This window comes from Carassius carassius, chromosome 46 (genome assembly GCF_963082965.1).
Source record: "Carassius carassius chromosome 46, fCarCar2.1, whole genome shotgun sequence".
NCBI classification, from domain to species: domain Eukaryota; kingdom Metazoa; phylum Chordata; class Actinopteri; order Cypriniformes; family Cyprinidae; genus Carassius; species Carassius carassius.
Genome location: NC_081800.1, coordinates 9,413,724 through 9,539,015, shown reverse-complemented (window position 1 = coordinate 9,539,015; position 125,292 = coordinate 9,413,724). Strand labels below are relative to the sequence as shown.

The following is a 125,292-nucleotide window of genomic DNA, read 5'->3' as shown; positions in this document are numbered from 1 at the left end:
TAGTGTATTCCCAAATGACCAAAGATGTAAAGTACTAGAGACCCAGACATGAGTAAAAGTACAAGTGCTCTATCAAAAAAAATGACTTGAGTAGAAGTTGAAGTGCTCTTTAAGCACCACACTTAAGTAGAAGTACTAAAGTATTCAACATTTTTTGTACTTAAGTATTGCAAGTAGTCTATTTGAAAATTTACTACTCAAGTACTGAAAGTAAAAGTACAAGTATTGTGTTATGTAGTTATTAAAGAAAGTAGTCAAAGGTTTGAACATATTGTTTTTACTATTTCAAATGATTAACCTAAAGGACAATCACAATTCCTTTGACTATAACTATTTGTAAACAAAAAACAGATTAAAGGGTTAGTTCGCCCAATTTGCAAAATTATGTCATTAATAACTTTCATGTTGTTTCAAACCCGTAAGACCTCCGTTTATTTTTGGAACACAGTTTAAGGTATTTTAGATTTCTCCATTGAAGCTGTGTGTACGGTATACTGTCCATGTCCAGAAAGGTAAGAAAAACATTATCAAAGTAGTCCATGTGACATCAGAGGGTCAGTTAGAATTTTTTGAAGCATCGAAAATACATTTTGGTCCAAAAATAGCAAAAACTACGACTTTATTCAGCATTGTCTTCTCTTCCGTGTCTGTTGTAAGACAGTTCAAAACAAAGCAGTTTGTGATATCCGGTTCGCGAACGAATCATTCGATGTAACCGGATCTTTTTGAACCAGTTCACCAAATCGAACTGATTCGTTTTAAACGGTTCGCATCTCCAATACGCATTAATCCACAAATGACTTAAGCTGTTAACTTTTTTAATGTGGCTAACACTCCCTCTGAGTTAAAACAAACCAATATCCCGGAGTAATTCATTTACTCAAACAGTACACTGACTGAACTGATGTGAAGAGAGAACTGAAGATGAACACCGAGCTGAGCCAGATAACGAACAACAGACTGACTCGTTCACGAGTCAAGAACACTGATATATATATATATATATATATATATATATATATATATATATATATATATATATATATATATATATATATATATATATATATATATATATATATATATAACTTACTGTATATTATAGATCAGTGGTCAAGAACCGTTTCTGTCAGACGTGTCCGATTCGAGAACCGAGGAGCTGATGATACTGCGCATGTGTGATTCAGCGTGAAAGCAAACCGACACACAGAGCATCTGAACCGAACTGATTCTTTTGGTGATTGATTCTGAACTGATTCTGTGCTAATTTTATGAGCCCAGGTAGTAGTGATGGGTCAGTTTTAAGCCAGCTTGGGGGCATCTCAGTTTATCCTGGAAATAATCACTGGGAGGAATGATGAGGTGAGATTTGTAGTCAAATAATTAAAACTCAGATATCACACACCAATATCTGAGTTTGAATTATTCTGAAATATTGATTATTACCTCGTTTGTCATGTGTGGACTATATTCCATAGGGTTGCACAAATCCCTCTGCTTAGACAGTGAAATCACTATTTTGGATTTACCTTTAGTACAAAGTGTGTGTGTGTGTGTGTGTGTGTGTGTGTGTGTGTGTGTGTGTGTGTGTGTGTGTGTGTGTGTGTGTGTGTGTGTGTGTGTGTAAAGCTACGTTGACTTCTGTTATTCATACAATACCTACTCAAATAAACATCAAAAACAAAGCCGGCTGCAATGAATTTCTGTGCAAAACAGCTTTTACTACAAACACTTCCACACAAGAACATTGTTATCATCACACAAGAACATTTTGATAGAAAACAAAAAATATTTAAAGTAGATAAAATTAGAATAAATAAAATGGAAAATCTACATACTACTATTACTACTGTAAACTTTGCAAATAGGACATCAGACCCTTCAAGTCAATGAACAATAACAAAGTGGGCTGCCATGAACATGCACAACTAATAACTAATATCATCACGCTATAAAGGGTTGGCCTGCGCTGGGTGCGCCCCTCCCCCTATAACTGTTCTGTCTCGCGGAGGAGCTTATTTGTGTGCATCTGTGTGAAATACGCATAGGAAAAAAGAACGACAGAAAGAACGGCTCCCCTCCAGCCGCGACTCGGCTCCCATCGTTCATGTTTATGAGCCGTTCAAAAGAATCGGTTCGTTCGCGAACGTCACAACTCTAGCAGGTAAACCGAAGGCTTGCAGTCAACGCCAATGACGCCATTACGTCGAGCGCAAAAGAACCGGTGAACTGAATCGAACTGTCAGAAAGAACTACTGGTGATTCGAAAACCGATGCAACCGGTTCTTGACTCGTGAACGAGTCATTATCTGGCTCGGCTCGGTGTTCATCTCTCTCTTCACAGCAGTTCAGTCAGCACGCGCAGTCTTCTTAATCGCTTGATTCTCTCAATGATGTGCCAGCTTCATCAAACCTGCCACCTACAGTTCTGTTTGTAATGGAATGATTCGTAACATTTTTATAATTGTAACGAGTAACGATGTAGCACATTAAAAAAAATATCGGAGTAAAAGTATTAAACTCATCGAAAATATGTACTGAAGTAAAAGTGGAAGTAGGAGAAAAAAATAATACTCTAGTAAAGTACAGATACCGCCTTTTAGTACTTAAGTACAGTAGTGAAGTAGTTCTACTTCGTTACTATACATCTCTGCAAATGACTGACTTATGAGTGGACTCTGAAAACATTCAGAGCAAACCATACAGTTCGATTCCCTAACTAGTGGCTTTTAATGAATCATTAAAGGGTTAGTTCACCGAAAAATGAAAATTATGTCATTAATAACTCACCCTCATGTCGTTCCAAACCCGTGAGACCTCCGTTCATCTTCAGAACACAGTTTAAGATAGTTTAGATTTAGTCCAACAGCTTTCTGTCCCTCCATTAAAGCTGTGTGTACGGTATACTGTCCATGTCCAGAAAGGTAATAAAAACATCTTTAAAGTAGTCCATGTGACATCAGAGGGTCAACGATTCAGTTCGACTCGGTGAACTGGTTCAAGAAGATATGGTTACATCGAATGATTCGTTCGCGAACTGGATATCATTAAACTGCAGTGTTTTGAACTCGCTCACAACAGACACGGAAGAGAAGACAATGCTGAATAAAGTTGTAGTTTTTGTTATTTTTGGACCAAAATGTATTTTCGATGCTTCAAAAAATTCTATTCTACTCGATCCTTTAAGTGAATCACATAAAAATACAGGGATCATGCCAAAAAGTATCTTTAGCTAAAATTCATCGCCTCAAGTTTTGTCCAATTCCCGAGCGAATGACTCTTCTGAGCCGAATCTTTTGTGAACTATAAACTTGCAGGACAAACAGTGTAGTCCGACTTTTATGAATCTCTTTTTAATTAAACTTTTTAATGATTTAATGAATCTAGAAATAAAATAGGCTTGTATTCATTTGCGTTTTATAAAACTTGAGAAAGTAATGATTCTTTTAATCTTTAATTGTTTAAATATCCATAGTCTGCTTTGTCTTTTGTTTTAGATTCATATATTTGTCTATATTGGCTGATCCAGAACCAGCGTTAACTGTCACATTTTTGACATCAGTGAATATTTCTCATATAGGTTAACTTTTAAAAATTAGTCAATGTATCCAGTCTTATTGGCTACAAAAAGAAAACGAAAAAAGGATCATAATTTACTGTAATATGAATTACTCTTAAAAAAAATCTTACTCTATATAATTTAATTCAGTAATGTTAAATGTTGTATTATTATGTATCCCAGTGTTGTTTTATTATATTAATGTGTTTACACAGCTCAAAATATGTAGCTAATGCCTTTATAGTGTTATAATATGATACATAGTCATTTTTGGATGAAAAATGACTATGTATTGGATGAAAAGGATGAAAAGGATTCAAAGATAGTCCTAATTTAAGACGACTTTGAACTAAGTGTTTGAAGACAAGCATTTGTGTCACTGGATTTGTGGCAGAAACTTTTATAGTTAGTTATTTGATGATAAATACATTGTTCTGGAAATACTCCCCGCCACAGTGGAATGTGAGCACAGGTCAGTTGTGCCATAATTAGTCTGTAATGATGGATTTATTCTGGCTGAACACGAGTGCCTCATTAAGGTCCCCTTCTGGGATCCTGACAAAGGTGGTGCTCCCTGGACTTCACATGAGCACATAGTTAATGGGTTTAGCCACGAGAACACCCTGCTGGAGACAGCACAGAGAAACTGGTTGCTATCTGTGCTAACTGAGCCATTTTCAATGCCTCATGAAAGATGGGGATTTGTCCCAGTCTTTGAGTCTTTGAGACCGAGACAATCAATGAGAGGCTTCACTTAATCGGTTATTGATTTACAAAGAAGATCAAGCCTTTTATTCATCCACATGTGATGCATTCCTGTGCATGTAGTGTTTTCCTTTTTATGCAAGGTTTTGTACTTTCATCAAATCCAGCACACACTATACTGCAAGAAAGGCATTGTACAAACCCGATTCCAAAAAAGTTGGGACACTGTACAAATTGTGAATAAAAACAGAATAAAAATGGCATTAACACATCTCAAAAAAGTTGGGACAAGGCCATGTTTACCACTGTGTGGCATCCGCTCTTCTTTTTATAACAGTCTGCAAACGTCTGGGAACTGAGGAGACAAGTTGCTCAAGTTTAGGAATAGGAATGTTGTCCCAATCTTGTCTAATACAGGTTTCTAGTTGCTCAACGTCTTAGGTTTTCTTTGTCGCATCTCCTCTTTATGATGTGCCAAACGTTTTCTATGGGTGAAAGATCTGGACTGCAGGCTGGCCATTTCAGTACCCGGATCCTTCTTCTACGCAGCCATGATGTTGTAATTGATGCAGTATGTGGTCTGGCATTGTCATGTTGGAAAATGCAAGGTCTTCCCTGAAAGAGACGACGTCTGGATGGGAGCATATGTTGTTCTAGAACTTGGATATACCTTTCAGCATTGATGGTGCCTTTCCAGATGTGTAAGCTGCCCATGCCACATGCACTCATGCAACCCCATACCATCAGAGATGCAGGCTTCTGAACTGAGCGCTGATAACAACATGGGTTGTCCTTGTCCTCTTCAGTCCGGATGACATGGCATCCCAGTTTTTCCAAAAAGAACTTCAAATTTTTATTCGTCTGACCACAGAACAGTTTTCCACTTTGCCACAGTCCATTTTAAATGAGCCTTGGCCCAGAGAAAACGCCTGTGCTTCTGGATCATGTTTAGATATGGCTTCTTTTTTGACCTACAGAGTTTTAGCCAGCAACAGCCAATGGCATGGTGAATTGTGATCACGACAATGTTTTCTGGAAGTATTCCTGAGCCCACGTTGTGATTTCCATTACAGTAGCATTCCAGTGTGTGATGCAGGGCTGTCTAAGGGGCCGAAGATCACGGCATCCAGCCTTGACCCTTAAACACAGAGATTGATTCCAGATTCTCTGAATCTTTGGATAATATTATGCACTGTAGATGATGATAACTTCAAACTCTTTGCAATTTGTCTCTGTGAAACTCCTTTCTGATATTGCTCCACTAATTGTAGCCGCAGCATTGGGGGAATTGGTGATCCTCTGCCCATCTTGACTTCTGAGAAACACTGCCACTCTGAGATGCTCTTTTTATACCCAGTCATGTTGGCAAATTGGTCCTCCAGCTGTTCCTTATGTACATTTTAACTTTTCCGGCCTCTTATTGCTACCTGTCCCAACTTTTTTGGAATGTGTAGCTCTCATGAAATCCAAAATGAGCCAATATTTGGCATGACATTTCAAAATGTCTCACTTTCAACATTTGATATGTTTGATATTTGATATGATCTATTGTGAATAAAATATAAGTTGAGATTTGTAAATTATTCCATTCCTTTTTGACTCACAATTTGTACAGTGTCCCAACATTTTTGGAATCGGGTTTGTATATCAGAATTCAAAATAACACAAGCTACATCACTACTTAAAAACATATTTAAAGTACTGATAAATGAGACTTTTTGAATGGGAAAATTTGCTGTATTTGTTTCCTGTAAGACAGCAATGATCTGTGCCATGTTGAAGCGTTTAGGGATTTTGTTACTGTTATGACTGTAATGACTGTCAGCAGCCTTGCCACACTAGACTGAGGAATGCAAAACCCACAAGACACAAAACATATCCCTTGAGTTGCTGTATATTACATTTCCTATTTCATGGTGGGCTTAATTAATGTAAAACAGTATTTTAGTCCCCTGTCCTATATACTTGGCCTAAATAACTGTGATAATGAAACTAACAGGATTTCTGCTGTTGTTGCTCTGTCTCTGAGGACTGGGTCTCCATGTAATGCTTGTGGTGATGACAATAACAAAAGTGGCTTCATAAATCCTCTTTGGTCTAGTCTGATAAAAAATACATCTTGTGGACCCGACATGTACATTGCTTGACTTAAGGAATAATTTGTAAAAATGATTTATTATGTTTATTATTTTTAAATAAATAAATAAAGCAAGCAAGCATGCATTGAAGTAGCAGAAAACACTGAGAAATTCAAGGAAAAGCCCATATCATACAATGTCTCCTATTTTTCTATATCTCGCTCACCACAGAGGAAAAGGTCACCAATAAGCACTTTGGATTAATTAAATAAAACTAATAAAATACACAATTAAATAAGATAAAACATGGAATATATCTCCTATTTTTTTATTTATAGGTATATTTCTCATAAAATATTTTTATTGATTAATTGTATTAAAGCAAGTTGTAAAATACACCTGTGTTTTTGTGATAACTGTTATGTATGTTGGATAAACTATTTAGATATAACTATCTAATGTAAAATTAATTTAGCATGAATATTATTAGCATAATAATAAAGTGATCAGAGAAATATGTTTATATTATACGTTTTAAAGAAATGTGGTTGCAACACTGGTGCCTATTTTTATGCTAACAATTTTACAATAACAAATTTTAAGAAACCTTTGGTGAGTTTACTGTAATTGTATCTTGACAAGGGTGGATATTACCACATCTATCAGAGACAGGAGCTCAAAACAAATCATTTGACAGATGTTTTAGTGTTAATTTAACCACTACTGTCACCTAATGGTCAAATCAAGCAAGAACAACACGGTTATCACTTCCAAGGTTAAAGCGAGAGGATAAAAAATACAACTTGGGCAAAGAAACGACCCTTGCCTGATACCATAAAATGTATGGTATATATTATGCCAATATTGTTTCACGTTTGTTTCCAGTTTTCCTGACCGAGATATAAAGATTGTCAAACTCATGCATCAGTGATGAGAGAGCAGTTTTTTCTGTGCCAGCAGAAACAATGCCATGTTGTACAGGGTCAGTGGGTGAACATGGTTTGTGTAATGCTGGATGAAAGAGTCCTTTTCACTGGAGTTGTGCTCAAGTCCCACTCTTAGTCCTGTGAGATCCATTGGAATAACAGTGCAGGAGTAATTGGACCCTGATGCTGTACAAAACGGCAGGATAATAAATAATTTGCCTAAACCACGGTGTTTTATTGCTGAGAGCTGACTGGCTGTTCTGTTCTGGATGGATGAATATGTGGCTCTAGGATCTGGACAGCACAAATTTAACTCATAGCTGGATAACAGTTACACCGTACTATATTTAACCATCGAGGCAAATATGTCAAAGTGACATCTGTTTTGTTTTTGTCAGCCTCAGAGATGGTTTCCAATGCACAGATTTCAATAGGTACAGTACATTTAAGCAGTGAGGTCAGTGCTGTACTGAGCTGCTCTGGGAACAGTGGAGTATATCAGTGGCACCTGCCTTCATTATCAAAGAGATACAAACAAACAGACCCAATTTATATTATTAATGAAAACAGAAACTGACTTTGGTCCATTTTTGGAACAATAATTTCAAATTAATTAAAATAAATCAAATAATAAAACTGTGTATGCATTTATTTGCTATTATATATGAAACATATTTATTTATTGTGTCCCATATTTAGTAATTTAAAAGTAAATGTTACTGAGTTGAAGTGAGCAAATGCTGCATCATAAACACATCGTGCAACTACAATACAAATGGTCTTGCTTGATCAGTCAGTTAACGAACTCTCAGTGGTTATTATTTTATATAAAAATTTCCTGTCTCTCCAAAAAAGATGTCCATAGTTATGGGGTCTATCCCATCAGGTTTTGTTGTTTTACTGAGAGGTACCCTTCCTTTGTCTTAATTTGGTTGATACTTTTTTGCTGCATCATGCAAAAATAATAATATAGTTTGCTCATTATTTCAGCAGAATATTATTACTCTGCCAGCTGTGACTATTGGAATAATATAGTGGGTAACATCTGCTGGAAAAAAAAGTGTGGATGGTTGCTCATACTTATTTACTAACTATCAAAGTAAAGGAGATTTCCTACAAAATAAATCATAAGTTCTATCCTGCAAAGCATTACATGAAAAAAATTCAAAAGTGATATTTCCTCTAGTTGCTCTTTTTGTGATTGCTCTGTTGAAACTGTGCTTCATCTCTTTTGAAACTGTCCACTTACAAAGACATTTTAGCAAGATGTTGTAAGTTTCATTAGGAGTAACATTTATAATCAATGTATTCTGTTTTGGAAGGACATAGTAGGCTATTGGGTTTTATTGAGTATAACAATCTAAAAAGAAACAGTTTTATGTAGTGAATCCGATTTTGCTTCTTGCTAAATGTCACATCCACAGATGCAAATACACAAACTCTAGACCTCTTTTCTGTGTTTTTATAATGTTGTAATATTGTCTTATTGTTTTTATAATTTTGTAATATTTTATAATATTGTCTAAGAACAAAAAGGCCTGAAAACTTTATCTTTCTGTAACTCTTTTCCTGACTTCAATGACATGTAAGTCTTAAGTTTTATTATTTTAGGTTGTAATGTATTAACACCCCCTTTTTTCTGTTCTTTTGTTGTTTTGTTTTGTTTCTGCTTAATTTTTTGTTGTTATTATTTACCAATTTTTATGCTTATGGTTGTATTATTATATGTGCACTATTCTTGATGTTTGAACATTGATAAAAAATAAAAATAAAAATAATAATAATAATAACTGGTCTTACGATGACGTAACCCGTCAGGCGACGAAATCCCCGCACTATAATTGGCCAAGACACAAGTCAATCATAAAGCCCATCTCGGTCTCTTCCGGCTGTGTGTCAGCCCTTCTGCAGCAGCAGCATCCCTGCCCAAGAGAAGCGAAATCCAGCCAGCATCACAGGTAACGATTTTCTTATTTAAAACTAGCTTTTTGGACTCATTCCTGCCAGTATCTAAAGGATTAAAGCAACGCTTTCCAGTGGACGAAAAGCTCTGGCGCCGTTGCTAAGTGAGTGTGTTGGTTCAGCTGCTGAGCTTTAGCCTGTTAGCATCTGTTTACAGGCTCTGTGCCTCTTAACCTGGGAGCTGTCTACATGCACAACACTAATGAGGAATCACTGGCGAAAACAAGTGAGTAAATCAGAAATTCACAAAAATGTTGTCCGGTTAGACAGTTCACCAGGTTTTTAGACACAGCTCAGATTTATGAGCGCGAGAGTGCTGAATAATTTGGTTTTGTTTTTATATTTTTCTGCGCAGCTATTCACGTTTGATAATAAAATCAAACAAATAGACAAAAAGTATCCAGAAAACCTTGTCTTTTGATGAACAGTATGAGTTTTAGAGGTCGTGTTGAGTTTGAGGGCTGCTCAGCTGTCAGCTTCCTATTAAAAGTAAACAGACGTCTTTTTAAAAGGCTGTGCTTTCAGCTGTTTTCATCTGTTTTTCAAGTGTGTTAAGATTCTGCACCGACATGAACAAGCTCCTCTTATTCCCTGGGGCGTTATACACCGGCATGATGCGCATTTGAAACATCTTGCTCAGTACATGACTGAGACAGAAGTAACTTGGACTTTCTTTACTGCAAGAACTTTTCATTTTCTGTAAGTCAATCCAAACGTAATATTGTAGCAAAACTGTCAGAATCAACTTAACCGGGTCTTGGCCAGGTGATATATTTTTATTTTCAATGGGGCTTGTGTATTAGTGTTTGCCTTGTTTGCATTGTGTCATGTTGACTCATGTAATCTCCAAGGCTTTTAATTGCAGCAACTGTGTTTATATCTGATAAAAACTAATGTCATGTCTGTGTAGCCTATAAAAGTCATGTCAGTCCATTTCTGGTGGTTAAATGGGATAGTATTGTAAAGTGGGTCTGCCACGTGGACTGCTGAACAGTTATTGGTTGAGGTGTTGCATTGTGTGTAGCTTGGGGCAAGTCTATAGACCGATATACTGTAGATGAGTACCAGGAGTAAATCAAGGTGTCACTGTCTTGTGTTATGTGCATACACATGGAGATTCCCAACACCGCATTGACTTGAAAAACTATCTCAAAATTGTCACAGATTTGGAAATGCCCAACATTCTTAATTAAAAACCAACTCTTAATTGTCTTTATGGCTTTATGAAAATTTGTTGAAAATGTACTCCCTCTCATGCCATCCGAAATGTAGATGAGTTAGTTTCTTTATCAGAACAAATGTGGAAAATGAACCATTACGTCACTTGTTCACCAATGGATCCTCTGCAGTGAATGGAGTCCAAACACCATTCACAATAATCCTCAGGTTATCCACACCACAGTCCATCAGTTAATGCCTTGTGAAGAGAAAAGCTCTGTGTTTGTAACGAACAAGTGCATCATTGAGGTGTTTTAACTGTAACTTCTGGACAACATACTACTCCATAATCTATAATGCATTCTCCAGTGAGAAAGTCCATCCTCTGTTATCTTCCTACATCAAAATCCACCAACATATTTGTTTAAAACTGTTTTAGCTTGTAAATGATACTTGATCTGTGCATATTTCACTCCTGATTCAAACAGGAAGACTTTTTCCCTTGAGAAAGCAATATTATGGACAGAGGACTCACATTTTAGTTGTATTTTTAGTAGAGTTGCAACAATTGCAACTTTCTTGGCCGATTCAGTTTTTTTTTAAAAATTGTAAGTGTGACTACCGAAACAATTTTTGCAGATTCTGATTTTATTAGAAATATAATTGACATCATATACAAACAAAAATCTACCTTTTTTCAAAGCAAATAAAATATTTACATAAAGAAATTATGAAACATTACAATTCCCCCCATCAAGTTACAGATGTTCTGTCTCTTAAACAACTCCCAAAATAAAGTGCTGTGTGACTAGAAAGAGGTAGAAATAACAATTAACTGAAAACAAGTTGCAGTATAAAAAAATAGATGTCATTTCTCACTGTCTATAAATTATCAATTTTTTTTCTTAACCTTATTAAATGTCATCATTCACATCAGGTTCTTACATTGTCAATTAAATCAGTCAGAATATTATGAAACTGTAGAGTAGTTACTGTACCATTAAAAAGAAATCCGTATCAACAAACTCCATCTTTCCACTGCAGGAAGCACAGAAGCTGCGTCTGAAGTGGCATATATTTGCACAGACTGTTTGATGAACCCGAGGTGACATAAATATGTAAATATTTTCATAAGATAAATTTTTTTGAACATACAAATAAGAAATGTTGGGGAAAATTCTGTGATACTTTTAAATACGAAACCGTATTTACTGTAAGTAGATTGTTTTAATGAGCGAGTCATTTGGTCATTCATTCAACCGATTCGTTCAAACAGCTGATTGATTCAGAAACAAGGCTAGTGTCTTTATGAATGGGTTTGTTTATTGAACTACTGTTGTATAAACCACAGTATGCACCTATAACTTTTCAACATGTGGAAAATTGGCTAATTCCGTTGTGGTACCTTGCGGTCGATTGGTGCATGTCTAGTTTTTAGACTCATATTTTTATTACAAACACGCAGCTTTTGACTTCAGAAGTACTTCATTGATGGACTGGAGTAGTGTGGATTACTTGTGGATTATATTGATGTTTTTATCAGCTGTTTATACCATTCACTACAGTAGTTCCACTGGTGAACAAGTGTAATATTACATTTCTTCAGATCCATTTCTATATCTTCTATCTACATCTAAGATGCCCTGAGGAAAAGAAAATTGAGCAAATTAAGATTTTTGAGTTAACTATATTTTTAAGTATTTAAGCCACTTTTTTTTTCTTCTTTTTTTTTTTACCATAACAATCTATTCAAATACATTAAATCTAATGAATTCAAAATAAATTCGGCAGATTTACCCCCAGAAAAGTGCCAGCTGATTCTGTCCGCGCCTCATTTTGGGCAAAAAAATCACATCAAATCGATTCTGTCAACCCTTCGTTTCCCAAATTTCATTTTTTATCCCCTGGTTCAGCCAAACCGGATTCTGATCAAATGCGACAGGACCTGGATGCTGGATCACGTAAGACCCAGGTTTCTCATTACCGCACCTGCACCCGAGTCTTTATTTTTCACGCAGACAGTGCGCAGTGCGTTATTATCGGTTGCCACAGCACCCATATTCGGTCGTCTCTGATTGCGTTCCTCGTGCTCCCGGGAACAGATCAGAGATCATTACTCTAGCACAACACTGTGTCTCAGAGGACGGCTGAGACGTTCCTGTTATTTTAACATTTCAACTGATTGCAGAACACTTGTTTTCCCATGTAGGTGAAAGTGCATCAGAGATAATGTATCAGATTCTGTTGAAAACCTTGGGCAATACCATCTCTCGCTTTGTCTGTCGTCTGATTTCAGAGCACTGGTGTCTCCTGTTGACCCTTTGGTCATTTTGATGTTGACTCTTTGATGTTGAATGTTTAGTATTCATTTATGCTCTGTCACCAAATAAAGTTGTATATGGAAAAAGGTTCCTATTGTGTTAAATGGAAGTAAGAAAGTCATACATGTTTGGAACAACATGAGGGTGAGTAAATGTCAATGTGTTGACAGAATTTTTTTTTTTAGTTGCACTATCCCTTTAAGATAACATCCCACACCAGTACATCTCTTTTCTTCTTTGAAACCTGACTTTCTGCATTTTTTTTTGAAAAGCAGTTAACGTTAAGAGTTGGTCTGACTGTGACAGACAGCTGGAAGTTGTCTTCCGCGCTGGAGTTACTCATTTCCTACTTTCTGATTTACTCACAAGTCGTCTGTCACAAGACTCCTAAATAACCTTGACCTGCACTGAAAAAAACAATTCCCAATTGAAAACAAGCATCTTGTGATTTGGGTCGTTAGAAACCAATCAGGCCTTGCAAAGTGGTTGAGATGCTTTTAAATAGCTGTTTAAAACGTATGCTGAACAATGACCATGATATTTCCGTTTTATTTGCGACCGTTTATTCAGAATTCACTGAAACTTTTAATATTGACCGATCAGTTGCTAGTAGATTTTGGAACAATTACTTCAGTGACATACAACTTATGTTAATTAGTCTGATTCACCAGTATATTGTACAATTTCGGTTGTTAGTTAGTTCATTGTCAGTTGGCTGATTTTCTTTTTTGTCCGTCAGATTGCTTGCAAGATTAAGAAAGCACACGTCTTCCCAAAAGATGCATAATTTGAGATGTCATTCACAATCAATGCAAGGGTAACGGAGCCCTAACATTAATTATGAGCTGCAGTAATAGTGGCCCTTTCTTGGCAAACACTACTATTGATTTGTCATGGTACTTTGTGTAGTGCTTTCAAAAGTATTTCCTAATATTGCAGATTGGCTGGTTGACGAAAGAAGTGTAGCAGTGAAGTACTGCTTGATTTCTCTTTGCTTCTCAGTTTTCACGTTACTTAAAGACTTCAGAGTTGTCCTGGGGCTGTAATAAAACTGCTAATTGCTCTCCAGTAATTTGTGCTCTGGGAATTCTTTGAGCATAAATAGCAGAACAGCCCGGGAAAGACATTCAGCAAGCTTTCTTTAATTAACTTGCAATATCTACATAGTTGTGCAGCTGGCTAATAGACTTTAACCATGCTTGAAGCCTTCCCTCAGGTCTGGTCTAGACTGAGATAAGGCTGTCCCGTATGTGTCACAGTATAGGTCTGTTTGTCAGGTTACACTCTTTGGAAGTACTAGCCAGTCTAAAGTTCAGTTCTAAATCAAATGTGTTCCTGCGTACAAGCCCATGGGAGGAGACCCACACTGGCTCCACCCCTCGTTCCAAGAGTGGCCGGCTAGTTTCAGTCAAACATGACGGATGAATGGGTGCTGAAATTTAGACTCTAAGATCATTGGGGGAACAGGTGAATGATGGGATTTTTGTCGACTTCATTCCATTTTTATTTCATTAAATGGACTCTAATGTGCACAATTGGGTTGTTTTCTTGTTTGTGAATCTGGTTTTTGACTACTTGTCTCTCCACAGGTGTCTCTGTTTTGGACGTGGTTGTTTTAACAGGTCTCTAGAGACAAGAAAAGGCAAAGAGAGACCATGTTTTAGAGACCCCGTGTTGGCAGCCCATTCTCTACAATGAACAATGAAGAGGAGTTCTATGATGCCGTCACAGGTGAGACATTTTCATGGCACGTGATGGTAGAGCTGCTACAAAAGAAATAATCAATAGTTTAAGTATTTAATTAAGTGTCCATCTATGTCTATGCTCACTGCTTTTTTGCAACGGTTTAGCATCGTAATCACAGACATGGTGCACATTATTGTAGTGGTGATGAGTGGATATTTGAGTCAAAAAGGTACCAAATATTAAATCCTAAAAGAAGTTAACTGCTTGATTCGTGATCAGAAGTTGTTTGTAACGTCACCTCTGTGACCCAACATCGTCTGGAGCTGTCGCATGACATGAAACCATTGCCATTCTCTCAGCACTATCCAAGTTCACACACAGCAGCATTAAACAGCTGTGTTTTCTGAGGACGATCTCATTTGTCCCCTATTGTGAGTGTTTTGGCCACTGTTGATTTTGGCCTTCAGTCTTGTGTGTTCATGACAGAGTGGCCGCAACGCAGCGTGCTGTTCTGGTGTCAGCTTACCAGAGTCTGTTGATGGCTTCAATTATGTGGTGCTGTGTTCAGATGGTCTGATGGCTTCTGTCATTGCTGAGGTGAAATTAGATGAAAATCATATAATGAATAAGTAAACAAGGCAATACAGACTTTGGCAGGCCATTGTGCTGGGCTCCTGAAGCCTGCTATCTCTTATATCAGATGGTACAAAATGTGAAGGAGCTGAACTTTACACCATGTTATTAAAAAGTGGCATAGTTAATAGAAGATATTTGGTGAGGTCTTCTGCATTTGTTAAAAAAAAAAAAAAAAAGGAAATATCATTGACTATATCAGCTGTTAGCCAATTTATATTTATAAGGGGCTGCTCAATTTAGGGAAAAACAAACTTGAATTTTTTTTTTAAGGTTCTCTGTGTCTGTTTGTATAATTATGCAAAATGTTAATTAAAAATCAGTTAACTATTTGTTATTTTGATTAATTGTGCAGCCCTAATTTGCTGTATTTTATGTAATTTATTTTGTCGAAAATATACAATGTTTGATTTATTTATTTTGAACATTCATTTAAGCTGTGTACTTTTTCTGTATCATAGTCCTATTTCAAAAATACTTTGCTTGCAGACATGCGTCTAACGGTCTTTGTAAATGAGACGTGCTTGTGTGTCCAGGCTTGGATTCAGACGAGTCGTATGAAGGCACATCAGAAGCCAGTTTTAAAGATGCTGTAGTGTATGTCGGCGCTCAGAAGAACAATGGAGCGGTTCCTCAGGAGAACGGAATTAAGAAGCACAGGTAGAGCCAGATTCCACACTCATGCTCTTTGTCTCTGCCTTTAATCTTTCCCCCTCTCTCCCTCTCTTTTGTTTCTCTAGAGTCTTTTTGTTCTTCTTATCTTTATAGTTCATTCTCGTTCATGTATAATCTGCACATCTGCATAGTTCTACATGTTGGTACACTTGAGAGATGTTTATGAGCGGGAAGCCATTCTTCTGCCCTCTTAGGTCGTCTCTTCCCGCCCCCATGTTCTCCAGGAATGATTTTAGCGTATGGAGCATTCTCAAGAAATGTATTGGACTGGTAAGGATAAATAGATAATAATTTAAGCAGTAGGTTTTAGTTATTTTTTGTGGAATATTGCAGTGATTTACTTTCAAAATATTAACTTCTCAGAGAGGGTGAAATCTTCTAAATGAAGTTGTTGTGATGTTTGGTCCTGCTCCGTCTGTTTGCTGGTGCTGTTCTCTAGGAGCTGTCCAAGATCACCATGCCCATTGTGTTCAATGAGCCCTTGAGCTTTCTACAGAGAATCTCGGAGTATATGGAGCACACGTACCTCATCCAGAAAGCCTGCTCACAGTCCGACTCTATAGAGAGGATGCAGGTGAGACCACACACTGCTCTTAAAGGAAGATTTTTGATGCTAGTATGTGCTTTGCGGTTTATTAGTATTACAAACCAATTTTTAATGCTGCATGGTTTTCTGTGGGGGTTTTTTTAAGACGGTAGCTGCCTTCGCTGTGTCTGCAGTAGCATCTCAGTGGGATAGAACTGGAAAACCTTTCAACCCGCTTTTAGGAGAAACCTATGAACTCACACGGTAAAGACACATCAGCAGAGTGTTTAATAACAAGCTATGCCGATCAGATTTGAGGATGTTGTTAAATGTGGGTTAGATCCACATTGCTCTGGAGGGAAACTGGTGTCTGTCATTTATGTAACTCTACTTCTCCTTCCCCTAAATGCTTCCTTCCTCCTCTCTCGTTGGCTTCTGTTCTCAGAGAGGATCAGGGTTTCAGACTGATCTCGGAGCAGGTGAGTCACCATCCTCCAATCAGTGCGTTTCACACTGAGAGTCTGACAGGAGACTTTGTGTTCCACGGCTCCATCTACCCCAAACTCAAGTTCTGGGGCAAAAGTGTGGAGGCGGAGCCTAAAGGGACCATCACGCTAGAGCTTCACAAGTGAGTGTGCCATCTTCATGTGCACACACATGTACAGACCCTGATAGAGACATTCACTGATATGTGTTTTGTGTTCATGAAAAGGTTTATTGATTTATATGAGATTTTCCTTTGAGTCAGTGGTATCCTGGCTGGATTTTAGAGCAAAGGGCTCTGGGGTTGCTGAGTAACTGCCTGCTCACGTGTGTGTGTGTGTGTTTATCCTCACAGGCATAAAGAGGCATACACATGGACAAACCCTTTCTGCTGTGTACACAATATAATTCTTGGTAAACTGTGGATTGAACAGTATGGCACTGTAGAAATTGTCAACCACAGGTAAAGCTGTTCAGTTTTTATGAGCCATCTACTCTATTGTGAATTCACGTGGACATGTTTGAATGATTAATGTGATGTGTGATTGGTTAGTACTGGAGAGAAGTGTGTGCTGAACTTTAAACCCTGTGGGATGTTTGGAAAGGAGCTGCACAGAGTTGAAGGTTACATCCAGGACAAGAGGTGAGATCCTGACTCCCTTGATTTAAAAGAGAAAATTATTATATCAGTCGTCTTGGATTTATACTAACTCCTAGCAGCATGGATAAAGCATTATATAAAACAGCAAACATTTTTAATATAGAAATGCAATGCAAAAGCGTTATTCATTTAGTCAAATGAAGTGACCTGTTCAATGTACCGTTTTTTTTTTTTTTTAAATTATGACCTTTTAAGATTTTAAAGTTTAGAAAACAGACACCTTTGATACCAGTGACATTAGGCAATGAGTTAATAATTAAGGTGCGATGAATGACTGGAGTCATGTACAGTTGGTTAAAGATGTTTGTAATCTATTGCAGTATCCAGCTGTATATCAAGAATCGGATCAAATGTGTGCCAATGTCCCGTTGGTAGTCATCACTTCTCATTTGCATAATATAAACTCTTTAAAGATTGTTGTTGCCTTAAATGGTTTAAATGGTAAAACTATTCTGAGATGCATAGAGATATACATAGAAGATACAAAGAAAATACAACAACATTGACCAATGTGATACATGTGAGAGTAATTTCTTTACAATATTAACCAAAATTTGCTTCAGCTCAAACTATCCTCTGTTAGCCAAAGACTAGTCAATATTTAGTCTAACTACATTACAGTGAATGAATAATAAATATACATCATGATGGCATCGAGAGCATGGGGGCGATCAGAATTATTTTCAACACATCAATAATACAGTCAGCTAGAAGTAGGCAGAATGGAGAAAATGTGACTCGAAATAGCTACAGAGAGTTTGTCCCTAGATCCTGAAAACCTTATGAACTGATGATCCGTCCACTGGTGAACGCATATCTCTTTTTATGTAAATGTTAGCTTGTGAAATAAGCTTGCTAGCTAACAACTAGCATGCCAGCGTTTCAATGGATTTCCTCTCTTTATTGACTGAACACATGTTTTCTGTTCTTTCCTCTGTGTGTCACGTGCAGTAAGAAGAAGTGCTGTGTGATCTATGGGAAATGGACCGAGTGTATGTGGAGCGTCGACCCGCAGGTGTACGAGGCCCATCGGAAGCTCGAGAAGAGAGGAACGACGGACACCAGAAAACAGAAACAGGTGTGGAAGATGATAGCAAAGCAAATAGTTGAACACCCATGCTGCTTCTTTCCCTGACTGCTACTGTTTCCATTAACTGAGATCTTTATCTTTTTAAAACGAAACCAAAGCTTTGTTCACGTTCAGGTAACACAGACAGAGATGGAGACTAGTATCATTAAGAGCTGTACTCATCTTAGACTGTCTGTCGTGATTCATGGACTGTTGTTTTAGGGTAACTGAACTGTTTGTATTGGTGTGTGGTTTAAATAGATGCATGAACAGAAAAGATGTGTGTAGGTGTGGAGAGAGCAGGTGTGTTAAAATACTCCTCATGCCTTAGACCTTTGCCTATGTTTAGGCTTTTGTCTGTTCATTTGATTTATTTAAAAACGTGTCCCATTACATGACAACACTCCCAGTGTACTGCTATATTTAACAGACTTCACGTCTCTCAGTGTGGGAGCTTAATTGACAATTAATCTTCTGTGGAACATAAAAGAAGATATTTTGAGAAATGTCTCGGTGGATTTGTTAACGGGATAGAAGTGAATGGCCACCCAAACTTTTAGGTTCTAAACATTTTTCAAAATATCTTCTTTTGTGTTTTGCAGAAGAGACTAAGTAACCAAGTGACATTTGTTTTAAACAAAGAAAATGCAAGCTCGCTTTTCAAGCCAAACATTTCTCAGAAAGAACATTTAAAATGATATAACAATAGATATAATGGAGATGCACCCTGATTTGTTATCTTGTCGTGAGTTTATGCTTTTTCTGAATTATTGTGTAAATAATAAGAAAGAGTGAAGGTTATTGTTCTGATTGTTTAAGCTTATGCACTTGCACCAACAGGAGGAGCCAGAAGCCGTCAACGAGGATGCGGATGAAATGCCTGAAGTACAGGAGACTGTGGCAGTGATTCCTGGTAGCACATTATTATGGAGAATATCATCGAGACCGCCTCATTCAGCAGAGGTACACACTCTGATCACTGTTGTGTTCATGTGCAGTAACCTGAATGCACAAAACAAACTCTTCAACTGATCATTTCTTAAAAGTGGAGATACATTACCTTTCAAAAGTGAAAGGAACGTAAAAAAAAATGAAAATCTTCTGAAACGTTATGAATATCTTTTCTGTTGCTTTCGATCAATTTAACACATCCCTACTGAATAAAAGTATTAATTTCTTAACACCAAACTGGTGCTGACACCAAACTGTTAAACGGTAGTGTGGTAACAGTGGTCTACCTGATTTTCAACCCCTTCTCTTCACTTCAAGATGTATAACTTCACTAATTTTGCCTTGACTCTGAATGAGCTGGAGCCTGGCATGGAAGGAGTGCTGGCACCAACAGACTGCCGCCTGCGGCCTGACATCAGAGCCATGGAGAACGGCAACATTGGTAATGAAGTTATTAAAGCCCTAAACCAGCCCTGCAGCGCCCTCTGCTGTTCAGACGTGCTAAAGACTAACATTTGATTTCATTGACTATCTCTGTGCAGATGAAGCCAGCAGTGAAAAGGAGAGACTGGAAGAGAAGCAGAGAGCAGCTCGTAAAGAGCGGGCCAAAGATGCTGATGAGTGGTCGACTAGGTTAGTGCTGCTAGGTTCTTACTGCTCTCTGTGTGTGTGTGTGTGTGTGTGTGTGTGTGTGTGTGTGTGTGTGTGTGTGTGTGCTTTTGTTTATGCAATATTTTTAACCTCTCCTACTGTGTTTAGGTGGTTTCAGTTAGGCACAAATCCTTGTACAGGATCACAGGACTGGCTGTACACTGGTGGCTACTTTGAGAGGAAATACACAGACTGTCCTAATATCTACTGATGAGGAGGCGCAAGTTCAAAGGGCAGAAGTTTTGTCACTTCCTCTCTCTCTCTGTCTCTCTCTCTCCATCTACACAAACCCTCTACACGATGCACCACATCGCGTCCAACCGAAAACGATAGCACTTATGCTTTCATTAATATTGAGCTGCCTCCATTTTCAGCACTTGTTTATGATTGTGCTTTTGTCCTTTGGAAGCATCTTCTCTCACTTCCCATCCGCCCTTTGGGTTTTCTCAATGGAGGAAAGGATCAAAACAGCAGCAGAAGACCCAATCTGATTTTTTCTGCCTTTGAACGTATAAACCCCTCAGCAGAGCTCCAGTTTGTTCAGTGTCAGTGATGCTGGAGCTTGATAAAGATGTAGATATATAACCAATAAAATGTGACACTGAAGTGCTCTGGCCGTATTCCATGTACAGTAGGCGTTTAACATATAAAAATCTATTTCCAGATGTTTGAGCGTGAAGTTGATCAAGCGTTAATTAAATGACAACAGAATGTCATAATGCTTAGTGAATGGTGATGAATGTTAATAATGAACTGCGGTTGCGTGTAGATGTGTGTGCGCTTGTGGCAGTTAATGTAAAAAGCCATAGATTGTTTTAATTGGTACAATATTTTGTCTTTTGGATTTGCAGATTAAGCTTTATGTAAAATAGCCTCATCGTGCATTTTAAAAATGGCCTCAGAGCTGTTTTTCTTTTTTCCTTTCACTTTGTGGCTTCCGCAGAGACTCATGGGATGTAAAATAGGCTGATTGTACCGACATTAATCTGTTGTTTAATAAGGCTTTGTTGACATACTGTAAATGCACATTTTCATATTTCACAGGTCTTCAGATGTATTGGTGTCATACTAAATTGTTCCTCATGCACTGTCCATTGAATTTGCTTTATGAAAAGTAGGTTGTCTTGGGTTGTTTTATCCATCAGCATTTGCATCTGTTATCACCGTTCTCAAACATAGACATGTACACTGTGTATTTGAGAAACTGACACAATCTATGCAACCCATCAAACTGCTCAAACCCCACATAATAATGAACGTACAGAATGGCAGCTTATGTAAGTGTAAATATTTGAGAGAATATTACCTGCCTGTAGATGCCATGAAAAGTATTGTACACCTAATCCTATACTCATTCATCATAAGTGATTCTTTTCATATAGAGATGATCTGAAGTGTGCAGGTCAAATGAGTTTGAACACACACCCATGCAACACAAATGTCTTTTGTTTCCCACAGTGCCTGACTTTAAACACATCTGTGAGTCACTGGTACTTCATCTTGAGCTGTTTGTTTTGCACTTAAAGGTGTTTTAAGATTTATTTGATATGTTAGACATTTTATTTAATTTTCTAACCATTGTTCCCTTCGTCTGAGTACTAAACGTCAACAATGTCAAAATATATTCGATACAAGCATCACATTCAGTACACTACTTGTTTTGCATCCTGTATTTTATCTGTTCCTTCATTAAATGTACATTGATTATTTGAAAGATAGCGTTATAAAACTAATATTCCACAATTAAACTAGATTTTATTTAATGTGGCTTTGTGTCAGCTTATTGTGAGTGAAATGAAATGACTAAGAGTTCCTCTTCAATGGATGTCATATTTTCAGTGTATGAATATCTGTATGCTCCAATGATGCTGCACATAGATTTCTAGCAATCATAAGCACATAGCTCCTTATTTTGTGCAATGATTTATTTTTATAATAGTTAATTTTCTATCTTTTTTTGATCATGGTGTCATAAGGTATTTTCTCTGTGAGATGAGTTCTACTTCATTTTTGAACGGAGTTAAAGGGGATGCCATTCTGGTGAGAATTAATTCTACTAATTGAAATTTTAGTTTGAACATGTTGATTCTTTTGAAATAAAATAAGTTACGTTGATTTAAATCTGTCTGTTTCTTTCCTTTAAAAGCAGGAATTCTGCACTACTAGCTGGATATCAGTAGTGTGAAAACGTCTTTGTGGTTCATTATATTGTATTAGGCTGAATATTGATACTGATGTGCAATTAAATAAAAAGGTGTTTTATTTCGATAGTATACTGAATGTAAAGCATGCTATAAATGTACTTCACTCAAACAGAAATGTGGTTTTGTACACATTAACTGGAACTGTCCATGTACCAGTTAGGATTTTATTTTTTTTTTTACTTGTAACTCGTTAGTCTTTTTGAACAATTAATTTTTCATTCCACTGCACCGCTTTTCTGTTGTTGTTGTTTTTTTTCTGTGTAAACATTAAAAGTTCAAGTAAAAAAAAATCTCTCTAACCTACTTTTGATAGCCTGCTCATATTTTTATTTAAGTGGCAGGAAACAGTGGCACTCTTAATGAATTTGTCGCTGAACCCAAACAAATACTGTGATTTTACAGTAATCAGTTTATAAGAAGTATTAGTGTAGGTTTATGACGTCATTGAATATTAATGTGCTTTTATGAAGTACAAACTAGTTAAAATAAAACAAATTTGTTTGAAAATATAATGGATTTTTAAATTACTACAATTATGAATTAATTAAAATATTGTGTGTCTTTGGGACCCTAAAGACAGTGTATCATGTTTGGCCCTCTGGAGGACAGAACCATCAAAAATCAGCTCATTTAGTATTTAGTATTTATATGCAATTCTTACTTTCGTTTTCTAATGCTTTTCATCCTCTGTAAGATCCAATCTACAGTAATGTAGTCAAATGAAAATAAAGTTTCCTGCAATTTTGTATTACTGTATCTGCACCCTTAAAAACTGTAATCTCACTCACTTTTGTAATAGTTTTTACTTGATCTCGATTATCTCTAGGCAATAGAGTAAATCTGTGTATTAGTTAGGTTTGTGTGCCATGATGTGAATGAGGCTTAAGTTTGATTTAAAAAAAAAAAAAAGAATAAAATATATTTTTGTTTAGTGGAGGTTTGAGATTCGTGTTTAAATTTGTTCTCAGTCTTAAAACTCATTCATACTACGTTTTTGTGCAAATAAACTTGACCTGCATTATAACCCTTTAAAAGAAAGTGCTACAAACGGTTATTAGATGTAAATATCATGCAGTAATCAATCATTCGCTGAGTGCAAAACAGACAGCGCTCTGTCTGCACTCAATGACACTGCAGTTGTTGCAATGCTTAGAATGACATTTCATTCAGCCAATCAGATACTTCCTTACGAACGAACGCGACCAATAGGAACACGGCTGACAGGATACAGGAAGTCTCGTGCCACTTGTTTGCCAGTCGGTCTGCAGCTCTTCAGACTCATATCTGCTGCTGGAAAACCCACAAAAGACTACACGTATCCACCGGTATGATGCGCTTTTGTTACAGCATGCTGTTATCGGATTTATAGCGGCGAGATACGTTTAAATGCTTCTAGGAAACAAAATGCGCAGTCACTGTTGAGCTTGAGCTGTTTAAAGGCTAGATAATGCTAATTGAGTGAACCAAACAATTTAGATAAGGTTACATTTTCAACCTGGCGGTGAATCTGTGGTAATTGTTGTACTATACTATATCTGAAGATAATATGTAAACGCATATTTGTACAAATACAAGCCAGTTGGTTTCTTCTGAAGACAGCTGGAGTGCTGTTAAATCTTGCTGAGTAACGTTAACTGTAACTCACATCTTTAAGCTTCATGTTGTTTTTCAGCTGTGTGGTAAAGATGAGCATTGAGCTCTTTGATAGACCTGTTTTATATGAATTCAGAGATCTCTTGAGATGATGTTGTGTGTTTTCTCTGTTTGTGTGGTCTGTCCAGCAGTGAGGATGTCGTCTGGAGCTCTGTTCCCCAGTCTGGTATCTGGCTCCCGCAGCTCGTCCAGTAAATATCTGGTGGAGTTCAGGGCCGGTAAGATGACCCTGAAGGGCAGCACAGTGACCCCGGACAAGCGCAAAGGCATGGTCTACGTCCAGCAGACAGACGACTCGCTCATCCACTTCTGCTGGAAGGACAGGACCTCTGGAAATGTGGAGGATGTGAGGGCTGTTTATTGTTAGCATGCAACTGAGGATGTTTTATGTGGACATATTGAAGTCTTGATTGTTGATCGTGTGTTTCAGGATCTGATAATATTCCCGGATGACTGTGAGTTCAAGCGGGTGAACCAGTGCACTACAGGACGCGTGTATGTGCTGAAGTTCAAGGCCGGCTCTAAAAGGCTGTTCTTTTGGATGCAGGTGAGTAAAAGATTGCAGCGATTTTGCTTTGTCAGATTATAATGAAATGATGAACTCGGAGAGGTTTGTGAGACCTGATCAGCTGGAGTCTTATTTGTGCTTGCTGCTCCATCTCTCTAAAGGAGCCGAAAACAGATAAAGATGAGGAGTACTGTCGCAAAGTCAATGAGTACCTGAACAACCCACCCATGCCAGGCGCTCTGGGCAGCGGAGGAGGAGGACACGAACTCTCTGCTCTTGGTGGTGAGTGAAACATGTGTCTCCCTTTGGGCCTGACCCAAGACCCACATGTGCAGTTTTGACCACTTGAGAGCTTTTATACATGTTTTCTGTCCATAATTTTTTTGTGATTCTTACATATCCATTTAGTTTGTGAAGTGTTGCGCATCATAGCCAATCAAATGTGTTCAGGCTAATCAGAATCTGCTCAGAATGCTGAATGCATTTACTAGCTATGTTTCCATCATCCTGTTTTTATGCACATTTCTATAAGGAGAAGGTGGTCTGCAAAGCCTCCTGGGTAATATGAGTCACAACCAACTCATGCAGCTGATTGGACCAACAGGACTGGGAGGACTTGGTGAGTTTTATTATTATTTATTTTAAAGTAATATTCTGTGTCCATGATTACTGATTGTGTGTGTATGTATGTGTGTGTGTATATATATATATATATATATACACGCACACACACACACGTATGTACGGTTTAATTTTTATTTATTTGTTTAGGCGCTCTGGCTGGTCCAGGTCTGGCCGGTCTGTTGGGCAGTGGAGGTCCTGCTACCAGCAGCTCAACCTCGAGGCAAGTCTTTTAATTTCTCTATGCTTAGTCTTTTTATGTTGCTTTCACACATCTTCTTGATTTATCTTATTATACCTCTCCTGCACACACAGCTCTCGTAGCACATCAGCAGCAGCCACTCCCTCCTCTGGATCGGCCGCCCGGCTCAGCTCCACCCAGGCACCCACCACACCTGTGACTCCCGCTGCCACCTCCACCGGCTCGCCCACAGTGACCCCCACCACCCCTGCTGCCCAGACTCCCTCTGTGCCTGCGGGACCCCCCTCCAGCACGCAGCCCATCCAGCTGAGTGACCTCCAGAGCATCCTGGCCACCATGAACGTGCCTGCCATGGCTGCAGAGGGGCCAGGAGGTGAGACTCTGACAACTGATGTCCCTTTGATGTGATTTTCACCCACTTTTCCCATCCTCTAATACGTTGTCCATTGCTCTTCTGCAGTGGACTTGGCGAGTGTGTTGACCCCTGATGTCATGGCTCCTATTCTGGCTAACCCTGAGGTGCAGCAGAGACTGCTGCCGTATCTGCCGTCAGGAGAGTCGCTCCCACAGAGCTCTGAGGAGATCCAGAACACACTGACCTCTCCACAGTTTCAGCAGGTCACACTCATGCTTGTAATGCACTGAGTGCACCACCTTGTCTACTGATAAAATACTCACCTAAAGGATTATTAGGAACACCAAACTAATACTGTGTTTGACCCCCTTTCGCCTTCAGAACAGCCTTAATTCTACGTGGCATTGATTCAACAAGGTGCTGAAAGCATTCTTTAGAAATGTTGGCCCATATTGATAGGATAGCATCTTGCAGTTGATGGAGATTTGTGGGATGGACATCCAGGTTACGTCCCACCACATCCCAAAGATGCTCTATTGGATTGAGATCTGGTGACTGTGGGGGCCATTGTAATACAGTGAACTCATTATCATGTTCAAGAAACCAATTTGAAATGATTCGAGCTTTGTGACATGGTGCATTATTCTGCTGGAAGTAGCCATCAGAGGATGGGTACATGGTGGTCATAAAGGGATGGACATGGTCAGAAACAATGCTCAGGTAGGCCGTGGCATTTAGACGATGCCCAATTGGCACTAAGGGGCCTAAAGTGTGCCAAGAAAACATCCCCCATACCATTACACCACCACCAGCAGCCTGCACAGTGGTAACAAGGCATGATGGATCCATGTTCTCATTCGGTTTACGCCAAATTCTGACTCTACCATCTGAAAGTCTCAACAGAAATCGAGACTCATCGGACCAGGCAACATTTTTTCAGTCTTCAACTGTCCAATTTTGGTGAGCTCGGCAAATTGTAGCCTCTTTTTCCTATTTGTAGTGGAGATGAGTGGTACCTGGTGGGGTCTCCTGCTGTTGTAGCCCATCCGCCTCAAGGTTGTGCGTGTTGTGGCTTCACAAATGCTTTGCTGCATAGTTTGGTTGTAACGAATGGTTATTTCAGTCAAAGTTGCTCTTCTATCAGCTTGAATCAGTCGGCCCATTCTCCTCTGACCTCTAGCATCAACAAGGCATTTCGCCCACAGGACTGCCACATACTGGATGTTTTTTCCTTTTCACACTATTCTTTGTAAACCCTAGAAATGGTTGTGTGTGAAAATGCCAGAAACTGAGCAGATTGTGTAATACTCAGACCGGCCCGTCTGGCACCAACAACCATGCCACGCTCAAAATTGCTTAAATCACCTTTCTTTCCCATTCTGACATTCAGTTTGGAGTTCAGGAGATTGTCTTGACCAGGACCACACACCTAAATGCATTGAAGCAACTGCCATGTGATTGCTTGATTAGATAATTGCATTAATGAGAAATTGAACTGGTGTTCCTAATAATCCTTTAGGTGAGTGTATATATATATATTTGAAAGAAAAAAAAATTATATGTGTGTGGGTGGGTGGGTGTATATATGTGTAATTTGTAAAAAAAAAAAAAAAAATACATTTTTTAATGAAGAAAAAACAAACCTCCATGCAAGTATCACGGATGTATTTGCACTTAATGCTGGTTGCCACCCATCAGAATATGAAAAAAAGTTAAACTTCATTATTATCGCCTTAAATATTTGCCTTGGGCTTGTTGATATCCTGCTTTGATGTAAACAGGCCGTGCGTCTGTGTCTGTGCAGGCGATGAGTATGTTCAGCAGTGCTCTGGCCTCGGGTCAGCTCGGTCCTCTCATGAATCAGTTTGGTCTGCCCTCTGAAGCAGTGGACGCAGCTAATAAAGGAGGTGAGATGTGCAGCATGGCCATCAATCAACATACCATTTGAATTCAAATTTATATGCATTTCTTAAGTTTTCTGGAGTTTTCATCATTTGTAATAACTATTTCAAGTATAACTAGTTCTGTACCCACAAGCACTCATTTGCTCTGTCGTGGTGTTTAGATGTGGAGGCGTTTGCTAAGGCCATGGAGGGCAGTGATGGCAAGACAGATGACGGCGATCCCAAAGACAAGAAAGATGACGACGAGGACATGAGCTTGGATTAGAACAACCTTCTGAACACAATTATCTCTCTGAAGTGTGTCTCATGTTAGTCTGGGTCGTCTGCTTGTACTCATTCATTGATTCACGTATGTGTTTTGTATGTCCAAAGCTACACTATTAAACATTCAACTCTGTAATTCCATCTTGTGCCATGAAACATAAAATAAATGTTTATTGCCAAATAAAAATACAACTGAGGATATCTGACACAATATAAAAAGTGACAAAAATATTTTTTTCTCTAGTTTTCAACTCAAGTGATTTTATATAATACACAATGAATCTCTATGGCACAAGGAAATTCACATTTAATTGCCCTCCAGTGTTTTAATACAACTAAATACACCCATAAAACCCGTTAAATGGCATTTGATCATGATTGTATAGTCCCTGCGGTTCTCAACATTAGTTTATCAGTAGTGTCTCGTCACTTACAGTGCTTTTTAATAAAGTTACATTAACAGGTGTCATGAAAGTAAAGCTAAATACTGATTTAGTTTAAATGCTAAGCAAACCCACCCCCTGCTGATTTGATGCGAGTGTATGCAGCTGTGGTCTATAGTGCAGGGCAGCCCTGAGTCCCCACACATCCAGACACTGACACAGGTTTGGACAGCATGACAGGCCTGTGGTTCAGTACGGTTTCCCTCACACATCCGTGGAAAGAGAGGACAGTGGGTGGGAGACCTGGCACCGCTACAGAATCTGCACACCAGAGGACAGCAGGCTTATGTCAACACTGATTATCATTCCTCAGTCGTTCACATTTCAGTGTATGATTTTGGTTCATTTAGCTTAGGTACAGAATAAATCCTGCACACTATGCGTACTTGTAATGCAAATGTATTTACTCACTCAGTAATTAAATGTATATTTTGATACATTTGCAATTGTGGACAGTGTGCGGGATTTATTCTTTGTTTTAAAAATGATCATTCTTGATTTGCCAGCTGCATGTTCTCTGTCAGGAAATGTTAATGTTGCTTTGGTAGTGTTCAGATGTCATACCTGGCACGCCGCCCAGATAAACAGTCTCTTTGTCCTGGTTCGATCGGCTCTGTTTGGGACCCACTCCTTGTTCACTCGCCGCATCCACATGTAGCTGGATTATGTTGCTCTTCTTCACAACTAAAATCATTATATATATATATATATATAATCAGTGTTGGGAAGGTTACTTTGGAAATGTAATAGGTTACAGATTACAAGTTACCCTGTTTAAAATGTAATAGTAGTGTAACTTTTTCAATTACTTTATTAAAGTAATGTAACTAATTACTTTTGAGTACTTTTTGATTACTTTTCTAAATTTGTGAAAATTAAAGAATAATAAATGAAAGCATATACATCAACTTAAATACATTTATCTAATAAGCATGTGACGTATTCTGTGTACTAAACTCCTGAAACATTGGTGTTTTTTTAAACTGCTGTCTCTTTGTATATGATGATAGTTTTCTCAAAATAAGTAAAATGCACATGAAGTGACACAGAGCAGTTCTAGAAATTATGTTTATGTGCTCGTGTACTCCTACAGTATATTGAGATGGCAGAGGTTGAAAACACTGCGAGCTTCAGTAGGCCTATGTGTAGTAAATGAAACCATGTCTTTGCCATTAATTTACAGGAGGGGCAGACTGGGAAAAAAATTCAGACTGGAAAATTCAAACTCATACAAACAAATTCATGGACAAAACTATTTTTTGTATGGACCTGACATAAAAAAAGGTTTAAATCTTTAATTTGGGGACATGCAAAGTAATTAAAAGTTCTCTCCTGAACTGCACCTTCACTTCCATTTTTCTCTTCAGTCTCTTTATTTTGCTCTGTTATCCATCTCTCTCATGACTTTAATACTCAAGATTGAACAAAACTATACTTTACAATACAATACTCTACAATACTACAATATCTTTATAGAAAAATCCTAATACTGTACACAAGTCATGTTTTTCCCTTACAAAAATTAACCTTGCTTTTATTAGCCTATATAAAAGTAAAATAACCTTGTTTTGTTTTTTTGCAAATGGATTTGTATTTATTTTTAAATAAATACATTTGTAAAATAATTTTACATTTTTGGTTACCACAGTTAAACAATAGTAACCATTTTCTCTGGATTTATAGTTAAATATTAAAATGTTAATTTTCGTAAGGGTTGTGTTGTTGTCTCTCGTAGCTCCCCCTAAACCTATAAAAAAAAATCTGAATTTTTTTCAGCTAAATTCCTACTGTAACATTACAACAGATAATAATGATGTCCTTTATATAGTATTTTGAGTGATGGCTGATGAGCAACGTGCTGCTGCTTGATTAATTAAATATAAAAACAAAGACAAAAAAGCATATTTACAGATTAAACTGACCTAAAACCCTGAACAGTAGTTCTGCTTCTCTGCTCCAGCTGTGCGCTTCCACAGTCCACTCTTTTCTCTCTTGTTCTCTCGCATTGATTACTCTGATTGATTACATTGATTGAGTCTGATCCAACCCGTTTGGCGGAGGCGCGGAGAGCGCGCGAGTCATGACTAACAATTCATGACTTATTAGAGATTTAATTATCAAATGGCGGATTCGCAAATGATCGCTTTAGTATACAATAATGATATTAAATAGTGGGGCAAAATCGGCTGCCAGGCCACCGGGAATTGTCCCGGTTCTCCCGGTGTCCAGTCCGCGCCTGATTTCCACAGACACGCAGAATGTGCAAGTCATATATTGCATTTTTGGGGCTTGATATTCACAGACACTAGTCCATGTCATGTTTTGATTCAAGTGTACTGACCTACTTTTGATTTAGTTATCCAAAATGTGGCATATTCCGTCCGCGTTAGGCATTTCGTTTTTATGACTGGATTCTACGAACCAGACTGTATTTCCGCATCCCGGAAATTATTTGGGCGGTATGTCTCAGAATTGCCAGTGCAATTTGGGAAAGAAATCAGTTAAATCTGTACGTGGATGTGTGTAAATATTCAAATGTAATCCCCTTTGTAATCGTTAAAAATTTCATAAGTAACTGTAATTTAATTACTCATTTTTTCGTAGTAACTGTAACTAATTACAGTTACAATAATTTTGTAATTAAATTACGTAACGCCGTTACATGTAACTAGTTACTCCCCAACACTGTATATAATATCAATATTCAAATGTGAAAGTATATAGCAAATACATTGTATATGACTTTGGATGTTTTCACACTTCACAGTCCTCTTTAAAAGAAATGAACCCACACCCTTTAAATGGATCAAGGGGTGAACCAAGTGAAAAAGTACCCACTTTTCTTTGTTCAAACTGTCTCTGATCCTGAAAGAGGACTCTGAACCTTTTTTGGGCCACTTAAGCAGTAAAGGTGTCTCAGACCTCTTTGTGTTCAGACTGTTGTTTTTTGGATCTAGTCCAATTCAGAGTTTGATGGCTGACCCTATGGCCTCCAAAATTATATCCTACTCACTTACAATGTATGTGCCTCACTAAACAAGAGATTTGTTTGTAAAGATCTTTACAACATCTTTTGCACCAAAAAAAGTGTTTTGTACACCTTTGTAAAAAAAGAAAATAGGCAATATATATATTTGTCTGTTTTCCTTGTTTATATAATCATGTTTAAGCACATTGAAGACATTATGGGGAAAAATATATTATATATATATATAATAAAATATATTAAACTGCTATAAATTTTTAAAGTACAGGTATCCTTAAAAGCAGCATTCAAGTATGGAACAATCAAATGTAAAAAAAAAAAAAAAAACTGAATATTATTCACAGTATGAATAATATAGATTCTACTGATTGTCTTTTCAGGCTTTTGTACTAGAACTCAGTGTTGGGAAGGTTACTTTGGAAATGTAATAGGTTACAGATTACAAGTTACCCTGTTTAAAATGTAATAGTAGTGTAACTTTTTCAATTACTTTATTAAAGTAATGTAACTAATTACTTTTGAGTACTTTTTGATTACTTTTCTAAATTTGTGAAAATTAAAGAATAATAAATAAAAGCATATACATCAACTTAAATACAGTTATCTAATAAGCATGTGACGTATTCTGTGTAATAAACTCCTAAACATTGGTGTTTTTGCTGTCTCTTTGTATATGATGATAGTTTTCTCAAAATAAGTAAAATGCACATGAAGTGACACAGAGCAGTTCTAGAAATTGTGTTTATGTGCTCGTTTACTCCTATATTGAGGCGGCAGGGGTTGAAAACACTGCGAGCTTCAGTAGGCCTATGTGTAGTAAATGAAACCATGTCTTTGGAAATAAAAACCATGGAAAAAAACCATGGAAAAAAATTCAGACTGGAAAATTCAAACTCATACAAACAAATTCATGGACCAAACTATTTTTTATTTTATCTATTTCTATAATCGTTTATCTAACGATTTTTATCTATTTTAAATCTTTAATTTGGGGACATGCAAAATAATTAAAAGTTCTCTCCTGAACTGCACCTTAACTTCCATTTTTCTCTTCAGTCTCTTTATTTTGCCCTGTTATCCATCTCTCTCATGACTTTAATACTCAAGATTGAACAAAACTATACTTTACAATACAATACTCTACAATACTACAATATCTTTATAGAAAAATCCTAATACTGTACACGAGTCATATTTTTCCCTTACAAAAATTAACCATGATTTTATTAGCCTATATAAAAGTAAAATAACCTTGTTTAATTTTTTTTTTTTTTTTTTTTTGCAAATTGATTTGTATTTATTTTTAAATAAATGCATTTGTAAAATAATTTTAAATTTTTGGTTATCACAGTTAAACAATAGTAACCATTTTCTCTTGATTTATAGATAAACATTAAAATGTTAATTTTCGTAAGGGTTGTTTTGTTGTCTGTCGTAGCTCCCCCTAAACCTATAAAAAAATCTGATTTTTTTTTTCCGCTAAATTACTACTGTAACATTACAACAGATAATAATGATGTCCTTTATATAGTATTTTGAGTGATGACTGATGAGCAACGTGCTGCTGCTTGATTAAATAAATAAAAAAAACAAAGACGAAAAAGCATCTTTACAGATGAAACTGACCTGAAACCCTGAACAGGAGTTCTGCTCAGGAGAGAGAGAGAGTCCTCTCTCTCTCTCTCGCTCTCTCTCTCTCGCATTGATTACTCTGAGTCTGATCCAAACCGTTTGGCGGAGGCGCGGAGAGCGCGCGAGTCATGACTAACAATTCATGACTTATTAGAGATTTAATTATCAAATGGCGGATTCGCAAATGATCGCTTTAGAACATTCGGCAGGCAATTATACAATAATGATATTAAATAGTGGGGCAAAATCGGCTGCCAGGCCACCGGGAATTGTCCCGGTTCTCCCGGTGTCCAGTCCGCGCCTGATTTCCACAGACACGCAGAATGTGCAAGTCATATATTGCATTTTTGTGGCTTAATATTCACAGACACTAGTCCATGTCATGTTTTGATTCAAGTGTACTGACCTACTTTTGATTTAGTTATCCAAAATGTGGCATATTCCGTCCGCGTTAGGCATTTCATTTTTATGACTGGATTCTACGAACCAGACTGTATTTCCGCATCCCAGAAATTATTAGGGCGGTATGTCTCAGAATAGTCAGTGCAATTTGGGAAATAAATCAGTTAAATCTGTATGTGGATGCGTGTAAACATTCAAATGTAATCCCCTTTGTAATCGTTAAAAATTTCATAAGTAACTGTAATTTAATTACTCATTTTTTCGTAGTAACTGTAACTAATTACAGTTACAATAATTTTGTAATTAAATTACGTAACGCCGTTACATGTAACTAGTTACTCCCCAACACTGCTAGAACTACAGTGAAGCACAGATCAGTATATTGATACACATGCGATTCCTTTCCCAGAAGAGTACATTAGATTGAGACAAAACCAGCTGTGTTTATGTGAACTATGTTTTTATTTTGACAGTTTAAACATAATAGACGATAAAGAGGATGTAGTACTCCCGCGTTAGGATGTGTGTGCTCGTAAAACCGTGTATCATAAATGTCTCTATCGGAAGCGGTTGAAATTAAATTAAACGAGTGTACGTTGTGAACTAATAACTTGTAGAGATCTGACAGAAGAAGCAGCCATTAGGAACAGCTGATTTATACGAAGACATCCAATGACCAAACTATGACGGAATTCGCGAAAGGAAAAATCGAGTGTTCATAATACAAGTTTTTAGCGAACCGTACCTTTGGCCGAATGCGAACCTTACTCAGACCACCTCCCGAGAGTGTGAAAACACCCTTGAGTGTATTTTTTCCATAATATGGAATTCGGTAGATACCAACAACTTTTTGGTCACCAACATTCAGAATAACGTTGTTTAACAATAGAAAGATATTTGCGCAGGGTTGAAACAACATGAGTTTGAGTAACTGGGTGAACTAACCCCATCTGACCTGTGTCCATGTATTTCTATACTGTTTGTTGCCACAATTTGTTTCCCCCTTATTTCTAAAATACTATCTGGAATATTATTTCACTTGTTTGAACACTTGAATTATCAGTAACTTGAACTGAGACATATCTAGTATTTTAGAAGACTAGTAATAATAGTAAACAGTTTATCGATCAGTACTTTTTACTTTTAATACTGAAGCACACTAAAAAATAACGTACTTTTACGCAAGTAAAATTTAATATGAGCACTTTTACTGAAGTACTAGATTTATGTACTTCGTCCAACATTGGAGAAATATAACTAACATTAAGTTCTAAATATGGAACCAAAAGAGTCTCAATAAAGATAAATGCACACACTACATTCACATATGCACACACAGGATTCATACATGCACACACATGATTCATAAATACAAACACAGGATACACACAAAATTTACAAATGCGCACACAAAATTTAAAAAGCACAGAAGATTCACAAATACATACAAAATTCAGAAATGCACACAAAATTCAGAAATACACACACAATTCAGAAATGCAAACAACATTTACAAATGCGCTCAAGATTCACAAATGCACAGGACGAGATTCAGAAATGTATTTCTGATGCACACACACATATATCTTGATTTACAAACTGCTTGCGGTCTGTGAACTTCACTGCATTTCACTTCCTTTTTTTTTAACAGGGAATGATCTGCAACCAATCAGATATCTCCCTTCTTTTAGCCAATCACAAGAACGCACTCCACGTGGGGGATTGTTTACTTATAAGCCATTCACATGAACGCGCTCACACAGCGCGATATGCCTGTGGTGCAGCATATTATAGCCTACTTATTTATGAAATTGTATGAAAATACAGATGTTTAGATTACAATTCAGGTTTATTTTTTATTATTTTTTACAAAATATAAATGTAAAAATGTCTCAATACATATAGCCCAGTGACTGCAGAAAAAAAGTTAACCATGGATTCATAAATTTGCAATAGGCAATTATTTCATTTTATTTAAATGACACAGAAATAAAATGAAAGTAATTTTAATGAAAGTAAAAAAAAAATTACACCTTTTTGAATATTTAAATATATCTAAATATTCTTTTGGATGCAATATAGAAGTCACTTTAATTATAATATTCGGTCCCTACATGAAGAGAGAGTCAGTGGTCCGCTGCCAGAGGAAAGTGACTCTCCGACTGCGAAAAGTGGGTCTCCGGCTGCGTGAGGAAAGTGAGTCGTTCGCTTAGGAAAGTGAGTTGATCGCTGAGTGAGAAAAGTGAATCGTTCGCTGAGGAAAGTGAGTTGATCGCTGCGTGAGGAAAGTGACTCGTTCGCTGAGGAAAGTGAGTTGCTCACTGCGTGAGGAAAGTGAATCGTTCGCTGCGTGACTCGTGAGGAAAGTGAATCGTTCGCTGCGTGAGGAAAGTGAGTCGTTCGCTGCGAGAGGAAAGTGAGTCTTTCGCTGAGGAAAGTGAGTTGATCGCTGCATGAGGAAAGTGAATCGTTCGCTGAGGAAAGTGAGTTGCTCACTGCGTGAGGAAAGTGAATCGTTCGCTGCGTGACTCATGAGGAAAGTGAATCGTTCGCTGCGTGAGGAAAGTGAGTCGTTCGCTGCGTGAGGAAAGTGAGTCGTTCGCTGAGGAAAGTGAGTTGATCGCTGCGTGAGGAAAGTGAATCGTTCGCTGAGGAAAGTGAGTTGCTCACTGCGTGAGGAAAGTGAGTCGTTCGCTGCGAGAGGAAAGTGAGTCGTTCGCTGCGTGACTCGTGAGGAAAGTGAATCGTTCGCTGCGTGAGGAAAGTGAGTCGTTCGCTGCGAGAGGAAAGTGACACACAAATGCAGTGAAGTTCACAGACCGCAAGCAGTTTGTAAATCAAGATATATGTGTGTGTGCATCAGATATATATTATATATAATACATATGTATTATATATAATACATTTCTGAATCTTGTCCTGTGCATTTGTGAATCTTGAGCGCATTTGTAAATGTTGTTTGCATTTCTGAATTGTATGTGTATTTCTGAATTTTGTGTGCATTTCTGAATTTTGTATGCATTTTGTGGATCTTCTGTGCTTTTTAAATTTTGTGTGTGCATTTGTGAATTTTGTGCGCATTTGTGTATCCTGTGTGTGTATTTATGAATTATGTGTGTACATGTATGAATCCTATGTGTGCATATGTGAATGTAGTGTGTGCATTTATCTTTATTGAGACTCTTTTGGCTCCATACTAAATGCCTTTGGTTTCCAAATAAAATAAATACAAACAACCCTATTTTATAAATTCTGACCCCAAATAACATGCATTTTTTCAAACAGACCACAAGTGTTTGTGTTTTTCAACACTCACTTGCAATAGTGTGCCAGCCTCCATCACAGAGAGACTCTTCTGGTGTGAGACTGACTGAAAACTCTCCACTGATGCGGTTCACCAACACAGTCACCTGCACAAAACAAACAGACACTTCAAACTGCTGTACGGACTCGTCCCACTGACCTTCAGGGAGCAGCACCAAACCTAAAGGAAATATGTTGATATTCTCTGAACTATCCTTCGAAAATGCTTGAACCTCGTAAGAGTTACGGGGAACTTATTTCATGTATATGTGTGAGTGCATGCGTGTCACCTGGCCCTGGTTTAGGTAGAGACTCAGCTGTTGAGTTTTATTGGCTCCAGTGTGCAGCAGGAGCCCAGAGTCTGAAACCAGACGCACCTCCAAATGGATCTCGAGGTCCTGGTCTAACACCAGCGATTCGTCTAACATGAGAGAGAGGTGTATTTTCCACCATCTTTCTGAATGAAATCTGAAGTGTGTCTGATGGTTTGACTGATTGCTCAGGTGATGAGTTGTTGGCTCACCAATGGTCAGATATCCTCCCTGGCTGGAGAAGTAAACCCCGGGCTGGAGGGGCTTCTGGTAACAGGGTGTCACTCCCACACTGAGAGAGGGGCTCTTTGACGGCACCTCGTTCAGTTTCAGATCCCGCACACAGCCAACAAAACCAGCCTGAAAGAGATAAATGGATAGAAAGAAAAGTCACATCACATCACAAAGGTGTATCTCTGTTCAGATCTGTACAGAAATATGATTTCATACTAGCAAAACAATATTATATTAAAACAATATTCAAAATGTTTTTATTACATTCTTATGATTAAATATTAACAATATAATACAATATTAAACAATATAATATTCACAATAAAATAAACATATTTATGTTCGTACTAAAACAATGTGGTAACTTTTGTTTTTTTACAATAAAATAAAACAACCTTTGTGTATTTCATTTAATATAAAAAATACAGCAGTAAAAATAGTTCAAGCTAATTAAAAAAAGAGACCGTTATCTAAAATCTGTGTGTGTGCTTATTAGAGCATCGCATTATTAGATTAGCAACATACTGACATCAGAATGAATTGTGAATCTAATCTCTTGTAAGCTTTGCATTATTTAATACAATTTTATAAAGGTTTGTCAAATAAAACGTGATGGATCAAGACCCGTATTTCAAATAAAATAAAAATAGCAATGAAATAGTTAATGAAATTATTCAATGTAATTTTTTTTTTCACCAACCATTTTTGATGCCAACATCAAAATCCTATTCAAATATATAATTATATATAATATAATATCATATAAAAATCAAATATCTAATATTAAAATAAATGTGTGTGTTGTTTTTAAAATAAAATATGATTATTTTGATTAAAATAAAATAAAATAAAACACGGTGGTCTGAGAACAGCATTTTAATGACAAAAAACAAGCAAAAAAACAAAAAAAACAAGCAGTGACGCCAGGGCAGTTGACTGGTTTTGAGCATGGTGTGTAAGACAGTGTTTACCATAGCTGCGCTGTGGTCTGAGGGAAGTCCACCAATATAGAGCGGAGCACCAAACACACTCTTCCCTCCGCCCTTCACCTTCTTCCTCTGAGTGTCAATGCCGTCCGCTGTTAGAGAAGCCCTGTCAGCCTCCACTCTCGCAAACACCTGCACCATTTCATTGTGAAAATGAGAGATATGGGGGAAAATAAAATCACAATTTGTCTAAAACATGTCTGACCCACATACGAACCGTGTGCCACAGGCCATCGTTGTATTTCTTTTTGCTGCGTATGCTGGTCTTCCTCTTTCCGCTGTTGACTATTAGCATAAGATTTCCATCAAGCATAGAAAGTGTCATGATACTCTGGTCCTTCCCTCCCGCCACAAGGAAAATCAGTCCACTCGATGAATTCACACGCACACCCACAGAGATGTGTGGCCTGCAGATAGTAAAACAGGCATGTCATTTTGCCATTTTTGGTTGATATAAGTAAGGCTGTAGTAAGGTGTAGTAGATAAAAAATCGAATCGAAATCACGATTTGATAAATTGTGATTTGCTAATCGCAAAAGCCTGAGATGTGGAAGCGATATTACTCCATTCCAGAGCATATGCATGACTGTCATCCTTCAGTGACAGTCTTACTAGCCAATAGAGTGAAGGCACCTCCGTTCTCCCCAATCAGCTCTGCTCTAGCCAACTGTGTAAACGGCCACCATTAAAAAAAAGGAGAGAGACAGAGTGGGATTATGGCATCTACAGGGTCAGATCAATAGTTAGGGAAATTAAAACTTAAGAAAAACTTTATGTAATTTAATCTTTGAAAAGACAGACAATGAACAAAAAAGATAATTTACAAGAGCTGCGTCACAATGCATATCAAGAGGATCTCTTATTGCATGTTCACTATTCCCAATTCAGAAGACCGCACACACAGCCTGTGTCTCTGAATGCTTCTCATACTCGCTCCTCTCTTCCCTACCCAGCGCGAATCCCGCGTCACGGACAAGCCGTTCACACTTGCCGCACCAGAGACAGTTTCACGCAGCCCGTTTCGTAAGGCTCGATTTGCGAGCGGCCCTGCACCTCTCCACGAGCGCATCTGGCAGTATGGATGAGGCTTGACGCACGTGCGCAACCTGCGTCGACTCGCACCTGGCTCTGCGTTTAAAACAAATGTAAATTCAGTCTAACTGCTTGCTAATTTCACTTGAATGAAATGAAACATTCAGCACATTTTCCACTTGTTCTTAAAATCTCAAATACAGTGTAACATGTAATACTTTAATAATTGACTAAAGAAATACAGTTCTTTATTTATATAAAAAATAAATCTTTCCAGTGAAATTCAGTAACCAAGATAATTCTATAAAAGTAGTTATACCATTATAATTTTTTTATACACACACACACACACACACACATATATTATATATATATATATATATATATATATATATATATATATATATATATATATATATATATATATATATATAGAACCCCTCCCAAAACACAATTGAAAATTATTGGATAAAACAACAGAAATTCCTATTGGAATAATGCCAAAAACAAAAAGGAATTTTGTAATGGTTTCATGGAAACTGTAAGAATTTTTTTTTTTCCTAGTTTCCCAGGTTAATGAAACTCATACTGTGCTGCACAATATTGACAATATTGAGCTGAAGCTTGACTTTGCAAATGTAAAATCGCAATAGCTGTCAAAAAAAAAAATCGCAACTAGATATTTTCCCCATATCGCACAGCCCTAGATATAAGTGACATTTTTTGGTCAGTACTGCATATATTATAATGATTTTAAATGTTAAATTAAATTATTAAATTTAATTTATTAATGATTTTATTAATGATTTTCATACAAATTTCCCATTTTTTATATTTAGATTCCCTTTGCGGTCATCTAGCACTCACTTAAAAGTTGAACAGTTAAAATCATTAATTTAAGAACACAAATGTAATCTCAAAATAAAATAAAAAAAATCATACTGTACAATATAATGATGTGATGCCTAATTTCAGTTGAAGCATTTAAAACTACTGAATACATTTTTTGTGATTTATTTTTTTCATACAACATAGTATTAAATTCAAGTCGTCGATGAGGTGCCAAGCCATGTGACCTGGCCTTTCAGCGGAACAGTGATTCTGGCAAAGGGACGTAACGTCTCTGTTCCCTCTTTAAGGGAATGAGGGTTACATAAGTAACTACACGTTCCCTTTCAGTCAGTCACGTTCGACTAACGTCAGAACAGACTGACAAAATTGGGTCCCTTACAAAACACCAAAAATGGCTGTCTTCCAGTGGCCCATGCAAGTGATAGCACCCTGTCGTAAGGTCAGCACGAGTGAGGGACTATACTTAACACAGAATTCACTGGGTAGCATATTCTCGTTGGAAGTATGCCTGCTCGTTGGAGGACTTACAAGGTACATACCAACCGCGTATCGGTGATACACATGAATATCTGAAGTACCCAGCCTGCAGGGTGGAATGTTTCAATGACAGAGTCGGCAAAGGTGGCATGCCAAGGGAAGACACATGCTACCGAGAGACTTAGTGTGGAAATACACACAAGGGATTGCTTGAGAGGGGAATCACAACACATGGAGGCACTAGTTGAACACAGTGGCTGACCGACAGGACATGCAGGTAAGTGCCCAACACCAACAGTTCTGGAGGAACCCAAGGTCTGAACTGTAGAACTCACCTGAGGAGAATAGCGCACACATCCAGTCCGTGGAGTGGAATGGTGGAGCAAGCAAACTGAAACCAAGCAGGTCCTGATCACTGGCCCGAAGGGGCAAGTATGCAGGATGGCATGGGCTCTACACAGAGATTATATAATCTTGCAAATGTGTTAGGTGTCGCCCAGAACGCAGCTCTACAGATGTCTGTTAGCTGATCTCTTAAAGGAGTGGTGGGAACTTAGAGCACGTTTCTCAAGATAACGTGAGAGTTAGCCGGCCTGAATTCCAGGCACGCTTCATCAACTGAAAATGCCTGCAAGTCCCCGACCCTCTTAACCAATGCCAAAGCAGTCAGGAGTGCAGTTTTTAATTATCAGTTGCACTGACAGCAAGGGTTCGAACGGAGCTTTCTGCAGAGCGGACAACACAACTGTGAGATACTAAGAGGCAACTTGTTGAGGGCGAGGTGGATTTAGCCTCATGGCCCCTTTCAGGAACCTGATGACCAGGTCATGCTTCCCAAGAGACTTACCATCAACAGGATCATAGTGAGCTGCAATAGCAGCCACATAGACCTTCAGGGTGGAATAAGACAGCCTTCATTCCAACCCTTCCTGAAGAAAGGAAAGCACTGACACAATTGGGCATTTCCAGGGGTCTTCACGACATAAAGAATACCAGGTGATGAAGAGGTTTCACTTCGGAGCATAGGCGTGTCTGGTAGACAAGGCCTTAGTCAAAGTGATGGTAGCTACCACCTGAGGTGGCAAGGTACCTAAACTTTACGTGACCCGTCCAGAACCCACTGATGTAGGTTCCAAAAGTCGGGACGCGTGTGCCAGAGGGGCCCTGTCTCTGAGGTCCTTCCTTAGAAAGATTTGCCAGGGAGGGGCTGTCGCAAGGAGTACAAGTTTGCAGAACCAATTCCAGTCGGGCCAATAAGTTGTAACCATAAGGGCATGCTCTCGTCCTCCCTGATCTTGCACAACATCTGTGCAAGAAGTCTCTCTGGAGGAAACATATATTTGCACAGGTCCAGCTGCCAGCTGTGTGCCAGAGCATCTGTGCCAAGGATGCCCTCAGTCATGGAATAAAACAACTGGCAGTGGGAATTCTCTCGAGAGGCAAACAGATCTATCTGAGCATCTCCGAAGCATTGCCAAATCAGCCGAACCGACTGGTTATGGAGTCTCCATTCCCCGGGACGAGACCGCCGCATTGAGAGCTTGTCAGCTGCATGATTGAGTCTGCCTGCGATGTGAATGGCAGGAAGCGACCTCAGATGGTGAGCGAGTTGCAACATGCAACGCCCTGATGGTTGATGTATGCTACGGTCGCATTGTTTTTTTTTTGAGTATTTTATTTTTCCAGTTTTCAATTTCAGAATATACATGAAAACACAAAACACACAACTCCAAACCCCTTCCCCAACCCACCCACGAACTGGAAAGAGAGGAGAAAAATAAATAAATAAATTAAATTAATACATAACGAAAATAATACTAGTACTAATAATGATAAAATGAATATCAATTAAAAAAAAAAAAAATTTTTCGAGAGGCAGAGAAGACAACAGTAAGCACTGACAACAAAGAGCTTGTAAAAGCTACAACCCGTCCATCATAGGAGCTGACAACGTGTCCATATATGCTAAATATGGCTACCATATCTCTGTAAAAGTATTATAGTCATTCCTGAGTATATATGTAATTTTTTCAAGTGGAAGGCAGCTATTCATTTCTGAAACCCATCTTCCTATGGAAAGTTGAGAGTCCGACTTCCATGTGATAGCGATGCACTTCCTTGCAACGCACAGGGCCAGTGAGAGGAACCTCTTTTGAGCTTTTCTTAATCATGCATCGATATTTGTAGTATCTCCTAATAAGCAAATTTGAGGATCTAATGGGAGATGTAGTACTAGGAGTTTGGTCATGATGTCAGAGAAGTTGTGCCAGAATGTGTTAAGTTTTGTGCATGACCAAGTGCAATGTAGGAATGAACCCTCTTCTATACTACATCTAAAACACAGGTTAGGTATCTCAGGTTTATATTTATGTAATTTATGTGGCGTAAGATAGGTTTGATGAAGAAAGTTATAATAAGTCAGCCTGTACCTGGAATTAAGAGTGGCAGTTAAACTTTTTTGACACAATTCAGCCCAGAGCTCTGTACCCATTGTCACACCTAAATCAGACTCCCATTTCTTTAAAACCTGGTTTTAAAGCATCATCCATCAAGAGAGAGTACACTTTTGAGATAAAACGAGGTGTGTTACCCTCATGAAGCAGTTTTTCCAGTTCGCTGAGCATGGGTAAAGTCATTTCAGGTCCCAAAACAGATTTAAGAAGTGATCTTAACTGTAAATAACAAAATAAGTTTCTGCTGGACAGATCATATTTCCTCCTTAGGTCCTCAAAAGACATTAGGCATCCATCCTTATAACAGTCCTCCAAACGATGAATCCTTTTTTGATGCCACGTTTCCAGGATCTTATTATCCACTGACATAGGTATGAGTTCATTCTGTTTCAATGGTGTTCTAGGTGAAAATATATTTTTTAGTCCAATATTTTTCCGGACTTTATGCCATGTTTTGATGAAATGAGACAAGACAGGGTTGTCCGTTCTTCTGGAGATGGTTGAAGGTGTCCATTTATAGATAAAGTCTGCAGGAACAGTTTCTTTAAGAGCATACATTCCAATTGAAACCCAAGGTGGGACATTTTCCTTTTCAAATAAAAAAGAGAGAAGTCGCATTTGGGCAGCCAGATAATGCTTTTCAAGGTTAGGCAGTCGAAGACCCCCGAGTTTGTAGTCCCATGTAAGTTTTTCCTTTGAAACCCTTGGAGTCTTACCATTCCATATGAATTGTCTTATATGTTTGTTCAGGTTTTTAAAGAAACTGGATGGCACTGGAATCGGTAAGGACTGAAAGACGTACTGCAACCTTGGTAATATATTAATTTTAATACAATTTATTCGGCCAATCAAAGTAATTGGTAAATTTATCAATTTCTGTAAATCCTCTATTGTTCTACTAACTAGTAGTAAGTAATTGAGTTTGTACACATTTTTAAGGTTGTTATCCACCATAATTCCAAGGTATCTTATCCCGCTTGGAGACCATTTAAATGGACCTCTTTGCTGATGTTCAGTGTAGTTAAAATTCGAGAGTGGGAGAATTTCACATTTGTCGTAATTTACCTTATATCCAGAGACAAATCCAAATGCATGCAAAACGGTTTTTAATTTAGCAAGGGAGTCAGATGGCTTTGTTAAATACAGAATTATATCATCTGCCATAAGATTGATTTTATTTATCGTCTGGTCCACTTTCACACCTTTTATCTCGGAGTCTTCTCTGATTGTCTCGGCCAGAGGTTCAATAGCTATAACGAAAAGCCCGGGGGATAATGGACACCCTTGTCTGCTTGATCTGCTAAGGGGGAAGGCAGTGGACACTTGTCCATTGGTGATTATTTTGGCCTGTGGTTTTTTATATAGCGTTCTGACCCAATTAATAAAATAGGAGCCAAATCCAAATTTAGATAGAACCTTAAATAGATATGGCCACTCAAGCCTATCAAAGACCTTTTCCGCGTCTAGGGTAACGGCTATACTAGGTTCAGTACTGGAGGTTGCCATATGAATAACGTTAAATAACCTACACATATTATTGGCAGAGGATCTCTTCTGGATAAAGCCGACCTGGTCTCGGTTTATCAATTTTGGTAAGAATTCACTCAACCTGTATGCTATAGCTTTAGAAATCAATTTATAATCCGCATTTAGGAGTGAGATTGGTCGGAAAGAGGAGCATTTTAAGGGGTCTTTGTTTTTTTTATGGATCACTGTAATTATAGCCATTGAAAATGAATCAGGGAGGCTTTGAGTTTTAGATGCTAGATTAATTACATCCATAAGGAGAGGTATAAGCAAATCCTTAAACTCTTTATAAAATTCGGGGGGGAACCCATCCTCTCCTGGTGATTTATTAGACTGCAGTGTAGCCAGAGCGTTTTCAATCTCTTTGGAGGTAAATGGTGAATCTAAATACCTCTGTTCGTCCTGACTCAGTTTAGGCAGATCAATATTATTTAAGAATGTATCTATCGTGGACGGATCTTCTGGTGATTCTGACTCATATAAATTAACATAAAACTTTTTAAAGGTTTCATTTATTTCTTTTGGGTTCTGTGTAATACAGCCACATTCATCTTCAATTTGGTTAATGGTTTTTGAACTCTCCTCTTTCTTTAATTGCCAGGATAAGACTTTATGAGCCTTCTCCCCCAGCACATAGTACCTTTGTTTCGTTCTCAAAATATCTTTCTCAGCCCTATAAGTGCATAATGTGTTATACTTGAGTTTTCTTTCTACCAATAGACTATATATATTCTTATCTCTATGTTGCTGAAAGTCTTTTTCCAGTCCAAGAATTTCTTTTTCTAATTCTTCCACTTCTGCTACATATGATTTTTTAAGCCCTTTTGTATACGAGATTATTTGTCCTCTTAAATAAGCTTTTAACGTATCCCATAGTATGAAACTATTAGGGGAGGAAGGACAGTTTGTTTCACAGAATAGTTTGATTTGATCCCTGACAAATTTACAGAAGTCACTTTTTTTCAGGAGGGTTGGATTCAAACGCCACCTGTACATGCTGGCCATTTTCTCAGGCATTACTATAGATAGAGTGAGTGGGGAATGATCAGAAAGTATCCTTGGCAAATAATCAGACTCTAATGCTCTGTAAGCCACATGTGCTGACAGTAAGAAAATATAAATTCTGGTATGTGAATTATGACGATTTGAATAAAAAGAATAGTCTATGGTCTGGGGATGTATCTGCCGCCAAATATCTGTTAAATTTAAATCTTTCATAAATGATAGAGTAGTTGAGGCTGTTTTAGACTTTGCAGTGGAGGTTGCTGATTTGTCCAAAATCGGGTCTAAACAGAAATTAAAATCTCCCCCCATAAGAATATGTTCACAACCCCCGATACTTTAAGAAAAATGTCTTGAATAAAGGAAGTATCATCATAATTAGGGGCGTAAAGGTTTAGTAAGGTCCATTGTTCAGAATAAATTAGACAGTTTATTAAGCCTAATGGGTCACTTATTATTTCCTGAACAGTGATGGGAATGTTTTTGTTTATAAGAATAGCAACTCCTCTGGCTTTAGAGCTGAAAGATGAAGAGAAGACTTGACCAATCCATCCTCTTTTTAATTTATTATGTTCCTGCGCAGTCAGATGAGTCTCCTGGACAAAGGCTATATCTGTTTGAATCTTTTTTAAATATGTTAACACCCTCTTCCTTTTAACGGGTCCGTTAAGACCATTGACATTAAAACTGACAAATTTCACCACCTTATTCATGTAAAAAGTTTAAAGAATTGGCAGTAACCTGCCTAGTAGCCTCTCAACAATAAGCATAAAGAAAATGCCTCTACGGAAACCAACAGAAAAAAACAAAACAAAAACAAAACCTCCCCGTTCCCCCAGGCACCAACCCCCTGAACACTCGGCGCCATCCAAAAACACCAATCGGGACGTCCGTTGAATGCTCCCTAAAACTATCATACCCGACTAATACCTTATTGTCCCCGGAGCTCTCTTGTATTTAAATTTGTAATCACTCGGTATATAAACAAACTCAAGTGTAAACATTGTAACACCCGCTCTAACCAGAGATAAATGAAAGTTCAAAGTTCAAGTGCAACCCCATACCAATAGCATAAGTTTGCTTAAGGTCCAAAAAAAAAAAAAAGATGTGGCGGGGATATCGTTGCACTTACATAATAGTCACTGGATAGTTAGTGGATCTACAGGAATCGCTCCTCCTCAGAATCAGAGGAGTTTATGGTGCTGCACCTGTAATCACCTGTGAGACGCGGGATTAATCACCTCCCGGGAAGTCTCGGAGAAAGGATGCCGCTGCCTCTGGTGATTTGAAGAACTTTTTTTCTCCATTAGGTAGGATGACTCTCAAGGTCGCTGGGTGGAGGAGGCTAAATTGAAGCTTCTTTGCGTGCAGTTCCTTCTTAACATGATTGTATTCTTTTCTTCGCCTCACCAGGTTTGCACTCAGATCTGGGAAAAACATTACTGCCTCTCCCTTGAAAGTGATCGGTCCACCTTTTTCTCTGGATGTCTTAACAGCCATTCGGAGGATTTTATCCCGGTCCTGGTACTTGAGTAGGCGGATGAGAATGGGTCTGGGTCGCTTATCCCCTGGCGCGCGGGTTGTCGGGGACCGATGCGCTCTTTCAATTATCAACGGCTCGGGAAAGTGCTGTTGTCCAAGCACAGAGGGGATCCAAACTGTAAAGAACCGCACCGGGTCTGTTCCTTCTCCGCCCTTCTGTAGGTTAACGATGCGGATATTATTGCGTCGGCTTTGATTTTCTAGTTGGTCTATTTTGTCCACGAGAAAGTCCTTCTCCTTCATCAGGCGGAGGACATGGGAGTCTAATTCAGTTAGCTTATCTTCGACATGTTCTAATTCGCTCCTCTGCCTCCGTGATGCGTGAGCACATCCTGTCCACCACAGTTTTCAACCCCGAAATAGAGTGGTTAATTTCGGCAGTCTTGGCGTCGAGCTTCTGTGAGAGTGCTTCATTACCGCGTTTTATTTCTTGCAGTATAGCTTGGCTTCCTTCCACTTCACGTTGCTCTTCCGCAGCCATGTTGTGCTCGGTGCTCGTTGCACGTGTTGCTTGAGAAGAAAAATGGTCGATAATTGAGCTTTGCATCTTATTTCCAGATCTCAAGTCCATATTTCACCAGTTGAATAAAGTTTGAGGTACAGCAGGAGTTAATTATAACTTAAAACCGAGTTTTCCTGAAGAGCTCCGGAGCACACGTCTTCGTAGTTCAGCTGCATCACCGGAAGCCTACGGTCGCATTGTTGACCGTATGGACCAGAACGTGCTTGTCCCTCAGCAGGGCCCTGAATCGGTGCAGAGCAAGCCATACTGCTAGCAACTTGAGGCAATTGACATGCCACTGAAGTTGGGGTCCTGTCCAGAAGCCTGACGCAGCATGTCCTTTGCACATGGCACCCCAGCCTGAGGCAGAGGCATCTGTTGACACAACAACATTCCTGGACACCCGTTCTAGGGGAACACCAGCCTATAAAAATTAGAGGTCCAACCATGGGGTGAAGGATCGGCAGCAGGCCAGATAGGACTGAAATGATTAGTCAACATTATTGACAATGTCGACAATTTTTTATTGTCAATCAATATTTTTGATGTCTAATAGTCATTTAATCTCATATGACCTTATGTAAGTGCTTGCAATAATGCGGTTTGACCAGTGTTACACTGTAGCGCAAGACCATAATCTGATTACAGCGATGTTTGCACGAGCTCTGCAGTTCAGCACTTCAGTCATGTCACATTTCTTTATATAGTATTTTATGCAATAGTCTTAAATCAAGCAACTTTACAGTATTAAACATGAAAAACTTTCAGTGTCAGTGTCGTGTTTAGATAGAATTACAACTTGATTTTCTGTTATAAAGCAGCTCTCCAGTGTTGAGCTAGCTAATGATAGAATCTTTTTATTAGTGCATTTATTAATGTCTACTGATTAATCAGTGAAATAATCAATGATTAGTTGATTAAATGTTCTAATAATTGTTAAATTTTTCGATTAACAAAATAATAATTTGTTGTAGCCCTAGGCCAATGTGATGGTCACCTGGAGCGTGCCCTGTTGCAATGCCCACCTCGGGATTTGGCCTTGAAGCCAGTGCTGAAGCAGTCTCATATGAAGCAACCCGAGCTGTATGACCGCCGCTGTGGATGCCATATGCCCCAGGAGCCTCTGAAAGAAATCCAGTGGGGCCAGGGGCAGAACAAAAAGAGAACGAGAAATAAAAGATTCTCCCCCAGCCCTCCTCTGGCGGAAGGAGTGGTCCTGCAACCTTCTCCAGAAGAGCTGACTTCCCCATTTCCGGGTCGCTGGTCTCAGGAACGCTGCACAGCCTGATGCTTGGCAGGTTTGGGGGCAGAGATGGGCTACACCACCCTTCTGTGGCCAACTCCTTGCTGCGGCCGATAGCACCAGAACGGTTCCGGGCAGTTAAAGGTGCCTTCCACAAACTGGACACTTCCTGATGCACCTCCGGGAAGAAAGGAACCGGAGGGGGGCGCTGGTGATCAACACGTGCAACACCAAGGAACTGATCGTCCAGCCTCGAGTGTTCAGGACAGGGTGGAGGATTCCACTCAAGCCCGATGCTCTCAGCTGCCCGGGAAAGCATGGCTGTCAGCTTGGGTTCAGACTCGGGCAAAACTGGCGCTCCAGGGGAGGCAACGCAGCTGAATCCTTCTCCTGAGGACTCAAGCCCGCCTTGTGATGTGATGATCGACATACAGACATCCTCAGGAGCCCCCGAATGAGATGCTGGGAACCTGGTGAGAGGGCCCAGCAATCTCATCTGGAGGCTCCAGGGGCTATGAGAACATTAACCATCCACGAACGCAGTCTCAGCGTGCTGAAAGCCCAGACACTTGACACTTGTGTGTGTGTGTGTGTGTGTTTAAATACTCACGCCTTGCTGAATGCTTGAGGCAGCAAATCAAATCTCAGATAGCTGTGGGAGGAGCCACTGAAATGATGAGCGTCAACATCCTGGACGGACATCTCACCCTGACAAGAGTCATGTGCCATTCGACCTCTTGAGCTTCCATGAGGCTTATTCTGTACATTCACAAACCGACACAAATTACATTCAAATAATGATATTATTCATTATTAAGAAAATTATATAATATTAAAAAGAAACTCTTTATGCGTTATTGGAAAATTATTTCATACTACAAAAGAATATAATATTATGACAAAATAATATTCAAAATAAATGAAATATTTATGTGCTGTTGTTAAATTAATTTTTATTTTTAGTTTGTAAATGTATTTTATTTAATACAAAAAATAAATAAATAAATAAAATACATCTAAATTTTTTTAAATAGTACCTTTGGATTCTTTCTCTGTGGTGAGTCCAGTATTTCCAATGGGACTGAAGAGGAGGGGCAAACAAATGTGTATTTGCGTCCCTCTTGAGGTTTTATCAAATCTTCAACAGTCTGGGTTCCATTAATTCTAAAAACACAATGTAGAAATTATAAGAGCTGATCTAACTGTAACTTTTCATAAAGCTTACACATTCAGGTATAAGACTGAATTGACCCTTTATTAGCATTTTCCTCCATTAATCTATTTCTAACACCCTCTTCATTGATCACTCTCTGCATCACACACCTCTTTATGAAGAAGTTACTGAGGCAGCCGGTGAGCTTGGTGGGGTCGTCTGACACAGGTATGCCGCCCAAATAAGTAATGTTAGACTGTAGCACCGCGCTGATGTTGCCCACGCTGACAGTTCGATTCTCAAAAACATCATCTATATAAACCTGTAACCTAAACAAAGGCAGAAATGGTAACAACCATGTACACTATTGTACATTTATCACAAATATATAGTGGCATACCCATCTGTGGTGCGGTAAAATGCAACATAGTGACTCTTGTCATCGTTGTACGTCTTCTGAGAACTGACTTCATTATTGCCAGCACGGACTACTACATGTCCATTCTTCAAGACCACCTGACACACATCACTCTGAGGGGATGGACACAAACACAGACTTTGACAATGGCTGCAAGTGTCTTCAGTAGAAATCACTAAAATATAATTTAAAATAGAGACTGTATGTTGTTTAATTTGTACCTGGCCTTGCCGGTAAAACATGAGCCCATTTTGCTGATCTGTCCTGAAGCCGATTCCAGCATAGAATTTGTCTGTTTTTTCCTCAACATTGTCCATTTTCAAGCCCAGGTAACCTTCACCATTGAAACGAGCCTTGCGGGTAGTCTGACACACAATGCAAACACACATAAAAACACATGAGAAATCATATATGGTGGAAATCACTATGGTTGGGAATCATAAGGAATTTACAGATTTTTAATCCAATGAGTGATTCTGGTTTTATTATTATTTTCATAACTCTGTACTCATAGCGCCTTATGACTTTAGCATGCTCATATATAAAACAAATCATCATCTTGGGACTAACGTCAGTTAAAAAAAGTGTGCTTTCCTAAGTTAAAGCTTGGCCGTTTTCAAAGCAACTTTCATATTGGCCAGATTTAATTAAAAAAGACATTATGCAACTTTGTTCTAAAAGTTATTTTCTTGTATGTTGTGATGCACATCTCCATTACAATGGTTTATCGAATAAAGAAAAGGGTTTAAGTGGACTAAATGACTGGAGAAAATATGTAATTAAAAAAATAATAAAACACAAATGGATGAATTATTCACAATAAGATCAATAACATGCATTTAGAAAATAGATTCACTTTGAAGAATTTTCTTGAAGTACATCAGGGCCTTTACCATAGCAGGATTCATGACTTCACACCCCAGACTCTGGAGGACTCTTTTTTTCACAATTAACTAAGCGAATGCAAGTATATTCCCTCATCGTACACATATGTTCCAGAATCATTAGCAGATTTGAATATAGATACCCAACCTAAAGAAACAAGTATGATGACGCTCACCAGCAGCTCATCTGGACATCCAGAACTGATCCCTTCACTCTTCATGTTCTTTATTTCAACGAAGCTTCCCATGGCCTTTACAGCCCTGAAGCAGCCCTTTATGGAGCCGCGTTTATGAAACATGCTCTTTAAACTGCAATGACATGCACACATAGTTAATTCCACCTCAGATCACCAGCCCTGTGTCCAGGTGCATCTAAATATCTGCATGGTCACCTCTCGGGCATCTGATCCTCTGGCACTCCACCCAGGAAATATCTTCCTGTGAAGTTGAGCTCTCTGCTGGAAAGCGTGTACATCGTTTTGCGATCTAGCCTCACTAGCATTTCATTTTTCCGAAGCAGAAAGACAATATCCAACTGAAAACAACAAACAGAAAACATAAAAAAAAAAAAATCTAACTTAAAGAGATGAGGAGATAAGCAAAAAAAATTACTGGAATAAAAAGAGGGTTTTACTCACAGATTTCACATCTCCATTACTGATTTTCTCATCTTGTTCTGGGGAAGTTAAGTTTCCATCAAGGTTATATAGGACTTTAAGAAGACCGTCTTGCACAGCTAAGCACACAAACTTATCCTGAGAAGGGAAACGAATGACAATAAAATCTATAACCTGCATCAAACGATCACAGATCCTAAGTTGCAGTCCATGTCTCACCTGTCTTTGTAACAACAGGAGAATGCCGTTTTGTGAGATGAGTTTAATAGACTGCTCAAGCTTATTGTTGTCCTTCAGAGTATCGAACAAAACCTCAACATAGCCTGAACCATCAAAATACTCTCCGTCAATTCCCCACGTGGGCGTATTGGCTAGCTTCTTTCTGTTTAAACACGTGAAACAATTTTACAAGGAATGCACTCTCGCAAAGAGGTTAACAGATTATATGATTGAATAAATAATTAATGAAACCCCTCTGACCGTGCACAAGGGCGGTCAGCTGTGGTGTTCATTTGGAAGGTTTGCTCGAAGTTATAGAGGCTGACCATCTCTTGATTTAGACTTAATAACTCCAGGCAGCCCTTGAAGAAGTCAGGAGACATAATGTTCAGATCCACTGGAAGCTGTGCGTTTGAGAGAAAGAGAGAGAACTTGTGAAATGTTTTGGAAAATCCACCAATGTTAAAATTTAGGATGACAAAAAATAGCTGATAATAATTTTTTATCAATAAATGGCCAATTTTAAAACCCTATACCAGTTCAGTTCTGGTCACCTTTGGCTTGCTAATTTGGGTTTAAAAGACTATTAAAACTGAGTAATATTATTGATATGACTGCAATGACCCCATCGGATGATAATGACACTATTTACTACTGCAAACCTGCTTTAATTGAATCAAATGTGTTTCATAATTGATGAACTTTGCAACACTGACAATGCTATTGAACTGAATTAAATCAACACTGATCTGACTTGAGCTGAATAATCACACTATTGTCCATAAGTGAAGAATTGTGCTAAAAATCTCTTATTTTAAGTTTCTTATGGTCACCAAGGCTGTATTTAATTCTTCATAAATACAGCAAAAACTGTAATTTTCTGAAATATTATTTTAATTTAAAATGACTATTTTCTATTTGAACATATTTTAAAATGTAATTTAAATTCTTGTGATTCAAAGCTGAATTGTCAGCATCAATACTCCAGTCTTCAGTGTCCTATGATCCTTAAGAAATCATTCTAATATGCTGATTTGCTGCTCAAGAAACATTTATTATTATCAATGCTAAAAACAGTTGCGCTGCTACATATTTTTGTGGAAACTTTGATAAATTTTTTCAGGATTCGTCAATGAAAAAAAGGGATTTATTTAAAATAGAAATACAACCCGAATTCCGGAAAAGTTGGGACGTTTTTTAAATTTTAATAAAATGAAAACTAAAAGACTTTCAAATCACATGAGCCAATATTTTATTCACAATAGAACATAGATAACGTAGCAAATGTTTAAACTGAGAAAGTTTACAATTTTATGCACAAAATGAGCTCATTTCAATTTTGATTTCTGCTACAGGTCTCAAAATAGTTGGGACGGGGCATGTTTACCATGTTGTAGCATCTCCTTTTCGTTTCTAAACAGTTTGAAGACGTCTGGGCATTGAGGCTATGAGTTGCTGGAGTTTTGCTGTTGGAATTTGGTCCCATTCTTGCCTTATATAGATTTCCAACTGCTGAAGAGTTTGTGGTCGTCTTTGACATATTTTTCGTTTAATGATGCGCCAAATGTTCTCTATAGGTGAAAGATCTGGACTGCAGGCAGGCCAGGTTAGCACCCGGACTCTTCTACGACGAAGCCATGCTGTTGTTATAGCTGCAGTATGTGGTTTTGCATTGTCCTGCTGAAATAAACAAGGCCTTCCCTGAAATAGACGTTGTTTGGAGGGAAGCATATGTTGCTCTAAAACCTTTATATACCTTTCAGCATTCACAGAGCCTTCCAAAACATGCAAGCTGCCCATACCGTATGCACTTATGCACCCCCATACCATCAGAGATGCTGGCTTTTGAACTGAACGCTGATAACATGCTGGAAGGTCTCCCTCCTCTTTAGCCCGGAGGACACGGCGTCCGTGATTTCCAACAAGAATGTCAAATTTGGACTCGTCTGACCATAAAACACTATTCCACTTTGAAATAGTCCATTTTAAATGAGCCTTGGCCCACAGGACACGACGGCGCTTCTGGACCATGTTCACATATTGCTTCCTTTTTGCATGATAGATCTTTAGTTGGCATCTGCTGATGGCACGGCGGATTGTGTTTACCGACAGTGGTATCTGAAAGTATTCCTGGGCCCATTTAGTAATGTCATTGACACAATCATGCCGATGAGTGATGCAGTGTCGTCTGAGAGCCCGAAGACCACGGGCATCCAATAAAGGTCTCCGGCCTTGTCCCTTACGCACAGAGATTTCTCCAGTTTCTCTGAATCTTTTGATGATGTTATGCACTGTAGATGATGAGATTTGCAAAGCCTTTGCAATTTGACGTTGAGGAACATTGTTTTTAAAGTTTTCCACAATTTTTTTACGCAGTCTTTCACAGATTGGAGAGCCTCTGCCCATCTTTACTTCTGAGAGACTCTGCTTCTCTAAGACAAAGCTTTTATAGCTAATCATGTTACAGACCTGATATCAATTAACTTAATTAATCACTAGATGTTCTCCCAGCTGAATCTTTTCAAAACTGCTTGCTTTTTTAGCCATTTGTTGCCCCCGTGCCAACTTTTTTGAGACCTGTAGCAGGCATTAAATTTTAAATGAGCTAATTAAGTGGATAAAAGTGTAAAATTTCTCAGTTTAAACATTTGCTATGTTATCTATGTTCTATTGTGAATAAAATATTGGCTCATGTGATTTGAAATTCCTTTAGTTTTCATTTTATTAAAATTTAAAAAACGTCCCAACTTTTCCGGAATTCGGGTTGTAGTTTCTAACTTACAAAAACGTCTTTACTGTCACTTTTGATCTATTTAATGCATCCTAGCAGATTAATACAGAACTTGCTCAGGTGGTTTGCTCATTGGATCAAAAGTGCCCACTCCTAAGTGTTTAAGATATTCTGCTCCATAGACAGGGGTTTTGTGTTACTCACAGTGAAATTGGTGGGATAAGCTCCAACATAAAACACAGTCTCTTTGGCTTGTAAGTTGAGCAGGCCTTTTTCTCCTTTTGCCTCCATTATTTTTTTAATACAATTTAATTCATCCGAATCGTTGGACATTTGTATCTGACCATACTGCAGAGTCCTGCACTCAAATACAGTAGAAGTAGAGTAAATACAGCTGGAAAATAATATCAGTGAAGTCAAAGGTCAACAGATATGTGACAGTAATAATGATGTGCACGTCTTCCCACCTCTCCAGGACAACTTTGTTGAAGTAAACCTTATTCACGTCCTCAGTCAGCACATCCGCTGGTTTTCCTCCCAAATTAAAGTACCAGCGCAGCTTTGATCCTTCCAGCATCATTGCCATATAGTCTTTACTGGTCTACAGTATACATTAAGCACAGACACATGTGTTTATATTCTCACATATATAATTAGTCATGCACATAGTAACACATGCAACATATCATAAAGCACAAATGGTATAAGCTGAGGAAGTTGGCTTACGTTACTATTTCCAAGGTAGAAAACAAACTGGGGATTGGTAGTAGCTTGGCGTTTTGTACGCGTGGCATCTGGTAGCTTGATGTACATGTGCAGTGATGTATAGGCTGCCAGGTCGGCTACATTACTGGGCGTCCTCACTTGTACTCCTGATTCACCATTAAACATCATTGACACTCTCACCTGAACAACAGACAGTCGAGTCATTGCCTGTAGCACCACTTCAATCTGGGAATTCTAGTATCTGGAAAACTTTCTGACGTCTGAAGAGCTGTACCTTGTTGGCAGCATTGCGAGTCAGTTCAATGAGCTGGCGGATTCTCTGGATGCTGTCGGAGATGTTGGACGGCTGAAATGAGGTGTTATGTAGTTGATCTAACTTCTCTATCAGCTGAGGAAGAGTGTCTCTCAGCGCCGTCACTGAAGGAACACAGAAACACTTTGGACTTGATGTGAAATCAAGATCACTCGTGCTCTCTCAGGAGAGCTCCATCACACGCACCTGACGAATTGGCATCATTGAGAGCTCTGTTGAGATCATCGCTGGTGGCGTTTGAGTCTCCGTACTGCTTCTGCCATTCCTCCAGCTGCTTCTGAATCGGAGCCAGCGTGTTGCTAGCATTAGCCAACGTGTTGTTAGCCTGCTCCACCGCGCTCTTAGCTGCTGCGATGTCTTCTGCTATGTCATCTGCATCATTTCAATGACAATGTTTCGGTCATGGTTTTGATTCAGTTAAGCTTGACAGACTCGAATATATACAAAAGCGTTTAAAAGTTTTCAGGCAGTGATTTTTTAAGTTGATTACTTTCATTCAGCCATTAAATTGATCAAAAGTATATTTATAAAGACTTCTATTTCAAATAAATGTTATATTGTACTTTCTATTCATCAAAAAGGATCTTATTTCTACAAAAGAGTTCAGCAGTGCAATTGTTTTAAACACTGATATTAATAAGAAATGTTTCTTAAGCAGCAAATCGGCATATTAGAATGATTTCTGAAGGATCACGTGACTCTGAAGACTGAAGGAATGATGCTGACAATTCAGCTTTGACTCAAAGGAATAAATTACAATTTAAAAATTAAAATAGAAAACAGAAAAATGTATACAGTTTAACTGATCAAATGATGAGCATAAGATTCTTCTTTCAAAAACATAAAAAATTCTTACCAACCTCAAATTTTTAAACGCCACTGTATTTATTTACAAGTAAGCTTGCTATTAGTTAGGCCACAATGAACACAATGAAGACAAAGGACTTTGAGCTCTGACCTCGGCTGATGTTGAGGCTATTCTGAATGTTCTTTAGGTCTTGGAGCGTTTTCTCTTTCTTCATTTCAGCATCCTGCAAACTTTTCTGTATGGAGTCCAAGCGTGGCTTTAGACCTGACAGAGATACAGTAAGGGCCTGCGTTAGACCGGCCGAGGCTCATATCAACAAAGATGTACCTTGAAAGAGGCATTCGTTTGCTTTCCTTACTTTGACTACTGTTATTCAGTTCCTCTGCTTCCTTCACAAGCTCGATACTCCGATTCTTCAGTTCAGCAGATTTCAGGGGCAGGTCTGTGTCCTTTATGTTCTAGATCATATAAAGAAAGTTTTTGCCACTTACTCATGTTTGAAGAGCAATAAAGATGCATGCACAGATGACGGAGTGTGTGGGTGACTGTACCTCCAAAGCCTCAGTAGCTGATTCATTAGCTTTCTTAGCAGCAGTCTCAGCTTCCAGTATGCTGTTTATAATGTTAGTGTGTGCGCGAGATGCGTTCAGAGCACGCTGTATGAAACCGTCTTGATTGGTGCCAGATATTAACCTGCACAACAACAAACACAAGGCCACGATTTTACGTAAAAAGATACATTTATCATATTATATTATCATTGTATATGAAATGTTATATAAATACAATTGCTTTGCTAATTGGATTTTGTTGTGTACAATAATTACATAAATGTTGTCTAAAATATTTGTTTAATTCAGCAATTTTGTGGATCCCTCATTTGCTGCCCTTTAATTATGTACGCTGGAATACATTGGCCATCAACCGCCCTGCGATCTTGCATCAGAATTGCTCATTAAAAAGCCATTTTATGTTTAGCACTACAAAACAGTCAGGCACCTGGAAAGATTATTTGCGAGCTGGTCCAGCATTTCAGCGTGTTTCTCTGCAGCCTCCACCAGGAGAGCGAATTCATGCACCTTCTCAGCTAGAGGCTGCCTCGCTCCATCCAACTGAGCAGCCAGGCGCTCATAGTCCTGATAGAGAGCACACATCATCCAGAAACAGCACGCATGAGTACACGTATGTGCTCAGTGAGGTTCATTTATAGTACACAGAAATGTTTTATTTGATTGTGCATACACAAGCATACTGCTCCTGTGTACATGTACCTCTTTGGAGTCCTGGAGCATGGAGAAGAGGTCGTTGACCTGTGCCACATCATCCTCTGCCATCTGAAGCTGGTTCTCCACCTCCTTCTGCTTCTTAAGCAGGTTATTCACTAGGTTCTAGAAAAACAAATGTACTTATTCACATTGCAATTAAACTGATTCCTCTCCAACTCAAATCCCAATTTAACTTTCTTTGATGTGCTGTCGATTGAACTCTAATTCAAACTCTTAAATTTGGTATTTTGTTCCAATTCTGTGAATGTGCACGTGTTTGTATAAATACCTGCAACTCCTCCAGGCGTCTCTGGTTGATATTGTTGGCCTCTGTGGCGTTTGCTGTGTTTTTGACGGCCTCATTCATGGCATCTCTCAGGTCCATCAGCTGCTGATTGAACTGGTTCAGTTTGTTTCTGATGTTCTCTGCCACTGCCTCGTTATTCAGTGTCTGGTTTGCAATCTCATTTTTCACACGATCTATCACTACAGAGAGACAACAGCTGTGAAGGACAAGGTCTACCATCTTAAACACAGAAAAACACATAGCACTTATAAATGTCCATACAAAAGTGCTGGGGTTTTTTTTTCCTATTTTTATTTATTCTAGATTTCTGTCCCTTTTTGTATAAGGTATTACAACTGTAGATACATTTATTTGGGAGATCATATAATGCATTATAATATGCATTACAAAACAGAGATAATGCATTAAAATACTTCTATATTTATGTACAGTAGAGTATAAAGGCTTCTAACCTTTTCCAATCCAAAAGTAAGTATTTATAAAGGGTTATAAGCTTAGATAGTTTATAAAATGAGGGTCCCATGCATGCTTTTATACATTAAAATGAAAAAGGCTGAGGTTGGTGAACATTTCTCATAGACTCGGCCTGTCCTGTCACTCACACTTGTTGGCCTGGTTCAGCTCATTTTCTGATAGATCCCTCTGGAGGCCGAGGCCCCTGAAGCGCATGTCTCTGAGCATGGACTCCACCTCTGCTATTTTTCGAGCAAGCTCCTTTTCATCGATCACACTGGTCTTGTTCTGCGCTGTCTGGTTCACCAGCAGTATAATGTCTGAGCAGATGCAGAAATGTTGTCAACTGAACATGGCTGTAAAGTATAAAGTATAGAGGGTGAATGCAATGAGAAACAGCTTTCTTTTCTTTGTTGTACTCTTACCTTGCACATCTCTCATGATGCCTTTGATGGATCCAAGCAGGTCTTGTGCTCTAGTGTGTGTGGCGTTGGTGTTGTCCTCTAAAGCATCGCCTTCCTTTTGTGTGACTGAGGCCTAAAACACAGACATACACACATACACACAAAAATGTTAGGCAATATGGTTAAATGGTCCCTTTCAGACACTGACCATTTGAAAACATCAACAAATGGATATTTAATCAGAATCTAATGATATGTTCTCATACCTTCTCCTCTAACTCTTTAATATCCATGTCGCTGGTTTGCAGTTCGTCCTCCAGCATATTGACCTGGTTCCTGCTCTTGTCCAGAGTGCTATTGTAGTTTTTTATGGCATTCTGGGGCATACAGTTATTATAATACTAAATGTGAGGAAAATAGTACAATCTAAAAGTCCTGATACAGAGTCAGAGTGTGTGTGTGTGTGTGTGTGTGTGTGTGTGTGTGTGTGTGTGTGTGTGTGTGTGTGTGTGAGATAGAGAGACTCACTGCAGTGTCCTGAATAGACATGTTGAGACGGTTTAGTTGAACCCAGGCGGTTGAGCTGACATTGAGGCTGCTCAGCTGATCAGCAATATACTGATAATGTTCGTTTATTTTGTCCAGATCCTCCAGCAGGACTATCACACAGCTGTCACAGGCTAAAAACATAATGCACAACATCGTCATCTGATGTATAAACTGCAAATCACAAAAAATATTGTTCACTTTACCTTTGTATTGACAGAGTGAATAAATGAATTAATGAGCGAGTAAATTGATTACCGACTCAATGGATCATTCAGTTATTAAGTGAGTGTATATATACTACCAGTCAAAAATTTGGGGTTGGTAAAATGTTTTTCAAAATTGTTTTCATTTCTGAGCATGTTCTTATGTTCACCAAGTCAATATATTTGATTAAAAAATATTGCAATATTGTGAAATATTACTACAATTTAAAATAACTGTTTTCTATTTTAATATATTATAAAATGCATCATTACGTCAGTCTCCAGAGTCACACGATCCTTCAGAAATCATTCTTATATGCTGATTTGCTACTCAACAAAAATTTTATATTATTATCAGTGTTGAAAACAATTGAGCTGCTGAACTTTTTTTGTGGAAACTTTTTTAAGGATTAAAAGTCCAAAACAACAGCATTGATTGTAAATAGAAATATTTTTAACATAACAAATGTCACCTTTGATCAATTTAATGCATCTATATGAATAAAAGTATTCATTTCTTTTACACACACACGCAAATCTGACCCCAAATGTTTGAACGGTAGTGTAACTGGTAACAAATGAGTGAGCAAATGGATGAATAAAAGAATCAATTAGCGAGTGAATGAATCAGTAAATAAAGATGAAGTGTGTCCCGTGAAGCAGTACTCACGCTGACAGTGCACACTCGCTTCATGATGCACAGGGATGCTGTATTTATTAAGACACGTGTCACACTGCTTCCCCGTCATACCTGCTGCACAATGACACTCTCCCGTGCGAGGGTCACAGCAGCCTCCTCTACACTCACACTCTACAGACCACACACAAATACATCAATAAATTCACCTCATAATGTATCACATTCCCTCCTGCATGCTGTGTGTGTACGTGTGTGTGCTTGACTCACTCTTGCAGCCATCAGGGCTGTAGCCCCAGTAACCTGGAGCACACTGGCGGCAGTTCGGTCCATTAACCCCAGGCTGACAGGCACACGTCCCGTTAACAGGGTCACAAGGCTGAACCAACGCCGCTGCTGCATCACAATCACACTTACGGCAACCAGCGCAGGATTCAAAGCCAAATGCCCAATCCTAAACAAACAAACAAAAAAAACACTATTACCATCAACCTCTGAGACTAAAGAGCAGATGAAGACTAAACAGATGAGGACACATACCTCACAGCGGTCACAGAGGGCTCCCACCACACCAGGCTTACAGTGGCACTGTCCTGAGTGAGGGTCACAATGTGCAGTGCCACAAGGAGAACAGTTGCATCCTGGGTAATGCAGGTGGGAAATAACACAATCACGAGAACTCTTTGAATACAGGAAGTGCCGTCCAGACTGCATTAACTGAATTTCTTCCAGTTGTGTATAAATGTCTCTTACGAGTGCAGTTCTTGGCAGTGATGGCATCCCCGTAGAAACCCAGGGCGCAGATCTCACAGTGCGGCCCGGCGGAGTTGTGCATGCAGCTCTGACACTCGCCCGTCAAAGGGTGGCAGTCGCTGAACAGCATGTTGGGGTCTGAGTTTCCGTTGCAGTTGCACGGTTGGCATGTGCTGCCAATCACCATTGGGTTTCCGTAGTAACCCGGTGCACACCTGTATTAGTAAAAAAAAACAAAAAGGAATTTTCATTGATATATATCCTTTTTTGCATCGACAGTAATTAATTATTTAATAATAATATATTTTTATCATGTACAATGTATCATTTGTTTTAATGTAATATTAAATGACAAATAAAAATACATTAAAAAAGTACACCAATTATTACTGATTAATAATAAACTGATTGAATAACAATAAGTGGATGCTTCATAACTTCACCTTTCACACCTAGATCCAGCATAGCCAGGCCTACATAGACACTGCATGTGATTGGGCTTCTCCACACAGCGAATGGCAAAACTGATAAGAGCAAACAGACAACTTCCTTTAATTTGACAATGAGGCATGCTGGGATATCCAGCACTGGAATCAGCTCTTACTGGGAGTAAAAGCAGAAACCAGAGGAAAAAAAAACATAAGAAAAAGAAAAATACACTGGGATTTTTCAAGCAAATCAACAAAAGAAAAACTAAGAAAAAAGGGTTTGGAACGAACAGGAAACAGTAGTACAGATTAGGAATAAGCCAAACTGACTTGTTTGAAGCTACTAGCAGCGGGCAGGGGCAGCTGGAGCAGGACACCGCGTGGCCATCAACAACGAAGTTCCCATGAACGCCACACTGGCACTGCTCACAATGATTTCCAGCGGTATTGTGGCGGCAGTTCTGCATATGAGGAGTTCAACTTTTAGAGGTCTTTCCCAGGATCTTAAACCTCAATTAGATTCATGATTTTGTTTTCTATATCCAGTGGAATCTGCAATAGCAATATATTGGCCATATTTAAGTCTGTGATTTATATATGACTTAGTGAGACAGACTCACCACACATATGCCAGAGCCATCCAGACACTCATCCGAGTGACCGTTACAGTTACAGGGGACACACTTCCCGAGAAACAGCCCTTTAGTGTCTCTGTAGTAGCCTGGAGCACATTTCTGAGAGAAGGAGATGAGGGAATGAACATGTTAACAATACCAGAACCCAGTCTGAACAACTGCACAGTACTCCTTTATAATGACTTGTTTTGCATCAATATGCAGTTCTGATTGGATGGGTATTAAAATGTTATAAATAACGAATACCACATAAATTCACGGTGTGTGAACTACTGGTACTCTTATACTTGAAAAAATGTAATTAATGACAATTTGCCACAGGGCACAGCTTGACATCCAATCAATTTTTTGAAAAAAAATTTTGGAGAGAGATGTTAGATGAAACACTATTTAACATTAAATGTAACAAGCATGTAAATAGTAGCTACCTTTGTCTATTTCTAGTTATGATTTCATTAATGTTTATTTACTTTTATGTTTTTTTTGCTAATATTTATTGCTGGGATCTGACCAATCATAACGCCGAATCTGCTATTTTGTCAGCCAAACAAATCAGAGAGTAGAATGATGTCGATGGACTGAACTTAAAAAAATGATTTGTATTTAGGTCTTTCCACAGTTGAAAGAAGAAACCTTGAATGAACCTGATGTTCATTCATGTTTATTTCATGCTATAAACTAGTAAAGAGGAAGAGTTTCACACGCTACAGTGATCTGTCACAACACATTAAAGAGCCACAAGATGGTATTTGTTTGAATTTTAGAAAAAATGACTAAATTTGAAAGCTGAGAAAGGGGGGCGGGTCTTTGTGAAGGGTCAACTCTATAAAAAATACAATTCAAATATACAAAATACATGAAATAAAATATATATATATATTTAAATTATACTAAAACCTTGTATTTAAATATTGTCAAATAAATAATGTAAAAAAATAAATACTATAAAATACTACTTCAAAACAACACCCCCCCCCCCCCCCTCCAAAAAAAGGTTTTTGAAGGTGTGACTGATTTGACTGATTTTTTGTTTAACCTGTTAACTGTCACTCACATTTTGGAACATAGACTCATGACTGAAAACATTTTATAACATGATTTTGATGTACTATTTTCATGGTAATGCAATGTTTGAATTTAAAATGGGTTTCAAATGATACATTTTGAGATTTTGTGTTTTCAAGTGATATGTCATTTCTGATGATTTCTAAAGTGTGATAGAGAAAAAGGCAACAAAGAAGACTTTTTTTGACAAAGGTCAGAACTCATGTTATGATGTAAGTTTTTAAACCAGTAATGTTCAAACTCCTAAAAAGCATTCACTGCAATATTACTTTATTCCAGCATTATTATTAACCAGGCAAACTGATTTAATACTGGGCCTCTTAATAAAAAGATGCATTAAATGAGAGTATAGAAGTAATTATAAAAACTCAGTTGTTTTTGTTAAATCACAGTACCTGACAGGAGTCTCCTAGATAGTTTCCTGGGCAGAGACATATTTCGACGTTGTTTGCATGGCGCCCGGAGGGCAGGTTGTCGGCCCCCTCCAGCACCGCAGCACGCAGCGACACAGACTGAGCAGACTGAGAGTGCAGTGCTCTGATCTGCAGTGACTCCAGCGCCACCAACACCATCATCAGCTCCTCACGGGACACTGAGCTCCCCGTCTGAGCATGCCTGAAACTGTCCTGCAGTGGCAAACAGCACACTTGAATTATAACAACAGTGCATTTGCAGAATTATTTTGTACGGTTCTGTTTTTATGTTCTGAAGACCAAATTCTTTTCTTTTTTAGAGTTTGGTACTAAGTTCCTCACCTCCACCAGGTGGACGATCCCCTCATGAGGGTCTTCAGGAGAGGAATACTCTCTTTCAATATACACCAGAGTCATCTGATTCCCCTGCACACAGAGACTTTAGGTTAGGCCTCGAGTAAAAACCCTTGGTAAACTTGACAGAAGGAGACTGTAGTACCTTGAGTATAACATCAGGCCGTGTGGTCTCAGTGATCAGAAAAGCATCACCTCTCATTGTCTGGGTATGCAAGCGGTAGCGCAGATAGCCTCCGTAGGATGACACCTGCAGAGATACATGGAAAAAAAACACAAAATCAGCTTAAGACAAGATCTCTCGAGCAACTAAGCCTGCGTTTCATCTGACGCTCATCAAAAACATATAGAAGCAGCCAAAACAAGGTTTGTTTGTTGTTCGCCTGGCCCTCATGTTACCCGTAGCATTAATGTGAGCTATCTGATGGAGATTCGGTTCAGCTGTCTGCCTGGCCCTGACTGCCAGCTAACCCCCCATAAGCTTGGTTGAAGTCTAGGTGTAGAAGATCAGAGCACAGAACTGCTCTTCATGACTTGTGAATATTATCACAGATTGTTATGGACTCACTTTATCGCCGAGGTAAGGGTGAGGAGCGTGCCAGTGGAGGTCCTGCGAGACATCAGGTACATCACGCAGATCAGCCTCCACCACATCTTGATCGAGATACGTGGAAACAGGAACTTCCTGTCTGTCACTTCTCAATAGTACCCAGCCAGCCATGTCCATGATCTGTAGGTAGGCAGTTTAAAGCAGATGTATAAGCTAAATGTTCTAGCAGTCAGTATTTACATTGAATTAATTTTCACAGCCATCCAGTACAAAAGTTCACTGTTTGAATTTAACAATTTAAGTTTAGAAGGAATAAAAAAAAAATTCAATTAATGCTTTTATTCTATTATTGTGGGAAGTCGTGGCCTAATGGTTAGAGAGTCGGACTCGCAATCAGAGAGTTGTGAGTTCGAGTGTCGGGCCGGCAGGAATTGTAGGTGGGGGGAGGGCATGTTCAGTGCTCTCTCCACCTACAATACCATGACTTAGGTGCCCTTGAGCAAGGCATCGAACCCCCAACTGCTCCCTGGGTGTGTGTTCACTGCTGTGTGTGTGCACTTTGTGTTGCAGAGCACAAACTCTGAGTATGGGTCACCATACTTGGCTGAATGTCACTTCACTTTTCAAGCAATCTAACTTTTTGATCAAAAGTTGTAGTAAAGACTTTTATAATACTATAAAAGATTTCTACTTCAAATAAATGCTGTTCTTTTGAACTTGCTATTCATCAAAATTACTTGGGAAAGAATATTTCACAATTTCCACAGAAATATGCAGCTGTTTTCAACATTGATAATAATAATAACAACAACATTAATGAATAATGTTTCTCAAGCTGTAAAATAAGCATATTAGATTGATTTTTGAAGGATCACTTGACACTGAAGACTGGAGTAATGATGCTGAAAATTCATCTTTGAATCACAGGAATAAAATCTGTCTAAATCTGTGTTAGTGAGCACTTCTCCTTTGCTGAGATAATCCATCCACCTCACTGGTGTGGCATATCAAGATAAACATGAATAGACAGCATGATTATTGCACAGCAGTGCCTTAAGCTAACCAGTCAGTATCTGGTGTGACCACCATTTGCCTCACGCAGTGCAACACATCTCCTTTACATAGAGTTGATCAGGTTGTTGATTGTGGCCTGTGGGATGTTGGCCCACTCCTCTTCAATGCTGGTTATTGGCAGGAACTGGAACACGGTGTCGTATACACCGATCCAGAGCATCCCAAACATGCTCAATAGGTGGCATGTCCGGTGAGTATGCTGGCCATACAAGAACTGGGATGTTTTCAGCTTCTAGGAATTGTGTACAGATCCTTGCAACATGGGGCCGTGCATTATCATGCTGGAACATGAGGTGATGGTCGAGGATGAATGGCACAAAAATGGGCCTCAGGATCTTGTCACGGTATCTCTGTGCATTAAAAATGCCATCAATAAAATACACCTGTGTTTGTTGTCCATAACATACGCCTGCCCATACCATAACCTCACCGCCACCATGGGCCACTCGATCCACAACGTGGACATCAGCAAACCGCTCACCCACTCCTATCTGCCCTGTAGAGTGAAAACCGGTATTCATTCTTGAAGAGAACACCTCTCCAAAGTGCCAGACACCATCCAATGTGAGCATTTGCCCACTCAAGTGGTTACGACGATGAGGATGATGAGCATACAGATGAGCTTCCCTGAGATGGTTTCTCAGTTTGTGCAGAAATTCTTTGGTTATGCAAACTGATTGTTGCAGCATCTGTCCAAATGACTGATCTCAGACAATCTTGGAGGTGAAGATGCTGGATGTGGAGTTCCTGGGCTGGTGTGGTTACATGTGGTCTGTGGTTGTGAAGCCGGTTGGATGTACTGCCAAATTCTCTGAAATGCCTTTGGCTTATGATAGAAAAATGAACATTCAATTCACGGGCAACAGCTCTGGTGGACATTCCTGCAGTCAGCATGCCAACTGCACGCTCCCTCAAAACTTGCGACATTTGTGTCATTGTGCTGTGTGATAAAACTGCACATTTTAGAATGGCCTTTTATTGTGGCCAACCTAAGGCACACCTGTGAGGTGCATCTTGATATGCCACACCTGTGAGGTGGATGGATTATCTTGGCAAAGGAGAAATGCTCACTAACACAGATTTAGACAGATTTGTGAACAATATTTGAGAGAAATAGGCCCTATGTGTACATAGAAAAAGTCTTAGATATTTGACTTCAGCTCATGAAAAATGGGGGCAAATACAAAAGTGTTGCGTTTATAATTTAGTTCAGTGTATAAAGGTGCATTTCTTTATTTATTAAACAACAGGTGTTTAGCTGCAGTTGAGTACCTCACTCCTCTGTTTGTCCGAGCTGTGGCAGCGGTCAGTGGCTCCAAAGCAGAAGCACTTGGTGCAGCCTTTAGTATTAGTGGGGTCCAAATAAAATGTTCCCAGTTTGCACTGGTCACAGCGAGAGCCTTCCACATTTTCCTGAGTGAAACAACACATCATTGATATAACAGAGATGATGAGGGAGAGTCATTAATGTTTTGAGTGAAAATTATATATATATATATAGGCCTACATATTCACATACAATAAGAGAGGTGTGGAAGGAGAGAAAGAGTCACCTTGCATAAACAGCGTCCGGTGATGGAGTCACAGACATCTTTCTCTGTTCCTGCCTCGCTGCAGTCACATGGTCTGCAGTTGGGGTATCCATAGAAACCTGGGGCACACCTGTCACACTGACGACCAACAATGTTGTTCCTGCACCTGTGGAGGGAGTTATGTGCTTCAGGATGATGCATATAACATGAAGTATATATTATGTGTTTTCAGTGTCAGCTGATGCTCTTGAATTATGGGATGTTTGAAGCAGTGCTTCTGTCATATCTGGACAAAACCAACAAGCTCTCATGCTAATGAGAGAATGTGGTCAAGAAATGTAACAATGTCCTGAGACCCAAAATATGGTCATTACACTCTACCGGATCCAGTCCAAAAAACAAGCTCATGGCTTTGCCCTAAATCATTCTTTCCAACTACAAGCAAACTGCCATAGTTATTTTCCATTTATTCAGTTAAAGTTAATGAACATGGATGATCCATGAACAGTTATAATCTATGACATTCTCTCTAAGTGCTCAGATGGTGGAGAGATTGTGCAGCTCACAGTCACAGCAGCTCAAATCCCGTCTGCCTGTGGATTTTAAACACTGCCTAATGTGGGGACGGGGCGGCCAATGGACTGAAAGAAAATCTCCTAAAAATAAATACCTCTGGAATTCCTGCACTTAATCCTTATATAGACAGTATGTTATAACCAGAGACAGCGGTTAATAAAATCAGTCCTTCAGGCAGCGCTTCACAGGAAAACGTTTGGCTCAGGTGTAAAATGTTTAGTTGTAAACACTCCATTCTAATCCAAACACCAGACATGTTTAGCTTCACAAATCTCAAGAACTTGTCCATGGTATATTTCACCCCAAAGTCAAAAGAACAGAATAACAAATTATAATGGTTCTATTTTCCATTGAACCACTTTTTTTATATATAAAATGAAGCACATTTCCCCTTGATTTTAATTTTACTTCACTAACTTAACTTCACTAGTTCATATAGTTTAAACAGTTTGCCATGCTGACTATAAATGAAAAGATCAAGTACAGAATTGTTTTGTAGCTCTAAGATCTCCCCTGGGCAATCTGACAAAAGGAAGCTAAAGATATTAATGGACAGGGTTATTAACTAAATAGAGTTATTAACTAAAAAATAAGACTTGTAAAAACAATTAAATTTGGCATAAAAAAAGGCTAAGTTGATGTATTAAATTATTAGAGCTAAAACATAAATAAAGCTTATAAATCTTATTCAAATATATTGTTTATATTGATTTATTTGGAAAGGGACCATGTACAATTTTTATTGTATTTATACTAATAAACACTATAAAAGTACATTACAAAATAAGTAGAATGACATTGATAGAGAATTAATGATGAAGAAATACTATGATGTCAGAATACGATGAAAAAATATGTCAGAAAAACTGTGGCAGGAATGAGGTATAAGGGCACATATGTGACCACAAAACCAGTCATAAGGGTTAGTTTTTCTAAATTGAGATTTATAAATCATGTGAAAGACGAATATATAAGCTTTCCATTGATGTATAGTTTATTAGGATAGGACAATATTTGTTCGAGATACAACTATTTGAAAAAGAAAATCGAAATATTGAGAAAAGCGCCCTTTAAAGTTGTCCAAATGAATTCTTAGCAATGCATATAACTAATCAAACATAATGTTTTAACATATTTACAGTAGAAAATTTACAAAATATCTTCATGGAACATGATCTTTACTTGATATCCTAATGATTTTTGACATAAAAGAAAAAATAAATTATTTTGACCCATACAGTGTATTTTTGGCTATTGCTAATGGTTTTGTGGTCCAAGATCACATATACTGTAATATATCCTTGAGACATAATTGTGGGAAAAAAAATGCTGAACTGCCACACACACACACACAAAAAAAAATCTTGATAGTCTTAAAATGGTACTTGATAGACCAAAAAGGCTTCAATTTGTTCATACAAAATATTTCTTTTTTTTTTCCTATTTATTTATTTAAATTGGCATTCCTGAGGTAAACTGAGGCAAATTTTAAACCACGTTCATAATGTTCAGATTCTCAGAAAATCGACCACATGAGCCACTGCATGTTTGTGTGTGTGTGTGTGTGTGTGTCTTGCTTTACTGTACCTGCACTGGCCGTTGTGTGTGTCACAGCCGATTTCCAGTGAAGCCACTCCAGGCGCGGAGCAGTTACACATCTCACAGCCCACCAGAGGATGGCAGCCGAACGTCTGGGGTTCACAGGTGACACAGTCTGGCTGCAGGGTCCGTGCTGGACAGATGCACTCGCCAGTCACCGGCTCACACAGACGAGTGCCACAGTTACATGCTAGACAGAAAAGAAAAGAAAATCATCCATCCATCCATCATCCATCCATCGTTCCACCATGAGGTTGGTGACACTCACGTCTACAGCTGGGGAAGCCGTAGTATCCCGTGGCACACTGGGAACAGTCTCGGCCAATCACGTTGGGTCTGCACTTGCACTGTCCTCCGAACGTCTTGCAGGTATCGCTCTCAGCGCCCACCTCATCACAGCCGCAGGGCACAGCGCCGTTATTGAAGAACGCAGACAGGGACACGGCGGAGTTACGACAGAACAGAGACGCTGTGGACGGGCTGAGAGGACAGAGCCAATGTTAATAATGATATATCAGGATAAGTTTATGAACAATATATACTCACTATATTATCAGCTGTATTAGAGACTTCTTTCATTTAACGGAATCAGCAATTGCTGCATATTTAATTGTGTGTAATTTACATTTTTACATTTAAGGTTTTCATTAATGAATTTATTTAATTATTTAAAAACACTCACTTAAAGTTGAATACTTTAAAAGCACTAATATTTCAATAAGACTTAAACGTGATCTTTAGCAAATTTCAAATTAAATATCATACTATACAGTACAAAATAAAATGTTCATACTGTAAGTTATGTTTTGAGAGTAAACATACATTTACTTGTAGCAGTGCTTTTTAGTATTACTAGTATAATTTTAGTATTATTTATATACTATTATAATATTTATTCATATTTTAAATTAGCTTTTATTTTTATATTTTCAGTTTTCTTTTTCAATTTCAAGTTTTAATCAGGTAACACTTTAGAATAACAGTCCATTAGTTAATGTTAGTTAACTACTTTAGTTAACATGAGCTAAACAAGAACAATCCTTCTACAGCATTTATTAATCTTAGATGATGTTAATTTCAACATTTACTAATGCATTATTCAAATCAAAAGTTGTGCTTGTTAACATTAGTTAATGCACTGTGAATTAGCATGAACTAACAATGAATAACTCTATTTTCATTAACTAACATTAACAAAGATGAATAAATACAGTAATAAATGTATTGTTCATTGTTTGTTCATGTTAATTAATGAATTAACTAACATCAACTAATGGACCATTATTCTAAAGTGTTACCTTTAATAATTTTGTTAGTTCTATTGTTATCTTTTATTTTTATTTTCTAAATATTTATATCAATCTTCAATTTAGTTTTAAGTTTTAGTTTTATTACTTAAACTAGTAGCCTAGGAAATATTTCAAATTTTCATTATAAGCTTTTCATCTAATACAATCTAATTCATTCAATCTAATTCATCTAAGTGTGACTCTACAATTTTCATAGTCATGAAAATAAAGAAAACTCTTTGAATGAGAAGGTGTGTCCAAACGTTTGCTCTGTACTGTATATCTGCTCTTATTTCAGCTTTATTTCAATCACCAAAAATGATTTTTAATAGTTTTACTTAAGTTAACAAAAATGTAAATAATGTTGTGTATGTGTTTTTAGTGTTTTGTTTTTATATTTATTTAGTCACAATTGTACTGAATTTTAATATCTGTGATGTATTTACTTATTTATGGCCTACTTAAGGCCATAACATGAATATAATTATCACCCAGAATGTTTATATTGTGCATTCCTATATGTTTACACATGTACAAGTCTCATACTTGATGTGAAAGCTGTTTTGTCCACAGTTGCTGATGAAGTCGTAGGATTTGTCCAGTGGCTCCTCGGTCAGAAAGCTGGAGCTGTAAGTGCTCTCTGGCACCACCAGCACATAGTCCTGAAACACACAAGAGAACAAGAAGTGGCGCTGTTTTTAGCCATTCATTTCACCTTTAGTAAAACATCTGTAACCTTCATAATCATTGGGAAGGAGGAGGCGGGAACCGGCAGACAATCAAATCAAACTTTAATGACAAAATAAAGACAAAACAGCGCGTCAGCCCCTCACGGACAACTGACGCGCACAAATAAAAATCAAACACAACTAAAAACCCAGGCCTGGTCCTCTCTCATCCGTCACTGTCGTCGCTCCAGTTTTATATCCCTCCATCTCCTCCGTGGGACTCGAGACTGGTGGGTCGAGCAGGTGTCGCTCATTTCCAATCACTCCACCAGCCTCGCTCCTGTTCCACGTCTCTCGGCCCCGACCCACTCGTCACAACATCATAATGACACTCACCAGCCACAGTGTCCTTCTGTCTGGAACACGCAGGGTCAGGATGACCTCATAGTCCGTCACATCCAGGGTGATCTGGCTCTCTGACATCACAACACTACGACAACCATAACCATGAGGACAAAAGGATGCATTGACGTGGCCTGAAATACAAAGAGAGACCATCAGTAAAAGAGCATTCTCTGTGATCAAGTCAATAGTGAGTCTGTGTTAATCTAGTTGCTCACCCTGCCATATGCGTCCTCCGTTGATGTGGACCTGGACGTTGTACGTTGGGTGCAGGGGCTGATGGTAATGCAGGATGAACACATAACGGCCCAGCACATGTACATGTGTTGAATACATCACAGCGTTCTGGGAAAGCAAGCAGACAAATGAACATCAGAAGACTTGAAGACATGCTTTTGTATTAGCATTTAAGAGTCAGAGAGAGACAAACTACAAGACAGGGGCACTGGATGGTTCTTTAAAAGGAAGAAACAGTAAGACAGCAATGAGAGTGTAACGGGCCTGACGTACCTGATGAGGGTCCAGAAGCATGTGTTCATTGTTATCAGCAGCTGTTGGTGGTCTGGAGGTCAAGGGTCTGTCTGAATACAGGGAGGGATCAGGGGCTGATGCCATAATCGAACCCGGCACAGAAGAAGCCTGTCCCTCTTTTAGGACCAGAGACTGAGGAGGATTCTGGAAACGAGACGGGATGCAGGAGCCGCTGGACAACAGAGAATATAAAACATTAATATGAATAGAAGAAACCCTACTGGGATAAATAACATATGGATATACTTCACTTTGATACCTAAAATAGCTAAAAATGATGGAAATGTCATATGATAGTAGGTACATTTAACTGTAAATATGTAGGATAGTCAAATGTCATGATTTAGAAATGGCTGAAAAATAACACTTTAATAAGTTCAGTGCTTGCAAGGCAGTGAAAGAATTTTCTTTTAGCTAAAATGGTAGTTAGAAAAACTGTACACAGTAAAAAACAATACAATGAAATAAAAGAAAAAGTGGTTTTAGTGGAATTAACAAGTTTTTGAGTGTAATAGCGCATGGTGCAACACAAAAGGCTCATATTGTGTGTATCAGTCACCTGTCTGGAGAGAAGTGCCCATGTGTGCTGATGCAGTGGACGCTGGGCTTCAGGTACTCCATGGTGAACTGAGCGCGAGGGACGAGGAACACTTTGTGCTGGAAGGGAAATCAGACACACTTGTAAATGCCATGTTTACAGTGAACACAAATAGACAGATACAAGCAGAAAAAACTATAACTCTCACAAGGAAAAAACTGCTTCTGTCTGTGCTAAGCTGGATATCAGCATCTGTGGAGAGATTAAAGACCGCCACACGCTTCTGGTCATCTACAGACACCGCACGGCACAGGAAACTACACACACACACACACACAGAGGCACATAAGCACAAATCAATCAGCAAATACAGAGAAAAATGAAGAGAAAAGAAAAAGACCAATTAAAGAATTAAACGGCAATCTCCTTGCCTCTTAAAGAATGATGAGTATATAACAATGGTTTATTAAAACACACCTGTATTTGCAGTGGAGCAGGGTTATCTCCTCTAGATGAGTGCTTTCACCCGGGGAATCAACAGACACAATGAACGTTTGAGGAAACTGATCTTCACTGGCGTACTCGACCACCAACACATACTCTCCAGGAACAGGAACACGACCACGCAGCTGAACTCTCATCTGAACGCACATATTGGGTTTTATTTGTATGTGCATGTTATTCCTGTGATTTTCAGAAATGTTCACAAAATGCTTACATCATTGCCACTGCAGATGGCCATGCTGGGATGGCGAGGAGTGATCTTTTCAGTGTAGCAGGGTCTGGGCAGGTGATTATCAGACCTGCACTGGGCATCATCGCTGGAGACGGATGGGAACTCATCCAGAGACAGATACATGTACTGCAGACAGCTGAACACACAGAAAGACAGATTACTTCAGCCACAGTGCATATAACATGATATATGCACACAAAAACTTCCTGTTCTACTGACTTTTGACTGGCATCCTGTGGGTTGCTGTATGAACAGGGTTCAGTCACTTGAAGTTGCAGGATAGGAGCCTCGTAATATGCACTGGGCAACAGCACCAGGTAGTCCTGCAGAAAGAAAGAGTGTTCAGGGTGCATTCATGCAGGAATAATGCAGAAAGCATCTTTTAAGAGAAGGTCCTACCAGCAGAACGCCCTCCGCCTCAATAATCACAGTCCAGGTTCCTGGGTTCAAGACAAAAGGCTCCACAAAGCTGTTCTGAGGCACGCTCACGAATGTGGGTTCTGAAGCGGGTGTAAAGACGATCTGTTTGGACTGCTCAGAGCCTGCAAAGAGAAGGATGGAGATGGAGACATGGAGTCACAGCACTGGATGAATCAATGCAATCAGTGCATCTAGGCTATGCCTTTTTTATCAGTAAGTTACATATTCATTCATTATTAAACATTATCAAGATATTAGCTGTTGTACTAAAAGAACCGTTCATTTTTAAATTAAAAGCTGTCAGCATTTACTCATGAGGACTTTCGTTTTTCTGTGAAACACAAAAGGAGAAGTTTAGCAGAATGTCCGAGCTTCTCTTTTCCATTCAATGAAAGTAGAATGGGATTAAAGAATCCTGTCCAAATGCTAAAAAATACACATGCAAATTAAAACGGTCAAAAGATTTGATATCTGTTAAAACGAATCTGAACTGTTTCCGTAAGATTAGACTTTATTTACCTATTACAGCAGCCAAGCCAAACAATAGTGTCTTAATAGATGTTGGAACAGTTTAGAAGCAAATGAAATGGCATCATTATGAGAAAAAACTAAAACAATGTTTACTTAGTTTTGAAAAGTTTATGCATTACACATTTTTTAATGTATATACTGTTTTCCTTCTAAAACTGTGTAAATTACTACCAAAATAAGAGGAAGGGGGAATTACTATGAAACAAGTATATCAAGACAGCTTTTGGAGTACAGAAGTAAAGGAGTACAGTTATGGAATAATTTATCAATAGCATTTAAAATATAAACAGAATTGCAGCTATAACTTTTTATTTTGTGCAATAGTTTGTTTAAATAAAAAATACACTAAATAAAAATTACAACAAGGTAATTGGTGCAATTCTGACTTTCTCTTTTTCTCATGATTGCAAGTTATAAAGTCAGAATTTGGGGAAATTCTGAGAAAAAAATCATAATTGTGAGATAAAAATTACCTTGTTTTATTTTTATTTGGTGGTGAAAATGGGCTTCCATACATATATGTTTAATATTAATATGTTATAAGTTTTAGATTGTAGATTTTTGGATTTCTTAGATTCTTAGTAAAAGCTTAACAAGGGACGCATGCAGCAAATTAGCTATTAACTAAAATAAAAAATAAAGTCAAATAATCAAATAAAGTAAAATTCATATGTCTCAATGAACATGTCAAAGACCTCTCCTTTGGGTTCACTGAAAGAATGAAAGTCCTGCCCATTGAACCATCATGCTTACCTCTTCTGCTGTTCTGATAGGCTGTGATTTTACCATTCGACACGGCCAACCTCGTGTTTACAAATCTGAGGATGAAGCGTGTGAGATACATGTCTGCTTCACGCACGTGCACCGTCATTTTAACCGTATTCTGAGATCAAGGACAAGAAAGACAGGGAGAAGAGGAGAGAGAGGGGAAGAGGAGGGTGTACAACATGATCTGTGTTAAAGACCCGAACTGTGGCTTTCTGATCAAGATGGGTGTGATCTGAGATGCAGGTTGCGGTGGGAGTGTGTCTTGGACATGGGGAGAAAAGGAGGGTTTGTGAAAAGAGCAGGAGAGCAAAGGATTTAGGTGTGGAGGAAGAAAGAAGGAGAAAAACTGATCATTAAAAAAGAAGGGTGCTCAAAAACTTACATTTTCCACAGAGGAAGTGTCTGCCATCCTCGATCACAGAGACCCGCCCCCTCATGTCAACATCCCCGCGGTTCACATAGTGCAAGACCACATGAAACAAGTCTGAAGAGCCAACCACCACCTCAACCTGAACCCGAGGCTAGAGGGACAGAGAGATGCCCACAACAGAAAAGACATTGCTCAAAACCACCACCAAGCAGCACTTGAGCCCGACACAGCAGCCAATGTACACAAGCAGCACCAATCAAAAGTGACCGAAGCCCTCAACCAAGCCAAAGACACAGTGCATTTCAATCACACATCACACAACACTACAGCTCAGTCTAATTGTACACACATGCATCAACTTGAACATCTTGAATATCTACAAAATGATAATAAAAATGTTTAATATATTAATTTTAAAGATCTAATATTCATAGTTATTCATACTATTCACACTTCTATTATAATGAACATAATTAATTTAGTAATATCTTCAACATGAAACATATTTTACTTCTGTAAAGTGACGTATTTCTGAGTGAAACAGGATATTAAACAAGAAAAAAGTGCTTTACAAAAAAAGTAAATACACAATCTGCTACAATATATAATATTTAATATCTAATAATATGTACTAATATAATAACGATGATGATGATGATTAGGTTTGATGATGATGACAGTAATTAGAGACAATAATAATAGATTGATTTATTATTATTAGAGACTATTATTATTAATAATATTAACAGTTATTACTGTTGTTATTGTAGTTTTAAATATTAATATTATTGATTACTATTGTTATTATCATTCTATATTATTTTAAATAATACTAATAATAATTATTACAAAACAATAACAAGAAAATTGTATTAATCAACAATATTTATATTAATATTTAGAATATTAATATTTTATTAGCAAATTAATAGTGTTGTTGTTATAATTAAAATAAATAATTATTATTATTTTAGATTATTAAGAACAGTATTATAATTTTTAATAAATTATTATTACTATTATTATTATTAATAATAATAATAATAATAAAACACTTGTTCTTGTAGTTTTTATTAACATTACTATATTATCATTATTATAACAATTTGTTGTTATTATTATTATTTACCATTCAGTAGTATAATAAATTGATTTCAAGTCTGTTTGTGTACCTGTATGGGAGACATCTGGGCATATCCCCTCCAGCTGAAGCTCTCAAACTCCAGAGGACTGTAACCAAACCTCACTGGACGTCCATCCATGGTGGTGCCTTCCTCCACCTCAAACTTCATATGGTGCAGGTCTGGGAAATAATGATCCGGCCGGGGTCTAAACAAACACATCTGAGTCATGGCAGCCAGCCACATATAAAAGTGATCACTGCACACTGTCTGCTATATCTGTCACTCACTGGTTGCATTTGGGTCCCTCCACATTGGGTCTGCATCGACATCGCCCGCCCAACTCATCACACGCCTGCCCAACAGATCCTGCAATGTCACACTGGCAGCCTGCATGCACACAGGGGCGAGAGTTTAACCCATCTCTTCATTTCACTATTTAAAATGTCTGCTTGGAGCTGATTTTGTACCTTGGCACCCAAAGTAGTTGTTCTTCTGAAGGCTGAAGTATCCATCCTTGCACACATTACATGTGCCACTGCACAAATTGGGTTTACAGAAACACTGGCCGGTGCTCTGATTTACACACAGATGGAGGTTTGCTTACTACACTCTTGAATCACATTTGTAAGATCGAGTTATTATTTATATTTCCATACCTGAGTGCACTCTGCAACCTCACTTATAGTTCCTAATGTATTACAATCACAGCCTGCAAAACCAATCATAATATATATTTGCAGAGACAAATAATCTTTATAAAATAATCTGTATATAATCATTTTATATACAATTTAACTAATGAGCTACAGATTAGAAAATTACATTGCCACCAACAACAAAAAAAATGGCAGTCATTTTGCACTGTGTCCAAACGTCTCTTACTTGAGCATCCATAGACTGTTTCAGGAGAAAGATTCCAGTAAAGAGGCTTACAGCGATCACACGCCACCCCCTCTACATGCGGCCGACACTCGCAGGAGCCCTGAGAAACACAAAACAAGCACTGAGAGTCTGGAATACAGGGTTTTTCATGGGTCACAAAACACCTCATAACTGTATAGATTTTTCTTTTTCTTATTATTTTTTTATATGGTGCTGAATAATTTTTGGTCCCAATTTTATTATTATTATCATTATCATTCTTATTATTATTATTATTATTATTAATCAATTTCACTAGTGGTCCATTGTATGAAGAATTTTTGGGTATAACATGTCACTTTATTTTGCTATACTCACCTGCATAAATGTATTATCACCTGCATAAATGTATTATAGTGTCCTGCACCAAAAAATATATAAAAAATATATCTGGTGTCTGAATAATTGCTGGTTTGACTGTGCATTAATTCTTGTTAAAAGTACAAAGTAATTCAGTCAAGAGCAGTGTGTGATTTTCTTTCTTTCATTTTCTTGGATTAACATTACAGCAGCCAGTAGCTAAATTAGGCGCGTCACTTTAAGAGACTATGAATCCATCCAATATATTACACGTCAAAAGATTTTCTTAACTTTTTACTTTCACTTCACTTACTTCACCAATTACAGATCAAATAAGGCTTTGGCGGGCAAAAAATCGTTTTGGCGGCTGCCAAAAAATTTTCAATGTAGGAAAAACCCTGGAATAGGAATTGATGCAGTGTACACACTGAACGGTACAGTATGCAAATGTTTTTGTTGGGTCTATCACACTTCAATGCAACATCAGTCTAATGCATCCTTACTGAATATAAGCATTATTATAAAAAATAAAATAAAAAAAATAAAAAACTTTTTCTCTGACTGCTGAATTGCTACAAACTGCACACTGTCATTTCACATAGTCTTTTGTTACATTCACCAAATATTCAATATATGTGTAGATATGCGCAGTATGAAAAGCATGAATAATTTACAGCACAATATGTTTTATGCTAGAACTAGAATTTTAAATGTGGCCTTGTTTAATGTAGAAAGCTCAGTTATACTTACCACAGTGGGTAGGATGTTATTATGAATAGAGCCTGCTGGGTTACAGGTCCCGACTATAGCACAGAGAGGAAAATCATCAGAAGTACTTTAAATTAATGTAATACACAGTACCATGAATATTGTTTGTGCAACTGGTTTGAGTTAGATCACCTTGGCAGAGGGGAAAGCCATATGACCCAGGACTGCAGCTGTCACACCTCTGACCCACAATGTTTGGCAGACAAACACACTGACCAGACACTGGATCACAGGAGCTGAAGCGAGAGCCCTCCACTGAACACTGACATGCTGGAACAGAGAGACCTCAATTTAGACCACAGACAATCTTTCCCTTGGTAGTGTTGCCTCATAATGAGAGTCATGTGACTTACGTGTGCAACTGGGATAGGAATAATATCCGGGTGCACACTGGTCACATTTGGGGCCACTGTAGTTAGGTCTGCAGTTACACTGACCCGACAAGTTACAGTTGGAGTCCAAAGATGTGAAAGGGTCACAAGTGCAAACTGGGAGATAGAATCAGAAAAGTTACAATTGAGATAATACAGACAGGGAGTCTGCAAACATCAGACTGTGACTTTCTTTAATGTGTGTGTGTCTCTCACTCTGGCAGTTTGGATATGAGTGTATCGCTGAGCGACACTGATCACAGCGAGGACCAGTGAACTCCGGCCTGCACAAACACCGACCAGCCGCATCGCATATCTCAGGCATAGAGCCCACGGCACTGCAACCACAATCTACAGAGAGAAAGAGCATCAAACTGAATTAAATGTGAACCGTATGAATTCAACAAGAAATGCTTTTGCAATCCATTTAACTTCTGTAATGTGACAAATGTCCAAGTGAAAAAGGACATTTAATGAAAATGTTAATAGTCAACAATGACAATCTTGCATCGTAGTAGACACAATTTTGCCTTAATGATTCTGAATTTTAAAGCAAATCAGTTGTGTAAAAGACAGTCACTTGGTTGTTTCTGAATGATTTAAATAAAAAAAAGAACTATTTGGATGAGTAAATGATTCAATGACTGACTTATAAAAAAAGTCACTTTTTTGTTCCTAAATGATTGCATTTTTTTAATCTATTTGGATGAGTAAATAATTCAACGAAACGAAATCAGCGTTTTCAATTGAATTAGTTCCTGAATGAATCAGTGTTTTAGAAAACAAATCTATTTGGTTGAGAGAACGATTCAAATGACTTCATCCAGATCTACTGGTGTAATGATGTAAACTGCAGAAAGAGTGACTGAAACGTAGAGGCACTGATAAATCAAACAATAAGACCAAGAATGTGTGTTAAGAAAGTAAATAGGGTCAATTATAAATTCATACTGATGTTAAAAAGAGCAGTAAAAGAACAGGAAACAGTTATTGTGGCTGTAGTGTAAGGTTCACGGTTTGGCTATAATCATGGGGGATTTTGATTTTAGTGAGTTTAGAGTTGGCAAGCACTCACATTGGCACAGTGGGTAGTTGAAGTAGCCGGGTGCACACTGCTCGCATGAATACCCCTGAAACCCACTCCGACATACACACTGACCCGTTACTGCATCACAGGACCCATCCAGACAGCCCTGGCCTAAACACTGACAGCCTGAGGGAAGGAAGAAGAGCTAGAATGTGGCAATGTTTGTATTGCCTTTGTCATTGGGTGGTATACTGTGCTCCACAACACTCAGACTATGCACAAGATCAACAGCAGTTCAGCAGACAGACAAACACTGATCAACAATCTGCATGTGTTTGCTCATATGTCACCTGCTGCAGTGGATTACACATGAAAGTTAGAAATGGGCAGAATGGGACAGCCGATCTGATCTGGACCATGCAATGGACAGGCACACACATATACATAATACAGTGTGTGTGTGTGTCCTTACGCTGGCAGCTGAGGCCGAAGTGACCAGGAGCGCAGGTGTCACAGTGTTCTCCAGTGAATTCAGGTTTACACACACATGTATTGGTGCGAGGGTCCGGCCTGCAGGAGTTCCCTTCTGTACCTGCAGCACTGCACTTGCAATCTGCACAGCACAAGAACGTAACGAAAAAGTATGAGAAATCAACGAATAAGAATAAGAATGAAACCAGGTTGCATCAAGTCGAATCAAACGGAATCAAATCAATGTCTTACTGATGATTTCCGCTGCAGGTCTGGCCTCTCCTCTGATGTAGACCTCTGACAGAAATAAACACAAGCAAACTGTATCATCAACGAGGAGAATTTCTTTACACACATATATACTAATTATTTGTTTGAGAGCTATTTAGAGCTGAAATATACTGTCTCAAACCTTCATGAAAGCTTCAGAGCTACACAGAGACTTACGGTAGCATTCAGGGAAGCCTCTGTATCCCTCTGCACATGTGTCGCAGTTCTCGCCGGTGTAATTGGGTTTACAGTAACAGCGTCCGGTCAGATCCTCACATCTGCCGTCAGTGAACTCAGACTCACACTGACACTCTGCAAAACACATGAGAGAATTATGGAAAAGCAAGCAAAAGAAAGGAACATGCTTTATTAGTATCAGTATGCATGCATGCACTTCAAATTTCATTCATATTTATGTATGAACAGTTTTGTTACTAACTAAAACTATAATCTTTTATATATATATAAAATACTAAAACAATACTGTGTAAGTGTGCATGACTGGAGACTCACTTGAACAGGCGAATGGGGACTCCAGAGGATGATAAGCTGATCTGTAGTACCCAGGAATACAGCGCTCACAGTTGATGCCTGTGGTGTGATGCTTTGGAAGAATAAAAATCATAGGATGTACTTGCAAAAACATCAACAGCTGTTTCCAAACCTAGTGAGCGTGCATTTGATTCCCACAAATGTGTATGCATTTATGTTGCCCATAGTGTCTAGGTAGGTCTTGAGCCACAGTCAGTGTATCTGTACCACTTTGGTGTTATTAGTGTGTTTGTACAGCTGAGCCCACCTGGCATTCGATGCACACTCCTCCGCCCCTGTACTGGCCCTGCATGTTGAGACTGGCTCTCCGATGGTCGATCTCTGGATCATAATAGCACTCTGATGAGTGTCTGTGGCAGTTACAAGCTGCAAACAAACACACAACACAGTTATGCCACTATATAATCAGCCTTGAGATGAAACACGCTGAGCTTAATAACTCATCTGGCAGTACAGAGATGTACGATATACAAGAAGGACAGATATTAAATACTCCTGAAGAGTTCAGACTGTCCCGAGAGGAATAATGACAACAGAGAAGGGAAAAAGAAAGAAAAAAAGAGTCATTAGCAATGGGTGAAGTTAGCAAAGGAAAAAACAAGAGATCGTAGCTGGAAATACAAGTTAAAACATATTAACAAAATGAAAGCAATTAGCCCAAGAAGCCATGGTTTATAACAGCTAAGAAACCCTTAGCTGTTATAAATTCACTGTGTTAAACCACGGCTTCATGGGGCTTATTTCTTTCATAAAACAGTTACTCCATATATGTAGTAATGTTTCACAGAATAAAACAGAGCAAATAAAGTGCAATGATATAAATAAAAACAGTATTCTTCCACCAAACAATGTAGTTCCTCAGAAACAGTTGTGATTCCAACAAAGTAGTTGGCGAGCAACACACAGAAGTAAACTGAGGTGTGTGTTTATAGTGTAATTTACAACAGCTTCAAACGTGGCTCAACCAATCAGAATCAAGGTCCGGAACTATCTGTTTTATAAAAAAATACCCAGAGAGTGAGGCTCTTAAAAGCACTGTGGGACTGTTTTTACAGCGTGTGAGAGAAGCCAGACTGGATTAGCATCTGTATGAGCTCACAGCAGGCTGGAGCTCTTATTCACACAGACTCTGTGTAGCGAGTGGGGCGGGGCCGAGGGACGTGGGAACAAGGAGTGAGGCCGGCAATGATTGGGCAAATCAGTGACACCTGCGGCCCACCGCCGGTCTCGAGTCCCACGTAGGAGATGGAAGGATATAAAACTGGAGCGACGACAGTGAAGGACGAGAGAGGACCAGGCCTGGGCTTTTAGTTGTGTTTATGTTTTTATTTGAGCGCACCAGTCGACCGTGAGGGGCTGATGCGCTGTTTTGTTTATTTTGTGATTATTAAAGTTTCATTTGATTGTCCGCCGGTTCCCGTCTCCTTCTTCCCGATGATTAGCAAAGTTTTAATGCATTACAGTGGTGCCGAAGCCCGGGAGAAGGAGGGACGCGCTGCTGAAGATCCCTCGCCGCTGTGGTGAATCCGCGGTGCCACAGAGCAGGCGAGGAGGATGCCGCCATGGACGCTCGAGGCGGTGGACTGGAGCGAGTTGCCGGGGACGGGCGAGCTCGCTGCCAACCACCCACGATAAGGAGGGGCGGCTGCCATCCGTGAGGGAGCGGAGGAGTCGGCGCCGTTCGCCAGGTGGCCGGAGCCTGCTGCCGTCCGCCTGAACGGGGAGGAGCAGGGAACGGGGGACTCCTGCCGGCTGCCCAAAATCGGAGGAGCCGTCGCCGTCCACCGGGCGGTGGAGGAGTGTCGTGCCGTCCGCCGAGGGCCGTCCAGTACCACCGCCAGGCACTGCGGAGGAGATCACTCAGCTGGTGGAGGGCCGAGCAGCAGTGCGTCTGGGAACCAGAATTTTTTTTTTTCTCTCCCCTCTCTCGTCTCTGTCGCTCCTCCTTCCATCTCCTTTTCTCTCGCCTCGTCTGTCCTACCCCCAGGTTCCCGCAGGTCCCCGTGAGCATTCCCCCCGGAGGGAGGGGGGGGGAGTAGAGCGAAGTCTCGTGGGTACCACCCGGCCTGCGAGGGGCAATGGGGGTATGTGGCGAGTGGGGCAGGGCCGAGGGACGTGGGAACAAGGAGTGAGGCCGGCAATGATTGGGCAAATCAGTGACACCTGCGGCCCACCGCCGGTCTCGAGTCCCACGTAGGAGATGGAAGGATATAAAACTGGAGCGACGACAGTGAAGGACGAGAGAGGACCAGGCCTGGGCTTTTAGTTGTGTTTTGGTTTTATTTGAGTGCACCAGTCGTCCGTGAGGGGCTGGTGCGCTGTTTTGTGTTTATTTTGTAATTAAAGTTTCATTTTGATTGTCCGCCGGTTCCCGCCTCCTTCTTGCCGAAGATTATGGAGATTTAATGCATTACACTCTGGTGTCATACTAAAGCAGAGACTACACAGATCCTGAACTGAACCTGTAAACATCCTCGCATAATCAACAATATGAAGCAAACCAATCTGTGGCCTAAAATGCTCATATATATCTACATTTATAAAGATATCAGGTAGCCATTTTTACTTGGAGGTCTAGGATTGCTGCTTAAAAATAAATAAATAAATAAATAAATAAATAAATAAATAAATAAATTATCAGTTTAATAATTAAAACTAAAATATTTATTAAATAAAATACACACACTTTTAGAATTGTTAATGTTTTTAAATTTAGTTAAAATAAACAATAAAATAGCAAAAATTTTCAATGAAAATGTATAATAAATCAATTTTCGAATAGACAAATCAAGACTGACTAGTTTTTTTTTTATGTAGTTAAATAACAATAAATTTCCCTGTGTGTTTTCATTTATATGATTTGTTTTGTGCAAATGAGTTAACAGGCATCTGTTGCATGAATCATAATTATCTGTTTGGTGTCTATAAGCACAGCATACAGTATATTTTTACATATTCGAAAAATAATATATTTATTGATAGGTCAAGATGCAATGTAATGTTGAATTGTTTTAAAGGCCAATATAGTCTAAAGTTCTGTTTCGAAATGTTTTATATTTTAAAATTGGTTTAGTTATTCAGCATATTTGTGTATTTACAAAAATAGAGAAAAAGACCGTCTCTCTTTCTCCAGAAGTATCTTTGCTCATTCTCTCTCGCTGCTGGGAAATCCAACATGGCGCCACATATCACATAACACTCAGAATTCAAGATTCTGAGCATTTCTGAGCTCTGGAAGTCACACTCATACTTAATGACTAAATGTAATTTCTATTTATACATAAATGCACAATACATAAATGTCAAGTATATTAACACATAAGAGCACTGTTAGAAAGAATAAAGAAAATGCTGTTCTGTCATCAAGAAATAATCTCCCACAGGAGAGAAATCATGTTTTGTTCACACTGTGTCGAGGAGGGTCCCGGCAGGTACTATCTTTTTGTTTTGTTGGCTCACTGGATGCAGAGAGAGGAACACTCACGTTCACATTCATTGGCGCTGGAAGTCGTGGCTGGTTTCCAGGGGTACTGGTTGAACCCGGGGCAACAGCGTTCACATGACGGCCCACAAGTGCTGTGCTGGCAGTCACACTGAAGCCTGACATTAAAGACAAATCACAGGTTAACAACCATACAAGTTTATATCTTCAAAACTAAAATTAATGAGCTATTTGAGCAAATTTTTAATTATGTTATATGTTTGTGGAGAAATGTGTACATTATGCACATGCATTTTGTTAATGTTTAAGAATAGAATTTTAGAATGAATTTTATAGAGAAATTCCCACTGCCATGTTTGACAGTTATTTTCATGAGAATCACTCTTCTCCTTTTTCTGTCTCAATCTTGAGGGGCCACTATATGCAAATACTAAAGTACTTCATGTCTATGGGCCTCAAATGAGCCACGCAAGAGCTTTTATTCAAGTGTCTAAACTTGACCTCGCAGCTTCCAGGAAAAGAGTGAATTAGAGAGAAAGCGAGAGAGTCTTTAAAACCTGAGAGTCTGAAAGGGTTATAGGATTAGTTCACCCAAGAATGAAAATTCATCCATCTTCTACTCATCCTCGAAGCATCCTGGGTGTGTGTGACTCTCTTCTTTCAGAATAATCCAATCGAAGTTATATTAACAACTGTCCTTGCTCTTCCAAGTCTTTCAATGGGGGTAAGAGAGTGTTTGTTGTCAACAGTTCAGAAGACGTGAAATAAAGTGCATAAAATTCAAGTCTTCTGAACTGTTGACAACAAACAGCCAATTACACACATTGAAAGGCTTAGAAGAAGCCTTCGATTTTAAAGCCTAATTGATATCTGTGATGGTAAAGCTAGTCTTCGGTGTCCCTTAATCCTTGAGTAATCGATCTATAATCGATTTAGTAATCGATTTAGTGCTCAAGAAACATTTCTTATTATCTTCTTATTATTTGTTGAAAACAAAACATTCTTTTTCAGGATTCTTTGAAGGGATAGTAAGAGATGACTCAACTTTCAGTAGTTTTCAAAGAACAGAACGTATTTGAAGTGTTTTGTAACATTATAAATGTTTTGAATTAGTTTTGAACAATTGAATACATCCCTGCTTCATAAAAGTATTAACATCTTTCAAAAAACCTTTGAATAGTAGAATAGTAGTACGAGTAGAGGAAAGTGATTAATCGTAAAGCTTCTTGAAGGTTGTGGCACATTGTAGCCTGGCAGGATGTTCACATGCTCTGATGCGATGGTTTTTTAAAGTCACTTACCTGTATGGGTCATTGGGGTCTTGGGCGTTACAGACCTGAGCGTGGCCATTACACACACATCTCCCTCCAATACTGATGTCTTTAATACTGTAGTAATACTGAAAAAAATAGATATTATATTATACATGAATGTGATAGCGTTTCATTTGTAATTTCTGTCCATTCAAACAACTGAATCTTACTCTTCGTGTGACGGTGGGGTCTCTCAGGGCTTTGCCCATCAGGTGTCCCAGCAGTGTGTTGGTGCGCAGGAAGCGCAGGCGGATGTTGGTGGCCTTGGTGAACTCCCTCAGAACAGGAGAGTAAGAGAAGTTCATGGCACCCGGACGTCCGTTTACCAGAGACACCACAATCTGAACGTGTGATTTAACAATCAAAAAAAAGCCTGACTTCACAATCATACCTAAAGTATGAATACTATAAGTATAGAAGTGCACTGACAGAGATAGAAGCAGGAGAGAAAGTGGGCAGAAGTCAGAGTTTGTCTGTGTCTGTACCTCTCCATTCTCTAAAGGGACAATGCGTGAGTACTCTGTTGTGCAGATGATATCGTCATCATGGTTGATCCTCTCGATAGTTCTCTGGCCAAACCGCTCGATACAGTCTGTCTTAGAGGCTGGAGCAAAAACAAAGGCGTAAACAATGACATCTCTGTCACTTACATAAGATCCAAAAATCAATTCCTGGACAAAGTCCTGCTCTATTTTATTTTAGTTTTTCCAATAAGCTGTTTCACCTGGAAATAGCTCATATGTGACCCTGGAGCACAAAACCAGTCTTAAGTCGCTGGGGTATATTTGTAGCAATAGCCAAAATACATTGTATGGGTCAAAAATATCGATTTTTCTTTTATGCCAAAACTCATTAGGATATTAAGTAAAGATCATGTTGGATGAAGGTATTTTGTAAATTTCTTAATTTTTGATTAGTAATATGCATTGCTAAGAATTCATTTGGACTTCAACTGAGATTTTCTCAGTATTTTGATTTTTTTGCACCCTCAGATTACAGCTTTTCAAATAGTTGTATCTCAGCCAAATATTGTCCTCCTAATAAACCATACATCAATGCAAAGCTTATTTATTCAGCTTTCAGATGATGTACAAAATTCTCAATTTCGAAAAATTACAATTAAGACTGGTTTTGTGGTCCAGGGTCACATATTAGGAAAGAAATGATGATCGCAGCTTCTGTTTCATGTCGGCTTTAAGTAAATTAGTGGACTTTGAACATTAATGTACTTTGATTCGATTATTAATATCCTTAATTACAATTCCATGTAAGAATATGAAAGTATGAGGAAATACAAGTTTTTTGTTATATTGATACTTGTACTGTAATAGTAACTGATAAAGATTTGTAAACGTGATCAAAAGAAAATAACCATTTTAATAAACATGTTCAAACAAAACATAATACAAAGGTATTTCAAATTATTATTAATAACCATTAATAAAAATAAAATAATGAAATATAATTTAATATAAATAATAAATTAATATAAACATAACATATGAGTATAAATATAATTTATATAAATTATTAAATTAATAGAAACAATATAAAGTGCATAACACCCAAGTACAATGATAAAATGCTCATTTCAGTTATACTCACAGGCGAAGAACTGCCACGGCTTGTATGTTTTCCCAAAGTCAATGGAGTGCTCCAGCACCCACAGGTCCGGCCGGGGCGAGTTGGCAAATTTGATGAGCACATATGCAACATGGAAAAGCTGGCAAAAATAAAAAGATTTTCAGTGTAGGTCCACATATGAATAACGTCTTATATGAATAAGGCCAATGAACTTCCAGCAACTTTTCACATGAAGTCATCGCACACAAGCTCAAAAACAGATGAGCCTGCATTAATAAGAGTCAGATATGGTTGTGAGTTCATATTAATGCCAAAGCAATGTTGTTTTTACGTGACTGATGGACTGATTAAAGTCACTGAGGTCCACAGATGTTCTCCCACTGTGACTAAATCAAAGACATGGACATAACTGGACTCTTTTCGTTTGGTTTGGATGGGTTTGCTGCAGTATGAAGTCAGTGTTTGAAATGTTCAATGAAAGTCCAGTTGTGTCCAGATTCCCTTGGGCTTAATGATCGCAAAAATTCCTTTGTTGAATGCTTTCTGAATTTTCTTTTGTGTGTGATAAGAGTGGAAGCACACAGTCAGAGGACACATGAATGCTATGTCAATCATCAAGCTCCTGAAAAACCATGTCTGCACATGCTTTAGCGTGACAGAAATCCAGTATGTAGAGGGACGTCACATTCATGCCCCTCACCCTCATCTATACTCTTTTACAACTTATTAGCCTATATTTTTTTGTGAGGGCCTTAAAAGATAATTGGTCATTTATTTAATTTATGTCACTCATAATATTCAGAGACAAAGTGACTTTAACAACACAAGCAACACAAGCAATTTATAGATAGATAGAGCAGATGAGAAGAGAACAATGTTTTATAAATAAATAAATACTTATAGAAGGTGTAGATTTGTATAGTAGTTTTATGAATTATTAAATTAATTAAAATAATAAAATAATGAAGAAAAATGTATTTTGAAAATAAAGAAATCCATAAAAATGCTAACAAAAAAGAACAAAACATAAAAAAATCTTCACAATAAATGCAATGCCAATGCAACTAAACCACATGAAGGTAACATGGTAATGTTAATATAATACAACGTGTGTGTGTGTGTGTGTGTGTGTGTGTGTGTGTGTGTGTGTGTGGGCGCGTGTCATGTGTATATATACTGTATATAGATAGATAGATAGATAGATAGATAGATAGATAGATAGATAGATAGATAGATAGATAGATAGATAGATAGATAGATAGATAGATAGATAGATAGATAGATAGATAGATCCTCAGCGTTCCGACTATTTTTTCCTTTTCTGAAGAAAATATGAATGATACCTGCCCTGTGCCCCTGTGCCATTTATTGGCTGTTTGATAGGGCACTTTTGGTTGCTCTAGGTGTTGTTCTAGGTGGTTGCAACAGGATTTTTTAATATGTTTGTTTTTTGCATAGTCCAACAAAGGCAAAAAATTGCACACCTAATTGTTTACTTTCTTGAAATTCTTAAGCCTTAAGGGCGAGTAATAGTAATAATGATACTTAGCAAACACCACTATTCGTGGACATGAAAATTTTGTTAAAGAAAGAACATACAAATCAAGATTACAGCATACATCAGCCTATAAAAGACCCACAAAAAACAAGTCAAGACTTGAAGTCAAGAGGCACATGGGTACAGATAAGGAATTTCTGGCTTCTCAATGCTGCGGTGTAAGTAAGAGAAAACAAAATAATGGGTTAAGATAAGAGATAATGCAAAGCAGACAGAAGACAAGACAAGACCTATCGGTAAGCCCCTCCCCTTGAATGCAGATGAGCCAATGGCAGTCGAGTATTAGTTGCACAGGGAGCTGAACTCGGACATCTGTAGGTTTCAGTCCCATAGAGAAACTTGCATCTTCGTTATGGGGTTTATGCTTCAAAAGTGTAAAAACGATGTGCCTGTGGTACTTGTAACAGTGATTCCAGCTATCCTGAGAGGATAGGCAATGGAATTTATTTTATTCTGTTTCCTAAACCCAAAAAGGAACAAAATATTCCAAAGGATTCACCCCCAATCCCAATGAAGACAAAAACGTTAGTTTTCTGGTCGTCATGTTCTCATTAAGTAACAATTTTCATCTGCTCAAGCAGACCGTTAATAACATCGTGAAAACTAGCTAACGTCATATTAAACTGGTTAAATGTAAATTAATTTAACCATACCCTGTGATACATGAACAGTGTAGATCCGGGATGTCATTATCTGCTATCGTGGAGAATGTAACATGAGGCTTCTCCTGCTTGCATAGCAATCTATAAACTCTCACTTCCAAATTAATCCTCACAATATTAATTTTTAAATCATTTACTGTATATATTCCTCCACAGCATATTTAAGTCCCACTTGAATGGTGGTCCTTCTGTGTCCAAAATTTCCCAAAAAGATATAGGGACAAGGTTTTCACACTGAAAGCTGTCATTGTAAGACAGTTAGCAACTCCGTTTGTTTGTCTGAGTTCGCAACAGTAACTAAGGGGGGCGGGGCTTACCGATAGGTCAACTGAGAGAGAATAAAGTAAGCTAACTATGTCTCCAAACCAGGATTTTGAAGATTAATACATACATGTGCATAGATGGGTGTCCAGAACTCTGAACTCTGGCTACTGTAAGCATCTGAGCATGTGTGAACATGGGCAGACACTGGTAATCTGTACACAAAATACCAAATCACGACAAAACATAAGACCTGCATAGCTTTCTGCTACACTGATCGAATCTCTGCAGACTGCAGGTTTATATTTTATAATATTATATTTTATAGATTTTTAAGAATCTTCAGAGTTTTCATTTTCAATTGAACTATTCATAAAGGGTTTCAAAAAAAGAAAAAAAAAAGAAAAGCAAAATAAGTTAATAAAATCTTTTTAACAACTTGCTCTCTAGCATACTACTAAAATTGCACACTAATTAAGGTAAATCTGCTTTGAAATATATTTATTATGAAAAGGGCCATATAAATAAATTTTAACTGAAAATGACACATTAACTTAAAGAAAATAAAACATTTTCCACATAATATTCCATTATTATAAGAAAGCATGCTAGAGAAAAAACGTGCTGTATTCATAAAGTCACAGTGCAAGTCTGGCACCAATAAGATTTTACATTTTTTCAAAAATCTGCAAAATGCTGTTTTATAAGTTAAAGGGTTAGTTCACCCAGATAGCAAAATTATGTAATTAATAACTTACCCTCATGTTGTTTCAAACCCGTAAAACCTCCGTTTATCTTCGGAACACAGTTTAAGATATTTTAGATTTAGTCCGAGAGCTCTCAGTCCCTCCATTGAAGCTGTGTGTACGGTATACTGTCCATGTCCAGAAAGGTAAGAAAAACATCATCAAAGTAGTCCATGTGACATCAGAGGGTCAGTTAGAATTTTTTGAAGCAACGAAAATACATTTTGGTCCAAAAATAGCAAAAACGACGACTTTATTCAGCATTGTCTTCTCTTCCGGGTCTGTTGTGAGAGAGAGTTCAAAACAAAGCAGTCTGGATATCCGGTTCGCGAACGAATCATTCAGTTCACCAAATCAAACTGAATTGTTTTAAACGGTTCGCGTCTCTAATACGCATTAATCCACAAATGACTTAAGCTGTTAACTTTTTTAATGTGGCTGACACTCCCTCTGAGTTCAAACAAACCAATATCCCGGAGTAATGCATGCACTCAAACAGTACACTGACTGAACTGCTGTGAAGAGAGAACTGAAGATGAACACCGAGCCGAGCCAGATAAGAAGAATCGAGGAGCTGATGATACTGCACATGTGTGATTCAGCGTGAAGCAGACTGACACACAGCGGATCTGAACTGAACTGATTCTTTTGGTGATTGATTCTGAACTGATTCTGTGCTAGTGTTATGAGCGCAGGTAAACCGAAGGCTTGAATCAAGGGCAATCATCGCCAATGACGCCATTACGTCGAGCGCAAAAGAACCGGTGAACCGTTTTCTTCAACCGGTTTATTGAATCGAACTGTCCGAAAGAACTACTGGTGATCCGAAAACCGATGCAACCGGTTCTTGACTCGTGAATGAGTCAGTCTTTTGTTCGTTATCTGGCTCGGCTCGGTGTTCATCTTCAGTTCTCTCTTCACAGCAGTTCAGTCAGTGTACTGTTTGAGTGCATGCATTACTCCGGGATATTGGTTTGTTTGAACTCAGAGGGAGTGTCAGCCACATTAAAAAAAAAGTTAACAGCTTAAGTCATTTGTGGATTAATGCGTATTAGAGATGCGAACCGTTTAAAACGATTCAGTTCGATTTGGTGAACTGAATGATTCGTTCGCGAACCGGATATCCAGACTGCTTTGTTTTGAACTCTCTCTCACAACAGATCTGGAAGAGAAGACAATGCTGAATAAAGTCGTCGTTTTTGCTATTTTTGGACCAAAATGTATTTTCGATGCTTCAAAAAATTCTAACTGACCCTCTGATGTCATATGGACTACTTTGATGATGTTTTTCTTACCTTTCTGGACATGGACAGTATACCGTACACACAGCTTCAATGGAGGGACAGAGCTCTCGGACTAAATCTAAAATATCTTAAACTGTGTTCTGAAGATGAACGGAGGTCTTACGGGTTTGAAACAACATGAGGGTAAGTTATTAATTACATAATTTTGCTATCTGGGTGAACTAACCCTTTAATTCATCCAAAATTTTACAAACTTCATGACATTCTTCGTTATATACCAAATTCCATTTTGACTGGATTCCGCGATTCCAAATTTGCCAAACTTTGTGACATCCCGCATTAAATAATAAATTCCAAATTCCTTTTTCTTTTCAAACCCCGCCTTGTCTCATTCTGACTGCCTCAGCTTTGGTCAGATGCAGTGTTCATTTTGTTGACAAATAATTTTAGTCATAATTTCTGTCAATTAAATTTTTTTCACTGACGACAATGAGATGATAATGAACCAAAACTCTTTTTGAATGACAAAAACTATGACGTAAATCTATTGACATTTTCGTCAATGAATGGGACAATTTGGGAAGGGTTTTATTCAGGTTAGATGCGTAGCCTACGTATGAACCGTCGGGACATAAGCTAACGTACACTTGCTGCAATGTCGCATAAAACTTTAAAAATGCGTGTATCAGTACATTGTATCCATTGCAGCTGTGTATTCGTTTTTAAAGGGATAGCAGCATTATGTAGTTGCTATTGTCATAGTCATCAAGGTTAATCAAGCAACAAAAGACACACACACTGCTCTTGATTGAAAACTTTAGTATTCCTAAAGATTAATCTAAATCTATTTATAGAAATAAATATGTCTGCTTGAAAGAATTAAGAATATGTTAAACAAGTTATAATAGCCTGTATAACCATTGGTATTTCATTAAAAAGAAAACCATGTTCTTCTGAATATAATCATTTTCCTATATAATAAATTACTTGCACATCAGAACGAGCAAACAAAACACAATAAAAGCGGTTATTGCTTTCAGAGGTGGATGCTGCTGTTTGGGAATGCAGTCGTTTAACAGTTCAGGGAGGCAATTATACAGAAATACTTTGATGACAGACTTTTGCTCGGGCACTTTCGAGTGACCATATAACATTTCAGATGCTGTGGAACAAGATCGGTCCACTGGTTAGTCAGGATTTACCGTCCCATAGCGCAAAGTCACATGACTTTTTTGATGCGCTCTGAGGAATTTATTCGCAAAATGCATTTCCATCTCCCATTATTCGCATTAACCCTTCTTCTCACAAGTCAAAAACCACCTCAAGCGAGCATAAAAACATTTTTGCAAATTAAGGCATTTTGTTTTTAAATTCAGCGTTTCCATCATTCGATTCTGATGCAATACTTTACTTAAAAATTTGCATAAAAGCAGGGTGACGGAAACCCAGCTTGAGAGGCCTTGGAGACGTGGAGGTGGGTTTCTTTCTCAACTGCACGAAGGAACAGGTTTCGACAGGAATCGGGGGCATTGCTGAACTCTGCCACATTTCGGTTTGAAAACAACAATGACAGCCCCCAACATGCCATCTAAAATTCTCCCGCCTCAAAAATATCATGAGGCATAATGCACTGTCAGTGGAAAATTTGTGTCATTGTATGTAATACAATTTTTTTTATAAAAATCTATTCATTTTCCAACCCTTTCCAAACCTGTATAACTTTCTTTCATCTGTGGAAAGTGTGTTGTCCATACAGTGAAAGTCAATGGAACTGAATTTATTTTGGACCCTACTGACTTTCCTTATATGGACAAAATTAGTTGAAACATTCTTTAAAATATCTTATTTTGTGTTCCACAGTAACAAGTCATACAGTCATTTTAAGCTAGCTCATGATCACATGATCTCTACACAATGGCAGGAAAACTGATGCCAGGCAAGGATAGGGTGAACAACTGACTATTTTAATAGACCAAAAGAGAGTGAAAAAATAAGTGAGATCAATAGATCCAATTCTACTGCCTTGCCATTGGATAAACTCAGTCCTTACTAGATGACAGGAAAACTTTAGTTCTGTCCTGCTCTCACGACTGGCGGCATGCCCATCTCCACGCATGGCACACAATGGGGCACTTTAGTCCCCACTGAGTCCCACTCAACCCCCACAATACACTCAAACACACTCACACAGAGTACAGTGCAGCTCTGGATTAGACTTTGTCTTTTTTTTAACTATTGTTTCATATGCAACAAAAGGGCCCCAGAAAAGGGCAAAAGATTTCTACTATGGTTTGGAAGAAGTGTATTTTTAGGTCTACAAATGTTTAAATTGCTTCTGAGAAATTGCGAACAAGTGCAAACTTGTGCACAAGCCATTTCACTTGTGTGAACGAACATGCATAAGAAATAGAAGGAAAAAATAAGAAATAAACAAGTGTGGGGTAAAATTTTGACCTGTTTCCTGATGGGATGGGATCTATCCATGACCTTCCTCAAATAGTTACAGGTTGATGTCTGAATACTTCAGAAAAGAGCTTCAGAAATGTTTTGGCTTAGATAATTAGTAAATTAGTGGTTATTTCCCAGGCATTTAAGTGCCGTTGGCAGCAAGACAGAGTTAGTTTTTTTCTTTAATACTATACTCTGAGTGATATTAAAATAATGTGCCCTGAGGGATCACACACATAAATGAGGTTACATTAACAGTGAGCATTTGGCTAGGAGAGGTCCCAGTAAAGTGGAAAACTATTTTCGGCTTGTGTATGTACTCTTAATGTTTTTAGCTTAGCTTTTGCATCGGCTAAAATACTGGCAGCCGATACATCAGTAGTGCATCTCTAACATTTACAGTTTCAGTCATTTACATCCTAAATATAATTTGCATTTAGATTAATAAATACTACATTTACTCAGCTCACTTATCGAATCTCAGGTCACTATGAGAAAAAAGTATTGGTTCAAATCATTTGGTTTATTGACACCAAACCCGAAACATGTTAAATTGAACTTTTACAGTAACTTTAAAGTAAGCTTGCTGACATGATTGCATAAACCCTGGTTAATACTCGAATGCATCTTGAGGATCAATTAATGTGTGTCATTGCTGTTAACTCGAGATCCTCAGCATTCATGTCCATAGAAAGCAGGGAACATGTGCAAAAAGTGTCTAGGGTCATTTAACAAACTGAAAAAGAGAGTGAGTGAGAGAAGCGGGACATGAACTGTGGTTGTGATGGGGAGGGTCGTTTTGTCCCTGAGCAGGTTGAGACAGATATTAAGTAACTAACCTTCAGATCTAATTCATCTGTTCTGAGGGGTCAGAAAGAGCCTCATATCTGTGTTAGAGGAAGCCTCCAAAGCAGCATCACAATTACTGCTCCTCATACTTCATTTATAGCTCTGAATAAACAATGTAATAATCTGACCCACTCCAAATGTTCACAACGGTAATGCCTATACATTTACATTTTTGTTCTTGCGTCACTTTGTTAACTTCTTATCACATAATAAAACAATTTCTCAAAATGACTAAATTGCTAGCCTATTACTTGTACATTGTTTAATCAGTGTTGGGGTTCTGCTCACTGAAATCTCAGGTAGGTAGTCCCAGACTGAATCATGTGCAGATGGATGAGTGGATGAATGGATGAGATTCATCTCATTGAAATTCTACACTCATGTCCAATCCACAAAAGTGTCTGCTGTAGCCGAGTATCAGATGACTCTACTGTACGCTGAATAATATGACCACGTGTGTGGAGTTAGACAAACGTAAGGAGTGCACCAGAAACATACCTGTCCTAGGTCCAGAGTGACGTTGACCTGGTTGTAGTTTTCACTGCGGGAGAGCGGAGGGCTTTGCCACCATCGTTCGGTGCCATCGATGGCATTGTTGATGGGATGCGCTCTGTTAGTGTCTTCAGAGGAGCAGATGTCACAGTGCTGGCCCTGATAACACAGGTAGACACAACATTTAGCTGAAAGATATCTCTACAAGTACTTTGGTAAATCACACCTTTTTGTAACGTGATCTGCTTTTAGTTTAGATCTTATTAGACAAATTGAAAGCTGTATGAGGTAAACTAACTCCTCTAAGGTCAAAAAACTAGTTGATACTATCTGGGGTGAGGTCACGAAACACTTGACAATAGACACTTAACATGCAAATTGAAATTCGGCACCAAATTTTGGGGCATGTCTGCGCTGTTACCTGATTTGCATAATTCTTTCAGTACAGGGAGAGAGTGTGCAAATAAACAACTATCCATCTTGGATAGTTAAACATCTTTACAATGTTTAAACATTTCACTCACTCGCCAAAAAGCCATGTCGAGTCTTTATAAGCCTGCTTCTTATGAAGCTTCAGTGGGGGTCTCTTATGAGGAACAATAGCACCTTATAGCTTTTTCCACCTTAAGCAGGTGCTCTCAAAAAAAAGATCAAGATCTTGCACAGTTCCTCAAACCCAAAGCACTGTCGTGACCTGTTTATATAGATAGGCTATCAAAAAAAAAAATAATAATATAAAATATAAATACCACCTTTTGTTACAATGGAAATGTGGTAATAAATCTTATGGAGGTGCCTGATGTCAGTTGGAATACCAAGCAAATTAACATTAATTATTCAGCACTATGGTAGCATCTGATATATTTATGTATAAAAACGATAAAAAATGCATTTCACAAAGTCCAAGACAATCCTATTTTGGCTATAACTGAAAATAACTAACATCGACGAGTACTTTTATCTATTTTTAGTAATGTAAACCTTAAAAAAGTATAAATGTGTCGCACATCTTTACCTGAATCGTCTGACTCGGGTCCCCTAACACGGGGCCCCCGACCAGTTGGCAGTACAGGTCTTGAATCGGCTGCTCGTGCTCGTCCACTCCGCAGGTTGCCGTGGCCGTGATTTTCGTCCCCTCCGCTAGATTAAAATACGGTGGGTGCAGACTGTATCCGTTCACGCCGTTGATGGGCAGCTCCTGCGCCAGAAGAGCGTGGATGAACAGATGCGATAGAAGCACGAGCACCGGTGCGCGCGACGGTCCCCTCGCCATCTTCACCTGAGCCGTACACTCACACTGTCACAGCTGGGGTGTTAATCACGGACATCTGGAGAGACCGAGTACACGGAAAGTCGTGTGTAATACAGAAGAATAAGCGGATGTACAGTTCGGTGGGCACATTCTCCAGCTGAGAGAGGAGGGCGTGTGACGGCGGTAAAGTTACTTTGACGTTTGACAAGCATTGGACAATGTTTTTTTTTTTTTTTTTTGCCAATTAAACTCTTTGCGGTTGCTATGTTTTGAGCCTAAACTAACTCAGATGCCCTTTACGTTGCACGAGGCTTAATTTTTAGGGGGAAAAAAGTAAAAAAACAACAACAAAAAAAAACACTTCCAATTATTTAAACAATTTACGTGTCATTAGAATATAAAACCAATAATAAAATGTTCAGAATCTGTTATTGCACACAGCTCCATTTTTGGAATTACCATTTTCTGTGTTTTATAATAATTTTACAACTTTTAATGTATGTAATAATATAAACCCATTAAACGACAACACTATTTGATTTTAAAGGTATTAAACCAACTGTAAAATATTCCGAATATTATTCCCTATGATGCACAAGACTTGGTTTTTCAAATTATGCCTTTGTTTTTTATATACAGTACTGAATCCATATTTTTAATGTTTTATATACAGTACCCAGTTAAATTAATCAAACTCTGACAACCTAATTAATAATAATAATAATAAAACTCTAAAATCCTGCCTCTCATTGGCTGCCTAACATTTATTTTTATATTGGAGATTTTCTTCACTGGTGGTGGTATTCAAGATTTTTATTCGTCACGTACATGAATATATAGATCATATATAACCAGCAGTGGAATGTGAGTATTCAATACCATAATCCAAGAGATCAAGAATTCACTGGTTTATTAGGTACACCTTGCTGGGTTGGACCCCCTTTTGCCTTCAGAACTGCCTTAATTCTTCGTGGTATAGATTCAACAAGGTGTTGGAAACATTCCTCAGAGATTTTGGTCCATATTGACATGATAGCATCACGCAGTTGCTGCAGATTTGTCGGCTGCACATCCATGATGTGAATCTCCCGTTCCACCACATCACAAAGCTGCTCTATTTGGATTGAGATCTGGTGACTGTGGAGGCCATTTGAGTAAAGTGAACTCATTGTCATGTTCAAGACACCAGTCTGAGATGATTTGAGCTTTGTGCCGTGGTGCATTATCCTGCTGGAAGTGGCCATCAGAAGATAGATACACTGTAGTCATAAAGAGATGGATATGGTCAGAAACAATACTCAGGTTGTTGTGTTTAAACAATGCTCAGTTGGTACTAAAGGGCCCAAAGTGTGCCAAGAAAATATCCCCCACAACATACACCACCACCACCAGCCTGAACCACTGAGACAAGGCAGGATGGATCCATGCTTTCATGTTCTTTATGCCAAATTCTGACCCTACCATCTGAATGTTGCAGTGGAAATCGAGACTCATCAGACCAGGTAAAGTTTTTCCAATCTTCTATTTTCCAGTTTTGGTGAGCCTGTGTGAATTGTAGCCTCTGTTTCCTGTTCATAGCTGACAGGAACGACACCCGGTGTTGTTTTCTGCTGCTGTAGCTCATCTGCTTCAGGGTTCGATGTGTTGTGTGTTCAGAGATGGTTTTCTGCATACCTTGGTTGTAATGAGTGGTTATGTGAGTTACTGTTGCCTTTCTATCATCTCTAACTAGTCTCCCTATTCTTCTCTGACATCAACAAGGCATTTTCTTCCACACAACTGCCACTCTCTGGATATCTTCTCTTTTTCAAACTATTCTCTGTAAACCCTAGAGATGGTTGTACGTGAAAATCCCAGTAGATCAGCAATTTTTGAAATACTCAGACCAGCTCGTCTGGTACCAACAACCATTCCACGTTCAAAGTCACTTAAATCCCCTTTCTTCCCCGTTCTGATGTTCGGTTTGAACTTCAGCGTGTCTTCAACACATCTAGATGCCCAAATGCATTGAGATCAGGGGCGTCGGACTGGGGGTAAAACCAGTACTGATTACCAGGGCCCCAAAGAAAGAGAGGGCCCTTTAAAGGTCTGTAATATATTTTTTTTGGGGGGGGGGGGGGGGGGGGGTCATTAGGACTGCCTCTGCATAGGGCCCGGGATCTTGTGCAGCGCCCCTGATTGAGATACTGCCATGTGATTGGCTGATTAGCTATTTGTGTTACAAAGCAATTGAACAGGTGTAACTAATAAAGTATGTATGAATGAATGTGTATAGAGTGGACATAAATACAACATAAATCTAAAGTATTTTACCAGTTTTTGGAAGGCTTTTTTTTGTAGTTTTACAAATAGCTCATCTAATAGAAAGATCATCTTGTTTGTTTCAATAATATAGGTCTACTGTAGATGGGCTGCTTATGGATGGGCTTTATCTTAATCTACGTCCTTAAAAAACTCTCAAAGCCTACTGATACTTTAAAAGGATATTTTATTGCAACACAATACATTTTTTTGCAAAGGTTAAAAAGTTTCCAATCAGTGCAGTATAAATGAAAGGTTACAACAGAAGAGTAACATTTGTAATAGTGAGCAGCAACACACACACACACACACACACACACAATTATTCACACTCATATACAGTCCAGGAAGTTCATTTTTATTTGCTGCAGAATAATAAGCTATAATAATTTGGTCAAAATGAAAACTCTGTCATCATTTAATCATCCTCATGTCATTTCAGACTTGTATGACTTGATTTTTTTCGGTGGAACATGAAAAGGCAGGATGTCCAGACCTAGATAAGTTCAGAGGAAGCCGTGTTGTGTCTAAAACACAGTTTTGATGTGGCATCTTCATATACTTCACACACAGACGTGACCAGACAGGTCTGATCTTACCCGTTGTTTCTGTGGAACTGTGGTTCTTAGTTCTTTTTCTCCTGTCCAAGCTGCTCTGTTCAGGCCGAGCCAAATCAATGCTTGTGTGCACATGAGAGATGGAGAAAACTGCATTTTCAGTGATTCTTGACCATGCAAAACTCTTTATTGTGTGTGCTTTTTTAGATTATTGGCCTAAATCAAATTAATAGGACAGGAAGTTTTTGCCTTAGAGTGAAAAATAAAACCAGCATCTGTAAGCTAAAGTTTATAAGAAATATGATATAAAGTCTCAATTATAATTATAATTATAATTACAAGCTGAAGTCACATTTACACATTATTATATAATTGAGATATGAAAATACTAATATGAGATATAAAGTTGCAATTATGAGACAAAGACAATTTTGAGAAAAGTCACAATGTTGACTTCGTAATTTAGAAAGTTGCAGATATGAAGATGATCATGAGAAATGAAGAGATAAGAAGACATGAGAAATCAAATCACAATTATGAGAGTCACAACCCAATTGAGATATTAAGTCTCTACTTTTCAGTTCCAATAAATATAACATTATATAATTGGATTTTATTTCTCATAATAACAATGTGATATAATGATGTGATCTCATTTCTCATAATTGTCTTCATTTTTACGAGAAATAGTCTCAGCTGTGAGAAATAGGTAAATTAAGATATGAAGTCACTATGAGATAAAGTTGCAAACACATGGCAATTGTGAGATATAGATTCTTAAATATGAGAAATTATGTAATTTGATATATAGTCATATTAATACATTATTATATTATATTATTAATTATGATATTTTTATATCATTATTTTCATTATATAATATATTCATAACTATGCTTAATTATATATTTATAACTAGAACTTGTATTGTTTTTACTCTAGTGGAAAGGCACTAAGCCGCTATGATATTCTGATTTCTAATTAGTCTATGAGATTTATTTCAGCTGTGTTTTCTATGTGAGTTTTAACAAACACCAATAATAGATTATGAGATAGTGAGGAGCATGCTGATGTGAAAGAGACAAAATTGTGCCTCCTCCTTCACAAACACACCTCTTGCTCGACGTGCAGACCCCTCAATCCACACGTAAATAATTACAGCAGGATCCCACCACCTCCGCATTAATACAGAGAAAGAGACAGATATCCTGCGCTACACATCCACCAGCACTAACAATAAAGAGCAGAAAAATATATATATATATATGGCCTACAGGCATATAGTTCATATCTAGTTTTATTGTACTGGCATCTCTCTCAGAGGTTATTGTGGATTATTGTCTGACTGGATGGCAAGTTCATACAGGTTTGAAGCATCTTTCACACTGATTTGAACAAAACAGTGTTTCCTCTTGCTCTTCCTCCAGTTTTGTACAGATCACATGCTTTGAAGTTCAGTCTGAATGAAAGGAGAAATTCAGAGCACTAACTGTGGATGAGGAACAAAGAGCCGGAGGTGAGCAGTGAAGCATTTCAGCCAGACAGACGACACTCTACTACAGCGCTTATGATGATGTAAGAGTGTATATCTTACACGGAACACGCACCAGACATGTGATAAACACGGATTTCCACTAGCATGCACACACCTAACAAAGTGATTAGCATTAGTGAGTGATTGGTGTTTTCAGACACAAGATGATAATGTTGAAGGGCTACAGCTCTTTGGTGTCTGAGAGGAAGTCTTTTGTTAGTGGTGTAATGCATAAATTAATAATAATAAATAAAAACGGCTAACTCTTTTCATCCTGCACTCTCATTGAATCACAGCATCACTGGAGCTCCTGATGATCTGTACCACAAAGTATTACGCTGGTAACACAGTGAAGGAAAAAAGAAAAAGAAGGCCTGTTTAAACCAAGGATAATGGTGACACTTTACAACGAGGTTCCATTTGTTAACATTAATTAACATTAATTTGTTAATGTCACCATTTACTAATATATTATCAAAGTCAAAGGTTGTATGTGTTAATATTATCAATGCATTAACCAACATTAACTAATAAACACATAAATGAAATAATAAAATGATTGACTAATAGGGTAAGGTGGTAAACTAGACAATGTACAGCTTAGATATAACATTTGAGTACTGAATTAGCCATAAAATCTTTCCTGAATCCTGATCTCTCTCTCACACACACACACACACACACACACACTCACACCAGTTTACTTTAAAAACACAACATTTTACTGTTTGCATTTCTAGTTCAAGCCTCTTTCTTTAGCTCAAGTATGCAAACCTATTTGCCACATGCGCTGTAATTAATATGTTGTATATTAAAAGTACATCTCATTGCAAGTTTAAGATCTGTCTGTCTTTTTGAGGAAAGGCCTCAGGTGTTTTGTGACCTCTGTAACTGAAGCGAGATAAATAAGCTCTCGTGTCCAGTGGCTCTGACAAAGCACTGACAGACAAGTAAAAAAAGATGGAAGACAGAAAACCCAAAGTGTCTGGAAATAACAGCAAGTCTTTCTGATAAACAGCAGACTTTCAGCAGCTGTGTAACAGAAGTGAGAGACAGAGACTCAACTGAACAGGACAACGACTGCAGCAGGTGAAATCACTTATAACAGTTATCACACACAAGGGTGTTAAATATACAGCGAAAATACAGGTACTCTCTCAAAACCAAAAGCACAACTGGATAAATATAAAACTGTCCACACTGAACCTATGTTGTGATTTACTAAAACCACTGAAAATATTTGTTTCATATTTATAAAGCTGAAATAATATAAAATAGAAATATTTATATTCTAATATAAATTAAATTAAATACTAAAAATAATCTGCAATATTTGGACATTAATGGAGCAAAAGATTTAGTATGAAGATAAATCGTTCCAAGTTGTTTATTTTGTTTAATAATCTTACAAATGTATGAGGTGGCATGAGGGGCCTTTTACCCCACACACTAGGTAAAGGGCACATGGTACTGATTCAAATACTTCCGATGAAATCATGTTTTTATTATTTTTATTTTTTTTTATAATGTCTAAATTTATACTTCTTCAAAACAATCACTTTAGCAAGGTTTGTAATATTTTCTGCTTATTTAGAAAAATAAGAGAATTCATTTTTGTTCAAAAAATATACTGTCATCAAAATATGTTAATATAAAAAAAGTAATTTTAATATGTAATTATTCTGAAAGTACTGGAGGAGATCCAATAATAATTGAATATATATTAACATTAGTAACAAAAAAAATTATATTTGATTATATGATATGATTAATATCATGTTATTAAATATGATGGTTTCATTCTAAACGGGGATTATCTCTATTATGGACACCACAGAAAGTGTTACGCAACGGTTTTGTGCCATCTAGTGGTTTAGAAGAAAATAATATCAAAAGGGGCCTTTAGCCCGTGGTACTCTACTGTATCTCACACACACACACACACACAGTCACTACAGTTGAGAGGAAGAGCAGGAATCTCCCACACACTCTTTAATAATGGACCAGCTCTCCCAAACCTCCTCAACTAATGACTGCGTTAAAGCAGCTCCTAGCAGAGCATGTTCACAACAGCATTGATCACTCCTAGTGCTCATATGTGTCCTAGACTGTAGTGTCAGCCTCAGAGTAAACGTCACGGCCACGGACCGATCACTAAACGTCTGATGCACGTGGTGTGTTGTGTCTTTATGTAGAGGTCTTCACACTCCAAACATGCTTCTTTATTTCACCCTGCTGACACTTTCTGTGGCAGAACTAGTTTTTCATCTAGCAAAAATATTAATAATAATAAGGCTATACGTTTATAATAATAAAAAAATAAAAACTGTTAGTAAACCAAGTGCTATTTTCTGTTGGTCTCAGTTTATTGGAAATATTAATTGAAGTTAAATATCTCATTCCAAATAAAATGTAAGAAATTTCATTTAAGATACTGCACAAATGTTACCCTGCTAAGCATTTTTAACCGAATCTTTGAAGATATACAGGGGCAATACAATTAATTTCAGTCATTCAACTCAAATTTCGAAACTTGTGTATTAAATTCAGTGCACACAGACTGAAGTAGTTTAAGTTTTTGGTTCTTATAATTGTGATGATTTTGGCTCACATTTAACAAAAACCCACCAAATCACAATCTCAACAAATTACAATATTTAATAGGATGAAAAATAAAAACATGTCTTTTTTTCTCCTTTTCCTCTTGACAATAGCCCATAGATTCTCTCTGGGGTTCAGGTCTGGTGAGTTTGCTGGCCAGTCAAGCACACAGGCACCATGGTCATTTAACCAACTTTTGGGTCTTTTGGCAGTGTGGGCAGGTGCCAAATCCTGCTGGAAAATGAAATCAGCATCTTCAAAAAGCTGGTCAGCAGAAGGAAGCATGAAGTGCTCCAAAATGTCTTGGTAAACGGTTGCAGTGACTTTGGTTTTCTAAAAACACAATGGACCAACACCAGCAGATGACATTGCACCCCAAATCATCTCAGACTGTGGAAACTTAACACTAGACTTCAAGCAACTTGGGCTATGAGCTTCTCCACCCTTCTTCCAGACTCTTGGACCCTGGTTTCCAAATGAAATACAAAACTTGCTCTCATCTGAAAAGAAGACTTTGGACCACTGGGCAACAGTCCAGTTCTTCTTCTCCTTAGCCCAGGTAAGACACCTCTGACGTTGTCTGTGGTTCAGCAAATTCCTTGTGTAAATTCAACAATCAGAAACCTCTTTTTTTCTGTGGTACTTAAGGAATTAGATATCTAAAGAACCATCATTACGGAGATTACAAAAAAAAGCTATAAAAATATACTTAAGTTAGTGATTTAACAAGGCCTTTCATTATTTTAATTGTTATGTTATATATATATACACATGTATAGACAAGATGTTAGATAAACTCTGGCCACCCCTGTGGCCACCCCTAGGATGATTTGCAGTGGGTACTATTAATTTAAATGCAGAATGTAAATTCACAATAGTTTAAGAAGTGAAAAAAGGTTTGCAAGGTTTGAAAAAAGATTGCAGATTGGTGCCACCAGAGTAGCTGCCCTTCAACCCTCCCCCTCCCCCGTCCAATCAAAACACAGATTGTGCATGTACATGTGATGTTCTAGACTAGTGCTCATAATCATTTATAGTGCGTTCTTTCACTGGAAATTCTAAATTGAAATTTAGAATGATCAAATTTGTCAATATATGGGACAGAACATTATAGATCTATATAATTTCATATAGTTACTATCACACAAAGAGTGACGTTTTTCTCCAAAAGTCAGCATAATTACAAATGTGATATTGATTTTATACAACAGTTCAATAAAAACAAGAAGTTAATATCAAGAGACTTACCTTTTAGACAACATATTCCCTCACTCAAAAATCATTCCAAACACAGCCACTGTTTTGAGCAACATGATAGTGTTTCGTTCCTGAATGAATCAACCGTTTAAATGATTCGGTTCTACTGCAATCTATTGTAACAGTGACTCGCTGCCATCTACTGGCGGTTTTAATTTCACATTTAAGGTACCTTATCATTTTTTAAATCATTTCAAACATCAGTTTTCAATGTTTTACATTTAAAATATCAAAACACAATTTATTCATCTGTAACTGCAGGTTAAAGTATTCCATGTCCCACAGAGCTGTATAAAACAGTGTGTAAAAACATCTAAATGGCACTTCAGATGCAGCTTCTGTTTTCTCTGCATTGCAAATATAAATTTTGTTGATACTGATTGCATTTGATTGGTAACAGCCCAAATGCAAGTATTTGACTTAAAAGATGGTGCACAATTTTAGAAAAAAAAAAAGCTTAAAAAAAGGTAAAAAAAATACCAGAAATCACAGATTTTGTTTTATTTTAATATTACAAAACCCTTATTATTATTCTTTTCTTTTTTTTGTGTGCCACCCCAAGATTTACTGTGGCCTCATCTGTCCACCCCTATTAAAATTTTCTGGGGGCGCCACTGTTACAACTGTGACGACGAGCGCTTACCAGGATCAACTAAACGCTGGATTTTCAAAAGTATGTGAAATAGTTCATATTTGTGGTATATAATCATTAAAATATGTCCCAGAGTTTTACAGACTAGTTTGTTATTGTGGTGACATTTACACACCCTGGAACGTGCCGCTGAAGCGAAATGAATTGTGATTGGTTGTTTGACATGTCAGTCAAATGGCTTCATGGGCGGGCCTTGGCCAATGAAAGCTGCCATTAACTCCAAACCTTCAGCCGTCAGTCTGAAGGTCTGGCTACGCGAGACTATACCTAGACTGTTAAGAGCTCAACAAGAACAATGAATCAGCGATTTCATCAATTTGAAAACAGTAGAGCATGTAACCAAGGTATACAGGGAAAAGCAACATGTCCAGTGTACAGACTCAAGCAACATTTAAAAGGAGTTATTTTATATTTTTTCCAAACATGCCATACTTGAATCATTCCAGTTCAGATATCTTTACTATTGTTGAAAAATGTGGAAAACTGTAATCACCAGAAATGAAGACACCAACAGAAAGACATGTAAATACGGTTTTATTGTAAGAAATGGACTTCAGTTAAAAATGTGGATCTCTTAACAGCCTGAAAGTACGAAAACAGGGAGAGAGACAGTTTGGTCGTGGTGCGGGGCCCACAATGTACTGAGTACCTTCGCTACAGATTGTTCTTAAAGGCCACAGAGCATTGAAAGAAAGGGAGGAAGGGTCAATCACTGCCTTTAACAGACATTACCAGCTTCCAAACTACTTCCGTCCACATTTTTACTTGCATCCACCTTGTGCCAATATTTAGCAGTTCGGCTTATGTGAAATTACAATGGGATATTTGTCAATGCAAGCCCAGAAATGTGAGTGTCACTTGATTTCCTATTGTCTCCTACTTAGAACAGACCCAGCACTGTTATATTCACCCAACCGCAGCAATATTTCTAATCCAGTGAACCAAAACATCCAGCAAAAAGGCTTTTCTAGCACAAACAGGCAAGTTTTTAAGGGTCAAAGTATAGCACCAATAACAACTCTGATTGCCGGTTTTTGCATGCGCTATTGATGTAAAAATTCAACATTGAGAACTACACACAGAAAAATTCATAGTGATTGAGAATGACCAGTGCACATGCAAACAATGAAGCTACACGTCGTTGAAAGTCAGAGCTGGCACAGTGATCTAAAGTCCGAATTGTGTTGAATCGACAAAAAAAAACAAATGAAGTGAACAAGCATTGCCTGAAAAGGTAACTCGTAGAGATCAAATTCAGAACTCAGGCTTTTAGAAAAGGAGCGAGAAGTAAAACGTTCCTCTAAAAAGCTTATTTAGTTGCTATTTTAGTGTTTTTGCATTTGTATCATCAGCTTGACATGCTTTTGTGGGGAATGGTCTTGAAAGAGTGCAATATTTGAAAATTAAACAAAAAAAGATTTAATGTTCTTGTGTATTTTAAAGATTTATGTCTGAAATAAACATTCTGCTGCTGCTGCTGCTACTACTACTTCAACAAAAATAATTAAAAGATAAAAAAAATTCAATTTAAAACTAATAACTTGAATTACAAACATCTGCCTGCGAATGACAGGACGGAAAGACGCATTAAATATAAGGCAGTAAAAACAGGTAGAAAATGGGCAGTGTTTGCCTTCTTGTAACTCAAATTTTGGCTGAGTCCACCAACGTAGTGGCTACTAACTTCATACATATAATTATTTAAAATGAAAGCAATAAAATTATAATAAAATATTTAAACTCGTGCAACCGTGGCGCCACAGTACATCAGCATCCTGTAGGCCGAAGCGCACGACTGAGTGTTACTACATGCGTCGACTCGAAAACGATGCTTCACAATATCCATAAAACAAAGAGAGAACTCCAGACAGTCTGTATAAGGCACAGTCACTGAGGATAGACTGGAGCGCTGGTGACTGCTACCTGCCTTATGCTAAAGCAAGCACCAATGACTAGAAACTAGGAAGAGAGAGGCTTTTTGAAATGAACTTATGCACGGTTATCATTCCGTCCCTGGGTTTTGTGTCAGTAAGGTACGGTTCTGAATAAGACGTGATCACAGATATGTAACACAGCAGTGAGGGGGAGACGCCACCTATCAATCACTACAGAGAATGTGTCCAAGACGTTTCAGAGACATTTAAAATTAGATAAATACATTTGCAGGTGTCTGAAGTTGCTGAAAGAGGAAAGCAATGTTAGATCATATAGTACAGACAGGAAACGCACTGTTCATCGGAGAGAGATATGGAGTATCGTGGCAGCCAGAGGTCTGAGGGCATTAAAACAGTTCTTTCAACATTAAGTGTGTCTGTGCATGCTTTAGCAGATGCGATGGGGTTCAGTATGAAGTTTGTTTGGGAAAAGTCCAGATGCGTAATATGATGTGTGGATGGCGGGGTAGTGACTGTGCGGAGAGGACAGGAATGAAAAAGGTGAGAGGAGGGTAAAACTGCAGCAAATCACGAGCATTAGAACTCCTCCTGGTCCTCTGACTCAGCGTCTGGTATGACAAATCCCTCCTGAGACAGCAACCCAGAGAGAAAGAGACAGAGAGAGACAGACTGAGTCAACCGATAAGAAAAGTCTTGCCATTTAAAGATTGTTCCAGTTTTCCACAGCAGATGTTGTTAGCCAGGAAACATTCACCAGAACAGCAGTGTGTGAACCACTAGTCAGCCAGTGTTTACAAGTTCAGTAAATTTATCAACAAGACCGTCTAATGTGGATCTGCAACATGTCTACTCACGTTTCCACTTATTTACAGCTTTACCATTGACACCGGTGGCTTTCAATCATGAAACAAATCACAACTGACTACTAATAGATCAATTCACCAATACGATCAGTTTAAAGGGACTGTTCACCTTAAAATGAAAATTGTCATCATTATATTGTCCCAAACCCATTTGGTTTTTATTTGTCTTTTAACCACAAATGGAGATTTATCTAATGAATCCTTAAAGATTTCTGTCCCTCCATTAAAAAGTCAATTTCAGTGAAACTTTGCCGCCTAAAAGTTCACAAGGAGACTGGTAGAAGTCATTAAGCACATCTAAAATGGCAAACAGAAGCTTAAAGATGCTTGCCCTACATCCAAGAACTAATGAGGCTGCATTAGGATTATGCTTTGCTTTATCATATTTGATGAGCTCTGTGTGAAAAAGCAAATTAACTTAAATTCATCACATAAAACGAACATGCCTCTTCAGAAGACTTAATCTGCTTGATTCTTACTTTGACAATGTCTTTATATAGAAGAATCCAAGTTTTGGTGGAATTGACTTTCAGTAAGGTGGCAGAAATCACTCATGTTTGATGAAAATATCTTAATTTATATTCAAGATAAATGTGAGTTTGGAATGGCATGAGGGTGAAAGAATTTTCATTTTTGGGTTAAGTCTAAAATTACACCATATATGAAAAGGTCATGGAATTGATTGGTCAATAAGTGTGGGAACACTGTTAATCACTAATATGGTGTATGTTGAGACGTTCCTCAATGTTCCTCTTTGGTAAGACTGTAGCTGTGTTTGACTCACGTCTGTGGCATAGAGAATATCCACAATCCTCTGCAGGGTGGGGTCTCCTTCACCATCCTTCTCTTGACAGATCAGCTCAATGTTCCTCAGTTTGCCAAAGTAAAAGTCCCGCTCCTTCTCCATGTCCTGGATAGTAGACTTCAAGAGGTTTAACTGAAAGTCACCAAATAAACAGTTTAGTCATAAAGCCCAAAGTACTGTGCTGATGACAAAATTTCCTACTTTCACTGTATGCATGTTGACAAGTGCCAATGATGGGGTTAAAAGATACCCGAAAATCTAGTTTATACAAGTATTACATGTAATTGCTCAACTTCTGGAGAGAAATAGTACAGACACTAGACAATCTTTAAAGACCAAGTTTCAATTTCATGCTATTAAATAGAGTATCCTTTTTTCCACAGGGGAAATCTTTTCCCCCTGCACAATTCCTGATTGCATGGATTCCTATTTAAACAACTTGATTTTGCTCACAAATACTGTGGCCACACCTTATTACAATTTAATAACAAACCTCTTGAATAAGCTCCGCCCTTTCGTCATCACCGCCAGCACCAGGTCTCCGCGCAGAGCTAGGCACCATCTTGGGTGTCACCTTTGCAACCACTGCTCTCTGTGGTGCTGTTGGGAATAAGCAATAAGTAGTAAGAGACCAAAAAATTAGCCTGAAATACAGGAAATATTGATAAGTAGTTAATAACATTCTGACAGTGTATAACAGAACATCACTGGACCTTTTATTGAAATGCACTGAAGTGCATGGAAAAGAAAGTATTTTACTGCAGTGAAGTGAAAGCAACAAGCTGGCAATGAAATCAACATGAAATCAAAATGGACCCATTTACTTCTGGTTTGGCGATGCTCACTTTTTTAAACAATTTAATCAATTCTCAATGAGTTAAGTCAAGCACACCCTGTTTTTCTCCTTGAATATGCAGTTTAATTTGGAAACATATCAGATTATGAAAGCAAGATGGGTTGTGAAGACCATTTCATGCTGCTTTTATGCCGGTCTATAAACATAACCATGACCAGTCTAAAATCATATCAGACTCGTCACAGGTTCCCTTCCCCGAGGAGTTTCAGTCTAGCACCTTCCATGTGGGTGGGTTAGTTCACACTTAAAACCAACGTTGTGGCTTTTAAAAATCATTTAAACATCCAATATACTAGAACGACTGCAACAGGGTCAACTTCTACAGCGACAGCAATCTTATTACATGTGTATTTCTATAGCTGACTCCTCTCATTGTCTATACTGACTAGACTTCAGCGAGCAGATCGTAAACTGAGATTGTTAAGCTATGCTGATTTTTATATTCATTTACTATTTTTAAATCTCTGTACAGCACTTTGGTCAGCTGTTTAATAGGTGTTATATAAATAAATTGAAACTTGAAACTAAAGCGTGAGATGTATCAGAAGAAACGGGACCAGACTGAAACTGCTCCATAAACTGAAGTGTAGCAACTATATTCAAAGTGTTCCACCTTTTGAATCCCCTACAGACACTGAAGACATTTTAAAGCCCCAAAACCCAAGACACATCTTCATACCAATTACAGCAGCAGCTGGCGTGGCAGTCTTAACAGAAGAAGACTGATGGACTGCAGTAAGCCAATGAACACAGATGATGTTTTAGGCAAGTCAAACCGATGGAAAGAACAGAACGATCAGTTCATGTATATCTTACTGAAGAATTCAAGTAAGTGCACAGGAACAATGTAATGCCTGCTGGGTATCAATAAAATGGGAAAATAGAGTATAAAATACACAAACATTCAAGATTTTAAGCTCAGTAAGATTTTAAAGGGATTTTTAGGGATAAGCAAAAGTACCATTATGATGAACAACAGGTATGCTCTGTTGTAAACAAATAAAGCATCAGCTAACAGAGTTTGCTCCTGCACAAACAGCTCTGAGAGTTTGCTCCTGCTTGCCTGAGGCTATGATTTACAGGTAATAATGATGTAAATAATGTTGGGTTTCTTGCACAGACTGATCGTTTTGCTTTATAAGACCTTAATATATAGCAAGGAGCCATAAATCTTAATTCTGTGCTGCCCGATACGCTTTTTTTTTTTACATTTTAAAGTGACAGTAGCTATTGACTTGCATTTACTGAAATCACCAAGGACCTCGCTTTCAGCTGAAAGTCTTCTTTACTGTTCCTGAATGGCATGCAAATTAAGTGCAAACTTTCATTTTCAGGAGAACTATCCCTTTAATTTCTTAAAAAACAAACAGACAAAATCTATATTATTGAACCCAAACTTTTGAATGCATTTTGGGCAGATGTATAAAACATAAAAATCAATGTTTAATCCTAAATTCTGAGATCAAACTACAAGGTGCAAACAATCGGTGCAATGTAACCCACCTGCATTCATGATCTTCCTGGGCTTGCTGAGGGCAGGCATGGAGGGGTTGGGTGCAGGCATGGTGTCCTGGCCCTGTCGCGCTTCCACTGGGTCATAGTCCTTTCCATCATAGTTAGCATCAAAGAACTTCTTAAACCATTGAACAAATTCAAAATTGTCTTGAAATTTGCCCTTCACCAACTTGTCAACGGGGATAATCTGAAGGGGAAAACACACTCAAATAGTATTCTCCAATAATGAAGGCATACTCTAGTGAATATGATTTTTGTGATAAAATGATAAGTGGCTTGTTGCTAAATCTCTAAAAAGTCTCTCAAAACTCTTGTTTTTTTTCATCAACTTGATCAGACAAACACTACTTGTGTGGATAACCTTGAGGGGGGGGAAATTAAGCAACTCACTTTGTCAACACCCATCCTCTTGAAGGCGGCCTGCAATATCTTAAAATTGTGAATGTATTCATGCTCTAACTTTGCACCAAATTTAACTTTCTTCAAAGGTATGCAGCCTGGAAACAGCATGTCCATGAACTGGCAGTAGGCTGCACCTGTAAAGAAAATCAGATTACAAAAGAAATGTGCTTCTATTACTCCAAAACATGCCCATTACCATAACGTGCATATTATTAGAAGCATTGGCTCTGGAAATACTTTTTCATTTTCTAATAAGATTTTTTTTTTTAAAAGACATTGTTAAAGCGATACAAGCCATAAAGCAAGCCAACCAGCAATTTCCTTAAATTTAAAAAATAAAAACCAGTTGACTTTTTTTTACTTCCAGAACCCAGCTGTTGCATTTTATACTATAAAGCAGCATAAATTATAACTTACCTGAACATAAAAGCTCGATCTTGGTAAAGTTCATCTGTAGAGACTCGTTGATCCACGCGAGCATGTCATGGCGACTCAGATTGTCGCTAGTCACTGAAGTGGAATGTACGTTCACAGCCATGTCCTAGAATAAAGCAAGAGATAAACCAGACATCATGAGGAACCATGTGCTGACCTAGACTGGAAATAATAGAGCTGAAACCAGGGCATATACTATTAGGTTAATATTGATGAAGACTAATTAGTAAGACTAATTCTCTCAAAATATCTATTTTACTATAAAGTATGCTCGATTATCATACATCAACCTTGACAGAGTATAAAGAAACAAACACTGCAGTGACGTATTTAACCACATGGATGACTCTTAAGGGAGTGTACCACGGATAATAAATCTCAGATTTCCTCTCTGAACACGGCGTTTGGTTTATGTATATTATGTTCTATGTTCTTGCTTTTAAGAAATAAATAGTCTTTCTAGTCACCAAAAGAACTGTTATCCAACAGAATGAGCACCATGGAGATGTGCCTCTGTGTGAACCCACACTGTGATACACACTATGAAGAAGAACGGATTTGTAATAAATCGTAATGGTATAAAGCCAGCTTAGCAGATGCTGAGAAAGAGACAGCAGTAATGTCAGTCACTTTGTCCGTGCCCTAAACCCTAATAAGCTGCCCTACCAATACGGCATTCTATTCGAAGTCGTTTTAATGTGATTATAATGCGCCTTTGACGCCCAAAGGTCTTTCTTCTCGGGCAGCTCGCAGGGTTTGAGACACAGCCCTTCAAACACACTCCGCCTGAAGCTGCTCATCTACACCCAGGCCTCGCCTTTCCCTCTATAACCCTCATAACAGACGTGCTACCGACACTTATTTCAACAAGGAGGATAAAATTAATATACGCGTTTATTCAAGCCTCAAACACCGGCTTCATAGACCAGAGTACCGAGCGAAATATAAGACAAGCCCAGATAATGCTTTGTCCCATAAAACGTTAGCGGCCGGGGCTAACCGTTCATTTCAGAGCACTCGTTTAAAATAAAACCGTTTCCCATGGGTATGTAACGCTTTTACGACGTTGTCACGACATTAGCTATGTCTCCGTGTCGTTAATTTATTGAAAAGGGAAAGGAAGAATATCTAACGGTATTTGAGATTTCTCAACCGAGTTTTACCTCTTGTTCGCCGGCGCTTCTTTTTCTCAGATCATGCGTCGGTTTGTTCTGTGGGCGGATTGCGTCATCACGTACGGATACGTCGGGGAAATATTTGACAAAATAAGAGTCTTTTCGTCTCATTTCTTTTATTTGGTAATATGTTGAGGGGATTTTATTTATGATAAATTAGGATTTTATAGATGTAAAATAAATATGAATACATTTTTATTAATATATAAGTATCGAAGTATTTAATGTCGAAAGATAGATCCATATATATCCATAATATATAACTGGTCAAATGCGCAAAGAATGTATGGTTATTAAGGGAAGTCATGCTTTAATTTGGGGGCCGATTGTTACTATTAACGTATTTTGTCTCAATAAACTCCAAATTTATATTTAGTAAGGTAGTTAAGTTTACGAATAGGGAAGGATTAAAGGATTTAAGATAAGTTCATGCAAAATAAGTCAGTAATATGTGCTTTGTTAGGACTAATAAACAGCCAAAATCATATTGATGTTTGCCAAGAAGCAACTAGTTGAATCGCATGCATTCACAGGTATTCTTGACACACGTGTAAAACAAGGATTTGTCTCATGAAGACTTTATTTTTCTTACAGATACAATCTCTGCTTATTCTTTTGTATTTACAGTATGTAAACAAGAGAGTCCACAAGACAAGAGAAAAAAGAAACATGCCCACAAAAAGTATAAACTTTTCCTTTACTCCTCTAGACTTTTGCTCGTTTTTGTATATTTATTTGTCAAGAAGCCTTTGTGGTTGAAAGATATTAAATTAAATCTTTCAAAAAAAAAAAAACCGCGTAGTGACAATCCTTTAGTACTAACAATCATGATCCATAATTGTTTGACAAACACGCTCTTCTTTTGATAAAATGAACTTACTCTTTCAGAGGCACTTCTAAGTGCATCTTTCACATTAAGAGAAAAAAATGATTTTGATCAAACACATTTAAGTTTACAAAAGTTGAGATGTATAAAAAAAAAAGGACAAGTTTTACAGTTGCATATGTTATATCAAAGGGTGTTTCTGTCTTTGTACTAAACAAGTCACGAATTCAAATACGAAATGTACATAGAAATGAATCAAACTTTTATAGGCATTATCCGAATGTTGAGTTGGATGTAGTGAACAGGAATTGACATCATGTCATGATCACACTGAACAAGAAACAGTCTGTTTGATATGAGTCAAGGTCCTTTGGTGTTAACATCTGACGGTCTTTGAATGGCACTGTTCTGATGCTAAAATAGATTTCACACTGGGGTTATGAGACAGCCACGGAGGAGCTGCCTTTATTGTTGTCTGTGAAAGGGGAGGGTCCTCGGTTTGCGGGTGATGTTCTTTCACCGGTTGGTGAAGGCTGGGTTTTAGGGGACTGTCCTACAGGTTTTCCTGCGGTGCCCGAATTGACTTCTGTTTCAGCTTCCTGCGGAGTTGCGGTGGCTAAGGTGATAACAAAAAGAGAAAAAATTATTAACACAATTGCTATTCAGAAATAAATGCAAAAGAAAACCGAGAGTGGCTATGTTCAGAATGTAATGCTATCTTACAACACACCGAATACTGCACTGTGTACACTGTATACTGCCTAATCAAATGTTCAATGACAGCACGTCCTCTGGGTTCACTGACGAGCCCAGTGCTTCCCCCAGCTAGGGTTGCCAGTTTTGTTTTTTGACAAAACCCATCCAACCACGTTTCGAGGTGTCCCCCGTTAAAATTCACATTCCAGGGGCTAAATATCACCTTATTGAGGTCGATTCAACCAGCAGCCATGAAAAACAACCCGGTAACAGGGTTTATATATCCCAATTTGGCAACTGCATTAAATACGTTTAGTTAGGAATTTCCCAAGTATGAAAGTGACATTAAACGAAAAGAAAATGACAGCCCACAGTCACCTACATCAGATCTTGTTGTTGATCTACTGAATGCCTTTTTCAAGGTGCTCTTTTGCAGAAAAAAGGAGGAATAACTGAGAAAGGATAAAGTACTCAAACTGAATTCGCTAACAAAGGTTTTGTGCACCATTTCAGAGATTGTAATGTATGAGTGACTAACATCTAGCACCGAGCACAAGTTATTAGGCCAGCTTTACTTTTTAATACGAGTAAAGGGACATGGAATGACTTTATTTCCAAGTGACAGGTGAGTGCTTTAATATTCGAGGAGTATTGATTCATGCATATTGTTATGGAGTTGTACGTGGTGGTTGGATTTCCAGCATGTGTACGGTTTTGCTGCTGTGGGCACATCATCATTTTAGAGTGATGTGATGTTCATAGTGAATCCTATATTGGTGGATTACTTTTACTGATCCGTGAAGGAAATTTGCTCCGAATTTAACCCACCCCCGTCTAGTCTACTGCTGAAATTGTTGATCAGCTGTCATTGTTGTTGAGAGCCTGTGTACCATAATAGGTATATAATATACACAAATATATTCCACGTTTACAAAAATCGCATACTGTGCACAGTATACACACTGTAGAAATAGTGCAGAAGTGCTATGTAAGTTTCTGAACATTTCGTATTCTGAACATAGCCATTCAGAGTTGTGGTCTTGCATTTGGTACATACTGGCACACTGAGCTGTGGTGCTAATTTGGGCAATAAAAGTTTGAATCTGGCCTGTAAGACTTCTTGATCCCTGTCATTTCTTCTCTCTTCTAGTCTTTTGGTAAAAGTGGCACACTCTTGGAAATAAAAGTTCCAAAAGCAGGTTTTTATAGCAATGCCATTGAAAGAACCAATTAGTGTGAAGAACCTTTTGAACAACAGAACGTTTACATTGATGATAAAGGTTCTTCATGGAACCATAGACTCCAATAAAGAACCTTTATTATTAGAAGTGTCAAGACCAAAAACAGAAAGAGAGTGAGGTGTAGGTCTGTTTACCTGACTGGGTGCAGGATTTCATGTGTTCGGGCCAGTGTGCCTGCTGGCAGGGGTAGTCACAGTAACTTGTGTTCCAGCAGCAGTAGAAGATGGCCTCTTTCTTGCAGTTGGCACACCACTGCTTCTTCTTGGTCTCGTCCACCGCCTGCTGTTTCTCCATCTCCATCTGTTTCTTCACCTCTGACACCAGCCGCTCTCTCTCCTGCTCCAGACTCTGCCTCATCTCAGCCATGGTCAGCTCTACACACACACACACACACACACACACACACACACAATAGTTATATATAAGTGGTTGAAGCTCTGACTTACTCATCTAGAACTTGTAGGAAAGGAGTTTAGTGATCTATTCTCTGTAAATGTTGTCTAATAAAACCATTGGCTATCATAAAACTCCCATAATGCAGTTTGCAGTGCTATTGTAAGTCATAAAAGAGAGTTACCGAGGTTATGTTTCATCTCTGACAGTTCCTGCTGATGCAGCCACTGGAGTTTCTCAATCTCAATCCGCAACCGCCGGATCTGCAACACAATCCACAGAGAACCATAACAAAGAAATTCAGTCTGTTAACCTGCAACCCGTACATGTACAACCTATAAATTCAATTTTTTTTATTAAAAACACATTAAGAGTATGAATGGTGAAATAAAATCAAGCAGCACAAACCTCTGCAATGGTGTTCCCCGTCGTGCTCTTAGAGAGATCATTGTATATCTCCGTCATCGTTCCCTTGATCACATCCATCACCTGCCATTATGAAGGAAAACAGACAGTCAACATCGATTTTAAAATTATTTAGGCAAAATGTAAGTAATATTAATTCAGCAGTAGAATTAATCAAGGATCAAATAAGTTAAATATCCAACAACCATCATAATTCATTCCATATAATAAATTTAAATACTAGAATGATATTTATACATATACACACATAAATACATATACATACATATATAAGGTCTTTTAAAGTCGCAGTTGTAGCTGTGGCCTGTAATCAAGGTTTCGGGTTTCAAAACATAATATTTAAAAATTTCCGATAAAAAAGCTCTACTGCTTTTTGGAGGTGTTCATTTGTACTAATGTGCTTGTTTGATTGAACCATCTTTACATCAGAAGGGACTATCTGCCTCACCTTAGTGGTGTACTTGGCGATGTCAGCGGCGACATCAGCGGAGGCCGGAGGGGTGAGGAAGTCTCCAGCCAGACAGGAAGTGGACGTACCTGAGCCCATGTTAACAGGTGAGGGGTCTTTGTGTTGAACAGCTGGGGAAACAACAGAAAGGGTTAATGCCAGCTTGAAACAACGTTATGGGCTCGATATGAATTGAGCTGCATAATGTTAATAAACACAGAGAATAAATATGTCTCATCCTTTAGTTTTGTAGGTTTTTTTTTTTTTTAGAAGTAGATGTCACTTGTGGATTAATATGAAGCTGGAATGTGAAACTCTTTATTTTTTTATTCTTTTGGAAAAGCCTTTAATTTTTTTAATAAAAGAGTGTATTATTTTTAGCTTTAAAACTGTCATCAGCCTCACAAGCATGGACAGATGATGAGCCATGATAAATGTATAATAAATTAATGTGATTTATTTTATATGGTGTGCTGACTCTATCATCCAGTCGCCCGAGGGGTCTCATTGTTTTTGTCAGTTCTGTAGAGCAAAGCAATCTGGGTAGTATATTATAGCAAAAATCTGTTTTAGATATACATTTTTAATTCAGATTTTAAAAAATCTAATTAAACAGATTATTATACAAAATTATAGTCATTAAATAAAAACAGATATATTTACATATATATTTACAAATATACATATACATATATATATATATATATATATATATATATATATATGTATATTTACATATATATTTATTATATGTATATTTACATATATTTACATATATCTAACAATTGTGTAACAATTAATTAACAAATTGTATATCATTTTTATATGTATTATATGTACTTATATCTTAAAATAAATTTATATTTATATATTTTTTTTATCTAGGGGTATTCAGCTAGATCAGTAAAAAAAAAAAAAAAAAAAAAATATATATATATATATATATATATGTATGTATAATTTCAAATATTATGGGAATAAAGCTTCTGCACTGAGAGGGGGTCTAGTGTTTACCTTTGACAGACTGTCTGGTCTGGTAGCGAGTGTTGGGGTTGTTTGCTGAGGTCTGGGGCTGCGCTTGGCTCTGAGGAGCCGTCTCAACTTGTTGTTGCTGTCTCTGCACCTTCTGAGACGACGTCTGGCATTTACCGCCAGCCGGGTTCCTCGACGAAGGCCGCTGGGCCGGCTGCGTGTTCTCCTTGGGCAGCAGAGGGCGCTGTTTTTTCACCATATTGGAAGCAACAGGGACAGCAGACATGGGCTGAAGAGCCGAGGTGGAGGTGGCTTGAGTGGTAGATGCAGCTGGGACGGTGGCTGGAGGCTTGATGGCTGATGCGGCGGCATCTTTTGGACCAGGATTGATGGAAGTGTTATCTGTAGAAGGAGCAGCTGATATGCTGGTAGATGCAGAAGCTTTACCTAAACAAAAGGAAGAACACAATGTAGACATACAATTTTAAGATTCAGATTAGAAATTATAAAACAAAATCCAAACTGTGAGGTACCTACCATTTGTTTTAATGGCGGTCTGATCTTTAGTTGTGGAGATGGGGGCTGATGGGGTCTCTTGCTTGGCTTTCTTCTTTTCCCTCCCGCCCTGTTCTTCCCCGAGGTCTATCACCAGCTCCCGCTCAGAGTCAGAGTCGCCCTCCAGCTCTGATCCAGCAGGCCGAGCGTCCTGCCCAGGCTGTGTCCTCTCCTTCTGGGGCTGCTGCACGGGTTTGCTCTTCTCCTGGGAGTCTTTCTCCACGCCACCGCTTACCTTCTCTTTGGTCTGGGGATCTGAGGGATGCTGGTCTCCACCTGGTGTTCCTCCAGCGGCTGACGGGGCAGTGTCTTGTTCTTGTGCTTGAGCGGATGGAGGTCTGGCTCTCTTTTTGGAGTCTCTGTGGGCACTGCTGTTGTGGTTAGAGTCCTTGGGCTTCTGTTCGTCCTCAGACATGTATTCACTGTCGCTGGAGTCTGATTTGTCCGAGTCGTCTGTGTCACTGTGCTCAACACGGCGGTACACGACATCCGAGATCTCATTGATTCCTGTGGATAGGAAAAAAAGAAAAATACATTTTTCTGTTTTAATAATTTACTGATTTCTTATCAGGGTACATAAAGGAGCTCAAAAGCAGGGTTTCAGACATACAACACCGTTTTGAAAGGATATTTATTTATTAAATGGCATTCTGGGAAATAAGTATTTCTTCTACCCTGGTCTATATATCGGTTTGTTTATCAGTTTATCAGTAAAAACATCTAGATTTTTTAAAAGTTCTTTTTAACTTTAAAGCAGGTTTTCATAAGCTTTCCCTTTTCTTGTTACTATTACAGTTACTGTATAGGATTCATTTGAAGTGAAATTAGTTTTAATTCTACTTCTTTATATTTAAATTTAAATTCTAGCTTCTTTTGCTCCCTCTAATTGAATTGAAAACACATTCTCAGTTCAATTCTGAACGCCGCAAACCTTGTAGTAAATACTTTATTCATATTTTTCCTGCTCGAAATCCAATACTGTCATTTTCATCTTATTCATCTTAAAGCAGGTTGGTTTGGTTCAAGGCTCTTTATTGAAGAACTTTACGTTATATGAACTTTATGATTTCTCTTATCAATGATTATTGACAACCAAGCTTGCCAAAAAAAGTGCACGGTCATTGTATGAGGTCTATTGTTAATCATCACATGTTCATTACCCAGCTGAGCCTTGCAGCTCTCTATAGTTTTATCCAAACTCCTAGTAGGTTTTTTAGGAGAGCTGAGGAGAACCGACGTCCCTTGCTGCTGCTGCTGCTGTTGTTGTTGCTGTACAGTTTCACTCAACTCCTTCAGGTCCATTTCGGCTTTAATGCGATCTGAGGGATCACATCCAATACAAATATTCAACAAACATGAGAAATAAAGGATCAGAGATCAGTGGTTGTTTCGGTAGGCCTCAGGCTGATTCGAGACTCACCCAGATTGAGGTTAAGTATGCCTCCGGTGCCTGAACTCCTTTCCTGTTTAACCGACGTGGGCAGGAGAGGCTTGGGGCTGTTGCTTGTCTTTACAGACGCAGGAGACGCTGTGGGTAAAACTTTAAAACTTTAATCACCCACTATTAATCATAAAATCAAACACTAGCCATTTCAAAGTATCGAATCGAATGACTCACCTGTGCAATCCATCGAGTCTTCACCGCCGCTATAGTGACTGGATGACACTCTCGGCCCTCGTTCGTCCTGCTCGAGGTCAGACCCCGTGTGGACTGAGGAGTTGGTGCTCATTGGTGACCTGGGCATGTCTGTCACAGAGACCCGCCGCCCCGGTCCTCCTGACATCACGGTCTTACTCAAGTGCATCTTGGGGGATGCGGTCATGTCGAAGCTGAACTTGACCTTGTCCTGTTTGTCAGGCTTCACCGTGCCTTTTTTAGGGTTATTAGGGTCCTGCAGCATCTGGAACTGGTTGTTGGGTGTGTAAGGTGTCCTGAACGGGGCGTAGTTGAACACGCTGTATTTCTTGCGCACGTTTTCCACGTAGACCTCCATTTCCTGCATGGCGCTGTTGAAGATGCTTTTGGTCTTCTTCACAGAGAAGGGGATCTCCTTAGACATGAGGTAACAGTTGTTTAAGGGCACCCAGGCTCTGAAAGACAAATGAGGATGAAGTACATATTTTAGTATATAGAAAAATAATGTATGACAGAAAAACTCCTTGATAATATTGATATTGTTGTAAATATAACAAGTACTTGATACAATGACCATTAGGAATTCTTAAATTGGAATGCACATATAGATACAGATGAACAAAAAACATAAACTTAACTAAACACATTGTAGCCTAACTAATCCCCTAAAATCAAGCAAACATCCCAAATGTATTTGCTACTGCGTATAAATCACAGATGCCATTTGCTGGAGATTTGCTGGAGGTGATTTTTTTAATATATATTTTGTAAATATTCAACATATTGATAATGTTTTTGCCAGATTAACCGGCTCACCTGTCATGCTGGCCAAAGAAGCGTGCGTCCACCTGACCGTCCTTGTCCCTCAAGGCTTTAGCGGGCCAGAAGGGAAAACCTTTCAGTTTGGCCCACACTAAAGGATGAGGCTGAGACTGCATGAAAGCAACAAACATGACCATCAGCCACCCATTACATACAGCCCACATATTTAACTAGATGATTTTCTTTTTTAAATCATATTGCAAAATGACTAATCTAATATTAAAAATCATCATCCTCTTACACAAGGTTCACAGAACCAGTTGTCCCTCTTCTGACAGGCGGACAGGTAGCACTCTGGACAAACCTCAATTTCATTCATCTGTGGATGATTTATAGATACTGTAGTTCTTTTCTTAGACAACCTTTACAGCATTAAAATGTATACAATTATATACATATACATATACATATATATATATATATATATATATACACACACACTATTGTTTAAAAAAATTGAATGGATGCATTGATTTGATCAAAACTGACAGTAATTACATCTATAATGATACAAAAGTTTTTTTGTTTTTCAAATAAAATGTGCTTATTTTGAACTTAGAATCGTGTAAAAAATGGATCATGGTTTTCACAATAATATAAAGCAGCACAATTGTTTTCAACATTGATAATAATAATAATAATAATAAATGTTTCTTGAACAGCAAATCAGCATATTAAACTGATTTCTGAAGGATCATGTGACACTGAAGACTGGAGGAATGATGCTGAAATTGAATCTTCGATCACAGGAATAAATTACATTTTAAAACATATTAAAATAGAAAAAAAGTAAATAAAACTAGTGTCTTTCACCATTAAAACAAACTTTTGAATGAAAGTATTTGGTTTATATACAGTATGACATGTATTGTAAGGATATTACAGTACTCACTTCATGTTCACAGATCTTGACAATAACTTTAGCAGTTGCTGTTAGCTTATGGTTTGCTGAAATAGACACATTGAAGTTTCATGAATGTACAGATATGAGTCATGATACATGTGCACTGATTTCACAGACCAGCACTCACCTCCATTATAAATGATACAGTTGTGTAGAATCCACTTCATGTCAGCCAAAAATGCTTCTGTGCAACCGTACATTTTCTTCTTGATATTCTACACACACACATATTTCTCAGTTACAGTATTTTTTACCTTTAGGCACATACAGTGGCCTCAAAATCTAAACTTCAAAAAAAAAAGACAAAGATGTTTATTGGTTTTAAATGATAGACACTCTTCAGAATGAACACAAAAAGTACACTTGTAGTACAGAAGAGCGAATCTACCTTCTCTAGAGTGGACAGGTCCATGGGGTGAAATATATACTCGGCATAATCCGGGTGCTGTTCAAGTGACACTGGCTTCTGAAACGGTTCGGTCTGCAAGATAAATCATTCATAATGATACACCGCAGGGGTTGAATTAGTGTAATGCACTCACATAAAAACTGAGACCATCAAAATGAAACAATGGAGGGATTACATAAACTGTGAGGATTTAATGTGGTGTTGTTGACTCACCCCTGGCTGTTTCATTTTCTGCAAAGCGAACTTCAGCAGGTAGGACAGCTGCTCCAGGTTCAGCATGGTCATAGCTTTACTCTGAGTCTCTATGCACTCAGCCACCGTTATTTTCTGAAGCAGAGATTGAATTGACTGTACTATATTCACAAATCACATACACTTTAGAATCATTCATGTGCTCTCAAACATTCGTAAAGTGACTGTTGACTGTTACTGTCTATTTAACTTGATATAATAAAACGTAGTCAAATAAATTCATTCTGCTGTTGGTAAGAACGAACAACTGAATGATATCTGCTCCGAATAAGGGGTGTAGAAATGCATTTCAGCTGTAAACATAAATTGTCCTGGAATCAATTTATTTGTGAGCAAATTTCACATTTCATGATGCATGACAAGATTTAGCAAAAATTATATCTATGCCCCTATTAAGCAAATTCAACCAGTTTAACTAGTTTCTGAAATGTCTAGTTCATTCTAGTCCGAACAAAAGCATAAAACTCTTAAGTAAGGAATGCTGCAGCACCTGTATTAGTGAACACACTTGTTCCAAAACCTAGTGAGCGTGTGTCTACTGCACTGATCTATAATATAGAATAATATTATATATATATAGATCAGTGGTCCACTGCCTAGACAGCATCCTAAATGTTATGGAAAAAATAGCGCTCACTCAAACCACTCGTCTCTAAGCTAAAAAAATACTGATACCGTATTTTTCGAACTATAAGTCGCACCTGAGTATAAGTCGCATTTATTTAGGACCAAGAACCAAGAGAAAACATTACCGTCTACAGCCACGAGAGGGCGCTCTGTGCTGCTCAGTGTAGACAACAGGAGCACAGAGCAGCATAGAGCGCCCTCTTGCGGCTATAGACGGTAATGTTTTCTCTTGGTTCATTTCTCTTGGTTCATGTCAAATTAATTTTGATAAATAAGTCGCACCTGACTATAAGTCGCAGGACCAGCCAAACTATGAAAAAAAGTGCGACTTATAGTCCGGAAAATACGATACATGATAACACCATAAGCATACAAATATATAATACGCTCAAACACTGGTCAAAACAGCCAATTCAATTATCCTGTTAAATGACTTAACACTTTTTTAGTACCGAATGAAATGTTCATTTATAAATCAACATTTAACGTGACTCGTCTGCTATTTTGAATAATAAAAAAAAGCATTCAGGGATTCTCCACAAATGATACTGCGATATTTTGGGCAAAATAATGCAAAAGATGATACTATGAAGAATGTTGCGAATCGAACAACATTCGAGCGCGTTGACTTCCACTGTATCATCCATTCTCAAAATATCTTTTATGTTCCAGAAAGTCATGTCAGAATTTTATTTTAGTATTATTTACATACTTTTATAGTATTTGTTCATTTTAAAAGAAGTTAAGTTTTAATAAATAATATAATAAATTTTAGTCTTAAGTTTTAGTAATTTTGTTACATGCTTTTGCCATTTGTATTAGTTTTTTTGTTTAATTCTATATAGTTTTTATCTAAGTTTTTGCAATTTTAGTACTTTCCATTTGTTATATTTCACTTATTTATTATATTCCTATATAGCTTTTACTTATTTTATTTAAAGTTTTGGTAATTTTAGTAACATACATATAACTAGCTGAAAA

The 125,292-nt window shown here is 38.2% G+C and overlaps 5 protein-coding genes across 8 annotated transcripts in view; 2 read left to right on the top strand and 3 right to left on the bottom strand.

Annotated features, from left to right (window-relative positions):
* The first annotated feature begins 9,103 nt into the window (after positions 1 to 9,103).
* On the top strand, positions 9,104 to 20,793 carry LOC132128854 (oxysterol-binding protein-related protein 2-like). Its single transcript, XM_059540229.1, has 14 exons — positions 9,104 to 9,226; positions 14,299 to 14,440; positions 15,565 to 15,688; positions 15,898 to 15,973; positions 16,143 to 16,277; positions 16,396 to 16,493; positions 16,675 to 16,857; positions 17,068 to 17,175; positions 17,266 to 17,355; positions 18,325 to 18,451; positions 19,283 to 19,405; positions 19,712 to 19,835; positions 19,936 to 20,026; positions 20,153 to 20,793. Exons 2-14 carry the CDS (start codon positions 14,404 to 14,406, stop codon positions 20,253 to 20,255), a joined length of 1,419 nt encoding a protein of 472 aa, XP_059396212.1. The 5' UTR covers positions 9,104 to 9,226; positions 14,299 to 14,403; the 3' UTR covers positions 20,256 to 20,793.
* A 2,640-nt stretch (positions 20,794 to 23,433) lies between these two features.
* On the top strand, positions 23,434 to 27,986 carry LOC132129366 (proteasomal ubiquitin receptor ADRM1-like). The gene is made up of 10 exons (XM_059540932.1): positions 23,434 to 23,573; positions 24,030 to 24,247; positions 24,332 to 24,448; positions 24,571 to 24,691; positions 24,942 to 25,028; positions 25,181 to 25,253; positions 25,346 to 25,605; positions 25,693 to 25,850; positions 27,392 to 27,494; positions 27,653 to 27,986. The coding sequence occupies exons 2-10, from the start codon at positions 24,038 to 24,040 to the stop codon at positions 27,754 to 27,756; spliced, it is 1,233 nt and encodes a 410-aa protein (XP_059396915.1). The 5' UTR covers positions 23,434 to 23,573; positions 24,030 to 24,037; the 3' UTR covers positions 27,757 to 27,986.
* A 160-nt stretch (positions 27,987 to 28,146) lies between these two features.
* LOC132129137 (laminin subunit alpha-5-like) lies at positions 28,147 to 97,308 on the bottom strand. The gene is made up of 80 exons (XM_059540604.1): positions 97,020 to 97,308; positions 96,011 to 96,163; positions 87,766 to 87,883; positions 86,646 to 86,764; positions 86,331 to 86,501; positions 86,149 to 86,246; positions 84,890 to 85,005; positions 81,653 to 81,771; positions 81,367 to 81,457; positions 81,031 to 81,165; positions 80,836 to 80,880; positions 80,585 to 80,725; positions 80,161 to 80,298; positions 79,302 to 79,436; positions 79,068 to 79,202; positions 78,847 to 78,984; positions 78,697 to 78,749; positions 77,608 to 77,707; positions 77,382 to 77,434; positions 77,193 to 77,298; positions 77,013 to 77,112; positions 76,774 to 76,930; positions 75,217 to 75,346; positions 73,912 to 74,054; positions 73,732 to 73,835; positions 73,495 to 73,648; positions 73,254 to 73,417; positions 72,985 to 73,093; positions 72,798 to 72,895; positions 72,218 to 72,410; positions 71,926 to 72,052; positions 71,702 to 71,841; positions 71,184 to 71,299; positions 69,617 to 69,828; positions 69,337 to 69,538; positions 67,195 to 67,339; positions 66,914 to 67,054; positions 64,586 to 64,747; positions 64,163 to 64,267; positions 64,006 to 64,089; positions 63,646 to 63,876; positions 62,171 to 62,284; positions 61,881 to 62,011; positions 61,566 to 61,646; positions 61,123 to 61,337; positions 60,910 to 61,010; positions 60,640 to 60,823; positions 60,403 to 60,543; positions 59,509 to 59,660; positions 59,247 to 59,357; positions 59,002 to 59,113; positions 58,726 to 58,896; positions 58,106 to 58,302; positions 57,823 to 57,939; positions 57,551 to 57,687; positions 57,103 to 57,244; positions 56,910 to 57,009; positions 56,702 to 56,815; positions 55,930 to 56,115; positions 55,705 to 55,847; positions 55,431 to 55,610; positions 55,172 to 55,305; positions 54,909 to 55,062; positions 52,235 to 52,377; positions 51,974 to 52,136; positions 51,776 to 51,892; positions 51,530 to 51,672; positions 51,314 to 51,446; positions 50,475 to 50,618; positions 50,236 to 50,366; positions 50,006 to 50,164; positions 49,720 to 49,846; positions 49,293 to 49,441; positions 38,270 to 38,459; positions 38,038 to 38,184; positions 37,045 to 37,192; positions 36,812 to 36,942; positions 36,535 to 36,628; positions 28,763 to 28,882; positions 28,147 to 28,459 (listed from the first exon to the last, which is right to left on the bottom strand). The coding sequence occupies exons 1-80, from the start codon at positions 97,275 to 97,277 to the stop codon at positions 28,311 to 28,313; spliced, it is 10,944 nt and encodes a 3,647-aa protein (XP_059396587.1). The 5' UTR covers positions 97,278 to 97,308; the 3' UTR covers positions 28,147 to 28,310.
* A 9,367-nt stretch (positions 97,309 to 106,675) lies between these two features.
* On the bottom strand, positions 106,676 to 114,206 carry LOC132129701 (microtubule-associated protein RP/EB family member 1-like). Of its 2 annotated transcripts, XM_059541373.1 has the most exons (8): positions 114,093 to 114,206; positions 112,912 to 113,035; positions 112,483 to 112,628; positions 112,081 to 112,279; positions 111,257 to 111,307; positions 110,215 to 110,321; positions 109,701 to 109,853; positions 106,676 to 108,680 (listed from the first exon to the last, which is right to left on the bottom strand). In XM_059541373.1, exons 2-8 carry the CDS (start codon positions 113,030 to 113,032, stop codon positions 108,630 to 108,632), a joined length of 828 nt encoding a protein of 275 aa, XP_059397356.1. In that variant the 5' UTR covers positions 113,033 to 113,035; positions 114,093 to 114,206; the 3' UTR covers positions 106,676 to 108,629. The 2 variants fall into 2 exon arrangements, with proteins under 2 accessions (XP_059397356.1, XP_059397357.1); XM_059541374.1 differs by lacking the exon at positions 111,257 to 111,307.
* A 460-nt stretch (positions 114,207 to 114,666) lies between these two features.
* Positions 114,667 to 125,292, bottom strand: part of LOC132129699 (MYND-type zinc finger-containing chromatin reader ZMYND8-like) — a 19,339-nt gene continuing 8,713 nt past the window's right edge. For all 3 annotated transcript variants that reach the window (XM_059541369.1, XM_059541371.1, XM_059541370.1), the window contains exons 5-20: positions 123,646 to 123,759; positions 123,412 to 123,504; positions 123,151 to 123,238; positions 123,012 to 123,067; positions 122,361 to 122,438; positions 122,114 to 122,229; positions 121,280 to 121,752; positions 121,082 to 121,189; positions 120,822 to 120,980; positions 119,644 to 120,168; positions 119,149 to 119,553; positions 118,135 to 118,265; positions 117,669 to 117,749; positions 117,445 to 117,523; positions 117,002 to 117,241; positions 114,667 to 115,546 (exon numbers count right to left, since the gene is read on the bottom strand). In XM_059541369.1, the coding sequence (XP_059397352.1) occupies positions 115,368 to 115,546; positions 117,002 to 117,241; positions 117,445 to 117,523; positions 117,669 to 117,749; positions 118,135 to 118,265; positions 119,149 to 119,553; positions 119,644 to 120,168; positions 120,822 to 120,980; positions 121,082 to 121,189; positions 121,280 to 121,752; positions 122,114 to 122,229; positions 122,361 to 122,438; positions 123,012 to 123,067; positions 123,151 to 123,238; positions 123,412 to 123,504; positions 123,646 to 123,759 (2,925 nt within the window). In that variant the 3' untranslated portion in view covers positions 114,667 to 115,367. The remainder of the gene's footprint in view (positions 115,547 to 117,001; positions 117,242 to 117,444; positions 117,524 to 117,668; positions 117,750 to 118,134; positions 118,266 to 119,148; positions 119,554 to 119,643; positions 120,169 to 120,821; positions 120,981 to 121,081; positions 121,190 to 121,279; positions 121,753 to 122,113; positions 122,230 to 122,360; positions 122,439 to 123,011; positions 123,068 to 123,150; positions 123,239 to 123,411; positions 123,505 to 123,645; positions 123,760 to 125,292) is intronic.

Coding starts and splice junctions, on each gene's coding strand:
- LOC132128854 (XM_059540229.1), top strand. CDS start 14,404: ATGAACAATGAAGAGGAGTTCTATGATGCCGTCACAG. Junction 16,494..16,674: donor GAAACCTATGAACTCACACG/GTAAAGACACAT, acceptor TTCTGTTCTCAG/AGAGGATCAGGGTTTCAGAC. Junction 17,356..18,324: donor GGTTACATCCAGGACAAGAG/GTGAGATCCTGA, acceptor TGTCACGTGCAG/TAAGAAGAAGTGCTGTGTGA.
- LOC132129366 (XM_059540932.1), top strand. CDS start 24,038: ATGTCGTCTGGAGCTCTGTTCCCCAGTCTGGTATCTGGCTCCCGCAGC. Junction 24,449..24,570: donor GGCTGTTCTTTTGGATGCAG/GTGAGTAAAAGA, acceptor ATCTCTCTAAAG/GAGCCGAAAACAGATAAAGA. Junction 25,254..25,345: donor ACCAGCAGCTCAACCTCGAG/GCAAGTCTTTTA, acceptor CTGCACACACAG/CTCTCGTAGCACATCAGCAG.
- LOC132129137 (XM_059540604.1), bottom strand. CDS start 97,277: ATGGCGAGGGGACCGTCGCGCGCACCGGTGCTCGTGCTTCTATCGCAT. Junction 72,411..72,797: donor GGGCACTTCTCTCCAGACAG/GTGACTGATACA, acceptor TCTGTTGTCCAG/CGGCTCCTGCATCCCGTCTC. Junction 52,378..54,908: donor CTTATCCCACCAATTTCACT/GTGAGTAACACA, acceptor TCAAACGCACAG/CTTCCAGTGGATCTGAACAT.
- LOC132129701 (XM_059541373.1), bottom strand. CDS start 113,032: ATGGCTGTGAACGTACATTCCACTTCAGTGACTAGCGACAATCTGAGT. Junction 112,629..112,911: donor GATCGAGCTTTTATGTTCAG/GTAAGTTATAAT, acceptor TTTTCTTTACAG/GTGCAGCCTACTGCCAGTTC. Junction 110,322..111,256: donor GCCAGCTGCTGCTGTAATTG/GTATGAAGATGT, acceptor TATTCCCAACAG/CACCACAGAGAGCAGTGGTT.